The following is a 116,518-nucleotide window of genomic DNA, read 5'->3' as shown; positions in this document are numbered from 1 at the left end:
AATGTATCCTGTATACGTTTACATGTTGCACAGTAAATAATATTGTAGTAGCCATGACTGAAGTAACAATGACTGCAATATTACATCCACTCACAGTTATAAATGTGATAGCACCATGTATTTATACTTTATTTGGTACTGTCATGCGTTACTCAGCATTTGTAAAACACAGAAATGTTTCACTGTTGGAAAATGCCCCAACTATGTAAGATACACACAGTTATGTCTTGTCTTGGTTTAAACAACAATAAAATGAATACCTATTACACAAATTGACAAGTAAATTACAGTGATTACTTACCACACTGTCATAGACTGCATTATCCGTGGTGTTTGTGGAGGGGGTTAATTTGGGATCAGACTCTGGCTCAAACGTGTGGATGAATTCCTCCGGTTGTAATTTTTTTAACCATCCGAAGCTTTCAAAACAACCCCACATGTGCGTAATGGCGGGGGTGTTTACACTTATCCACATGCAAAGATGTTACTCAGTCAATAGTGGTGGTGGTGGTGTAGTGGCTAAAGCACAGGGCTGTTAATCAGAAGGTTACAGGTTCTAACCCCACGGCCACCACCATTGTGTCCTTGAGCAAGGCACTTAACTCCAGGTTGCTCTGGGGATTGTCCCTGTAGTAAGTGCACTGTAAGTCGCTTTGGATAAAGGCATCTGCCAAATGCATAAATGTAAATGTCAAGAACATGTGCCCCCAAAATGGAGCGTTTGCATCAGAGGCACAAAAACAGGATAGAAAATTACCAATTATTCCTAAATTATGACTACTTTTAATGAAAAAAATTACACTAAAATTATAAGGAACATTATAAAATAAAATAAAAATAAAATTCATGACACCTTTAATGAAGGATCTTTTGATGCCTGAAAAAGAGGGTGGGCACTGTTGCTCTCAAGCGCAACAGTGCCGACTCACTTTTTTAGTAACTTGGGTTCCGGAAGTATTTTTCCAATTCATTTCTTTCATAGATTTTTCATAAAATCCTTCATAAAAGAGTTCTAAACCATGAACCAAACCAGCTTCAAGGTGAATCATAACATTAAATTTGTTTTGAAGCAAAAAAATATTTGAAAATCAGACAAAAAGACAAAATCTGTGTACCTACCTTCTTTCACAAGGGCAAAAAACTACAATCCCATGAAGTATTGCAAATTACGTAATAGAATATAAAACGATAGAAATGTGTTAAACTATTGATTTTAGATTGTAGATTATAAGAAACAATATAGTTTGTGTTTATTGCTAAATATTCTGATATATGCAAACTAGGGCTGTCAATCGATAATTTTTTACATGGTGTCCCGATTAAATAATCGCGATTAATCGCATATACAAATATTTGCTGAGAAAGCCCCTCATATAACAATAATTCAATATATAATGATTATACATATTTATATCAATATATATTTATACATAGTTATCTTTAAATATTTAAAAATTATATATATATATATATATATATATATATATATATATATATATATATATATATATATATATATATATATATATATATATATATATAATAAAAAATATTCAGATAATTACAATGCATTAGATTCCTGTACCAGAAGAGTTGATCATTGATAAGACCATACAAAAAGCAGCTTTAGAATACAATGTATTGTTTACTACCATATTATTGATCATAATCCAATCATTGGCATACAGTTCACAGTAATCCATTTCACTGATTGAATTTGTCAATCAGTTTGAGATTTATTATGAGGGCTTGTTTAAGGACCCGTTAATTTACACCTACGTCAGACATGCTTGTGTAGCATCTCGGATGTGTTGTGTCATAAACATAAAATGTTTAGGTCACTGTGTCAAGTTAAATATAGTTTAATAGTCAATTTTTAAACACATCTTGAGATCCCTTAGTTCGGATTTGCTTTGAACGCAAGAACGTAACGTGTTTTCTTCACTGTATAAACTGCGCGTTGCTCATACAGCTGAAATTGCACTTACTGCCCTCTGGAGTAAACAGGTGGTACTACAAGCTTGCATTTCTCAGGAATCTTCCTTATTATGGTCTTGATTGCATAATTTTTTTTAACACGTTATTTTTTAAATCGACAGCCCTAATGCAAACATATTCAACGTAGTTTGAGGGTGAAGGTAGAACGACTCATTTGCATCATTCACAGTGCTTCATGGGAATAGGCGGTTGCTTCAGGGCTTGTCTGGTGGGCTTTTTTTGTTACAGTTCTAAGATCTTTCTCTGCTGGACCATGGGTAGTATAGTTGTTCAACAGGAAGTCCACTATTAAACATGATTTTTAAACAATGAAGTTAAAATAACACAGACGGCTTCAACAGAAACACATACCATCAATAAATAGCCACAGAGCTCATGATGGGTCTGTCTTTAAAGGTTTGTATGTTATCAGTAAAAATCCATTTGTCTTTGAAAAAAACAAATTATGGGATTTTTACTTCCGGAACCAGACTGTTGCATTATGTGCCAGATAAACTAGCATGCAGCCATCATTAAATTGTTGTCTTTGATCTTCTGGACTAGCGTTTTATATATAGATTTCTACGGTGTAAAGTATAGTTAGATACGATGTGGATTACTGGTTATAGAGTTGCCAAATGTTATCATGAGTATTTTAAAATGTTCAGGGGATATGAAGACAAATCTGTTGCAAAACTCGAGAGTTTGTAGATTTGAAGTTGAGAACTTGTACAATAAATATATATACTTGTTGTGAAAAGTTTTGAATGCTGCAATCTGCACTCACAGACAATAATCCAAAACCTGTGTTTTGAATTCAAAGTTGCAGAAAAATATATTTATATAAATATAAATATATTTACATAAATATGTAAAATGACATTCATATTAATGCAATGACAGACACAAACTTGTTTTACATATTTACTCTTGTACTTTAATTAACTTCCGCAGTACAACCACAAATTTGCATTTACAACCTCTCAGATCTGCCACTGTAACTTGAAATTTTCCACCTTGACTTTTGCAAAAAACCTGTATCAAAACTCACTTATGCACTTGTAAATCAAGATGTGAGAGAGCAGACTACTGGTGCTGGGTGAGGGCGAGGCCAATGAAGCCAAGACCAATCACAAGAGCTGGAACGACTGATGCCAGACCAATCAAACGTGAACGTGATGATATCACACGACAGTGCCAGTGCCGTTTTTGTGAATAAAACAAGTCCAGTAGTGGCAATGGCTGGCTGATGCAGTGGCAGAATAAGTTAAATAACTTAATAATTCAATGATTAAGAGTGAATTTATGATTGATCACGTTGATCAACGCAGAATTGTGCTCCAACAGACCGTACATGTAATGTCTAAGAATGGCAATGAGAGAATTCTCTGAAGAAAAGTTTCTGCAGGATGTTTGCATTTAGTAAAACTACATAGGAAGCGAAAATCCAGCCAGCTGTCATATGCCACAAGTTCCATAGCTCAATGAAAACATGAACTAGAGGTTAAATATCGGTTAGCTATAAGAGTGAAGGAAGAAAATCTCAATAATCACCAGACAACTGTTCCAACATATAAAATATACTGAATTATTGTACAAGTTCTCAAATTCAAATCTACAAGCTCTTGAGTTTTGCAACAGATTTACCTTCAGATGGTGATGGCATATCAACCAGAAGCAGAGGGGGGAGATTTTAAAACAAGAATAATTCATTCATAAATCTGAAAGATCCTAGCTTCACTCTGTGGATGTACTGATATACCTCTGTGCTCATGAAACTCCAAGATAAAACACAAAGTCATAAAAATGATCTCTGTTGGACACCTCTGACAATCTTCTCATGTCATTTACCCATAGCCTTAAGGTAAGCATATTTTTAAGTGTTAAACCGGGACGGGTGAAGGGGTGCTGTATATTTATTTCAAACACACAAGCAGTTTATTCAGCACACTGAAAAGAACGGCGTCTTGTCTTCTCGCCATTGCACCGCCCATTGAATGTCTTTGGGACCTCTGCGTTATGCAATGCTATGCTAGCCTTGTAGGCTAACCTTGATAGAAGGGCTATGGTATGGTATCCCTAAACTTAATATGTCCTCATTTGTCCAAGTGATCATATCAGTTGCATAAATTAGTTCACCAGCAGATGGAACTATTGTGCCAAAGTCAGATGTTTCTCAAGGTGCACATTCAACTTAACAGTTTTTGTAGAAAAACACTTGCTTTTATGTGCTTACCTTGTCTGAATAGCTGGCATTTTATGGACAGGTATCAAAAGACTTCACATTATCAATTATGTACTTACTTTTAACCTATAACTCTAGATAGTTTAAACATCTTTACAGAAGTCTTGATGATGGGGAATTAGAGGAGGGTTTTTGGCCTGTATCTTTTGATTGAAGAGTCATGTGAACCAATTGTTGGGAATGCCAAAGAGAAGACGAATAGTGCTTTCCCACCCATGGCTACACTCACACCCATTCTGACCTTAGCCACCTCTTAGTGTTCTTCCCCCAGATGTCTTAAGTCAAAAATCCTATTAGTCAAGGTTTCTCAGAGCCATTATATGTAATTTTCCCAATCTCTGTGGATTGTATCATTATTTCAGTCATCTGAGAGAGCTGAGTAACCCTCCAATGATGACCCTTAATTTCTCTACAAATAAAAAATGAAATGGCAATATTGTTAAAATACTGAATAATGAGCTGAATATCTTTTACTCTCAGGCTTTTGTATTTTATTTAAAAAAAAAAAAATTATCTTCTAAAATCATACATTTTTATAATAGAAATGTATTATAAATTATGGTTTAAGAGTTATACTGGTGCACATATCAAAGTGAAAAAAGTTTTTGGAGCCCATCTCCAATATTAATTCCCATGTATTAGAGAAGAAAGCTGAGATGGGGAAATTCCAGACATGACAAAGTTTAATCTTGTTCTCTTCCGGCATGTCAACTCACTCTCAGCCACCTCAAAATCATGCCCCCCTGCAAATCACTCATGGAAAGGCCAACCTTCCAGTCGTGACCCTGTTTTCAGTTAAACACATGAAAAACGGAAGTTTTGCGTATAGGTTTAAGGTTGATTTAACTGGGTCTTGTGTTTTCAACTCATGAAAGATTCAACACTGCAGATTGTTTACCTCTTGACAAAGCACAAAGATGGGATTGCAGTATTTATACTTGATATCATGCCTCAGCAACATAAACAGCTGAATGCATGATATGTATGCTATTTTGCTTATATGTTTTGGAAGGAGGCAGATCTGGGCAAAGAGTTTAAAATGCAGCAGATATTTGTTTTACCACATAATAGAACAAAACAAAAAAGTGTATTTATAAGGACATTCAACAGTCGCATTTAGACCTGGTTAATTATATGTTGACTTTGCCTATTTATTTTATTTGATAAAAAGTACAATTCATATTGTAATATTATAATACACAATATTCATTTATTATATAATCTAATTGCCTCATTTTAATACTGTCTGAGAAAGCCAAGGAAGATTATGAGCTAGCTAACTTGACAGAATTCACTTAAATTCCACATGATTAGCAAGGTGTCATTTATTTTGATCTTGATTTCGTAAATAAGATATCAATGAGGTGCTTCATTAAATCTAAGCAAAGAGGACTACATCAGTTCAAACTATCCCCAATAGATAGTGTTTTAATTCGTTTTTTTAGTAAACTTTTAAAGGGCCACATTTTTGTCAATGTGTTGTAGTGTAGGGTTGGCACATTCACAGATGGAATGGTAGCTGCAAGTATTTGTTTATAAACCCTACTTGTTTGGGTACAATACTTGAACTAACTTCTATTCAGCAAACAGTGTGAATCCATGCAAAGCCTTTTCCCAAAGTCCTTTTGAAGGCGACAGGCCATTGAAGGAGGAGGAGAGGGGGATTAGCATCTTCAGCAGCAGTGCATTTCCGAGGGAGCTGATTAGCTCGCCATTCATTGTTAAATCGAGCAAAGGAAGGCCCTAGAGGTCTGAAAAGAGGCAAATAGGTGGGCCTGGAATAAAACATCCACAGGACGCCCAATACAGGCTACATGAAGTTTTCCCAACATTTTTTTTTCTCCCGAGATGCTGGCATGAAAAAAGAGATTAGCATACAAAATTAGATGCTTGATGATTTGTGGGGCGACTTGGTTCATGTTTTCCCTCTGTCTCAACAAAGTTAATTAAACTAGTCTTAAACCGTAAAGAAACATCCAAGCGCAAAAGCACTGGGAGTGCTTTGAGGATTACTAAAACAGAAAAGGAGGCATTAGTGAAGAAGAAATTGAGAGAGGCGTGAAGGAAGGAGGACTATAATTAAATGCTCTCTCTCATTGTCTCTCTGCCCCAGGGTTAGGTGACATCAAGCTGAAGAATGCAAAAAGAAAATGGCTATATATGCTGAAGACAAAGAAATAATTAGATCTGACTAACGGTCGATAGTAAATAATATGATTTTAGAACTCTTATACTCGGGTTATAATACGAATTCAATGAAATCTTTCCTGATGTGTGTAAAATTAGTTCATGACAATCGAACGAATAAGCAAAAAGAATAGTACGTTTAAAATCCATGTGCAAGGATCAAAAATGACTTGTTTTGGGATTTTGACGTTATTGTCAAGCACATATAATAAATTGGCATGGGAATTAGAGAGGACCTGGCTCAGATGAATTCAGATTTAACTAACCTAAAATAATGAAATCATTAATAGGATGATACAGATAACATATGTTTAATTATGAAAGTAATGTGAAAAAAGGCAACATAGAAAGTAACTATCATAGAAAAAGAGTACTATAGTATCTGTGCAATAAATTAACAATATACAAAGTGCTTCCTCTTATTTACAGTTCATATACAATCTCAGGACAAAACTATTATCAGAATGCTAAAACAGGTAGAAACAGACAAGAAAACATTTAGCAAAAAATTATTCCAAATGTGGCCCGATGATTAATTAAAACGTGTACGATCATTCCAATAAATTATCTAGTGAAGTACATCCCTGTTGGTGAAATCTCAAAAAGGGGTTATTTACAGTCTATTGTGCTATATAATAGTTAGATGTGGTGTTCAGAGCTTATAATGTATAACATGTAGAAAGATGTATAGGAGTGATTTTGAAATGCTTGAGGCAAATGTTTATAATATCAGCTCTGGAGATCTAGACTTCCATTAAAGCATTTTTTTTTTCTAATTTGCTCCTGTAATGTTCAGTTGTACCTTTAGAGTTCATTCAAGTTCTTTCATTCACAAGCTATCTCCAGCACAACTATCTGCTAGGCCACCATTGCAAACAGTTCAGGACATCTCTAATGCTTCTTCTTTAATCGATAGCTTTTCCTGCGGCTGGCACTATCATTCTTGGTCCTCTTAACACAGTAGTACTTGGTGACAGTTTTACGGCACTGCTCACATTTGACAGCACAACACCAGTGGAACTTGCAGTTGCAGCTGGATACAGTCTCAGCCCTGCGCTCCTCTACAGCCAGGCCGCAGTCTCCGCATAGCCGCTTGCAGCTCCGCTTCTCCCATTTGCTTAGATTCTTGCCCTTCCTCAAGCACTCACGGCCCTCTGTGCCTGGCAAACCCAGAGTGCGGTTCGCCAAGCAGTAGTCAGGGGAATCCTCCAAGTGCACCAGCTCTTTACGTGAGATAGAGCTGAATGTCTCGGCAATCGCTCCACGACTGGCCGCACTGTTACCTGCGCCACGCAGCAGGTCCACCTTCAGAGCCCTGTGATATTTCTCCTTTAGGTAGTTGCCCACCTCTCGAAACTCTGGCAACTGGAGCCAGCAGGTCTGCGTGGTGCAGCTGCCAGACACTCCATGGCACTTGCACGTCCTCTGCATGGTTCCTTTTACTGCCTGATTGAAGAGAGGATCTCACGTTAAAGAATTACAGATGCCCTTCTGTGGAGAACACATTTCATTCAATGGTTCTTTCAGAATTAAGGGCTTCCATTTGTCATTCATTCATGCATTCTAGAGGCAAATGTTCATGTTTAAAAACATTCTAATTAGGATTGAACTCATCGGTCTAAACATACAATGCACTCTTTACTAGACAGGCTATACATCCAAAAACCTCCACTTAAAAAAGCAGAAGGAATCTCTAAGTTAAGAGGAACTGGTTCAGGGTTCAAGTCTGAGTTCTTCTCCTTTTAGGTGCCCATACAATAATTCCTGACTTCAGCTGAAGCAAACAGCTGTCCTTTAAAAAGGAACGCCTCTTTTCTCAGGGAGGCATTTGCTCCGGATAAAATGCAGAATCAGGGTTTCACATTGAGCCAGATTGTTCGGCACAGGAAAGGGGTGTATTTATTTTGCATAGCCATTGTCAACATGTTTTCTGTCATGGGCAGACCCAGTGGCAAGTCCATTGAGGAGGAAGTGAAAAAGAATTCTTTCACATATTTTATTCAGTTACAATGATGCTCCAGGTGCCAATGAATTGACAAAACCTGCAGACAGGGCACAGACTGGGTAAACAAAGAGCACTTGAGCCACATGGCTGTGATCCCCGTGGCTTTCTCAAGTACAACAAAGCCCAACATAAATGCAAGATCCTTATTGCAAGAATAAAACTAAACACTTATTTGGGAAGCAACAGAATGCAGAACCTTTGCAATGTGTGGACCCCTAGGTTGACTAATTAAGTTTGCACCACTGATCCCAAGAATCTCAAGTTAAGGCCTTGTCATAAAGGACATTCACAGGCTGTAAATAGGCCCTTCTGGTACAGCGCACACTCTATTGGGAGAACGAGTGGCACCTTGCTTATAAGGCTGTGAATGAAACTCTTGGGTGGTAAGCTATCATTAGAAGCACTGAAAGAATTATTCAAAAGGCACTCTATAATCTGTTGGTTGCCAACAGAGGGGCTTGAATTTTAGGCCCCGTCTCATGGTGCAGTTAGCCCAACTCAATCCACTGTACTCTTCAAAGCAAATGCTAAGAAAGAAACTCCTAAGCGTTGGAGGATTTTTTTCCAAAGCGCAAACATTTCTTCATGTACCTTGCGTCCTACTTCATTGTTGTGCAGGTTCATGGCAGCTCGTGCATCCTGTCCAGTTTCCAGTGCATCCACAAACTGTTTGGAGATTGCCTCTCCAAATCCCACGTTATCACTGCAGCCTCCCCATAGCCATCCCTGGCCTCCTGAGACAGAACAGCATAATATAGAATAAAGTATATGACACAGACAAAATAAAGTATTTTATTGTATTTACAACATAGTTTTTAGTTAGACTCGAAAAAAAAAAAGGAAATGTTACAATTAAATGTTATTTACCGTAATGTGTTTTTTGTGCATTATGAATATAAAGGGATATACTTATTAGTCTTTAATGTTTTGTTATGAGATTTAGATGATGTTGGAGATTTGGGGGTCACCATTATGAAGAAGAGTAGAGCTTGAGCTAACGATAAGGACAGGTGGATGTTGCACATGGAATTTATTGCTCACTTTGTAGAGTACATGCTGTACTAACCATAGCATAGTTTCTAAACTATACTCTGTAGTGCTTCCAACCTGCATGTACAGTATTTAACGTGCTAACCTTCAACTTACTAGTTAGTACATAAAGAAAACAAAGAGATTTATTTGAGTTACATTGACAACTAGCTTCTTCCTACACAAAGTTTTTGTGTTGAGATAACATAGTAATTTTAGGTTAAGAAAGATAATTTCAAACATATGGAACCACTGTCCATGACTGAATCAAATTCAGCCAAAGAGCAATTTATTGAGTGTATGATGAATTTCGCCACACTAAATTCAGTCCTGTATAAATTTTTACTTAAATGTAGCATATACTTTTCTAGACCTACATATAATATCTACTACATATGTATAATGTTTACTGACTTTCTATCAACTGTATAAAAAACAAAACAATTTCATTCAGTGTTGAGTTTCAGTTTATCACCTCTTTGGCCGTTCCTGGTGTCATCACACCCGCAGTTGTCAAAGTCACTGAGGCTGCAATTCCTGGTGAGGGTGTACATGACTCCAGCAGAGCTTATAGCATGGAAAAATGCTGTCTCTCTGTTTGCTGTGAAAAGAAACAACAAAAAAACTTTTGCTGTGTTTATGACATTTTTTTATGATCTTGCCAAATTCTTTTGTTCTATACAGACTGGTACATGTTGCAGAGCGTGATTCTTAAAGGGATACTTCACCCAAAAAGGAAAATTCTGTCACCGGAGATGTTAATGCCGATGTGCCTATTAACACCATTCACTTACATTGTATAGAAAAAAAACTGATGTAATGAAAGTAAATGGTGACTGAGACTAACATACTGCCTAGCATCTTCTTTTGTATTTCACAGACAAAATAGTCATCCAGGTTTGGAACAACATAAGGGTGAGTAAATGATGGTATAGGAGAGTAATTTACTGAAGTAGAGTAATTTAGAGTAAGCAGAGTTAATTTACTAGTAGAGTCCCATTAACTAGAAATGATGCTTCGGTCAGTTATGTATTAAATTTTTTCTCATTAGATGATTTACTCAAATCTGTCAAATACTTAATTTGCTTTTTTAATATTAGCCTTTATATATATATTATTATATTTGAACTCAAATGTTATATATATATATATATATATATATATATATATATATATATATATATATATATATATATATATATATATATATATATATATATATATATATATATATATATATATATATATTGCCACCCATCTAGGGATGGCTTTTCACACTTTGCATCAAACATAGTGTAGCACTGTTGGTCTACTCTCATATATAGTCAGTTTGGGGTTGACGCTGGACTGCGACAGGTCCCCTCTTTGACACTTGAGGAATGCTTAATGAAAAGAGTCTGAGGCAAACCTTTGACCCCCACCCTTTGACTTGAGAGGGCGTCCATTTCACTCACTCACTCTTGTGCACAATATCCCCTTTTTGGCTATTCTATTTGCCTATTAACAGACCAAGTTTAATTGACTCAAGAATGCAGTGTTTTCAACCACATCAACATTGGGAGAGACTTCACTTTGGTTTAAATGGGATCATTGTGTTTTAGCTGCTGTTTCTGTGATTTTTACAGCTGGGCTTTGAGTCAGTACATGCACATTACAAAGAACACAATATGAGATTTGAAATCTATGCAAAACTATTTCACAGATGTAGATTTTACAACTATATACTGTACATATCGGTCCATAGTGCTTACCACTTCTGAGTCCACTGTGGGTGGAGAGCTGAAGAGCCCTCTCTGGGCAGTTCCAGCGGTCCCACACAAACTGATACTTGCACTCTTCAATACCACTCTGAGCTCCTGCGGCCACGCTGCTGGAGTAGATCAAGTAGGCCTGAAACAATGCAAACCACAGCAAATAATTCTGGATGAAATATGCTCTCTTAGTGAAGGGGTTACAAAATAAATAAATCCATGGAACATTTTTTTTTATCATACGTCAATTCCCAGCATGCACAATTCATATAAAAAATGTATGTTTGCTGTATGCTCATTAATGGTGCAACTAAATGATACAAAAAAAAAACTACGGTGAGAGATTTCCCTATGGTTTTACAGTGGTAAAAACTCATACTCAGTAATTCACACAAAAAATAAACAACAGGGTCTATATTTCATGCTGAAACTCTGGTTTATACAATCTAATATGTCTCAAGTGGTTTCGAAGAGACAGCACTACAAGTGCTCTCATGGACGGCTGGGTTGCTAATGATGACCACCCACCAAAGGCCCCTTCCCTGGCCACTCGGTAAAAAGTCCTCTCAACTTCACATTGTGAATGAGCTCAAGTGTGTGAAACCTATATGGTCCAGTCCACCCTAAGAACCAAGCAATACCTAATCCACAGAAGACACATGTTTAAGAAATACAGCACCTGCATGTTGTGTGTGAATCCTTTAATTTGCCACTTGCTTGCATTAAGGTAACAGGGTCTACATTAAACATTAACTACATTAAATCCATAAATGACTTAGACTTTTTGAAGTTTCTCTCTCCTGATAAGGATCAGCAAAGGAGATCAAAAGCTGTTGGCTTACCTTTGGGCCAGTCATCAGGAAATTATTCACTGACCTGGAAGACAGAGCAACCTATTAAGTCAGCGTAAGAGTGTTAGCTCTGATCCATCACATAGAGAGACTGAACTTTTATGTTCCTTTTGAGATTACAAATGAAACAATATAATCTTATTACATTGAAAACATTGATAACATCTCGAACATTTGAAAAGGTTAGAGCCAATTATCATTTTGTAATTACAACTGCAGATATTAAAAGTACATTTTCAAATGAAATATATGACAAATGAAACTAGCCTATATTTAATGTTACAAAATGAAAATTAATATCTCAAAATGCAATAGTTGAGAAACACAAATCTCAAAATATTTTAATCATTAAAAATGTACTTGTAACAAGTTTAATTAACTTTTTCATAAATAAATACATTACAAAAAGTTTTAAAAATTAGAACATAGCTTTTCCACATATATCTTTATCATGGACATTAGAGAAGATTTTTAAATTCCGTCTTTATTATTCCAGAGAAAAAAACACAATGCAAATGGTAGAAATAAATATAGTTTAAACAAATCCGAGATAAATGTATTGTCTATAACAATCCGAGAGAAGCTACTAGATGGAGCACCACGATGTTAGCACCAAAATCGTCTGCTTAAGTGACAATAAAAAGTTGGACTTACCAACTGCAGCAAGACTTCATGTGAGCCATCAGGATGAAAGTGTAATAATAAACTTCCAAATCCATGAACATCCTGAGAGAGGACTGGCAGACTTTTCTTCACCTTGGAAAGCAGTGGGGTCTGCAAGAGCGCTATATAACCTACATCCAGAACTTAGAGTCTGGAGGTCTCATGTGTGAGCCAAGGGGTTTCTGAAATGGAGCTCCTCTCATCCCAACAAGAGATTATCTGCTTAATTAAAGATTTTCCCTTTTCTTACTCGTTCAGCCAATCAGCACTATTGTACCAGAGAGAGACTGAAATGATCAAAAGGGCACCCTGGGCTCCTCCAGGACAAATAGCTGGGAAGAGCTCCCTGTGTGCTAACAGTTGGAGTGAATTAATATGAAATCAGGATGGCATCTCTAAAGTTGTGCCTTACATTTCAATTTCAAGAGCCGCATGAAACGGCTTGATACAGTAGTGGCTGATAATGCGAAGGGATTAATGGCATTATCTGGTGGATCAAATGACAAATGTTATTTGTAGTGTTAAGTTAGTGTTAAATTATCGATTCATACATTTATTTAACCAGGACCACAGAAATCACTAACAAAATTGTATGTGCATGATCAGGTTAATTTTTAATTTAAGATTTGATGTTGCTATTGTATAGCCATCCGGTATTTTAATAAAAAAATGTAAAACGTTTCAAAACTTCAGAACCCATCAATCACAGACATTCGAATCCATGGGGCGAGGGACCGAATTGATAGATTAATATAGGATTAGGAAAGTTATTTGGGAGATTCCACGGGGATGTTTTTGGTTTACGCTCTGAGAGGCTTTCATGAGACCGAAGTAAAACTAATCTGCCACTAAAAAGAGAACCTTATTTTTTCATTTCTAAATGCCTTTCTATATGGCCTACTTTACTGTGAGGTAATAGTTTTACATTAGCGAATCGCTGACCTACAATATATTTTGTGAAAAACCTTTCATCAAAAATTTCTGTTCATGTTTCAATAATCAGTGGCTCATGTGCCAGAGGCGGTTCTAGAGGGCGGCCCCCCTGACAGAAGCCTGGCCCCCATGTTCTCCCCCAACCACTCACAGACATCAGATGACTCACATTGAGTAAGCTGTATTTATTCAATTTTCTTTCAATTTGACATACCCATGAATGAACTGTGTTCAAAGTGAGGAAAAAATTATTTGGTGAGATATACTTTCAGATGTGCACACACTGTATTCATTTAAAAAAAAGGATTCATACTGATTCAATACAAAACTCAAGGTACAACTGTAGAAATCATGGTGTATATATGAGAAACAACATTCCTTAAATATGTGCCTAAGACTCCCAAACATCAATGGTCAACACTGTATAAATAACTCATCTGGAAAATAGAGTACATTTTTATTTACATCTTTTAAACATTAGTGTATTTTAAATATATATATATATATATATATATATATATATATATATATATATATATATATATATATATATATATATATATACTCTTTTTAATTTGGATAAATCACTATCCTATAAAAAATTAAATAATAAGTGAAGGAATATTTTTAGAATGCTGCATAAGGACATTCATTTGTCAAAAAGGAACCAAGAAAAGAGCCCACCTCTATACATTTTATGATATGTTTGGTTTACAACTTATTAAGTGCCCACAAGTTGAAAGTGCTTTGAGGTGTTTTTACATTACAATTACTGAAAAATATTGAATCTTTGAGTTAGTGAGATATATGCACAGACTTTGATGGTTTGCCTGTTCCTGGTTTACTTTCACGGTCACTTGAGCTTTTTGATCCGGATGTGCACATTTTAGTGGTGATTTGTGCTGAGATTAAATTATTAGGGATGCTTGTGTGTGGCATCAGGTTCAGAAGTTGAACTAGAAACAAATCTTGATCGGTCACTCTGATGGACTAAGTTGTAAAATTTCAACCATTATCTATTTTTATCCTTCATTCTTGTTTTTATTTTATAAGGCTTCATTCAAGGCAATTTGGGGCATAGCATTCATTATTATAGCATATACTTTACTGAGGATACACAAGCTCACAGAACTTGTTCATTATGATATCAACATAAAGTGTCACAAATGAGAAGCACACACATCTCTGAAGCTGTTAATTCCTTCACTCCATTAAAATAATAATATAATTCTGCTCTAAATGTAATGTTTGTGCTTATATTAAGTGCAAGTATAACTGGCAGAAATGATCCGCCATTTTTGCACTTTATTATCATGCATTAAAACAAAGATCTAATTATTGATGTGTAAAATCATGAAATCAGAGACCCTCTCCTCGAAATCCAAACACAAAAAATACTCATATTACCAGGTGTAAATGGTAATGGTATAAATAATACAGAAAATATAAAAAGGGAACACAGACACAGTGGGAGTGTGTGAGTGAGAGAAAGTGAATTCAAAACTGATGCAATACGTTAAAATTAATTTATTTTTTATCTGTCAAAATGACAGATGGTATTTGGAATTATCCGGCTAAGTTTAAAAAATCTGTAAATTATGTGACAGAGATTTTTTCGGTTAACACAACACCTGACATGTTGGGTTAAGTGATTTTTGTGCCCCACCAGACATGGTGATCCTGAGATGCCACTAGTTGCAATACATAAAGCTTGGTTACAACAACGAGGGCTCTGTGTCCACCTGTGTGTTTAGATATCAAACCACATCTTTTGGCTACAATTGTGCCAACTATATGATTTATAAAGTATCAATGAAGTTCAGAAAAGTTCAGCTCTTTTAAGGTAGAAAATAATGGTTCCTACCAATGGCACTGAGAGCAACAATTTGTTCTCTCTGGGGTTGATGTTTTGGTCATAGGGCTTCATTCCCCACATGTGAGCAGCAATGTTAACCAGCCAGGTTGCATTAAAGGTCAGTGTGTATCTCAACAGATCAGGGATAAAGTAACCTGCTGTAACAACCCTCACGGGAAGGATGACAGGAAACGAGGCTCCAACTAAAAGGTAAGGCTTTAATTGCCGTCTTTCTCACAATAATACACAAACGATATCATACAACATAATCTAATAAAGCTCAAGCACACTGGGTTCGCTTGTTGGGGCTCAAGCACACTGGATTCGCTTGTTGGGGCTCAAGCACACTGGATTCGCTTGTTGGGGCTCAAGCACACTGGATTCGCTTGTTGGGTCTCTCCCTGACTGGAGGCTCTGTGTCTGCTTTTATGCCACTCTCCTCGTGCTCACTGGAATTAGAGACAGGTGTTAGGCATAATTTAGCTCAGGTGTAAGCGCCCTTACCGCTTTTCTCTCCCGGACGGCGCTTGACCACGCCCCCGCTGCCACACCTCCCCAAAGGGTCTCTTCTAAAAAGACCCAAGGAACAAACATTGGGATGAAAAAGCACATCACCACCACCGACAACTTGTAGTGCCAAGAGAAAGAGAAATGAAACATATTCAAAACAAACATCCCAATAGCCACCTTACCATATCATCTTGTGCACTTGTTTGCCATGTGTGGAATGCAAAAGGAGATGCAAGGCAGAATGTTTGCTTAAGTCACCATTCACTTTCACTGTATCTTTTATCCATACATTGAAAGACAATGGTGACTTAGGCTCAAATGTGCCTAACATTCTACAGGGTTTTGAATTTTTTTATTTTTGGGTGAACTATCCCTTTATTATCAGTGGTAAAGTCACAACTGGACAGAACACACAGTTTGAAATGTTAACCAACCAGCTGCCCTACTATCTGATTTGGAATTCTATGAAACCGTCAGGATCCTGATTTCTGTATGGTTTCTTCATTATTAGCAGGATCCTGGCACTTATGTTGTTTCCTCTCTGTAATAATGTCTGTTATGTTGTCTCTCCATGTGTTCCCCGCCCCCTCGTTTTTCTTATCTTCTATTAATTTGCTCCACCTGCCCTTCTCGTTTGCCTGCCTGATTTCTCCCACTATATATTCTCCTTGTGTCTCTTGTCATGTGTACCTAAAGCAAGTATACTCCACACTCCAGATCAGTAGGTGGTGGGAATGCACCATTTATGTTGGTCTGCCAATCTGCCATTAAACACCAGAAGAAGTAGTCATGTGTACCTATAGCTTTCCTAAGTTTGTGGTTGGTCTTGTTGTTGCCTGGCAGTTGTTTTGTGCACTATTTTCTAATATGGGTTATTAGATTCAGGTCCAGTGCTTTTTGTTCATTTTCTTAGTTTGTTGGTTTCTTACTTGGTTTGTTTCCTTTTAGTTTTTGCCCTCCCATGTGTCGGTTTTGTCTAAGGCCTGTATCATGAAGCCAGTTTCGGTGGCTAGCCAGGTAAGGTTTAGTTTGCCTCAACCCCAGGTTTTAGGTATCATGAAAGTTGGTCGTATTTTAGCGGTGTTCATCGCCATAGTAACTTGCGCTACATGGCTAACTTGCTCCATAGCAGGGTTCATTTTGAATTACAGATCAGCTAAAAGATGCTGAACCAATCAGCTTTGAGTGGCATCTCTGACTCAAGTCACTCCCCCATGTCTCAAAGCACACTTTACAAATAAAGTCTTGGAAATCTACAAAATCGATTCTTCACATTTTTCATTGTTCAGTTTTATTTCTTGAGGACAATGGCATTTTACCCAAAATAAGGTTTTCTGGATGTATTTCTATTGTGCAGTTAAATATTAAAATGAACCATTATTTCATCCATTGGAATGGACATGACATGTTTTTTCTCTATAAACCAATAAAAATGTATGCTTTCATAATTTGAACAATGCCAGGTCACTAATCAACCAATCACAATTAAGTTATCAACCATATCTTAATCTGAGAGATCTTCAAGAATCACAAAACACAGCCATGGCTCTCCGACTAGTCAAGAGGAGTAAGCACCATTTTCACCTTTTAAATAATATTTTATGTCCATGGTAGATTCATCAATTTGCACAGGTTATAATCTTAACACATTCAAGTGATAATATGTAAAGTCAATTTGAAGATAATTCAAAGTTGTAGAGAACAGGATTTTTTTAAAGATTAATGTCCATCCCAGTGGATATCAGGTCTTAACAGACATCAGAAGGAACCTCATTATTTAGTATCAGTATGCCAAGGTTGCGACATTTGTGGACATTTTTCATAGCTAAAATGTGTTTTGACAATATGTTTATTGTCATCAATTTAAAATGTATAATATTATTATGTATAAAGTACTCTTCACTTCCTTAAACTCCTGGTAAATGGTGAACTATCCGATAATGACTGCTTTGTTTAAGAATATGAGGCAGATTATGAGACAAGGAATGAGATAGATGGTAAATTTAGAAGTTAGTAGTAAATATCTAATGGTAAATATAAAAATTGAGAATAGTTTAAAAGTGAGTAAGGTGCTGTGTTGAGCAGGGCGGAGCCGAGTGGCATCTGGGCAGAGCATGGTCGGGAAGATAAGTGGTGAATAACTTCCACCTGAGCGCCACACCAGCCTCGCTTTCCAGAAAGGAGAGGTGGGAGTATTTAAGGAGAAGAGACAGTGGCTGATGGGAGAGAGGTGTACGAAGCTTGTCTGCGTGTTTTGATGATTTGACGCATCTGGTTGAAAACCAGTGCGTGTTTTTGTTTCATTGTATGCTGAAAAGTGTTATTAAATGTCTATGTGTTTGTGAAGCCGATCCCAGCTTCCTTCTTAATTGTTTGACTTTTGCCAAAACCCGGGTAGGAGGAAGGTTGCACGGTCAAGGAGTCCTCGCTGCTGACTGAGGATCGTGACGCCGAGGGAGTGCTTTATCCGTTGACGTTGGAATGCTGCATAAATTGGCAACTGAAAGGGACGGCTGAGGGGTCCAGTGCCATCACCTGGCGTCGCAGATATAAGCATGACTGCAAGCTGAGGGCTAGTCGATGGTGTGTCCGGAGAGCCCGTCTCTCTCCTCTCTCTCCCCTCTTTGCTTCTCTCTCCCTTTTGTTGCTTGAAAAGCAGTGCATGTTTTTGTTTCTTTGTATGCTGAAAAGTGTTATTAAATGTCTGTGTTTGTCAAGCTTACTCCTTACCTTCTTTATTGTTACAAGTGTACTTATTTTGCATTGGTTTGGAGAGGGACAGAGACAGTGGAGAGGTTCCTTGCACAACAGAAGGCAGGTAGCAGATGAGGTTGAGGTAGAAGCTAGAGTAGAGACAAAGTAGACACAGAAGCATGAGGAACTGATTGATGTCAGATTTACCAAGAAGGAGATTAAATGGCATCATAGGCCATTTACCACCATCATCGACACATCTTTTAATATGCCTCCAGTTAAAGGGTCCTATCCACTGATAATTTATAGATAATATACATCAGCCACAATATTAAAACCACCTGTCTAATATCATGTAGGTTCCCCTCGTGCTGCTAAAACAGCTCTGACCCGTCGAGGCATGGACTCCACAAGAACGCTGAAGGTGTCCTGTGGTATCTGGCACCAAGACTTAAGCAGCAGTTCCTTTAAGTCCTGAAAATTGCAAGGTGGGGCCTCCATGGATCAGATTTGTTGGTCCAGCACATCTCATAGATACTCAATAGGACTGAGATCTGGAGAATTTGGAGGCCAAGTCAACACCTTCAACTCTTTGTCGTGTTCCTCAAACCATTCCTGAAAATGTTTTGCAGTGTGGCAGGGAGCATTATCCTGCTGAAAGAGGCCACTTATATAAGTGAAAACCATTGCCATGAAGGGGTGCATGTGGTCTGCAACAATATTTAGGGAGGTGGTTTGTGTCAGTAACATCTACATGAATGCCAGGACCCAAGTTTTCCCAGCAGATCATTACCCAGAGCATTACACTTCCTCCGCCAGCCTGCATTCTTCCCATGGTGCAGCCTGCTGCCATCTCTTTCCCAGGGAAATGACGCACATGCACCCGGTCATCCACATGATCTAAAATAAAATGTGATTCATCAGAACAGACCACCTTCTTCCATTGATCTGCACTGGTCCAGTTCTGATGCTCATTTGCCCATTGTAGGTGCTTTTGGCGGTGGACGGGGTCAGCATGGGCACTCTGCCCCATATGCAGCAAGCTGCGATGCACTGTGTGTTCTGACACCTTTCTATCAAGGCAAGTATTACATTTTTCAGTAATTCGTGCTACAGTAGCTTTTCTGTTGGATCGGACTAAATGGCCCAGCCTCCCCTCCCCATGAGCATCAATTAACCTTGGGCACCCATGACCCTGTCGCATCTTTACCGGTTGTCCTTCCTTGGACCACTTTTGGTAGGTACTAACCACTGCATACCAGGAACACCCCACAAGACCTGCCATTTTGGGGATGCTCTGACCAAGTCGCTCTAGCCATCACAATTTGGCCCTTGTCAAAGTCACTTAGATCCTTACTCTTTCCCATTTTTCCAGCTTCCAACATATAAAATTCAAGAACTGACTGTTAACTTGCTGCTTAATATATTCCACCCTTTGACAGGTACCATAGTAATGAGATAATAAAAGTTATTTACTTCACCTGTCAGTGGTTTTAATGTTGTGGCTGATCAGTTTAATTGTATAATTGATCTTTTTTCCCCACATGCATGTGTTGGATGTACTAGCAGAGAAGAAAATCCATGCTGCTGAGCCAGCAAGAGCCTGCCGTTTTACAAAGCCACCACTCAGGTCCAATAAAGACATGTCAAGATTGGAGCAAGTAAACTATAATGAAGTTATGAACCGTGATGGGAGGGTGGTGCTTGTTAAATGGTTTGACAATAGATCAGTCCTTATGGCTTCTAAATTTGTCGGTGCTGGCCTTATGGATGAGGTGCAACACTGGGACAAAAAGAAGAGCACGGATATGAATGTCACTCAGCCAGAGGTGGTAAGGCTCTACAATAAAGCAATGGGTGGTGTCAAACTACTGGATCAAATCCTCAGTCTGTACAGGACTGAAATTCGATCAAAAATGTTACCCTGAGAATGATAACAAGTGCCTTTCACCTCACTGTAGTCAACAGATGGTCTGAGTACAGGATGGATGCTGAGAGGGCAAAGATCCCAAGAAATATTTTCTTGGATCTCCTCCATTTCAAAACGAATGTGGCCCAATGTCTGGTGAGTGTGCAAAAGCCGGTGGCAGTGAAACGCAGAAGACCCAGCATGTCTCCTGAGCCAGTCCATGGATATAGTCAACAAGTTCAGAATGCAAGGCCCCTACCTGAAGTGCAGTTTGACTTGGTGGACCACATGCCAAACTATGATGAAAAGAAAGAGGCCACCAGGTGCAAGAGGCTACACTGCACAGGAAAACCGTCTTCTGTGACAAGTAAAACATTAATCTGGGCTTTGTACCACACCAAAATTGCTTCAAGGGCTCATTAAAAATTAAAATTAAAAACATATACAGTAGAATATACACAGTGATACTTTGAAGCTCCAACAAAAATCAACCAGCAAGTACACACAAGCACACCTGCACATGTGCACACACACAGAGCACACAGACATACAGGTGAAACTCGAAAAATTAGAATATCGTGCAAAAGTTCATTAATTTCAGTAATTCAACTTAAAAGGTTAAACTAATATATTATATAGACTCATTACAAGCAAAGTAAGATATTTCAAGCCTTTATTTGATATAATTTTGATGATTATGGCTTACAGCTTATGAAAACTCCAAATTCAGAATCTCAGAAAATTAGAATATTGTGAAAAGGTTCAGTATTGTAGGCTCAAAGTGTCACACTCTAATCAGCTAAGCTATCTCAGGGTTCCTGAGCCTTTAAATGGTCTCCCAGTCTGGTTCAGTTGAATTCACAATCATGGGGAAGACTGCTGACCTGACAGTTGTGCAGAAAACCATCATTGACACCCTCCACAAGGAGGGAAAGCCTCAAAAGGTAATTGCAAAAGAAGTTGGATGTTCTCAAAGTGCTGTATCAAAGCACATTAATAGAAAGTTAAGTGGAAGGGAAAAGTGTGGAAGAAAAAGGTGCACAAGCAGCAGGGATGACCGTGAGCCTGGAGAGGATTGTCAGGAAAAGGCCATTCAAATGTGTGGGGAGCTTCACAAGGAGTGGACTGAGGCTGGAGTTACTGCATCAAGAGCCACCACACACAGACGGGTCCTGGACATGGGCTTCAAATGTCAAACGTCTTACCAGGGCTAAAGAAAAAGAACTGGTCTGTTGCTCAGTGGTCCAAAGTCCTCTTTTCTGATGAGAGCAAATTTTGCATCTCATTTGGATACCAAGGTCCCAGAGTCTGGAGGAAGAATGGAGAGGCACACAATCCAAGATGCTTGAAGTCCAGTGTGAAGTTTCCACAGTCTGTGTTGGTTTGGGGAGCCATGTCATCGGCTGGTGTTGGTCCACTGTGCTTTATTATGTCCAGAGTCAACGCAGCCGTCTACCGGGACATTTTAGAGCACTTCATGCTTCCTTCAGCAGACAAGCTTTATGGAGATGCTGACTTCATTTTCCAGCAGGACTTGGCACCTGCCCACACTGCCAAAAGTACCAAGTATCAATGACCATGGTATTACTGTGCTTGATTGGCCAGCAAACTCGCCTGACCTGAACCCCATAGAGAATCTATGGGGCATTGCCAAGAGAAAGATGAGAGACATGAGACCAAACAATGCAGAAGAGCTGAAGGCCGCTATTGAAGCATCTTGGTCTTCCATAACACCTCAGCAGTGCCACAGGCTGATAGCATCCATGCCACGCCGCATTGAGGCAGTAATTAATGCAAAAGGGGCCCAAACCAAGTACTGAGTACATATGCATGATTATACTTTTCAGAGGGCCGACATTTCTGTATTTAAAATCCTTTTTTTTATTGATTTCATGTAATATTCTAATTTTCTGAGATTCTGAATTTGGGGTTTTCATAAGCTGTAAGCCATAATCATCAAAATTATATCAAATAAAGGCTTGAAATATCTTACTTTGCTTGTAATGAGTCTATATAATATATTAGTTTCACCTTTTAAGTTGAATTACTGAAATTAATGAACTTTTGCACGATATTCTAATTTTTCGAGTTTCACCTGTATACAGTATACTCACAAGTGTGCAGAGACATATACAAGTCATACACAAAGCCATAAATATGTTCACACATACAGACATTTTTAAAAATGTAAAAAACTTTAACGTTTTTTGAGACCTTATCTCATCATATAAGTTTTATGAACTTTTGTACATTAGTTACTGTTCATCACTATGTCCTCATCAAAATATTTCAGATTAATTCACATTTATGAGTACTGCAATAAAAGCACAAGGATTCCTCCTGAAGACGTCTAGACCTTTGTTTAGTTGTGGCATCCAATATAATGGACATGAAAAAAATCTAATAAAAACATGAGTTGATTAAGTTTATTTTATTTTTTTCAGACTCATTTCTATATTGGAGAAGAGTTCATATCAGCTGGGTTAAAACATTTTTTTGCTCAGTAGAGACAAATCACAGCTGAGGGGGTTAACCTGTCTAATCACTTCATTCCAATAAGTTGTCAATTTAGAGCACTGTAATGAGCCTTTTTCAACAACAATCCTCTTTTACCATGCTATTGTATTTACTTTGAATAACATGTGTTGAAAAAAAAATTATCTAATTTGTATCTTCCAAACATATTCCCTCCAAACAGTGGATTGAGTAATATGGAATGTATTATATGATATTTCTTCCCAGTCTTACTGACTCATTTTTATTTCTAATTCATCCACCCACCTAATATGATGTTATTCAGTGCAGTGTCCTGTATATCTCTTTCCGGTGTAATTTCAAATTCCTAACATTTTTGTTGGATTAGTTGTATTGTATGGATCAATTTTATAGTTTATTAATGGATGCATTTCCTTTTTATTTATTTTACTATAACTTATAACTTTAAAATATAATTTTACCTGTAAATAATTAAATTGTGTATTTGTAAGCTCAAACGTTTTTGCTAGGATTGAAAAGGTATACATTCCTTAATCAGTTAACAGTAAGTGATGCCTTTTCAGATCTGTCCAAAACTTAAATGTATTATCTAATCTGACCAGGATCTTTAGAAATTTCTTGTAAATTAAAAATTTTTAAAATCTGAATTTTACTATTTCTTTTTTCTAACTAAATTTGAAAAGTACTTCAAATATTATCTATTGATTTAAATGTGTAACTCTGTTTGGGTAGGAAAAGAGATATACTTATAAGTTCCCCCATTTGATACATTTCCATCTTCCTCAATTTCCCTTTAGATTCCAAATCAATATATATTGAATTTGGGCAGCTTTATAATCTTTAACATTTGGGAATTCTAGACCTCCAAGACTTTTTGACAACTTAAGAATTCTAGTTTTCCTATTATCCCATATATATATTTAAAAAGCAGTTTATTCCATTGTCTGAAAACACTTTGATATACTCACTGGTAGATTTTGAAAAAGGAAAATAAACTTAAGGAGAATATTCATCTTTATACAGTCTCTATTTGTGTTGTAATAAATAGTAGCCTTTTATTTATGATAGTTTTGAATGATATATAATTATTTCAATTCAGCTTTTATATTTTAAGTGTATTAATATTTTTTAATTAATTAATAAGACTGTGTTATTGTTGTGGGACTATATGAATTCACGTAGGCCTACACATTGATATACCAGCTGTTTATTTTTTTTATCACATTAAGTATTTGTTTGCAGCAGTCCTCTTGAGCTCTCGTAGCAGCCGCTGTTTCATGTTGTGTAAATGTCTTTAATTGCTTCATAATTTTAGTTATCCCTTGTGCTGTGTAAATCATGTGTTTTAAGTCTTCATTAATGCATGCTGAACTCTTGAGCAGTGTAAATGCATTCACATTTTTTATATATATTTTTTTAAACAATGTATTGTGCACAGTTTAAATTAATTTAAAATCTTATTTTCATCAGCTTTCAGCAGAGAGGTAAATCCTTCTGAGTCTCTCGCGAGAAGTTAATCACGTTCTCTCACACAAGGTTGTGCGCTAAAGATCACACATTCATGTGCACGAGCGCGTAATCTAATTTTAAAGAGAATTTGCAATACTATGGGTCAATCCCATCAGGTGTTCTTGTTTTATTGAGAAATGCTCAACCTCTACTTCCAGTCTCTTTGAGTTTGGTAAATACTCATGTTGGTAAATTGTGTTTTGCTTCACCCAACAAAAATAACAATAGATCAGTTCGTTCATTATTCCAGCGGGACATTGTTACTTTACCACCTGTGACTGCTTACTGGAACAATGCAGTAGGTAAAATCTGTTGGAAAAAAGTGTGGATGCTTCCACATCTCTTTTTTTAACCAATAAGTCAAAAGAGATTTATTTTAAAATAATAAGTGCTACCCTGCAAACCACTACTTAAATATTTCAAAAATTATTTTTCCTCCAGTTGCTCTTTCTGTGTCAACTCTGACGGAACTTAGATCTTTTTTGGTATTGTCCCTTTACTAAAATGTTCTGGCATGATGTTTTAGGATTTATTAGGAATTAAATTTATTACGAATGTGTGTTGCATTGGAAGGATGTGGTACTAGGCTTTGTTGATTATGATCAATCTAAAAAAGGTCAATTTTATGTAATTAATCTGATTTTGTTACTCGCCAAGTAAATCTAAATGCTAAACCTTTCTTTCTTGTTTTTATGAAAGAACTTGAAAATACCTAATTTCAATTAAACTGTCTGAGAACAAAAAAGCATTAAAAACATGATCTGTTTGCAATTCTTTTCCTTTTCTCAGTGTCTCATAATTTGCCAATATGTATAATTTATATTATGTGCACCCCCATCATTTAGTTTTGTCTCTAGTTTTGTATGTATTTTGTTGTTGACTGTTACTACTTATGTACTGTTTTGAAAATCAATAAAATAAAACATTTAATCTTAAAGTCAGGATCAAAGCCTGACTTGACAGAGAATGTTGATGAACTGCATCATTTTACCAATTTAGCCTGATTGGTTTGAATTTGTCAACCTGAAACCAATCCTGAAACCCTGAGTTCGTTCAGCGACCTTCAACAGACCTCAAGTCACTGAGGTGTGATGGAAAATATAAAGTATATGGTTTAAGTCAGTAAATAGCATTTGTGGCATAATGTTGATTTCGTCCCTCGTTTATTTAATAAAATATTGCAGTTACGATTAAGTTTAATTTCACATGTTAACACACATACTGTTTCTTAGCTTTTAAAACAGTGTGTAAGACTGACCCGATTCACTTCCATTGTATTTATCCACAAATGCTGTTTATTTCGTTTGCTTTGAACCCAGAACATTCAACCACATCTTTTTGTTCATGAGAAATGATTAAACATGGATACATGTAGGCCTACAGAATGTTCTGTCTTCCAACAATAAATACTGATTACATATTTCAGAAATATTGTCCATGAAAAGAAAATACCATCGAAATGCCATTCCCTTCAGAGATACATTTATATAAAATAGTCATAAAGGTATTGCATTCAATGGCTTTAGTTAAAGTCTTCAGAAGTCACTTGGATTTTGTCACGAGTCATTCTGTATATTTTACAGTCACGTTTTAAATAAAGTGTTGTGACTGCAAATCTGCCTGTTATGATTTTATATTGCCAACAAATGTTTATGGTATATTGTTGACTGTTGAGAAGTTTTAGAAAAGGCACACACATTTCGAGGCAATGTCAGGTAATTTCAAACTTGTCGCTCTACAAAACATGAGCTTACTCGTGAATAATTTCAATTACTGACAGCACTCAAACATTTGAACAGTAATTTAACATATGAATCTTTCTGGACAATGAAATGATTCACTTACCTTTCCTTGTGGTTTTTGAAATGTCTGATGAAATTCGAGGTTGTGGTGATTGTATCGGATATTTTTGTGTTGTATATTGTGAATCTGGCAAAAAAAAAAATTTATTCACACGGATCAATTCGAAATCTTTATATCCAAAGGATATTATTTTGGGAACTTGACAATAACCTGACATTTTGGCGCGTTGTGAGCGCAGCGTTAACTGTCCAGATGCAGATCAGTGCTGACAGGCTTAGGCCTACATTTTTGCAAATGAATGAATTGATATCGCAATATTTTTTTAAACGCATTTCATTACTGTTTATAAGTTATTGAAAATAATAATTATAAAAAACATTCAAGTCATTGTCAAGTCATGCAGTTCAAGTCGAATCGCTGGTTCTCAAGTCAAAGTCAAGTCATTTTCTTCATTTATTCAAGCAAGTCACAAGTCCTTAAATGCTACTCCAGTCAAGTCATTTCCACCCCTGGTGTGGCCACCAGCTGCATTAAGTACTGGAGTGCATCTCCTCATCATGGACTGCAACAGATTTGCTCTTTTTGCTGTGAGATGTTACCGCAGTCTTCCACCAAGGCACTTGCAAGTTCCCAGATATTTCTTCCCTGTAACGCACAGCATGGAGTTTGCCTGCAATGACAACAAGCTCAGTCCAATGATGCTGTGACACACCTCCCCAGACCACGACGGACCCTCCACCTCCAAATCAATCCTGCTCCAGAGTACAGGCCTCGGTGTAACGTTCATTCCTTCGACGATAGACGCAAGTCCGACCATCGCCCTTGGTGAGACAAAACCAGAACTCGTCAGTAAAGAGCACTTTTTGCCAGTCCTGTCTGGTCCAGCAAAGGTGGGCTTGTGCCCATAGGTGATGTTGTTGCTGGTGATATCTAGTAAGGACCTGCCTTACTACTGGCCTACAAGCCCTCAGTCCAGCCTGTCTCAGCCTATTGCGGACAGTCTGAGCACTCACGGAGGGATTGTGCATTCCTGGTGGGGCTCGGGCAGTTGTTGTTGCCATCCCGTACCTGTCCCTGTGTGATATTCGGATGTACCGATCCTGTGCAGGTGTTGTTACACGTGATCTGCCACTGCAAGTATGATCAGCTGTCCTTCCTGTCTCCCTGTAGCGCTGTCTTAAGTGTCTCACAGTACGGATATTGCAATTTATTGCCCTGGCCACATCTGCAGTCCTCATGCCTCCATGCAGCATGCCAAGGCACGTTCACACAGATGAGCAGGTACCCTGGGCATCTTACTTTTGTTGTTTTTCAGAGTCAGTAGGAAGGGCTCTTTAGTGTCCTAAGTTTTTATAACTGAGATATTAATTGCCTACCGTCTGTAAGCTGTTAGCTTCTTAATGACCGTTCCACAGGTGCATTTCATTAATTGTTTATGGTTCACTGAACAAGCATGGAAAACATTGTTTAAACAATTTACAATAAAGATCTGTAAAGTTATTTATCTTGAAAATACAGCGTCCTGAAAAAGGGACGTTTCTTTTTTGCTGAATTTAATTTATATGCTTTCCTCTTCATTTTATAATGTCATGTAAAGCTGAAAACAACTTGCTTCACTACTAACTTTTGGTGACCTCTCCTGGACATAAATAGAGCTCACACGTGCCTGGGGCAGTGTTTCGAAATTTCGGTCAACGTATACCGACTTTGATGAAAGAAAAGTCGATCTACTCTTTCTGATTTCACTGTGAGATCAAGTTGTTTTGTTTTTTTGCCCAAGCCTCTGATTTCGTTTTTTGGACGTTTAAAAGTATTCAATTGGGCGAGTCAGAAGGGATAGCCTACTATCTAGCTCTACCAGTTTCATTGGTTGCTTGGTTATCTGATGCTCGTGTTGTGGACGTCATGTAAACTATGCTTTTTGATTGCAAACACATCAGCTTCTTACCCTCATTGAGAATTAAGTCAGTGAAACAGATCAGGTCACAATGCTACAAGGCTTGTGCCTTTTAATGCCCATGAGTTAATTAAAAAATGTAGGTCATTGCCCTTTTGGTATAGCCCCATTACCTAAATTAATTTGACAAATGATAGTGTTTGTGCTATTCTGGCAATAGAAAGTTGACCATCCAGGTATTATTGCATTGCCAGAGACATAATTTTTTATTTTTTTAATAATCAGACAAAACATGTATGTGTTATGGGGTAACCCCTTACATTTATGTTACTCTATATTGGAAATCAGTTGAAAAATCTCATTTGATATCTCTTGCATACATGAGTATATTTGTAAAGTGGTCACAGTTAAGATTATGAGTTCTGATAATGTGTATTACAGCCTTATAATGTAATACACTGAATGAAATACAAACCAGTTTCGTAGCCAAATGCGATTCATATTCATAATATCTCTTAATATTTTCCATGAATAAGATCAAATTTTTCTACCTGCCTTAGCATTATAATAAATCATATACCTATTGGTGAATATATAGGAACATATACAGAACAGAAGAATACATAGCCATATATTGTCTTTATCATATAATGAACCTTCAATCATTAAGGTTATTGAATGGGCTTGTATTTATTGAACAGTCCCGGCTTGTGTCTCTTGTCCAAAGTTTACATCATCATTTCTAAATCTGTGCACTTCTTCTAAATAATTACCCCAGCCTGTCTCGGTCACATGTAACTATTTCAAATTGAAGCCCAGAACAGTGGTTAGTGGTGTTAGTTATAATTACAGTTTATTCTGAAGAGCACTGTTAGAGATTGCTGAATGTAAATGTATTGCTCTGTTGATATTTAGAGAATCTTACCTATTTCCACTGCCCACTTTATCATTGGGCATCTCAGAGAATTGGGCACACACCCTCTTCTTTGCACATACAGCAAGACTATACAAGATGGAGAAATGACACAATTGCACCTTCTAGTGGTAATAAAATGAACACCACTACTAGCAAATTAAAATGGGTTTACTCTACAAATGCCTAATCATTCTGTCTACAATGAGACTCAAGTAACATACTTGTTAAATTTTAATTAAAGGTAATCATACTGACAATTCTGCTTCCAATTAAATGGCACCAAAATATATATTTATTTGATGTTTTGGTACAAAACAACCACATTCTATCAGTCACTATCTGCTATCGCTCAAAAACAAGCACCAGTTCACAGTGTGGAGTGTGTGGAAACAGGTCCACAGGAACAGCCACGGTTGGTGTGAAAGCATCTCCAGTGAACTTCCTCTGAATATCTGAGCTACAGCAGAGGTCTCTGAAGTTCCTCATTGCCTCACCATCAGGTTTGCACGATATGTACACAAGCCTTCTGATGGCTGGATGATTCCTCAAAGCTCTGACAACTCGAAAATGTAGGCCAGCTCTGGACGGATTCACAACAGCTGTCAGCCCTCCCTCAGAATGCAAAGTGGGCATCAAACTTGGTAAAACAACCTCTGCTTTGCCTGAGAGAAATTCACATTTATTAACTCCATTTAGTGCTGCATTATACTTGGCATCTTCAACTGCTTGCTCAATAAGCTCTATGCCAATTACTCTCTCCATCTGTGGGGATAATGAAATGCCAATTGCTCCTGTACCACAGCAGACATCCAGCAAAGTGCCCCCCACACAAGCCCGATTCAGCTCTGCCACAGTCTTATAAAGAACTTCAGCTGCTCCCCTGTTCACCTGGAAAAAAGAATCGGCAGAAATGCGAAACATAAAGCCAAGGACCTCCTCAAATATATGAGGCTGTCCATACAGAAGCTGATAGGGGGATTGTTCATGACTGCAACGGGTCATTGTGCTCTCCTGGAAGTAAAGAGAATCCAACTGACAAATTGCCCCAGGACCTTGTGTAAAATATTCCACCAGAGCAGCTTTATGAATGCCAATCTCCTCAGGTGTAAGGCTTTGAGGATGGAAGTAAACTATAGCCATTGTATGCCCAGCGGAATTTGTTCTAATAGTGATTTCTCTCCAGTGACCACCATCATGAAACAAAATGCATGGACTCAGTCTTGAGTGACGTATAAAATCTTCATAGTTCCTTGCAACCATTTTGTGTTTTGGAGGCATGTTCAGGAGGTGGTCACCGTGGACACAGACAATGTTACCCAGTTTTCCAGTGCCAATGTAAAATCCAACCGTCTTTGGATTCCCATCAACCCCTTTGTTGACAGAAAAGGTTGATTTATTGCGGTATCCATCACTTGACGGTGAGGGTACTATGGGCAGAAGAGGGAATCTTAAATCATTCCAAAAATTGTGGAATGAATCTTGAGCCAGTTGCTTTGTCATTTCAAGTAAAATCTTGTGTTGTTGTTCTTGTTTCCACTGGAGCTGCTCCTCATAACTCAGTCTCCATAGTGGTGTCACAGTGTCAGCCAGTCTCTCCTCCCAGGAGAGAGCATGCCAATTAGCAGGTAGTTTTGGTTTTCTTTCCATCCTTCTCTTAACAGGCTTACTGTTGCCAGTACTGGCAGAATAGTGCTTAATTAAAGAATAACAAAAACGCATTTTCGGTGGAGTTACAACTGGTTTCAACAATGGGCAAATAAGATTTAAGCGCATTGTTTCAAAGGCACACCACAATGGTGGCGACTTCTATATTAAATCAGCTATCAAGCACGCGAGGCAACAAACATATAGTGTTGTGAGAATGTTATTATAATATTAGCACGCTAGTGTTCTGGACATATTTTATATATTAAAACGCGTGCCATCTACCTGTTAAAACAAACGTTCACTCTACCTTACTTGCACGTGCCTGAAACAATTTGAAACCAATGACGCAATTTCACTATATTCACTAGCTTGTCAACTCTGCTTTGACACTGCAACAGTTTCCGGATGGAAAAAAATATACTTTTTCCCCCAATTATTTTACATTTTCCAAAACATATACACCTAAAAAGACAGATAAAATTAAAATTAGCTAATAATAAGAAAATAGGATTAGAAAGTGAGCTATTAAATATAAAAATCAAAACAAAACCCAAAGAGAAACTTTACAAGTTACCTGTTAATCGTACCTAGTAATATTAAATATTATTACAGAATTTAGACTTTAGTTTTCATTTATATACAAATTACTACAGTGCTGCTTAATATTAGAATTGATTAGTGTCGAGAAATAGTGTCATTTTTATGTATGTAGAACTCAACTCAACGGTCTCCGTTTCTAGAGTGGAGTGGACGTTCTATTCGCTTCTGAAACATTCTTTACGTTGTTGTAAACGTCATCAAGCCGCGCCTGCAGGGTCAGGAAAGGAATCAGTCATCAGTTCCGCCGTCGCAATGGAATCAAACAAGGACGAAGCGGATCGCTGCATCGAAATTGCAATCGCAGCGCTGAGGGACAGTCAGCCCGACAAAGCTAGACGATTTCTCGAGAAGGCACAGAGACTGTTTCCCACCGACAAGGCGAAAGGTGCTTCTAGTGTTAATAAATGTTTTATAGAGATTGAAGGGCCGCTGGAAAACCAGAAGTCCACAGTCAGATGGCAGTTAAGGCCCTTGGAACTAACGGTGTTTTTTTTTTTTTTTTTGTATAAATTTATAAAGTTATGTTTTGTCAAAGCGCATATTTTTTTTTCTGATTAGTTATATATCACTTAATTTGGATATATAACCGATGCCAATTATTTACATATGTAAACAATATCTTTGATAATATAATGTCAGTAATCAAAACGTAATCTTTACACACACACACACACACACACACACACACACACACACACACACACACACACACACACACACACACACACACACACACACACACACACACACACACACACACACACACACACACATACATACACACACACACACACACACATACATACACACACACACACACACACACACACACACATACACATAGATCAGTGGCGTGTGGTGAACTTTTGAAATGTTACATTTATATTAAGTTATTTTCAGGTTAAATGCATTCATAAATCTGATGGATCATAATATGTAAATAAATAAAAAGAAAACAAGGCTATAGTTTGTATATTCATGTATGGTGTTCACTGATAAATAAAAATAAATTAAAAAAAGGTCACATACTTGCATATGAATGCCATAACATTTTTTCAAAGTGCTACATGAATGGTAGTTTTTTAACCATTACTACTTTTTATGTAACATATTTTCACAAATAGTAGTGCAATTTGAATATGTAGCCTACTTGTATGTCCAAATATATGAACTATAGTTTCATTTTATATTCATTACCATATATCAGATTAAAGTATGGAAAGGGTTGTGAAATGCTTTAAACACTGTTTATAAGCATACTATAAAATTGCCTCAAGAATAATACCTACAATAATACAGCAACAGGCATTTTTTCACACATGTTTTATCTATTCACTTATTTTTTTATGTTCACCTCATTTTTATTCATTTACTCTTTAATGATGGCACAGAGCTGTTTCTTTAAGAGTGAGTGCTCACTAAAAACCAGCTCATTGACCCTGTTTACACCTGGTATCAAGATGCGTCTTGGGTAAAATGTGGTCAGATGAGACACATGTCTGTTTACACCTGGTCACTTAAATGCATGTCCTGTGACCACTTGAGTTCGGGTTTGGAGGGGAGGGTCTCTGTTTCATGACGACATTGCACTGTCTGTCCTGTTTCTCCTGGGTGCATCTGAAGTTTAATCTAAGCTCTAACGCAACATATCAAGCAGAATTATCTGTTTTTTAGATTACCTGTATTAAAGTAACTTCAGTTGTTCATGCTTCTTGTCTGTGTGTTGATATCATACAAACTAAAGAAGATATGTAAAGCTCTTGTGATTGTGTATGTATCCGCTTTTTTAAATTTTCCAATCAGAAAGTTCTTTACTTTTAAAGCCGTTCGTAACCGACAAAGTTTAAATATCTCTCCACTTCCATCAACGTGTCTCATTCATAGCGATGTGCAGAGACTCACTGCAAGTAAGGCTGAGTGGGTTGATGGAATACTATTGCGTTGATTGATTGACAGATTATTGAATGAATGTGTCACCTCATGAGATCTTTCGCTTGTACTCTGCGTTTTTTTTTTGCTCGCATTCATGCCTTAGGAGTTCAATGAGATTGCAATTTGTTTAAGGGAGGCTGCCTCTCTCTGCTGGTGTTGATGTTACACAGAGTTGCTCTGGAAATATGACTGTTATACACATGATGTAAGCACACATTTCATGATTTTATTTAAGTTATCTATGTACAGTCGATTATTTTTCACCAACAAATTTTGAGGAGGCACTGCCTCTCTTGCCTTCTCAGAGAAAACGCCACTGAGATAAATAGATATAGTTATGCAGTAGACAGACTGACAGACTATGTCTTACTCAAAAAGGCACTGATGCTTTCCCGCTTGATTAAAATTAAAGTATTCTTGTCTTAGATTTATTAGAGTCTATTGCTGAGAATGGAGGACCTTACTCAAGTGAAGAAAACATTGGCGAAAATGATGCTGCTGGTTTACGAAACAGAGGGCACAAAACTGACGAACACTCTGGACATGGTGCCACAGAATCAGCCAAAACATACACAACAGAACAGATGGATGCTGTCAAAAGGTTGGATATTTATTACACACTACTTGCCTAAAAGACCATGCTATTGCTACTATAGTATCTGTGTTCACTGTAGTTTCACCACACAAGTACCATCTGCCTATTACACTATGATTTTGTCTTTCCCTTGATGCAGAATAAAGAGGTGTAAGGACTATTATGAGATTCTTGGAGTCACTAAAGAAGCCTCGGAGGATGATCTAAAAAAAGCCTACAGAAAGTTGGCTCTGAAGTTCCATCCAGATAAAAACCATGCACCTGGTGCCACTGAGGCATTTAAAGGTAGAAAACATGACTTAAATTAATTAATTCAGTACTTCAGCAATCGGTATGGAGAAACTTTGCATGTGCTCTTCTCAGAAGTGGTTTGTTCTGTTTCCTGGTCTTAAACAGGTATAGGTAATGCTTATGCAGTTCTTAGTAACCCTGAAAAAAGGAGGCAATATGATGTCTATGGTGAAGAAAAAGCCCACCCATCTCGGCATAGGACCAATCACCAAAATTTTGAGGCAGATATTTCCCCCGAGGACCTCTTCAATATGTTCTTTGGAGGTGGATTTCCAACCAGTGAGTGTTCACACTGAGTATTTCTTTACATATCATAGTGAGACCTGTAGTGCAGTGTCGCAGTAATTGTGTTTTAGATCATTCAAAAGCACTGAAATCTTGTATCATTGCTATATTTGCTGCTTTTAGGTAATGTGCATGTGTACAGCAATGGCAGGATGAGGTTTGGCCATCACCAACGACATGAACGACGAGAACAGCCGAGAGAAGTAAGAATCCACTGAGCATCAAAGGTTTTGTGCATAGTTTTTGGATGATATGGTACACTCTTGAGTGTCATTATTTTGGGAAAATAACTTGTGAAACACTGCATAAATACAACTGCTGTCATGAAGGTGTATAATAATAATTTGGGCTGATGGAATAAAACAGCTCTTTGATTGTCATGGTGTATTCTTTATGTGAATGATTTTTTTTATTATTTTCTTTGATTAGGGTGGCCTTGCCTTGTTTGTACAGCTGATGCCCATACTCATTCTGATTATTGTCTCAGCTCTTAGCCAGATGATGGTCTCGAACCCCCCTTACAGCCTCAGCCACAGACCGTAAGACCAAACATTCACCAAAACTACAATTTAAAATAATATTTTAAAAGATGATCTTCAAGTTTACTTTGTAAATTGTGTAATAATATAATTTTATGCTGCGTGTCTTCAGTAGTTATAATGAAGATTTTCACATTACTTTGTCTGGTTTTTAGACCTTAATCTTGGGGAATATTCTTCAAAGTGAAAGCTAAAACATGCTTTTCTGGTTTTAGAAAGATTTGCTGGTGATAAATATCTCTTGACGTTATTGAACATTCCACCCATTGTAGATCCTCTGGGCACACAAACAGGAGATACACGACCACTCTGAATGTGCCTTACTATGTGGGCAACCACTTCTTAGAAGAATATACGGGAATGAATCTCAGGAATGTTGAACAAAGTGTGGAGGAGGACTACATATCAAATCTTAGAAACAACTGCTGGAAGGAGAAACAACAAAGTATGTGGAATTGGTATTGAGCATGTAATTGGTTTGTGTTTATAAGCAACAGCATATCTATGGTCTCAATACACATCTGTCCCCCTTTCAACAAGCTATTTAAATTAATGACTAGATCAAAATGCATCAAATGTGTGGACAAAGATAAAAGCAGTAGTTCTGAATTAGTTTAGCTGTAGTCATGTTTAACTTAAACTCTGGGGCACTATTGGGCTGCCACCTGCAAATCCCTCCCCCATGATGAATAGAATAATAAAAAAATATTATTATTGTTATTATAATTGTTGCCCTAAAATTTAAGCATGTAATTATGATTAGATTACGATCTGAAATGTAGGTGGAGCTCTAATGCACTTTAGTTCTCACAGATGTGCTCGTCTATAGACATTGTCTAATTTTCAGTTCATGCACTACCCCCATTGTTTCATAAAATATTTCGGCCTCTGAGTGGACTAGAAGCTCAATCTAGTTGTCAATAAAAAGCTTTAAAAATTTGTTTAGCATACTTTTCCTGCTGGACTGCATATTTTGTTCTGGACATCTAAGATATAGAATTGGATTATTCACCAAAGCAAGCTCACAGACAAGTGAATAATAGGGCATTGTTTAAAGAAGTCCTAAAGAAGTGAATAATTTTTTTTCTATTTGGGGTTTCCAGCAGAAGTGATCGGCACATAAAAGACATTTATTTTATTTCTTACAGAAATAATATTTCACTTTCTGATACTTTTGAAAACTTTCGAACTGTGGTATTAGGGCAGCAAAATAAACTATCTATACAGTCACATTCATTAGAATGAGAGCTTTCATTTGATATATGATTTGTCTGTTTACATGCTATTTGAAATAATTTTATATTCATTTTAATATTTCTACCACATGTCCTCTAGGTGGCGCTGATTTGAGATGAATGATTTCAAGCCTCGTTTTGTTGTTTTATGTAACAAAAAATGCAGAAGTGATGGTTATCTATGAAAAGTTTAGATTCTACGCTTTCGAACTGTACCTCATATGCCTGACTTATGTATTCTGAGACTTAAACGTTTTAAGCGTAAACCTTTTTCGTGATATAGCACCCCCTTTTGCACATGCTGGCAGAGTTTTTGAAAGCTCTTTAGATAAGAAAAGACACTCACTGGCGGTAATGTGTAGACTGACCAGTAATGAAATTAAGACCATCTACAGTAATTGTAGGTAAAATTCTGAAAACTTTTTGTGCTTTTTTTTTTTTCTTTTTGCAGAGGAAGGGTTGTTGTATCGGGCACGCTATTTTGGAGACTCTGACTTGTACCAAAGGGCACAAAAAATGGCAACACCTAGTTGCTCAAAGCTTTCAGATGTACAGGTTCGATTACATGGACACTGAGTAGCAGAAATGTAAGTATATACAGTAGTTCATCAACGTTAAATTTCCTGCACTTAAATTAGTGTTTTAAGTGCATTAGTCAATATATACAGAAGTAGGCACAGTGCTTGTGCACTCTCACCTAAGTACATTTAACTTTTTAATTGATTGTGTTTTATCATTTTGTTCACTTTCAGATAGTGTCCTGTTTTGATGTTGTTCGAAAATGATAATGTACAGCCATGTCCTGCTCTCTTTGCTAAAATGGGATATATTATATTACATTAGTTCAAGAGAAGAAAAGATAGCAGATCCTGGTGCCACAGGAGTTCATTCACATCTTTCCTTAAAAATTTGAAAGTTACAACTCATGGAATCTCTTAATATGTAATCTGAGAAAAGTATTGATTAAAAATGTTTTAATTAAAAACAAAAGCTTGGATGCTTTGTTGGTAGAGAGGAAAGTAAACAGCTGTCAAATGATGATCAGTGCTGCTAGCTTACTGCTTATTCTTGTTACTTACCTCTTTTCTTTGCAAACCATTTAAACACCCATATTTGGGTTTTCTGAGCCAGCTCTAAGATTAGTAGTGTTTTGATCTGTTTATCTGACCACAGGAAATTAAATGATTACGCTGGTGTCATTTTGCATTTAATGAGTTATTCACTGTGGTTTTGCCTGTTGGATTTTTAGATGAATGATTTATGCAAATGAGATATTAATATTTGTATTTATTAAATGGTATTGAACTATGTTTTCATTTAATTTATTTGTCAAGATGGAAAAGGACATTTAATAATAATAATTTTAACAATGTGTCTTGTAAAGTGTAGATTGAGGGTTCAAGCATATTCAAGTGCCTTGCCAGCTGCAGTCTTGCTGTATACTGTAACTCTCTGCATATATGTAATATAGGAAGGTAAAAAACATCAATGCCTGGCCTGAGTTGGTACTTAGACCAGATAGCAACTGAACTCTTCGATTATTTTTTTTTTTAACATTCTTTTTTTTTTTTTGTAAAAAGCCTGTAATGTATGCAACATAGTTATACCAATAAGAAATAACAATAAAATTTCTTTTTAAAAAATGTAGAGTCTAAACCTAATTCTGCTTCTATTTCTCAGTGTCAGCATATGTTTGAGTCTGTTATAACTGACTGTCCATGTGAGTCTGAGAACAAAATGTGGTGTTATCTTGTAAAAAGGTTTATTTGTAGAAGTGTGAGAAAAATGAAACATTTATTAGCAACTGGTGGAACTAGGACATCAGTAAGAAAGGCTGAAATGTAAAATGTTAGTTTTTTTGTATTTCATGCAAAGTCAAGCTGGATATTCAAATAGAATTTGAGTGCTCTAAAGGTTCACTCAGTCATTTTTTTATCCTCATTTAAAAAGTTTTACTTTAAATTAATATTAATTTTGAAACATGTATGAAATCATGACCACTCATGTGAAAGGAAGAGTTCAGTCATATCAGTAACCTTATAAAAGCTCTTTTATTCTGCATGGAGCAGGGCAGCCTTCATCTTAGCATCACATGACTATCTGAATTCTACATGTTTAATCTCATTAACTACCATTATTGGACATTTTCATTCATGGATTAAATTAATCCTGGTTTACTGTTCATAGTGAATTTCTACAAAGAAACATAACTGAAATATACTGTGTTTGAATGATGTAGTATCCAGGCCACTAGGTGTCAGGGTAAGCTACTTTGACGTACTTAAAATTACTGAGTGCACCTTTAAAATAAGGTTGAGAGATTATGGAAGTATTATTTTTGTGGCAATATTTTGCCTTATAGAAACCACAATAAATGTAGTAATGATAATGATGCTTTGAAAATAGGAGATACACAATGAGGTAAGTAGACTGAGATACCTAAAAGTTATTTTCCTTGCAATTGTGTTCTTGGCAATTTGAGAACATTGTTTGAAATTGTTTATTTCAGAAATGGAATCAAACGTTGGCTCACATCAGTCTTGAGCAGGGTTGGGGAGTAATGGAATATATGTAACGGGTTGTATTTAAAATCAAAATATAAGTAACTATTCCACTACAGTTACATTTTAACAGTTGATCATCAGAATACAGTTACATTCAAAACGTTTTTTGATTACTTAATAGAGTACTTTTGCAATAATAATAATAATAATAGTAATTTAGTACTTTTTATTGTCATTTTGGTTTTAATATTTAGCCTATTCAGCTGGAAAACATCGATATAAATGATGTGATCCAAAGAGCATTTGAACAGCGGTGATTGAAACACTTTCTTAAAATGTGTTACATTCATATGAGCTAAAAGAGAAGTACAGTAAGATTGAAGTGTGTATGGAGCAGAAGAAATAAAAATAATCCTCTTATAAATTGTCATGTGACATTTGCTTTATACTAAGCTATTTCTTGCCATTTTACATGAACCTGTTACTAGGCACAATCATATTATTTATCAAGAAAATCCATGTTTGATCATATTTTTTCCCCTCCAGTAAGACCTTTGATATTAGGGCAAAAATCTTCTTGATAAGAATTTTTGTATTGTTTTCTTTTTTCTTCAATTTTATTTTTTATTTGTTAAATAATAAAAAAAATCCTTAAAACAAGATTCTTTATCTTGTTTTAGATATTTAGGTTTTTATCATGTGTATTTTGTCTTACTGTACTGTCAGATTTTTTCTAGTCAAAACAAGTGAAAAAGAAAATCTACCAGTTCTGAAGAAGTAATCCAAAGTATTTAGATTGCGTTACTGATTTTGAGTAATCTAACGAAATACGTTACAATTTACATTCGAAAACATGTATTCGGCAATCTGTAGTGGAATACATTTTCAAGTAACCCTCCCAACCCTGGACTTGAGGACAAAAGTCCACTTGGACATTTAGGCCTAACCCCAACAAAAGAAAACATTGAAGTTTGCATTCGACGTGAAACAGTATTGTAATACTGAAATGAAACACCAGGAGGCAGTGACCAGCCTTGTTACTAGAAATCAAACAAGCTATTGGAATGAACCTTACACTTTTGCCCCTTCAAGATCTTTATTCTGGGTATATTGCAATGGAATTACAATACATATGTGTACATAACAAACATGTACAAGAATATCACTGATATTATAGCTTTCATAAAGCTTCCAATCTACTGTTTTATTAAAAGCCAAACCCTTTCCACATCTGAGTTTTATTGTATATTCAACAACAATATAGGTAAGGAATTTGCTCATAACAATTCTCAGAGAAGCTTGTCCTTTGAAGATCAGCTGTATTTTTATTAGAATCAAAGGTGTCATAACTGATGTAAGTCGACTCAATGTTGGTAGTCAGTTTCATGAAATCAAGGACTAAACTGAATTAATGGGCAGCACAGAGAGGGGAGGAGCAATTGAACGGTCCCTGGACTGCTTTGAGTAGCTAGTAACCATAGAAACACCATGCTTTAAGGAAAGAAGACAGGCTCCTGTTTTGTCTGTGGCCACTGATGTTTAAGTCTTGAAACCATTATTATCTCTAGAGCTATGAATGTATTGTGCAGATGGCATGTCGATGCCAGTTAACAACAAAATACTAGAGCATGGAAATTATAAATGTGTAATTATTTTGATTATAGCATTGATTTCATGTATAGGTACATGAACCAAGACGAAACTTGCAAATAAATTATGTGTGTCACTGTGTGTATCTTTTTCCAAAACACTGTTCCATTTAAGATTTGATTTATTGCAGGTAAGGACGAAAAGCATCCCTGCTCCCAAAGGGGCAGGAGAAACTGTGATGTTTGATAATTCTTGCTGAGATGTGGTTTTCTTTCATGCTGTTCCAATACACAGCACAGCAAGTTTAGGTGTAACGTTACACTTAAGGGTAACATAGAGATCTAAGCCACTTATTGGGCCCAGCAATGTCTGGGGAGGTCAGTTTCCTTCAGCTACAGCATTGTACAGATTTGTGATTTATTATAATGTCATGCCATTTAAAATGTGCCCCATTTTTGGGAGCCTAACCCTAAAATAATGCTAAAATCCTTATGTCAGCTAAAATTTGGAAAGATCATACCTACCAGTATTGCTGTTTGTTGAGGATGGCAATAATGGTCTAAGCCATTGTTTAACACCTTCACTGAAGATTAATTGAGCCACTTTAAAGATTATGCTGTGTGCTTCAGAGAAAGAGAACACTGCTGCTGACATTTTGAGTGCAGATTTATATTGGTGTGGAGGAAGCACAGGAAAATAACACCTTGGAACACTGAATTGAGGATTGTAGAGCAAATAATCCAGAGAGGAATTTAATAAATATATTTTATCTAGTTGGAATGGATTGGCAGATCATATAATTTAGTGATGAATGCAGTATTGCATTTCTAGTTTCACTAGAATATCGATTATATAGTATAGTTGTCGATAATAATCTTCTTTAAAAGTCTAATATTACTTTAAAAGCCTGTATGAAGGTCACATCCTGTAAACTCATATGCTGCACTGCAGAATAAAACCTTGAGATACGACAACTTTCCTATAGCTATGGTAATATTTTTGCCCATATACTGTGGCCACAAAAAGTAATTAGGCACTCACACCACATTGTAAAATGGATGAATGGCAAAATATCAAACCAAGTGGCATTTTTTAAAGCATTATAAAACATTTCATAAAAAGGAGTTTGTTAGGTTTTAAATTTTAAATACTACAAAAGTTATAGTGTTTAGATAAAGTACTTGGACACTTTCTGGTCAAACCTTGTGGAACATTAATATGATAAACTACACATGTGGTCCTGCTAGGACACCATTGTGAACTTGAAGAAAACTGACTTCATTCTTGGTTTGACATTTTGTTATCTAATGTATTCACATTCATACAATGGAATGATAGGTGAAAAAAAATTGGAGTGACTGTTTGCACTAGGTGTAAATAGCACCTGCCACAGAGCACAGCTATTTGAGCTCCAATTGTCTGCTGGGAAAAAAATGAAAGACAAACTGTATGGATGTGGTTTTCCATATGGAATGAGATTCAGTTAATGTTCACATCAACCATCAGAATGGGGAAAAAATTGATCTCAGTGATTTGGACTGAGAAGAGTAGAATCTCAGAATGCTATTCTGAGATGCGGGTTGGCGCTGTTTTGACGGCACGAGGGGGACCTACACAATATTAGGCAAGTGGTTTTAAGGTTGTGGCTGATCAGTGTATCAGAATCACTAAAATCAAAAAGGCAAACATAGAAGAGTGTGACTAGTTATTAATATTAGGGACCTCTCAGGGCCTCATTGCATATGTAACACAGTGAACTGATGGAGGGTAAGTGTAGAACTTTCACTGTAGCATATCAGTGACAGAAGTGACTCTGTGCTGCAGAGCTGGGAACTGCTGAGAGCAGGAAAACAAACTGCACCCCATCCCAGCCTGTGTGGTACAAAATCACCTCTGAACATTGATGTCTTTCTCAGCACATGAGAGAATAGCAGGAGGCAGATCTAGAATCAATATTGGGGGAAACATAAGGTTGAGTTAATTGTAGGAGGAAGCTTTGTCAGAAAATGATGAGCGTATTGAAATGATGCCAGTTAAAAATGTCATTAGATGGATAGTTTACTCAAAATATTAAATTCTACAGTGAAAACATTTGAGGAAAATGCATTATTTGTTGAATTTAAACTTTATGTTTGGTTGCACAAAGGCAAAACATGTTAAGATATAATGGCACTGTAACAGATACATGTCCTTGTCTTAAAAAAAAAAGATGTATTCAGGTGCCTTTAAATTCTGACATGAGATGTATGTGAAACTACAGTGAGTGACAACCATAGCAATTGTCAGAAATGAAGACCACTTGAAACCCCCTGGGGGGCTTTCAGGCTTGAGTTACACCGTACACTGACATATTCACACACAGAAAAAATGTGTCATTTATGTTCTGTCAATTGTCCTGTCAGCCAGTCCTTTGTCTGTCACATCGTTTTGGTGTCAATATCAGGGTGCATGTTTCCATCTAACCATTTTACATTTACTAACTCTAACCCTGTTAATTTGTTAGTTTGCTTGTGTCCATAAAAATGCATCTTATGAAACTGCATTTATATCACAATACACACTCATAAATGGTTGTCAATCCAAACAACTATTCAAGCTCAAACATTTATTCAAGGTTGCATCAGGGAAAACAGATTACTTTTCTTTATCTGCTTCCATTCTGCCAGAGGGAAAAATTATTTCATTCACAATATTAGTGGTGGTTCACACAGTACACCTAACTAAACTATATCTCCTATAAAGCTCTCTGCAAATTAAGGTGTATCAAACCATTATACACTGTAAAAAGTGGTAACCAGCAATTGTTACATTAAGAAGCTATTTCTACCTGATCTAACCCTTAAAATTACTTATGTGTGTGTAACCTATTCAGAGTTGCAGTGATGCAGTTGTGTTGTATCTTTAACAGTTCATTTAGATGTTACCAGCAGCACATGTTTGGGTAAATTTCTATTTTAATGAAGGCTTGTTGTTCAGCTGAAAACATTAACGGCTCTTCACAAATGGGTAAATGCTATTATTACAGCTAAAAAAAACATCTTCACAAGTATTTATCATATATTTCTATTTGGATTTAGGTTATCACCAGGCCTTATCTGAATGTCACCAGTTTACACCAATTACAAAGATATTTAGATTTTCAAGATAAGTTTTTAACATATTTATAAAAGGAAAAAATGAAATGGCCTATTTGCACCATGTGTCAATAACAACAAAAACATATTCTAGTGTTATATGCTATTTGCTTCTTCTAATTAAATACTAACAGTATAGAGGCATCACTGCAGTGTGTTTATTGTGTTTATTTAGAGTCCCACAGACACAGTTACACCAACCCCTACCCCTAAACCTCAACCTAACCTTCCCTTACAAAAATTAACCATGATTTTACTACAGTAACTGTAGAATCACCATGGCATTTAGTAGTAAAATCATAACCAAAAGTTAAACATGGTTACTTTATTAACACAACATAGGAGCCAGAACCAAATCTGCCTCCTATCTCTACTATTAACATTTCCTTTAAAAGTGGGAAATCGAACCCAGGATGCCTGCTTGATAAATACACATATATGGTGTCTTAACACACTATATAATTGCAGCAGGTGAGGTGTGCAGTTCCACCAGACTATCTGAGTGCAAATAGCTGTGCTGTGTGGCATGTGCTATTTACACCTAATAGCCACTCCGAATCTTTGAGTAACAAATATTTCGTTTTTTTAGGGTTACTCTACTTGACAATATATGCTTTTTCATGAAAATGTCAAATAATTTTTTTAACAATATACACATAGTCATGAGGGTCTAAAGAGGTTCTCTATGTTTTATATATTTTATTTTATTGGATTAGTCACATGACAAAATGGCTACCTGTGTATTGATTACACCAGCTGACTTTTATATTAATTAATTAATGTATTTATTTTGACTGTATCTGGACAGCTGAACCACTTGTCTTTGAACTCAGATAAATAAAAGAAATAAACAATAATAAAACAAATTATTAACTTTTGAATAATGTAATAGATCCGGACACCAAAAAATATGAGCGTCGCTTCATTGACCCACATATGCATTATGTATTAAACATTTCATTGGAAAACAATCATATTTACAGTGTTGTTTTATTCTTTTCTCTGATTTTTTTTTTGCTGTTCATTTTCTGATCTAATTGTTGATGTTCCCAACAAGATCCCAATGTCACCTTACTTTCGTATAATTCACTGACAGGATTGATGGTATAATCTCTCTCTCTCTCTCTCTCTCTCTCTCTCTCTCTCTCTCTCTCTCTCTCTCTCTCTCTCTCTCTCTCTCTCTCTCTCTTTCTCTCTAGGAGAGGGAAGACGCATCCCGTAATCAGGTCACATTTCACTGTAGTCTCAGCATCCGTCTCTCGTCCTTTAAAGCAGAGGAATCGAGACATCAGACAAGCGGAATAATGGTGTGGACGAAGGATCTGGGATGTTTTCTCGTCCCGTTGGTGATCCTCGTGCGGTTTTCCATGCAGGTGGACGTTAAGAACGGGAAAGACGCCGAGACAACGGGGAATTTCATGGAAGATGAACAGTGGCTGTCCACCATTTCCCAGTACAGTCGCAAGATCAAGCACTGGAACCGCTTCAGAGATGTGAGTTGACTTGTCGATATCTTGTCTAGGTCTTATAAATACTCAAACAGATACGATAGGTTCAACATTTCCTACGAAATTAATCCAGTTTTTGAAAACACAGGTGCATAAGAGATGATAAATAGATCTAATAGAATAGGTTGAACTGACAACCTACATATTGCGTCTATCTATAATAAACTTTAAATACATGGAAATATTTGATGCATCTTGGATAACAAACACGAATGATGCTTAGATCCAATGTCAAACACTACACAGACGTGGTTCAAAACAATGTACCGTCTGTTCTTATTTGGTAAATTGATGACATAGTTTTGATTACAGAATAAAGCAGATTGCATTAGAGTCCTTTATTGCCCAGCTGGTTGAATTGATGTTATAATAGGCAACTTTAATAATTGATTAGAACTTCACGTGTATTCAGAGGGAGATTTATGACTTGATTTATCTCCCAAAGGACATGCTGTATTGTGCATAGGGTTGTTGTAATTTGTTCCTTTCTCTTTTATGGTATTTTTTTGTAATTATTATTATTGATATGCAAAATCATATATCATCCCAGGTATTTAAGGAAAAATAACTTTTGTGATTGTCAATGAAAAATTAATCATTATAATGAATTTGTAACACTATTAAAACTATGTGTAATGTGCATTGACACTAGGACATAAACATAACGTTAATTTGTAGTTTGCAGGTGACCAATACTTCTTACACCCAAAATGGCCCTCGGTTGCTCTCTGTCTGTATGAGCTGTGCTGTTCAAAATGAAATAGAAACTGTGATTTATCTCCATCAGTATTTAGCTGGCAGCTATTTTTACCATTCTAGAACTGGATTAAGTATATATCTCCTTAAATGATTTGGTAGAAAAACACATCCAAGAGAACCAGAATTTATCAAAATGTGGCCATGAACAGATTAAATGTGAATTAGACTAGCATTATTAATGAATGGACACAGCATTTTTACACCCGTGGCTTAGATTCAAACCAGGCCCTGCAGCAGGTTCTGCATTCTCTAATCAATGGCTATTGATCACAGCATCACTCATATGAATAGCAAAGGAGCAATTCTTGTCCAACACATATGGTATAGGCTATTAAGGCCTTCCTTCCTTTCAAGAAAACCAAAACAGCTTAAAAAAAATAAAATAAAAAAAAATAAAAAAATATCTCTGTGGCTCAAACATTTAATTAAAATGCAAGTTGTTCTGTCGAACTGTTTTTGGCATAACTGGCCCGTGACATGCTTGTAGCTGTTTTGTTTGGGTTGCCATGTCATTGCACAGATAATGGGAAAGTCCCTTATTATTTAAGTGTTATCAAACCTGTTTCAATCCTGTATGACTTTCTCTCTTCATGTAATGAAATAGGATATGTTAGGTCAGGCAGAGGCGTAGCAATCATTTCAAAATTGGGGGACAGAACAATTAGCTCAAGACGAACATAAATATATACGATATATTTTTAAGGCTCTCAATGAATTAATTACAGTACATGACTGACCAGTGAATTTTAACTTTTGCATATTCCCTGTGAAAAAGTGCGGGGGGGATGAATTTTGGTTTTATTGAAAGTGAGGGTTACATGTCCCCCATATCCCCCGCGTATTCTACGCACATGAGGTCAGGAATGACAGCCTCAGTCACCATTCCCTTTCATTGTATGGATAAAGATGCAATAAAAATGAATGGTGAATAAGGTTGTCAGTCTCCACCATTTTGCTTTACATCTCCTTTTGTGTTTTACAAAAGAAAGATTGTTATATGTGTTTGGAATAACATGAGTGTACAACACATTTATTGATTCATTTAAAATATTTTTTTATGGATTTTTAACATAAAATGTGTGCTGGGGACAGAAGCGGTGCTTTTTGATTAAAAAATGCACCATAAATACACTGGTTTCTTTGCAAAACACATCTTAAGCAACTGTTTTTGTGATAGCTTGCTGCCTTAGCAAAAAAAGTTTGTTGTGTCAGGGGAAGCAAATCGTTTCAGATGAACAGTGTGCCCTCCTGCCTCATCAAAGTGTTCAAAGAGCAACAGGCACTTGTCAAAATCATCTGAAATTAAGTCATTTAGAGTTCTGGAGGGAGCAAAATTCTATATTTTTCCTTTTACTGCCAAAAGAGTAACTCCTTATCATAATATATGCCCAACCACACACTTCATAGATTACAATAATTTACATTGTAATTGGATATTGATTTAAATGCACTCACACAGACAGTCTCAACCCTGTCTGTCTTGCTATTTTCACTAGAGATGATATTAAAATGCATTAAAATAAATGGGTTCAGATGATGAATGATATGCCGTTGTGTTTTGGTGATGATAAATGTATTTATTATTCTGAGATTGCAAGGATTAGCACTGGAGAAAGCAACAGGGCTTCTGACACTGTTTGGTACCATTTTAATAATCACCTGTTATCTTTGATGAGGGACAGAGATAGAACCACTGAAGACTCTGAAATGAATATCTTTCGGAACACGGCTTATTTAATCTTTAGTATTGCTTGTGACAAAGGCAAGTAATCCAAATTGATGTTGGCTTTCAAAGTCCTTTGAGGTTCTCAGAACTGAATAATGATATAACTCAAGCAAACAGTGATGAAAGCAGCAGAACATTAAAGGCTCATGAACACACACAGAGGCATATATATTCAGATAAATAATTCACATATGCTATGCATTCCATTTTTTGTTGATTCTATCCTGTTCATTTGTTGATTCACTTCTGTAAGTGTAATTTTTCTGAATACAGTACATGAGATCATTGTAATGGGACTGATGAATCTGAGATCTAATGAATCAATTTAAATCTAAACCCAAACATTTCAATTACATGCCTAATTTTCAATTAAAATGTGTAATATGTAATCCTTACCTGTTATGGTAATGCAGGACATTTTGTGTATTTTTGTATGTGATTAGTTGAAATAGCATGACAGCCTACACATTACAAAGATTTAATATGAACTAGCAACCTACAGACAGGCCTCTTGCAATTCATGGGGCCCATTGTGGTATGCAAATAGGTTTCATTACCTTGTTTTCTCATATCTACAAATTGAAAGTGGGCACAAAGTCACTCAAACAGTTTGTCTATTCCTCTTACAGATTATGAAATCAATTTTAAAAGCTCTTTGTGATTTCTTTAAAGTGAAAACATTGGTTCTGTCTATTGAGATTTGTCAGGGCATGCCAAGGCTACATTCAGCGCATTATAATTTCATCCCATCTGGGAATCTTATTGAAGTATGATTCTCATTTTATCATATTGAGCTAGGTCCATTTAGAAAGACATTCTACTCAGTTACATTTGATGTGGTTGTATTATTTATGGAAAGTGTTTCAACTCTCAAACAGAAAATCATGTTTTCCCTCATTTATTTATGTATGGCCTACATGGTTGACATCAACTTAAAGGGATAGTTCACCCAAAAATGAAAATTCTCCCATCATTTACTCATCCTTATGCCATCCCAGATGTGTAAGACTTTCTTTCTTATGTTGAACACAAACAAAGGGTTTTAGAAGAATATTTCATCTCTGTAGGTCCATACAATGAATGGTGACCAGACCATTCAAGCTCCAATAAGCATGTTAAGGCAGCATAAAAGTAATCCACACAACTCCTGTGGGTTAATATATGTCTTCTGAAGTGATGCAAATACTTTGGGTGAGGAACAGATCAGTATTTAAGTCCTTTTTTTTATATATAAATCTCCACTTTCACTTACAGAATGTGTAATAATGTGAAAGTGAATGTGAAAGTTGAGATTTATAATAAAAAAGGACTTCAATATTGCAATATTTTTTTCTCACCCACACCTATCATATCGCTTCTGAAGACATGGACTTAACTACTGGAGTCGTATGGATTAGTTGTATGCTGCCTTTATGTGCTTTCTGGACCTTCCAGGTTCTGGCCACTATTCACTTTCATTGTATGGACATACAGAGCTGAGAAATTATTTTATAAATCATCCATTGTGTTCAGCAGAAGAAACAAAGTATTACACATCTTGTATGGCATGAGGGTGAGTAAATGATGAGATCATTTTCATTTTTCGGTGATCCCTTTAAATTGTTAGTTCACCCAAAACTGAAAATTAGATCATTTACTCACCCTAATATCGTTCCCAATGTGCATGACTTTCTTACTTCTGTGAAACGCAACTCATGACACTGCTAATTTTTCCATACAATGAAAGCAAATGAGCACTGAGGCTGTTAGTCCCTAGCATTCTGCATATCGTCTCCTTTTGTGTTCCATGGAAGTGAAAGTTCTATGGGTTTGAAACAACAAGAGGGTGAGTACATGATGACAAATTCACAGTGATTGTATTAGATATAATATAAGATGTAATTGCATACTGATCAACCCTGACTGCTTATATAGACCAGAATCAGGCTTAGCAGAGAAAATCACCCAGACACTCAAAACTCTCAGTGTGGGTTTGATCCACTTTTGTCATGCTTGCTTATCTATTTCCATACAAGTGGAAAAATTAAATCTTATTTCATGGTGGATATTTCAGACCAAATATACTACAGAATGTAATAGATTGGATCGTTTAAAATGAAAAATCTCTGTAAGACACAGGTACATTCATGATTGCCTTTGAGGTTTGAACTGAGCTGTACATCAGATTAAGTTTTTTACATAATATACTGTAAAAATAAATTTATGCAAAGATAATTGTGTATTCAAAGGAAGAAAATGGTGACGTGGAACAATTCAGTGCACATATTGTCAGATGGACTTGTAACATTTTCTCCTGATAGACATGATATGGTGTGATATACTGTATTCACATTCGTTATCTGTTAGACTTAGTCTGATTGCATCCCACATCCATGCCCGGCTAGAAATCAGAAATAATGCGTAAATCTGTTATCTATTCTGCTGAAAGTAAACAACCAACAGTGGTGGGCAATCCTCTGGTGGCTGGCAAACTCTCTCCCTCTTTCTCTTTCTCTTTCCTACACTCTCTCTCTCCCCTTCCTAATGTAGATGAAGCTCATTAAAAATCTGAGCTTTTCCTCTGCTGCAGAACTCTGTGTTGGCTTGCACCTGTTATTCCACCACTACATTTTTAATGAAGCAAACATGTTTCAAGCCTACACTGAAAATCGTCTTCCATTTAGCCGTTCATTAACATTTCATTTCAAATGCACATTTCTTCATTCAGGGTGAGGTGAGTGTAGGAAGGTTGTTCCCTGTGATTACTTCAGATGTGTCGAATTCTAATTTATTAAAATTCCATGTGGATGCCTAAATATTTAATCTATTAGTTATTTTTTGACAACTCCATTGGAGCATCATTTGACACTAAAACTGGCACATAATTTGAGCTATTACTTTAATGTTTTCTATGTTAAAATACATATTCCTATCGCAGCTTAATATGCAGAGATAACTATGAGCTATTCACAGTATGGTTTCCCTGAAAATTGTATACAGTCTGGGTGTTTCTCAATGTAAAGACTTGCATTCTTATGATGACCAGTCTTGCCAAGCTACCTTGAAAGAACGAACTCGGAAGGACAGGAGGACGTAGAACCATCTATTGCGAGCTTTGAAATATGCTGCGATCTACTTAACCGTCACAGCACATTTGTAGTCACTTGGAAAAAACTGGCATTATTACATCAGTGACAGCATTATTATCATCATCACACCAGTGAGATTTTTTAGGACTAGTCACATGTTAAAAGAATGAAGTCTGTTGTGGACCTGGGTAGCTCAGCGAGTATTGACACTGACCACCACCCCTGGAGTCGCCAGTTCAAAGTGGTGAGTTCTGCATGGATGCCATTAAGAATAGCGTGGGCCTCCACACGCGCTACATCTATGCGGTAATGCGCTCAACAAGCCACGTGATAAGATGCACGGCTTCCTAAAAACGCTCAAGGAAAAAGGAAAATATATCATCTAACTATTTGCTTGGATCTCTAAGCAAGTTTTTGTTCATCACTGATTGAAGTAGCTGTAAAATAACCAGATTTTTATGGCAGCATTAGAGTATGTGAATGCATCACAGATTCAGTGTCAATGACACACAAACTGCACAATATTTGGCTGTCAAAAGAAGTGAGTGATCTCTTCTGACAAGCCTGCCAAATGTGCACACCTACTGCAGAGAACATCAGTGCTGCCTGCCATGGCATGTGGAGGTGGGAATGCCCTTGCAACTGCCAGAGCAGCACAGCATATGGTCTATCATTTCGGATAATGCAGTAAAAGATGATACACCCAAATAACCCATTAAGATCTCAGTCATGATAGATCAGCATTCAGAGCACAAATGCTTTTTTGAAATAGTGGAAACATCAATGCATGTTTATGCACATCTTGTGAAGGAGGTCGCAGGCCTGGAGGGCAGGGGAAATTGAGTGCAGTTGAATGGTTGTTGACAAAGGTGAGTGAGGGCAGTGCAGTATTGTGCCTTGGCTATAGACCAGGAGTGTAGGTGTTTTTTAATTGAGTGGAGAGAAACTGGCCTTTCATCATTCTGCTCCTGGGGTCTGGCTCTCTCCTGCTGAATTGGACTTTTTATCTGGAGAGTGCAGGTGTAGAGCGTGGCAGGACCCAGGCTAATTTTGCTGTAGGCTTTGGTTCAACTCCTTTCATGAAATGGTCTTACATCTCTTTTAACATGCCTTTTCCTCCAATATCTGCTAGGAATGAATGCTAACTTACATTTCTGCCATTCACTTCTCTGCTCTTGCCAGCCCCTGGGAGTCTTGTTCCAAACACGGTGTTCTCTGAAGATCAAGCTGACCTACCAAAACAGCCGAATGAAAAGGCTCTTGTTCTGAGAATCCAATTACAAATACTCACATAACAGCACTATTTTCTCCCCCCTAAGGCTTCTCATCCTTGATGAAGTCAGCAGGGTTTATTCCTTCCAAATCTACTTGCTTGTTTGAAAATGCCCAAGTTAAGTGGCACTGGCTTGTGGCAAACTCCAATAAAGTGCATTTCGCCTCCAGCAGTAATGAGGCAGGGTGAACTAGGATTAAGGTTAAAGAGCTCCATAAAGGTATGGAGTTGACATGAACTGTCAAGCCTGTCACATTCCATCACCCCCTTAGAAGTTGAGTCATTCACTTCTTTCCTCCACAAGCAGAGAATGCCTTATTGACTGCCTCTGGTGTCAGATTTGCTCATTTAAAGGCAGCACTTGCTTCTGCTGTATTGCTCTCTCTCACGCTCACTTTCAGAGCTGTCACTTGGCCCCATTGAGTCGGTGGGAGTGTTATTGATGCCAAAGAGGAAGGAAGACTGAAGATTACTGACTGGAGGAGTTTTACTGAGGAGAAGATGGCATGTTTGAGCTAATTTATCCCTGCAACAACCATTGAGAACAATCAGGATTTTGGTTTGTTAGGTTGCACACTTTTTGTGTAATTTCTGTGCCAATCAAATGGAACTCCAAATACTCACCCAATCTGCCATTGGTTGACCCTAAACTCACGCTATTGGTTGAGCTAATGTTGATGTGTCAGGCTGGTCGGAATGCTCAAACAAACAGAGCAATGTTTTTTAAATTATTTTTATTTCAAATTTTACTTTGGAAAAAAAATTACACACATTACTTTTAAGTTGTATGATAACAAGTGAAAACTTGATTTAATTTAACTTATCCAACACACTCTCATAAAGAGTTGTCATTTTTGTGACTTTTTGCCTGCACTACCAATACATCCCCATTGGTCCAATTCTTGCACCCCAAAACATTAATTTCTTCAATCTGTTTACAATGAGTCAGGACTCAAGGAGTCAAGCAATCTCAAATTGTTACATCTCATGCATCAAAGTGCTTGTGGTTGCCTCTTATATATCTGAGAAACAAATCGCTGCTAAAGTTGACACAGGGATTTCACCTTCAGCTATATGTTTTCACTTAAAGTCAGTGACAAGCATTCTTAGGGCATCCTTAGTGAGAAGCACAACTCTATTCTCTCTCTGCTGCCTTTGAGGTTCATCCGATGATCTCTCTGTCTTGGTCTGAAGTTATGCCCTGGAGGAGCTGCCTATCTCTGCTCTCTGCTCTACAAAAACCCTCACAGAATGGCAGGCCTCCTGAGCTTTTCCTCCACATGAGGAAAGGCAGGATATGTTTACAGTCAAGGGAGTAGGCTGTTAGCAGATCTTTTTGATGTGCCCGTGTGCAGTTAATCTGAAATGCCTGGTCGGAAAGGTCCCATGCATAAATCAGGTTGGATGCTTTGCATGCCTGTTAGCTATAGCTGCAATGTGACAGCAAAAACATAGTTTGGAAGGTTCTGATAATCCAGTGTAAGTTTGTCCTTGATTTTTTGTTTTGTTTTCTTGCTTGTGTAACATGACTGATTAGATTTAGAGTCAAAGGGGGAATGGATGTGCGGGTCTTCAGCATCATGCCTGGGGCATTTATGAGCTGTGATTGCCGGCAACACTGTGGTGTGATAAATGTGTGGGTGTGAGGCCATTGTGAGGTCATCACCACCAGGATCCATCCGGCTTTAATCAATTATGGAAGGCTGCTTTACCCTGGGCCTCCAAAAAGCAGTAATTATGAATAGTGGTGGGCGGTATGACGGTATGTTTACCGTCTGATGGTAGAAATGTGTCAGCCAGTAGAGATACAGTATGCTATATAATTTTTACAGAAATATCATCTGTAATGCTATATAAAAAAAATTACAGATACCATGTAGAAGATTATAGTCTACTCTGTGTATTGTGTCAAAGAAAACGCTTCCAGTTTAGACAGAGTGATATGGGTTTGGCGCAAAAGGCTTTCTGCATTAATTTAGAATTCAACTGATGTGCGGTGCAGTCACAAAGCCTTTAAACTTGCCCCCAAAATAAAAAAATAAAGTCAGATAAAGTGCCTTTCATTTGTATTTAATTTGTTATTTGTATTAAATGTACTTTATTATCAAAAATATGTATACTTTATACATGGTAATAATGTATATAATTTTTTTGATTGTTTAAATTCTCATAGTGCTCCCACTGTGAATACGGCAACTGTAGGTTGAATGTTTTGCTGCTGAAATTGTTCTGTGCGTATATAAATTCAAATCACTCCCCCTAGTGGCCAAAGCTGGAAGTGTTGTGAATCGTACAGAATGTGAAATATCCACAAAACAAATTAGTCGTTTTTAGTATTTTTAGAATTTTTTTTAATTATGTAATGCAGACAACAGGAATGCATATGTGTAACACAGTTAATGATGGGCAAGGAGGAGGCGAGAACCGGCTTGTCAACATAAATGATAATTTAATTAAACTCAAACCAAAAGCACAAACATAACCACACATGACGGACATGCCCGTAATTCTCTCTCTCTCTCAAACCATCGTCACCGGCCGCCTTTATCCCTCGCGCGCCTCATCAGGCCGATTGGGGACCGGGCATGCGATATTCCGACCCGGCCCCGCCCCCCTCCGCTCCACAATATGTTATTAACCCTACACACTAACCCAAACACAGACTTTTAACCTAACCATCAGTAGAGCAAAAATAAAATTTTTGAGGGAAAATGCAGCCTCAGTTTCACATTCACCATTGTTTTCATGGTACCAGAACCTTTGTCTCTGAGGTTTCTTGCGCAATACATGATCAGCGGTGCTGGACGGAAATGTGTTCATACTTGAATTGATACAAAAACGTATGATGGGGAATGGTGCTGGTAAGTAATTCAGCTGAATTGTGTCTACATGAACTTTCAGAAGCAACATTTCCTGTCTAATTATGTTCAATTTCCAACGCACATAATTATATTGTGATAAACTACTAAACTGTGATAATTACTTATACAGTGATGTAAGATTTTGGTCATATGATCCACCCCCCTTATTAAAAACTCTAGATTTTCTAGTATATGTGGAAACAAAAAAGGCATAAGGCCAAGCCTAAATCACCCAGAGCCATGACATGAAATGAAATAGACAACATGTTGGGAGGCAACAAGTGAAATTAGACATCAAGACAAAGGACAATATGTTACAAAATTTAAATTTTTGGGGGGGATTTTCTCCACTTTTCTCCCCAATTTGGTATGCCCAATCCCCAATGCACTTTAGGCCCTCGTGGTGGCATAGTGACGCCTCAATCTGGGTGGCAGAGGACAAATCTCAGTTGCCTCTACATCTGAGGTCAATCCGTGCATCTTATCATGTGGCTTGTTGAGCACGTTACTGCGGAGACATAATGTGTATGGAGGCTCACGCTATTTTCCGTGGCATCCACTCACAACTCACCATGCACTCTACCGAGAGTGAGAACCACATTATAGGGACCACGAGGAGGTTAACCCAACGTGACTCTACCCACCCTAGCAACCGGGCCAATTGGTTGATTAGGAAGCCTGGCTAGAGTCACTCAGCATGCCCTGGATTTGAACTTGTGACTCCTGGTGTGGTAGTCAGCATCTTTACTTGCTGAGCTACCCAGGCCCCAACATTTGTATTTCTGATTACCATAGTTGGTAATATAGAAGTACATTAACTTTAGCAGTCTTTTGACAGTCTTGAAGCTGTCACTGTCAATAAATCTGATTTCTTAGTGATGTTGTTGTCTGTCTGCTGTGTCACAGTCACAGACAAGCAACACCAGCACAATGTTACATTCCAGCACTGTCTGGCTGTCTCTCTACATTGCGGTGTACCTGTCAAATATTATTGAAAGAGACAGATCTGGTTCCCCCTTCAACTGATGCTTGAACACACACACACCACTTTTGTGTGCCAATCAAATGCTTATTCTTCATATAAACACACACAGGTGATATCAGGGCCTCCAAATCACAGCTGAATTTACAGAGTGCATGTTTGGTGTGCTTGATTACATTGCAGAGGTATGATGGATAAAGGGGCTGTCAGTCAGCCCAGGAGGGGAGATGCACTCTGGCAAGACTCTGTGGTGTTTTTGATGAGACGGTGGTCCTCTGAGGGATACTCCTGGCAGCCTTCACTCAGTGCAGGCCAAAGATGAGCTGACTGTGGATACAGAAGTGCCCATCTGTAGATGAATGCTTCCTAGACTCTTGTCTTACACAGCCTTCTCAAGTGTTGCTGACTCCAAAATATGTTTATTCTCTAAAAGACCTTTTTGCATTCACACATGCTCAGATTTTGGACTGTTCAATAAGTAAGAAACATTTGTTAGAGCTGATAGTATGTTGATTTAAAATATGAATAGGTAGTACTAATAGCATCACTAAGAGTTTTCAAAAACCTAGTCTCATAGAACGAATATTACTAAAACAAAATTTTTGCAAACTGACTTTTACGTGCCGATTTGAATGAATGAATGAATGAATGAATGAATGTTGTATTTATTTAGTGCTTTTCTGACACCACACTGAACACCACACTGAAGCGCTTTACATACTGAACAAGGGGCTGTCCTCACCCACCACTAGTGTGCAGCATAAACCTGGATGTTGCGATGGCAGCCATAGTGCGCCAGTATACTCTCCACACACCAGCTGTAGAGAGGAGAGAGTACAGTTATATAGCCAATTTAGGGATGGGGATTATTAGGAGGCCATGATTGATAAGGGCCAGTGGGGGGAAATTGACCAGGACATCGGGATTACCCCCCTACTCTTTTCGAGAAGTGCTCTGAGATTTATAGTGACCACAGAGTCAGGGTCTCGGTTTAATGTCTAAGGATGGTTTCTTTTTGCAGTATAGTGTCCCCATCACCATACTGGGGTGTTAGGACCCACACTGACTGCATTCATTAACACCTCTTCCAGCAGCAACCTTAGTTTTCCCCAGGAGGTGTCCCATCCAGGTACTGACCAGGCTCAACTCAGTGGGTAAACAGTCTAGAGCTCCCAGGGTGATATGGCTGATGGCCAATTCTACATTTCGTCACAGTTTCCTGGTGTAACTAACACTGCGCAAAAATAAGTGTTTCCTATATGAAGTCATAATCAGCCATGATCAATCAAATTCTGTCTAGCCGTGATTTGTTTAAACTGTGCGTATTATTCACTTTCACACAAATCATGGCAACAACAGCTGATTATGACTTTAGAAGCGTATTTTATGCATATTTTTAGCAATAACACAATGCGGGTTTTATGATATCGAAACACTTTTACTAAAATTATACATTTTAAGGCTTGTATTACAGACTCACCTACATTTACACACTTATTCCAATGAGATTAGCTTTTGCGGAAGCACACCTGATAGAGTGTTGGACTTTGGACTCAAAGGAGCAAGGTGATAGCTCAGTAAAGTACGTAATCTGACATGTGAGACGAGTGTGTCATAGAAGCAACAAGAGATGACGTGGTTTTCATTTCTCTTCTTTTTTTGGACACTGTCGGTTAGGTTTAGGCGTTGGTTAAGGGTAAATCTGTTTTGTGTCTACCTCTCATTTGATTTAAGATCACTATTGGTTAGGTTTATATTAAAGTTTTAGGTTAGGGAGGCATATCATTCTCATTTAAAACCTCCAAAATATTCACCTTAAAAACACTCGTCAGATTACGGCAGCATTTCACTCCCTTTTGACTTTCATTCCTATGGAGAAAATTAAACCAACAAACTATGTTATAACACTTTTTCCTAAGTTTAACCACTAAACAAAACCTAACCTTAAAGATAACCCCTTATCCAAACTCTAAACCTATTAATGATTTTAATAGAAAAATAACTTTTGTGGACCACTGAAGAAAGAAAGACAGATAGGGGAAGCATATTGCAGGTTATTGACATACATCAGTCATTTGTATTGTATGAAAACATTTATGGAATGAGTAATCAAATGTTTCATGGACATTTCCTTTCTTAAAATAAATAAAGTGTTTGGTAGGTGGCTAGCTAAAATTCGATCCCTGTCTTTGATTGTATCGATTTGAAATTCTGTTTGTTGATTGGTCAATGCTTTGGGAAGAAAAGATGTACCTTTTGAGACTATGTTGGTTGAAACAAATCTGCCCATCTAAAGTTTTGTCACCTGTTTAACTCATCATTAAAACATCCTTGCCAGATATGGCCAAATGGGTGTTATAGGAGTGCAAAGAGCATTCTCACATTTTCTCATTTCAGACAGGCCTTAATGTATATTTTGTCCCTCATTATGAAAGCAATCTTTTCTATGTCTTAGTTTAGAATCAGACCTTGATGATGATGATATGTTGTGATAATGGTGATATACAATTTGATGATGATGGTGACAAATTGTGGCAATATTTCTGTTAGTGGCAACAATATTTCAGTGCTCTGACTCATCCTAGCATCTTTTCAGTGAGGAGGAATACATTAATGTGACAACATTTCCCACATACTTCATGCTCATTGGGTGTACAACTCTCATGCAAGCCACAAAAGTGCCTGTCTAAAGACTTTAGGGTTGTTTTTGCACAGATGGTTGCTCAAATTTGCATACATTTGAAATGGTTTCACCACTCTGCTCTTATAGAACTTTAGATATTACTGATATAGACACATAAAATGTTAGTACAGTAAACAGTACCTCCTTTGCACAGACAGCAGCAACAGACTAATTAATGCAGATATCAGGCAATCAATAACAAGGCTGTCCACTGTCATAGATTACTGCAGTTAAGCAGTGCTGCAGTGAAGTTGTGAGCCACTGGTCTTTTATAGGATGACTTGATTTGTTCTGATAGGTATATGTCATATAGGGGCATGTATTTTCTCAGCCAGATGGAAAGTTTATTTTTAAGTGAACCAGGAGAGGTCTTAAACAAATGTTAGGTCACTCAATTATAATGCAAATGAAAGAGTTTATTTTGTGCTAATCATCAAGGTATTTGCTCCCAAACAACTATCAAAACCTACTAAAGCAGTTTTTCTTTATGCTTATTTACCACATCATGAAGTAGAGAAGGTTGTGTTGTAAAGATTTAGCATTGCATATTTAATCAAGACCTATAAAAGTAGTAGGAGGTATACATTTATAAAGTGGGGATTTTAAAGGAATGTTCCAGGTTAAATACAAGTTAAACTCAAACAACAGCATTTGTTGCATAATGCTGATTACCACAAAACATAATTTAGACGTGTTCCTCATTTATTAAACAAAACAAAAAAAGCAGTAAGACACCTACAATGGAAGTGAATGGTGCCAGTCGATTAACATTGAAATACATACAGTTTCAAAGGTGTAACCATAAGACATAAATATTATATGTGTTAACATTATTTTTGTGGTTTACCGGTGATATGTCATCATGAATATGTCGTCTTGTAATATTGGATATAACTTTACACAGTATGCAGTTTTATCACACTAAGATCATGATACCTCATATAAAGTTTATGTTTTGTGGCTATACTTTTGAAACAGTGGCTTATTTAATGTTTATGGACTGGCCCCATTCACTTCTATTGTAAGAACATACCTTTAAGCCAAATAATTCTGGAACTTTTGTTTACTGAGTGTTATTGCTTTCTGGTACACACTTCAGCAGTCATACAGCATATGTAATCCCACTTGACTTGTGACTTAATAATTTGCTGCAGAGATGTAATGTAATAATTTATTGCACTGTTTTAGTTGACAAAGCCAAATCAATATGCAATTTCACCTCCTGTTTACACTTACAACTGCAAAGGGACCTCTACAAGATAAATGACTGCTGATAACACTAATACGCTTATGAATGGTCATTATTATTATTAATCATGAACCTGAAATATTTCAAGTGTTATGAGCACCAAGTGTACAATTATCTTAAAGCAACTGCCTGTTTTCTACAAACTCATGGGATATTACTGATGTATTCAAAGTTCTGCCCAGGAGGCAAATAGATGTTTTAAGCAGTTGGAGCTTTTATTTATTCCTGAGAGAAGCATTACTCTACTCTAACTCTCTCCTTCTCTTTTCTCTTTGATTCATCCTTCTCACATTTCACCAGGAAGTGGAGGTCAGTAGTGCTGTCTCCTGACTTTGCTTGTGTTTGATGTCTCTTTTAAAATGCTGTGTAGAAAGTAATCTAAGATTCTCTATAAATGTTTTACGTCGCTTTTAATTCAGTCTAAGCTGCTTAGGCAACTCATTTTACATTTCATTCAAGCCTTCACCTTTTTTGTCTTGTTCTTCCACTACCTTTTTTTCTGTATGTTCCCTTCCTACATTTCCCAATTAGTGCTTTTCTGCCATATTTACATCTTCATTATTTTTGTAAGTTTTAATTCAGTAAATGATACATTTATGTTGAATACATAGTTTTGTGAACTTATTGACTAAAGTTTAAAGCTCTTTTTGGGCATATTGCAGCAGCACATTGTACTAACAATGCCTTTTTCTCTGTCAGGACGATTACATCAGGACATGGGATGAAAATCAAGGCTCAAATGAAAGTAAGTCATCTTTAATATTATTATTAATTGTATAAAATGATTACATTTATTGTAGTAAATAGTTTCAGGCAAAATGTGTAATTTCTGTACCACTATAGAAAATGCAAAAAATAGTCCCCAAACTTTTCAATTGGTTGGACAAACAGAAAGTCCCGCCTCAAACTCATGCCATTGGTTGAAGCATTTTTGCTGTGTTGAGCTGGTTGGGATGCTTAAAGAAACAGTAATATTTTCATAGTGCCATTCAGTCAGTGTTGACACTTTTGGGAGGAAATCAGTCTATGAATAGCTTAGTTATAGTTGTCTCTGCATATTAATTCGGGATAGTGGAAAGTATTTAACATTGATATAATCACACACATCTATTTTAGGTACCTAGAGCTCATGATTTTAAAATGTAATTTCATGTTACTTTGGGGTACATTTTTTATTATTAATTGATGATGTGATTTGGGATATATGGCACAGTCTATATACGTTTGTAATAACTGAGAGACCTTCTTTTCTCCTTGGTTGCCAAATACTAATTGCTTACACAAGAGATGAGGTAATCTCCTCAGTATGCTAGAGTAGAGAGCAGGCCTGGGCACATTTGAACATTTTGTCTTGATTTTCATTTCAAATTAAGTCTTCAGAATAGAGGAGTCCATTAGCAAATATCTCAGAATGTAATTAATGGGTAATTGCTAGATCCACTAAAGGCCCAGTAAGAGCCCCGGAGGCTTGATTTAGCACTGACTGACACTGGCTTTGTCCCTTTAAAGTGCAAATCCACTTAAGCTTTAGATGTCTAAGAACAGAGGTCCATGAACTTGATGGTGTGCATTAAAGCTTTTTGAGCTGCAATCATGACTCCCATGACTCTCTTGACAAGGTGTTACAAAGAGAATGGACACAAACACACCAAATATGATTCCTTAAAGGGATAGTTCACCCAAAAAAGGAATTCTGTCGTCATTTAGTCACCTTCATTTCGTTCCAAACCGTATGACTTTCTTGAGCGGGATATTCATTAAAATGTCTCCTTTTGAGTTGTGCATAAGAAAAGAAGTCATACAGGTTCACTGCAAATCAAATTTTTCTTACTGAGTATTTCTGTTGTTTTACAGTAAAAATGTCTAAACATTCTTAAAACAAGATACATTTATATGAGAACCATTTTGTTTTGTTTACAGATAACTCTAACAAAATTTTGTGACATGAAAAAACGATTTGCCAATGGGGTAAGACAAAAAAAAACTTGATTCAAAGGGAAAACAATTGTATTTTTTTGTAACAATTGCCCTATTGGCAAACAGTTTTTTCTTGTTTTAAGCATAAATCCCACTAAATTTTATCAAATTTGTCTTAACACAAAACTTACTATGTTATTCCATTTTGTTTCTCAATTAATTTAGTCTTTTCTAAAGGATGTTTAAATAATTTTTACCAGCAAATATGACAAAAGACAATTATATTTGCAGTGTTTGTAACAACATGAGGGTTAGTAAATTATGATGGAATTTAAATTTTAAGTGAACTGTTCCTTTAAGAATGAATAATTTTGCTATTGTAAATTGGAACACTGTTGTATTCTACTTTGAACAGAGTGGCTGCACCGGCCGTATGGTGTTAATAAAATGGGTAAGAGATTCCCCAACCAATTAATTAATCACACAAGGAGGTCTTATACATGCACACAAATACTCATTATTTATAAAGAATGATTTATTATTTATAAAGAATTATTACTAACAACAATATCCCTTTTTCTGCATTGACTGCATTGTGTCTCTTTTATGACTGAATTAAAAAGACAGCTTAAAATCTGTCCCTACACACCCTTAACACTTAAAAGCAACCTGTGCAGACACCAATCTAAGGGGAACAAGGAACTCACTGATTGTAGTTTTTTTGGACTGCTATTTCTAAAATCTCACACCCCCAAAAGGGATTTATCTCACAGAAGATATGATATTGCAAAAAAAATCTGCATGTGTAAAATAAAAAAATACAAATCATTTGAAACTTAGCAAATATTTTGTTCTGGCTGACAATTTTAGGAGTACAAAAACACTGCATTGAAGAACATTTTTGGAAGAGTATCAATTATTTTCTTTATATTTATAATTGGTCTTTTATTTAGGATTTTAGGATATTCAGGATATAGTCTGACATTACAAGAGCATCTGCTCTCCATTTTCCACCGTTCTTGCAGCAGACAGATAACAGATACCGATGCAACAGAAATTCCCAAAGAGCCTTATTTACAGTGACTGCTGGAGAGGTACCACTGGTCCTTACGCTTTTTAATGAGGAACAAATTTGCATTTTACAAGTTTTCAATGCAGTGGTTGTCACACAACCTCAGAGCACATCTTCAGAATAAATCCATTGTAAAAGCAGATTTTTTCCCCTTCAAAATAGCAATTATATAATACTTTCTTGTGTCATACAGTCTTTGTACATACCTGCATATATTATTTAGAGGATGAAAGGATAGTTTTTCACCAATAAGGTGCAGTTTTTTAATCATACAGCCTTTAAATAAGTTAAGTGAAGAGTTTATGACAGAAATATATTAGTCTTGCATAATATAATATAATGTAATTGTAACGTATTTAAAGAATGGGCAAGGAGGAGGCGAGAACCGGCTTGACGATATAAATCATATTTTAATGAGAAACTCAAAAGACAACATAAACACATATGACGGACATGTCCGCTAACGATCTCTCTCTCTCCCGCATGGCCCTCTGCAGTCAGCCTTTAAACCTCACGGAGGCATAATTAGCCTAATACAAGACCGGGTGTGTAGTATCACGACCCGGCCCCGCCCTCCACCCTGCCACATTCCTCCCTCGTTCTCTCAGGCTGGGGAGCCCCGGCCTGACGTACACCCCCCCTCTTTCCCTGGGGGAGGGCGCACCTTCCACGCTGTCTGCCGGCAGGTCATCCCCATCTACCTGGACGAGGGAGGGGACAAGGGGAGGGAAACAGAAATAATTAAAATGGGGGGTACTTCCTGTAACAGTGTAGTACCCCCCAAAAAACTGTAAAATTTAAAAGAGGATAAAGGCCAACGCATAGCGACAGTGAGAGAGAGAGAGGAGAGAGAGATGAAAAAAAAATAAAAAATCTTACTCGCCAGTTCTCCGATACGCCGCAGCTTGTTCCTCGGCCACTCCTCCACCATTTATCGGACGACAGCCGCGCCTCTCCGGGCGGATCCGAGGCAGTCCTCCAGCCCCTGGCGGACGGAACACCCCGCCGCGTTCTAGGGGAACAGAAGGGGTCTCCCCCGCCCCTGGCAGCGGTCCTCTCGCTCTAGGCGGTCGCCAGTGAGCCCCTCCCCGCTCGCGGTCGGCGGTCTTAAACCCTGCCGCATTTCAGCGGCCGGTAGGTGACTCCTGCGCCCCTGGCAGCAGCCCTGACCGCTCCAGGCGGTCGGCTAGGAGCCCCTTCTCCCCTCGCGGTCGTCGGCCATCGTCCTCGTTCAGGCGGCTGGGCTCCTCGTCCCCCGGCAGATGGCCGCGGCTGCTCCGTTGGGGTGGACGGTAGTGGCGAGAACTCTACTACGGCGTATCCATCCTCCTTCCCGGGTTTCGGCACCAGTGTAATGTATTTAAAGGATGGGCAAGGGGGAGGCGAGAACCGGCTTGACGATATAAATCATATTTTAATGAGAAACTCAAAAGACAACATAAACACATATGACGGACATGTCCGCTAACGATCTCTCTCTCCCACACGGCCCTCTGCAGTCAGCCTTTAAACCTCACGGAGGCATAATTAGCCTAATACAAGACCGGGTGTGTAGCCCCGCCCTCCAGCCTGCCACAGTAATGTAATGTAATGTAATGTAAGATAATATTTCAAGGTAAATATAGATGAATTACTTAATCATTTTTTTTCATATTATCTATCTATCTATCTATCTATCTATCTGTCTGTCTGTCTGTCTGTCTGTCTGTCTGTCTCTCTGTGTTGTGTTAGATGCACACATCCTCTAGAATGCATGGATCAAATGGATGTTAATAGGTTATTGAACTCCATTTCATTCAAGTGTTGCTGGTATTATGTGAACAGATTTATCACAAGCATTCATTCTTTCATATTTTCCAGTGTGTGCTCTTGTAAAACGAGCATATCAGCATTCGTTTGAGTCCAACTGCTAGTAAATGAAGAGGCCTTGCGTGCAGCGAGAGGATACAAGGCATCAGTTCATTAAAAGAAAAGAATGGAGACGTCTTTATTAAATCAGTGTGTGTGTGTGTGTGTGTGTGTGTGTCTTATCGCCATGATTTTATTTTCTCTTTCCTGAGTACTCTGCATGTATCACATCCTAATATCCAAGAACCTTTTGTTGTTTATCTGATCTGATATGCCGTGTCTCAGTGTTAAGTGGCTCTGGCTGCTGATTTATATTAGCAGCATTAGGTCAGGCACTGTCTTGGCTTGATATTGAGTCAGGGGCTCTTTACTTCCATTCTCCGATTGTAATGATCACATTAAATGCTGCCTTGTGTGTAAACAAAGGATGTGAGTGATGATGTGCAGCCACTGGCCGAGATTCCTCGACTCTCTAAGCCAGATCTGGCATCGCTTGGACATAGAGACCTTCCTAATGTGTTTTACAGGGACAAGTGGCACTGCCTATATGAAATACTTTAGAGAAAAGATCAAGAGAGTGACAATTATGGACAAAGTGACAGATTTATTTGTTTCTTTTTTCCAGAACACTTATGAGTATCTAATCAGTCTTTGCTGTGGAGTTAGACTGTTGCTATGGCAACATCATCATTCTTGTTATCGTGAGCCTGTTGTGATAAAGTGAAGCTTACTGATCATCAAGCTTGTGCCATTGTTTATAGATCACAAATATTTGTCAGTCTTAAAATAATGTTTCTCATTCGGTGAGGATTATAATGTTCCCTATCGAGAGGTCTCTCCTATTGCGTAAGTAGCTTACGGGAAAACTCCGTTTCTCGAGAAATATTGAAGTCTTTATGTAAAACGCATTGCAGCTGCACAGCAGACAGCGATGAGCGAGGCAGCTCGGTCATTGGCTGTGCCGCGGCAACTGCTCGAACCAATGACGGGGCGACTCTGAACACGCGACCAATGGGCCTCACGTTCGCGCGCTCAGAGCCTGCCGAAATTAGCATAGGCAGGCTATATAATGGGCACCCCGTCATGCGAGTTCCTTTAGATTTAATCTCCTTCAGCGAAGACCTTCTCTTCGCTGGATCCTCCGGATTGTTGGAGTCTTTCCCCGCCGTTGACAAGCTTACAGCGGGACTGCTAAGAGGACGCCGGTGCCTTCAGCCGCCTTCGAAGCCTTCTGTTACGCCATCCGGCGCGCATCGCATATCCTTTACTGCAAGCGCTCGCCCCGCGACGCTTTTAAAAGTAAAAGAGTCATTTTCCAAGGCGTTGTTTCAAATGCCTTCAGCCTGCGCCTCGTGCAGAGGCCCTCTTCACGACGGAGATCGGCACATCATCTGCACTCGCTGCCTGGGTCTGGACCACGCAGAAGCTGCACTCATTCAGGGCGGATGCCCCGAATGCAACTCCTTGGGCCTCGCCGAGCTGCGCGCTTGCTTTGCCGTTTTCACCGCAAACGAGCCGGCTTCCACCGTGCTGCCACCTCCGTTCGAGCCGCGCAAGAAAAGCGCCGCTCACAGAGGCTGCCAGAGCACGCCGACTTCGGTGACGTCACGCCGGCCCAGTCCCCGTGTGCATCACCGCTACCAGAAATCTCCCCGCCGCCAGTCCATTTCACGAGAGCGGACCTGCACCCCTCCAACAAAGCGGTGGGTCTCGTCTCGTTCGGCACATCAGGGGACAACGATGGAAAGGATGACAGCCTCTCTCTTGACGCTGCATCCGACGACTGGCCGGGCTCGTTCGACCCCGTGCCATCGACATCAGCGGACACGAGCGCGGGCACCAGCATGGACTCGGAAATCGTCCGTATCCTGTCAAAAGCCGTGGAAGACCTCGGGCTCGACTGGTCTTCCCCGGAAGAACCCGCCCGCAGCCGGCTGGACGAGTGGTTCCTGCAGGGGCGCCGGCAGGCCCTCCGACAGAGACCCTCTCCTTTCTTCCCTGAGGTCCACGACGAGCTCACAAAGTCGTGGAAAGCCCCACACTCTGCTCGCCTAAAGCCTTCTTTTTCTTCCTCGCTCTCCTCAGTGGACGGCGTGAGAGAAAGAGGCTACGAGGCAACTCCGCCCCTCGAGGAGACCGTGGCCAACCATCTATGCCCACCCTCCACCGCTGGATGGAAGGCCAGAGCTTCTCACCCCTCGAAGCCCTGCAGAACCACCTCAGCTCTCGCCGGTCGCGCATACGCCGCCGCCGGCCAAGCTGCGTCAGCGCTGCATTCGATGGCGGTCCTACAAGTTTTTTAGGCCAAACTCCTCCGCACCATGGACGAGTCTGGACCTGAACCCGAGGCTTTCAAGGACCTGCGCAGCGCTACGGACGTAGCCCTGCGAGCCACAAAGGCCACCGCCCAATCCATCGGCCGGGCCATGGCTAATTTGACCGTCCTTGAGAGCCATCTGTGGCTAACGCTAACGGAGATGAAGGACGCGGATAAGGCACCATTTCTTGACGCGCCTGTCACTCCAAGCGGCCTGTTCGGACCTCACTGAGCGCTTCACTGAGGCTCGGAAGGATTCGCAAGCTATGCATCACTTCCTGCCCAAGCGCTCCAGCTCGTCTCAGAAACCGCCCCAGCAGCAGCAGCGAGCCAGGGCAGAGCCGCCCGTCTCCCAGCCGAAGAGCAGACCTGAAAAGGACGCTCGACGCCACTCGCGTTCCGCTGGCCGAAGAAAGCCGCACGAGCAACGAGGTCCTCGGCCCAGAATCACTCTGAACACAGAGCCTCGTAAGTCTTCCTAGCAACAGGAAGAAAAAGAGAGAGTACGTGTCTCACAAAAGCCGGACCGCTCTCTCTCAAACATCTAAAACATTACCCAGTCCCCTTACAGGTGGCTGGAAATGTCTATACAGCAGTCAATGGGCCAGTCATAAAACTCGCTCACCTGCAATCAAACGCCGTTTTTACGGCAACACACAGAAATCATGAAAAGAGTCATTTTCTGCCTGTGTCACTAAGGGTTCACATGTCCACACTAAAGTGCGCATTCCCACATATCAATATTGTCCAAACAGTGCCAAATACCTCCCCAGTTCAGGCTGGATGTCCCAAAAATGTAGATCGTGTGCCTATTGTCATGTATGCACCACTACACACAAGCACTGTTCCCACAGTTATAAACACTTCCCCAGTAAAAACGGGAAATACTATAAGTGTAGCGCGCGTGCCTGCTGTACTGCACGCACCCGTACACACAGCTACCCATACAGTTTCAAACAGCTCTCTATTTCATGCCGCAAGCATCACAGATGCAATGCGCGAGCAAAGAAACTCCCCGCTAAATGCGGAAAGCTTTATGAATGTGGCGCGCGTGCCTATTATGGTGTATGCACCCCCACCCCAAGACACTGTTCATACAGTTTCAAGCATCTCTCCGACTCATGCTGTGAGCATCTCGGAGATAGCGCACATGCCTGTACTCTCACACGCACCCCTGCACTCGGCACTCAATACGGCTGCTCAGCGCGCACCTGCGCCTCTGAGAGCCGTAGACTCTGTGTTAGCACAAAGCGATTTGCCGGTGGGGCCCATACGTCACTGTGACACGCCCCCAGCCAGCATTCAGCCCATATTTGTGCGAGCAGAAGCCTGGGAAAAAATCCCCGACATGCCAAAATGGGTTTTGAACATAATAAAACACGGATACTCACTTCAGTTCGCTCGCAGACCACCCCGGTGGTCCAGACGAAAGTGAGAAAAGATGTGTCACATGTTCTACGCACCGAGGTGCTCAAACTGATAGAGAAGGGCGCTATAGAAACTGTTCCTCCCTCTTTGAGCGAGGCGGGTTTTTACAATCGCTATTTTCTCGTCCCGAAAAAGGACGGTGGCCTTCGCCCCATCCTGGATCTCAGACATCTGAACAAAGCTTTAATGATTCGCTCGTTCAGAATGTTAACAACCAAACATATCCTCACGCAAGTTCGCCCCGGGGATTGGTTTCTATCAGTGGATTTGAAAGACGCTTACTTTCACATTCCGATAGCGCTTCATCACAGGCCCTTTCTGAGATTCGCTTTCGAGGGACAGTCATACCAGTACACAGTACTACCATTCGGCCTATCATTGGCCCCCCGTACATTCACGAAATGTATGGACGCGGCACTTTCCCCCCTGAGACAGCGGGGAGTGCGAATACTGAATTACCTCGACGATTGGCTAATCATAGCACAATCAGAGGACCAGTTAATGACGCACAGATCTTGGATTATCAGCCATCTAGAATGCCTGGGTCTAAGAATCAATTTTGCAAAGAGCGTGCTATCCCCCAGCCAGAATATCTCTTTTCTGGGAATAGTGCTAGACTCAGTGCAGATGACAGCGCGCCTCTCATCAGAGCGCGCGCTCTCTATTCGACGCCTTGCAACATCGTTCAGAACGGGCGCGCACGCCCCCGTCAAACGATTTCAAAGAATGCTCGGTCTCATGGCCTCGGCATCAGCTGTACTCCAGCTAGGATTGTTGCACATGCGTCCTCTCCAGCGCTGGCTCAAGAGCCGTGTCCCCACTCATGCGTGGCGCTCGGGCCACTTTTTGATCAGAGCGAATCACGGCTGTATAAAAGCCCTGACGCCCTGAAAAGCCATCAACTGGTATCAAACCGGCGTGAGTCTGGGCGTGAGTACGCGGAGAAAAATTATCATGACAGATGCCTCCTAAATAGGATGGGGGGCCCTTTACGAGGGCAGGCCTGTCTCCGGGTTTTGGTCAAACCCGGAAAAGCGCCTACACATAAACTGTCTGGAAATGAAAGTGGTCGCCTTGGCTCTCAGAGCCCTGCTTCCGTACCTAAAAAACGAACACGTCCTGGTCCGAACGGACAACATGACGGTAGTTTCGTATATAAATCGCCAAGGTGGACTCAGGTCGAGCTCCCTGCACTCTATGGCCAGGGAGCTCATCCTATGGTCACAACACCACCTGCGCTCGCTAAGGGCAGCGCACGTGCCAGGTGTCCTGAACCAAGGAGCGGCCATGCTATCCAGAGACAAGGTTCTCCCAGGAGAATGGTCTCTCCACCCTCTGACGGTTCAGTGGTTATGGCAAACCTTTGGCGAGGCAGAGGTCGACCTCTTTGCCTCCAGGGAAAACGCGCACTGCCCTCTCTTCTTCTCAAAAAGCACGGACGCGCTCACCCAAGTTTGGCTGAGCCGCCCCTTGTATGCTTTTCCCCCAATCGCGATGCTACCTCAGGTCATCAGTCGGATCAGGGAGGTGAAATGTGCAGTGCTCCTGGTAGCCCCACTCTGGAAAAACCAGACGTGGTTTCCAGAACTGATACAGATGATGCAATCTGCCCCATGGCCGATTCCGCTGAGGCAAGACCTCCTCAAACAGGCCAGCGGGATGATTCTTCATCCCCGCCCCGATCTGTGGGCCCTCCATGCATGGCCCCTCAACGGGTTCCCGAGAACCTCCCCAGTGGAGTTTTGAGAACCATTACTGAGGCGCGAGCGCCCTCTACGAGGCGCTTGTATGCCCGAAAGTGGAAAGTGTTCAGTGACTGGTGTGATACCAAGAGTTTGAACCCCAAAACGTGCGAGATACCAAGTGTACTCGCCTTTTTGCAGGAGCTGCTGGAGGCGGGCCGCACACCCTCCACGCTCAAAGTCTATGTGGCTGCCATAGCGGCGTCACACAATCCTGATAAAGGACATTCATTAGGGAAAAACGATCTGATCGTTCGTTTCCTAACAGGCGCTAGGAGGATGAACCCTCCTCGCCCACCTTCGGTGCCGATCTGGGACCTGGCCACGGTCCTGGACGCACTCAAGGGTGCCCCGTTCGAACCTCTCCGAACTGTGCACCTTAAGCAGCTCTCGCTCAAAACCGCGCTCTTGCTGGCGCTCGCTTCAGTTAAAAGAGTGGGCGACCTGCACGCGCTGTCATCAAGCGCTGCTTGCATGGAATTTGGACCTAACGACTGCAGAGTTGTCCTTAGGCCAAAGCACGGGTATATTCCTAAAGTGCTCTCTACACCCTTCAGAGCACAGGTGATATCTCTGGCAGCGCTATCGTCCCCAGCAGACGAAGGCGACGCAAATTTACTCTGCCCGGTCAGGGCGCTTAGAGTATATTTGGAACGTTCTGCCCTGTTCAGACAGATGGAACAATTATTCGTATGCTTTGGCGGCCGAACTAAGGGTCTCGCTGTCTCAAAGCAAAGAATATCGCGCTGGATAGTGGATGCTATAGCGCTGGCTTATGAAGCCAAGGGCCTTCAATGCCCCTTAGGCATCAGAGCTCACTCTACGAGGAGCATGGCCTCCTCGTGGGCGTGGTCGAGTGGGATACCCATTGAAGATATTTGTGTGGCGGCAGGCTGGGCCTCGCCTTCGACATTTATCAGGTTTTATAACCTACAGGTCCCCTCATTGCATTCCAACATTCTATCAGCCTGACTATAGAATGGAATAGAGTGTGTGTATGCTGGGCATCACCTCCTCCCTTATAAGGTCCGTCTCTGACCGACTTAGAGGATTTATTATGCGTACCAGTACATAAAAAGCTCAGTACATAAGATGTGTGCTTGTGTTTGTACAAAGAGCGCCCCGCCTTGGGCAAGGACGCTCTGTAATATCCCAGTATATAGCTCGCCGTTGGCCGGCTCGGGGAATAATCACTTTGCTTTAAAGCTCAGGCACCTGCCTCTGGTTTTATAGAGCGAAGTCAGCACGCACGGCGTTTTACATGGTGTTCCCATAGCGTAAGCTACTTACGCAATAGGAGAGACCTCTCGATAGGGAACGACTCGGTTACTGGCGTAACCTCGGTTCCCTGAGAGGAGGGAACGAGTATTGCGTAAGCTGCCGTGCTTGTGCTTGGTCAGTTCGCTTCAGTCGATTGAACCTAAAGGAACTCACATGACGGGGTGCCCATTATATAGCCTGCCTATGCTAATTTCGGCAGGCTCTGAGTGCGCGAACGCGAGGCGCGCACCCATTGGTCGCGCGTTCAGAGTCGCCCCGTCATTGGTTCGAGCAGTTGCCGAGGCACAGCCAATGACCGAGCTGCCTCGCTCATCGCTGTCTGCAATGCGTTTTACATAAAGACTTCAATATTTCTCGAGAAACGGAGTTTTCCCGTAAGCTACTTACGCAATACTCGTTCCCTCCTCTCAGGGAACCGAGGTTACGCCAGTAACCGAGTCGTTTTATAACTCAGATTCTGCCTTAGTTGTAATAATATATGTGAAAACAACATGTCAAGTATGTGAGTTTACTAATGGGCAGTTGTTGTTGAATTTTTATGATGCACATTTGTGACTCACACTTTCTCTCTCATTATTTTGGATCATGAAGGACACTTGTTATTGTATGTATGTACAGTATGTATGTTTCCTTTGCTGTAGATCAGTTTTTACACAAGGGAGTTTGTGAAAACTTAGTGATTCATGATGGAACTGTGCAAAATAAAATAAAATAAAATAAGGTGATGGGGAAAAAAATAAAATAATAATTTTTAGAATGATACAAAATGTATTTCCTTAATACGAAGTGCACAGACATATAGGCCACAAGAGTCCAAAATGAATAAAATCCTACAAACAGTTTATCCAACCAAAATCCCAATTATAACCAGAAAAATTAAGATTTGTTGTATAATTCTGGACTTTTAACTATAATTAAGCCCAAAATACATCAGAGACACGTATTTTAAAATGACTTTGCTCTTACAATGTTATATATTCACCAGATGAAGAGTTTTGTATGTATAGATTTCACCAGGTGAGGTTTATTGATGAGGAATTTTAAGATTTTTTCAGATAACCAATAGTTCAAATAAGCAAATATCGGTACTGATTAATCTGTAAAACCGATATACAGATCTACCTTTATAGTGTAGTGGAGATCTTTAGCTATTCAAAATGCTATTGTGTGAGGCAGCAAGCTGTTTTCCATAATATTTAAAAATAACACCAATGACAAATTATTCGAAAGTATAATTTTACCTGTATTCAACTTGATTTAGATCATAGGGGTATAACTTACAAAACCAGTTTGGAATCCCTGCTGTAGATACTTAATTCTGCATGATATATTATAAATTGTCTGTAATTCTTAAAAAAGGCAAAGTGGTGAGAGTGAAAAGAAATAAGATGTCCATTTTTCACAGTAGATTGTTGAGACACTTCTCTCCTCCTACAGATGTGGACACCACTAAAGATCCCTGCCAGAAGGTAAAGTGCAGCCGACACAAGGTGTGTGTTGCCCAGGGCTACCAGCGTGCTGTGTGCGTCAACCGCAAGAAGCTGGAACATAGGTGAGCCCTTCAGTTACAGGGCAACACTCTCTCTTTTTCTCTCCCTCTTCCTCCATTTTGTATTCATACACACATCAATAATACATGACAGGATAGTGCTTGTTTTTGAAGATCTTTAGTGCCATGCAAAGGCTCTGTGCAGAATGCAACTGTCCAATCCAGCTTTCTAACGCAGAGTCAACCGTTACATCTTAATTTCATCCTTTTTTATCTCTTACCATGGAACACAGAGCTATTTTTTCCCTCTAGAAAACATACATGGATATGTCAAGAAACAATTAGATGCATATTCTTAATAAGAGTACTGGTTACTGTGTGTACTACAGGTAAAAAAAAATGTATGCAAACATATTTATATATCTTATTTTACAGAGGTGAAATAAGAGCAATTTATTAAAGCAGCCATGTGTTGTCTGATGGCACATTTAAGGTACACAGATTTAGTCCCTCAGCATTTGTTCTTTTTAGAGACTGAACATGTTCCTGAGACCATCCCTAAGGGTTTGCTTCTCCATGTACTGCACAACTCACTACAGAGAACATATAACCTTCAATTGAAAACTGGCCAAGGATGGAGCTTCCTGTGCGTTTGAGTGAAAGTGCTCAGCTATGCCTCAGTTTTTGCTGTATTTCATACTAATTGTGTTGAGTTGTGGATCCCCTTCAATTTGCTTATCGAGCAAAGAAGTCTGTGGATGATACAGTCAACATGGGATTGCATCATTTCCCCTAACATCTGGACAGACAGGGGACATACTCAAGGATCCTTTTTGTGGACTTCAGCTCGGCTTTCAACACAATCATCCCAGTTATTTTCCGGACTAAGTTAAACCAACTCCCTGTTCCCATGTCTATCTGTCAGTGGATTACCAGCTTTCTGATGGACAGGCAGCAGCTTGTGAGGCAGGGAAAATTCACTTCCACCACCTGTACCATCAGCACTGGTGCCCCACAGGATGTGTGCTCTCCCCACTACTCTTCTCCCTCTACACCAAAGACTGCACCACCAAGGATCCCTCTGTCAAGCTCCTGAAGTTTGCAGACAACACCACTGTTATCGGCCTCATCCGAGATGACGATGAGTCTGCATATAGAAAGGAGGTTGAATGGCTGGCTGTCTGGTGCAGTCAAAACAACCTGGAGCTGAACACGCTCAAAACGGTGGAGATGATTGTGGACCTTAGGAGGAACACCCCAACATTGTCCCCCCTCACCATTCTAAACAGCACTGTGGCAGCAGTAGAGTCATTCAGGTTCCTGGGCACTACCATCTCACAGGACCTGAAGTGGGAGACACACATTGACTCCATTTTGAAAAAGGCCCAGCAGAGGTTGTACTTCCTTTGCCAGCTGAGGTAGTTCAACCTGCCACAGGCGCTGCTGATACAGTTCTACTCAGCAGTCATTGAGTCTGTCCTCTGCACTTCAATAACTGTCTGGTTTGGTGCAGCTACGAAATCAGACATCAGAAGACTACAGAGGACAGTTCGGACTGCTGAGAGGATTATTGGTTGCCCCCTGCCCCCCCTTCAAGAACTATACACTTCCCGATAAAAAAGGCTGGTAAAATCACTCTGGACACCACTCACCCTGCCCACTACCTTTTTGAACTGTTGCCTTCTGGCTGACGCTTCAGAGCTCTGAGCACCAGAACCGTCAGGCACAGGAACAGTTTTTCCCTCAGGCTATCCATCTTATGAACAGTTAAATTGCCCCATTGAGAAATAATTATGTGCAATACACAGTTTAAGTCTATTTATATTATCCAACATATCCACTTCTGCCATTACTTACATTTCACTGCACATAATATACTGTATTTTTGTTCTTTCTATAACAGATTTGTAATAAATATGTACGTATATGTATAATTGTTTCTTTTTCTTTTTTTTTTTTAATTACCTATGTCTTGCTGCTGTTTTTGTATTGTTTTTGTATTGTTGTACACTGGAGGCTCCTGTCACCAAGACAAATTCTTTGTATGTGTAAGCATACTTGGCAGTAAAGCTGATTCTGATTCTAATTGTTAAGCTTGACACAGTTTTGATGTGTTTTAGATTAAAGCAGCAGGTCATTAGGGAGCAGCAGGAGAACAGCTGTAAACCCTGTCCAGTATCCTCCGCTGGTCCAGTTTGTGGCTCTGATGGACATAACTATGCCTCTCAGGTACTGCACACTGCATTCAGCTTATTTCCACCTTAGCTCTTTACCTAGCAGATTTGATCAATTTCTTTGAAGTCCATATAATTGAAAGTTTTGTGCACATTGTGCAGATTTTTCCAATTATTTAGAGTATTTGGTTAGATGGACTCTCTTGACCAGGGGTACACAGCAGTACTGTAGGGGGTCTGCTAATAATTGTTTGATCTCAAACTAATTTTGTAAAAAAAATATATATATATATATATATATATATATATATATATATATATATATATATATATATATATATATATATATATATATATATATATGTACCAGTCTGGCCATTTTCTGTTGACATCTCTCATCAACAAGACGTTGCCACCTGCAGAACTGTTGCTCACTGGATGTTTTTTGTTTTTGTACCATTCAGTGTAAACTCTAGAGACTGTTATGCATGAAAATCCCAGGAGATCAGCAGTTATAGAAATACTCAAACCAGCCCATCTGGCACCAACAATCATCCATGCGATTATCTAATCAGCCAATCATGCAGCAGCAGTGCAGTGCATAAAATCATGCAGATACAGGTCAGGAGTTTCAGTTAATGTTCACATCAACCATCAGGATGGGGGAAAATTTGATCTCAGTGATTTCAACCGTGGCATAATTGTTGTTGCCAGATCTGCTGGTTTAAGTATTATTTCTGTAACTGCTGATCTCCTGGGATTTTCACACACAACAGTCTCTAGAATTTACTCAGAATGGTGACAAAAACAAAAAACATCCAGTGAGCGGCAGTTTTGCAGATTGAAATGCCTTGTTGATAAGAGAGGTCAACAGAGTATACCCAGAATGGTTCGATCTGACAGAATGCTATTCTGAGGTGCGGGTTGATGCTGATTGGTGGCAAGAGGGGGACCAACAAAATATTAGGCTGGTGGTTTTAATGTTGTGGCTTATTGGTGTATATATATTCTCATTCATTTACTCATGCCATCCCTGTTGTATATGACTTTCTTTCCTCTGCTGAACACAAAGAAAGATTTTTAAAAGAATATCTCAGCTCTGTAGGTCCAAACAAGTGAATGGGTACAAAAATTGTATATCTCCAAAATCACAAAGTCAGCATAAAAGTAATCCATAAGACTCCGGTGGTTAAATCCATATCTTCAGAAGCGATACAAGTGTTGGTGAGAAACCTTTTTTACTATCAATCTCCACTTTCACAATCTCGTTTTTTTGCTGATTCACATTATTTTGGGATATCGCCACCTACTAGGCGAGGAGAATTTAGTGTAATAATAGGACTTTAATATTGAAGGGGTGCTTGGTCTGAAAAAAATCCTGCATCACACGCAGTAACTTAAAATGTGCTTAATGTTGTCACACATATATTACCTGTTTTTATTCAAGTCTAAACTTATATAACATGACTGTCAACTACATTAGATTACACCAATGATGATCATTTTGAGGGTCAGATCAGGTAGGAATAGCTCCTAAAATAGCAAGTACACATTTTCATTTTTTGCATTGTAGTGTGACAATTGTAAAGTCCTTATATACTTACCCAAAGCCCATTGTTAACAAACATAAAAGTAGAAGAGAAGATACGGTGTATAATCGTTTCATCTTGCAACTTATATTTGCATGGATTTGAAAAATGAATGCATCATCTTTTCCATTCTTCCTTTATAAGATAGGAATGACTGCATAGTTTCCTATTATCTGTATGATTTTCTGAAGACTCATTGATCAATCTGCTTTAGCAATATAGGTAATGGTCTCTATTATACTGTGCGCTCCAGTCCTTGAGATTCTCAGAAATCAAAGAACTGTCTAAAGGGATTCAGGATGCTTGCAGATGAAAGGCCCATTCTGTTGAATTATGCATTCTCTCTATTACCTCTATTTCTAACCTTGTGAGGGAAGTCTACTTTGACATTAACTTTGGCTACTTTTACATAAAGATGTCTTATCTCAATGCGTTATTTTCAGTCATCTTAGAAATAATTTTGCTGTAGGCTATAATTCATTGCACTGAACTTGGGCATGTGACATAGGACATGTGTAATGGCAGTGATTCTTATTCTTTGTGTATCTTTGTGTGTTCTACACCTGCAAATCAGTGCAAACTGGAGCAGCAGGCTTGTCTCACAGGAAAGGAGTTGAAAGTCAAATGTGCTGGTCTCTGCCCCTGTACCGCCACTGCAGCTACTGCTACAGATGTGGACAACAAACATGGTATCTAACTGGCTACACATTGCCAAATGCTGCAATCTGCTATTGTAAAGAAAAAAAATACTAAATTGTTTAAAGCAGTGGTTCTCAAACTGAGGTACACATAGCAAATTGATGTAACTAGTCTGTTCCAAATGCTTTTAAATTTTGAATATTACCTCTTATTCCAAAATGGCCTGCATTCATAGTATTTCTGTATTTGAATTGGACTGCAAAATGTCTATAATATCTTGTAAAAAAAAAACAAGCAAACAAACATAGTAATCATTTTAATGTTATATTGTGGTGTGCATATTTTTTAGATGCTGCTCTTATATCAGGGTCCTGATGAGGGTCTTGCAGCATGATTATTCTTAAAGGCATGTTGAAAATCATGTTGTTTACATTTACTCATTTACATGTCATTCCAAACCAGTATGACTCTCTTTGTTCCGTGAAAAAAGTTATTAACAGCCTCATTCTCAATTTGTTTTCTTTGTATGGAAAACGATGTAATGAAAGCAAATGGTGACTGAGGCTAACATTCTGCCTAACATCTTTTTGTTCAATGGCAGAAAGTAAGCTAAACAGGTTTGTAACAACATGAGGGTGAGTAAATGACGACAGAATTTTCATTTTTAGGTAAGCTATCCCTTTAAATACAGGACCATTGATGTTGGTCAGGATATGGCATTATATATATGTTGCTCTCAGTCCTAAAGCGTGCACTCAGAGCATTTGAAAAAGGTTTAGAGGGAACATTTTTGTGACTAGTTGGTAGCTTGATGTTCTAATTTGATCATAGGTTATATGGGCTAATATGTTTGGTATAAAGCACAATCGAAACAATAGCTTATTTTGGCAAGCTTTTAGGTTGACATGATCATATTTTGATTAGAAGAAATAGTTCTGTTCTGATATTCTGCTTCAGTGCATTTGTCTCTTTTCACATCCCATTGGGCAGTTTGCAGCTCTCCCTCTAACAAAGACTGTATTGATGTATTAACAGACTCCACTCATTCTCTATCTGTCTGTCTCTCTTGCTTTCTTCTGAAGTTCTGCTGACTTTGATTATGTTTGATTTATGTCTGCAGGCTTCACTTGTCAAATTCTGAAGGACAAAATTTAGGACACAATTGATCCTTCACTCTTTTATTCCAACATTTGCCAACACTCACTTCTCTCCTTTTTTCTGTTTCTGTCCTTCTCTTTCCATAGAGAGTTGCACGGGGCAGGACCTGGCAGATCTGGGAGATCGCCTGCGGGACTGGTTCCAACTGCTCCAAGGCAACGGCAAGCAGAACAGCACAGGGAATCCTGCGACCAGTTCTGCATCAAGTGAGGCTCCATTTAGCCATTTTATATTCAATAATATCACATAACGGAGTTAAAACAGCATCCTATTGCCACGGTTTGTGTCAGGAAGAACCCAATTGCAGACAGTCAGCTCTTCAAAAATACTTTGTTAAAGAAAATAAACAAAAACAAACCATAAGAGAGCAAAGTTAAAAAGAAAAAAAAAAAAACAACAGAGAACTATCAATAAACTGAAATACAAAACCCACAATGATCAAACACGAGAAATAAAAAAGACTGAAACAAGAGGAAGATTCCAGCACAGGACAAAGCACACAAGGGAAATATTAAGAGGGAGAAATCAGACAGGAAGGAGGAATCAGAGAGGGGAAGGTGAAGCAAATTAACAGAAGATCAGAGTAACAAGGGATGACTTGAGATGGAACAGAAACAAGCAGGGAAAGAGAAACACATGGAGAAAACAGAACATCCCAAAACCCCAAAAAGTGTCAGGATCCTGCCAAAAAAGTAAAAAAATAAATAAAAAGACCAGACTGATGACAGGATCCTGACACATATATACACAGACTACTGTTCAGCAATATAAAATGACTCTTACCTCCTTCAATAGGAAAATTCTGTACTCTGATTCATTGTAATGCAATTTATGTGACTAAACTGCAAAACATAATTTTCTTAATTAGGATTTTATCTATTGAGGTTTATGAAAAACTATTTGCCAATGTGGGAAAAAAAAATATTGCATTCCCTTTTAATTAAGTTTTTTTTTTCTTAATCCTTTGACAATTTTTTTAAGCAATAAAATCCACATTAAAGTAATAGATCAACCAAAAATTTAAATTCTCTCATCCTTTACTCACCCTCATGCCATCCATTGGTTAAATCCATATCTTCAGAAGCGTTTTGATATTCGTAAGAAACAGATCAATATTTAAGTCCTTTTTTATTTTCACATCCCTCTTTTGTTTTTGGTGGTTTGCATTATTTGTGCACATCACCACCTACTGGGCAGGGAGGATAATTTATAAAAAATTTACTTAAATATTGATCTGTTTATCTGTTACTCAGGGTAAGTGGATGATGAAGTCATTTTCATTATTGGGTGAACTATCCTTTTAAGGACCAGTAGATTAGGAATCATTTTTGTGAAAATTTTGAAATGCCACTAACATAAGCATTCCATTCACTCCTACTTCTATTTAAAATGCACATGTAATGTCCAAATTCACCATACAACTCACCAGTTCTCGAACTACCTCTGCACTAGCTATGCTTCTCTTCTTTTTATTCTATTATTTGCCTCTGTTTTATATGCAAAAGGATCCCAGTTTTTAGGTAATTTAACCTGTTCATAGCATTGCTCCACAGTTCACAAATATGGTGAACAGTAGGAATTACTATTTATCCCTTGTAGCATTTATTTGTAGGATCAGCATTTTGTTAAAAACTGATTTTCAAACTTAACATCTTGAAAAACAAAAAACACTGTGTGTGCCCATATCTTCCATTAGAGTGATTTAGAATCTTATAAACAATATTCTAAGCAATTTTGCTTTTAAAAGGAATTTGATTGAATTTGTTCAACTGCCATTTCTGATTAGAGGCAATCAGCTGTTCTGGTAGAGATGCTGGTGGCTCTCATTTGCCAGTTTGGAAAGTGAGAGAGTGTCACGACATACAACAGCTAGTATTTCTTTGTAAACAAGCACTTTGAAACGTTCCTGTGTGATTGTTTCTGCACAGTTCTGGACCGGACTCTTGTTGCAACCTGTAAGGACTCTATTGGCTGGATGTTCACTAAGCTAGACACGAACAGTGACCTGTATCTGGACCAGGCTGAGCTGGCTGCTATTAATCTGGACAAGTATGAAGTGTGCATACGGCCCTTCTTCAACTCCTGTGACTCTTATCACGATGGTAAAGTCTCCACAGCTGAGTGGTGCCTCTGCTTTTGGAGAGAAAGTGAGTTGTCATTATCTGTCAACAATTTAACCAGATCTCAATTATGTTTTCTAATACATAATAATGAAATAGTCTTCCATATGTTCTTTAATCCTTAAAATGATTGGCATGTAGTGAATTGTTGATTGTAAATAAAGTGCACAGCCCTGCTGAAACCAGTTTTGACCGAAGACATTTTCATACTAGGCTGAGATTATGCTGCTTATTGCTGGTTTGGTGCTGGTCTAGCTGGTGGACCAACATATTGTAGCCAACCTGTTCACCAGCAAAACCTAGCTCGTGAAGCTTGTCTACCTGCATGTTCTTTTTTGGGGAAGCTGGTTAAGCTAGTTAAGAAACCTGATGAGGACACCAGTACAGCACAGAATCATTTGCTAGGATTGCACCCAAAACACAAAATGTTGGTCTTTTCAGCAGGGAACAGGCTTAAGATGAGCATCAAAGTTTAACCTAACTGTCACTTTGAACATTTCTCTTAACTTTCTTTTGGCTAATTAAAAGTCATGGAATCATTGCCTAGGCATTGCACATTTGTGCCCTGTACCCTGCTGGTAAGTACCACGGTTCACAGTTTGCTCTGCTTGGTTATATCAGCATGACAGAAGGAGGACACATGGCCGAGCATTGGTGCCAGCTCTAGTCAGCGTTTGAGTGCATTGAACACTGCTTCAGAGTGTAGAGAATTTTAAGACCCAGTAAATTGGCTTGACAAATTCAGTTTTTTTTTTTTTTCCTGTATTGACATATTTTCTATTGAAATATGAGGTTTGTGCAGGACATAACATCACATGATCACACTGGAATTCGACATGTTGCTTCCGAATGTTCATTTACCTGAAATCAACTCCATTCAGCTGAAATACTGACGAACACTATCCCCCATCAGTAGGGCTGGACTGGGAAGCGAAAGTGGCCCGGGATTTTACATGGCTACTGGCCCAACTGTTGAGTGCGGGGGTTGGGGGTTCGCTGTCCTATTCTGCATATCACGGTGCCATTTTGGGGTCCGTTCTGCATAACGTGGCAGCTCATTGTTGCTTATCGCGGCCCGCTCGGTTCTCCCGATGGCCATTACGTACCTGATCGGCCCAAAAGTGCATCGGTCCACCAGGAAAATGCCCGGTATGCTAGATTACCAGTCCAGCCCTGACCATCAGATATTTCTGTATCAACTCAAATGTTCAACTATCCCTGTGGTAATAATGCATTAGGGATGGGTAGATCGATCCTAAAAGTATCGATACTTCCGATACTGATGTTGTATCAAATATATCGATCCTCACACAAAAATATTGATTCTAAATAATTGATTTATTTTTTTTAACTAGGGGTATTATTATTTGGTTACCATGAACAATAATCATAAGCTTCAAAGTTAAATAAAATGGATTATGCTACAGTGCATCCGGAAAGTATTCACAGCGCTTCACTTTTTCCACATTTTGTATTGTTACAGCCTTATTCCAAAATGTATTAAATTCATTATTTTCCTCAAAATTCTACAAACAATACCCCATAATGACAACGTGAGAGAAGTTTGTTTGAAATCTTTGCAAATGTATTAAAAATAAAAAAAAATAAAAAAAAATCACATGTACATAAGTATTCACAGCCTTTGCTCAATACTTTGTTGAAGCACCAATTACAGCCTCAAGTCTTTTTGAGTATGATGCTACAAGCTTGGCACACCTATTTTTGGGCAGTTTCTCCCATTCCTCTTTGCTGGACCTCTCAAGCTCCATCAGGTTGGATGGGGAGCATTGGTGCACAGCCATTTTCAGATCTGTCCAGAGATGTTCAATCTGGTTCAAGTCTGGGCTCTGGCTGGGCCACTCAAGGACATTCACAGAGTTGTCCCGTAGCCACTCCTTTGTTATCTTGGCTGTGTGCTTAGTATCGTTGTCGTGTTGGAAGATGAACCTTCGACCCAGTCTGAGGTCCAGAGTGCTCTGGAGCAAGTTTTCATCAAGGATGTCTCTGTACATTGCTGCATTTATCTTTCCCTCGATCCTGACTAGTCTCCCAGTTCCTGCCACTGAAAAACATCCCCACAGCATGCTGCTGCCACCACCATGCTTCACTGTAGGGATGGTATTGGCAGGTGATGAGCGGTGCCTGGTTTCCTCCAGACATGACGCTTGCCATTCAGGCAAAAGAGTTACATTTTTGTTTCATCAGACCAGAGAATTTTATTTCTCATGGTCTGAGTGTCCTTCAGGTGCCTTTTGGCAAACTCCAGATGGCCTGTCATGTGCCTTTTACTGAGGAGTGGCTTCCGTCTGGCAACTCTGCCATACTGGCCTGATTGGTGGAGTGCTGCAGAGATGGTCGTTACATTTACATTTATGCATTTGGCAGACGCTTTTATCCAAAGCAACTTACAGTGCACTTATTACAGGGACAATCCCCAGAGCAACCTGGAATTAAGTGCCTTGCTCAAGGACACAATAGTGGTGGCTGTGGGGATCAAACCAGTAACCTTCTTATTACCAGTTATGTGCGTTAGACCACCACCACTTCGGTTGTTCTTCTGGAAGGTTCTCCTCTCTCCAAAGAGAAATGCTGGAGCTCTGTCAGAGTAACCATCGGGTTCTTCGTCACCTCCCTGACTAAGGCTCTTCTCCCCTGATTGCTCAGTTTGGCCGGGCGGCCAGCTCTATTAAGAGACCTGGTGGTTCCAAACTTCTTCCATTTATGGATGATGGAGGCCACAGTGCTCATTGGGACCTTCAATGCTGCAGAAATCTTTCTGTACCCTTCCCCAGATCTGTGCCTCGATACAATCCTGTCTCGGAGGTCTACAGACAATTCCTTGGACTTCATGGCTTGATTTGTGCTCTGACATGCACTGTTATCTGTGGGACCTTATATAGACAGGTGTGTGCCTTTCCAAATCATGTCCAATCAACTGAATTTACCACAGGTGGACTCCAATCAAGTTGTAGAAACATCTCAAGGATGATCAGTGGAAACAGGATGCACCTGAGCTCAATTTTGAGTGTCATGGCAAAGGCTGTGAATACTTATGTACATGTGATTTGTTTTGCTAAACGTAAATATGCTAAACGTAAATATGTGTATATACATTTAAATGTAACTTATGCAATTAAACTTTGTGAAAATACTGCATGTTATTGCACCCCTGATAGATTTTGATGCTCTTTTTTTCTTTTTTTGCCCTTTGCTGCTGTCCATGGTGCCTTTTTCTCGCGATATCAAGCAATCTAAGCAGTAAAACAATTTCACTCTACACAGAAAAGTACATAATATTACACAAATAAATAAAAAAACATAAATTTTTATGTAGGCTATATGGTAATACAAGTTTTCGTGAACATTACTACACTCATATTAATGCTTAACAGTTTATTGCATATTATTAATTTGTTTATTAGTTAGAATAATAATAAAGTATTAACAATTTTCATGGTAGGATAATAAAAGGAACAATAATGACACCTATTAATTTAAATACATATTTAACATGAAGATACTATACCATTGAACCCATTGATTTACTACAGTAATAATGTAGTAGTAACCAGGTTAATTGTGTGGTAACTTTGAACTAAATACCATGGTTAAACTATACTGTATTACTGTATTTAAATTTTTGTAAGGGTAAACAAAACAGAAGTCTAATCATTTTCTGTTTAGGCAAATAATAATAATAATAATAATAATAATAATAATAATTATATGAAGGACTTGAATAATGACAAAAAATATTATTTTAAATTACCCAGTTTATCCCTAGAAGTATCGGTATCGGTATTGTATCGACGATATTGGACTTGAAAATATTGGTATCGGATCAAAAATAAGTGGTATTGCCCATCCCTATAAAGCATTGCACGATCAATATCTGAGACATGGATCTGGTCCTATGGAAACCAGGAAGTAATTGCATTCTCATAAACACAGTTTAAGCACAATTTGGAGGTTGCATTTTTGCTCTAAAATTGCATTTTTACTCCTCTGATGGTTAGGTTTAGGGTTGGGGTGTGGGTTAGGGGGTAGGTTTAATAAAATATGTATTCCTGTTGACTATATTACATCATTTAAAACTAAACATACAACTCGCTTTTGCCACCACCGTTTGGAAATTTCACCCAAAAACTGAACAACACTTCCAGCATCGGCCACTAGGGTCAGTGGTTCAAATTGTGGTAAGCACAGACTGATTTCAGCAGCAAAACTTTTGACCTCCTGTCACATAATTCACAGTGTGATCAGTCTGAATGGTGAAGGGCCTTTATACCTTTTTGGTAAAACTTTACAATAAGGTTCCGTTTTTTTTATTTTATTTTTTACATTAGTTAACAACATTAGTTAACATTAACAATGAACGGTACTTTTATTACATATATTAATCTTGGTTAATGTTAATTCCAACATTCAACATCGAAGATTAAGACACTAGTCAGTGGAGGAAGGGCTTTAGGAAAATCCATCTATCTTTGTGCAGAGTTTTGTAGATTTACGCCACTTACTCATTCGGTTTGCTGTGGATTAAGCTTAATTGTTTTTAAATATCATCAAACATTGACGAGTGGGTAATGGAACCATATGCGGGATGTTTGGATTACTATAATCCAAAGCTTTCATTTTCTTCAAAAACCCTATCACACCCCCTTTGGCAATAAAATGAGAGATGAGAGAGCAATGGAAGGTCTGAGTTGAACTTTAGTTGTTTGTGGCTTGTGGGGAGAGTGATTTGGAGTATTAATTTTAAGAGATGCACAAGTTTGCTGCATAAGCTCTATGTGTGGAGGAATTGGTATTCAGTGTGTATTGCTAGGGTGCATGACAGTAAAGCGTGTGCGTGTGTGTGTCTGTGTGTGTGTGTCTGCAGGAGAGAGCGTGGGTCTGTTAGCATGTGCATGTGTTTATCAGCAACATGTTATACATATTAATGAGACTTGTCATGAGTGTATGTGTGCTCTTTTGTCTTTGTCTGAGGAATTCCTTTGAGATTTGATCTGTGTGTGTGTTTACTTAACCATGGAGAATGGCAGGCTTCTTCACACAAAAAGACATACGCTTCACTCTATATCTCACTAAAGAGGCACAGAGCTGTATCTCAGCTAAACACACACAAACACACACACACTCACTTGTTTGATTTGATTCTGCTCACGATGTGGCTGGCCACTCTCATCTCTCATGGGGAGGGCACAGTTGCTTTTGGCCTGTCACACTTTGTCTTTCCCTTGTATTTCCCCTGGTGGAAAGGAAATGGCCACAGTAGAGGGAAAACAACATCAGTGTTAGTTGCTTACGGCCTGCTGAATCTCCAACTCTCTGAAACTGTAACAAGACAGCTAGTCAAACAGATTATTTAGACTTGACTAGCCCAGCCCTCACATATAGCAGTGAACCATGATAGCTTTGAAGCATTGGCTCATATTACTGTATGTGCTGCACAGGCCATTTGCTGTAATCACTTTGATTTAGTAGAGGAATAGTTCACTCACCCTCAAATCCGTATGACTATCTCACTTCCATGGAACACAAAAGAAGATTTTCATCTGAATGTCCAAGCTGCTCCTTTCTATGCAATGAAAGTGAATGTGGATTGTGGCTGTCAAGCTACAAAAGGGCCAAAAAAGCATCCTAAAAGTAGTTTATATGACTAGTGCACTATGTTCATAGTCTTCTGAAGCCATATGAAAGCTTTTTGGGAGGACAGACCAAAATAGAAGTTCTTATTCATTAAAATATTTCTTGACAGCCGTGGATCCATTTGGCTTATATTGTATGTAAACAGAAGCTTTAAAAAGAACCATAGACATATTTCTTATGACTCTTCCACTATATTCAAAGTTATCTGAGGCATATGATAGATTTTTTTGAGGAACAGACCAAAATATATATGTTATCCACACAGGTTTGGAACAACATGAGAGCAAGTAGATGAATTATCCCTTTAATATAATGTAGAAAAGGTTGTAAACTTCGCCTCAGGGCATTAAGGCGAAACTTTCATTGGAAATATTCAATAATGGATGTTAATTTAAAATTTTCCAAATTTACCTAAAGCTAGTTGTATTACTTAAAATTGTTTTTACTCTTTCTATCGAGAATTGTACTGGCATTATAATGATCTATTGTGATTTGACTGTGCTCTAGATCAAGTGTAAAACTGCCCCATCTGGGTGTTGGTGGGGGAGCTTGTGTGAAGCGTTTGTCTGGAAGAGATTAGCACTGGCTCTTCCCTAAAGGCACTGATTGTTTTTCTTCCTCAGAGCCTCCTTGCCTGGCTGAGCTAGAGAGTATCCAAGTGCAGCAGGGAGCCAAGAAGAAACCAGGTAAGAATGAACGCTCCGCTGAGACTCTGTTCTGTCACGGGAAGAACAAGTTAAGGTGTGAAGGAGAGGAACAAAGGCAATAGAAAAATAGTAAGACAGTAGAACATGAGAAAGCAGTAATATAGGGATATTGTATACAACTGCATAAAGAAAGGTTAATAAAAGTAAAACAGTTGAAACATTTTAATGTTCACAAAATGTACGTTGACTCAACTTTGCTCAATTCAATTTAATGACCACTGTTATTTCATTTTTGTCCATCTTTGTTATCAGTATTCATAACGTTATTGGCATCTCATGCCATATCACCATATTAACTGTTTTTAGTCTAATTTAATTTTAGTTTTTGAGAAGTATTTGTTCATCAGTAGTTCTCATCTCAGTTTTGTCTTGGTTTACATTAATAACCCTGGAAGGGAGGTAATGTGTAAAATCAGAGACGTAGAGAACGCTCTAGCAGGATAGACTGTAGGAGTTTCATTTAACAGATGACAAGCAGGAGGCTGGGATTAGCCCCTGATCAGGTGTGGGGATTAGAATGCAACTCCTGGCAGTGGGCAGCACTTTATGTTTGGCTGCACCACTTTCAAGACTGTCCAAGGACATGCTGCAGATGCTACAGCCTATCAGAGTCAGCCAAAAATAAAAAGCCCTGTAATGCCACACAATAAATAGCAGTGTGTGCAATCAAATCAAAGTTTCATCTTCATTCTGAAAGCTTGTGTTTAAATCCTGCATTTCATTGGTGATGGATGATTACGTGACCATATATCGGACATATATGTAGTTTGTTGCATTTTACATTTACATTTTACAATAAGGTTGTTCATGAACGGTGTTGGGTGTATCCAAGTATAAAGTAATTAGTTACTGTAATCTAATAACTTTTTAGTCAGAAAAGTTATGTAATACATTACATTTTAAATGACTGTAATCAGATTACAGTTACTGAAATATGAATTCACGTGTACGCCTGTTAGTAGTTCTGTAGCAGCTATAAGGTGTGCAACAGCAAATGAGGAAATATAGAATTTTGAATTTGAGCAGAAAACCAAATCTTTTCTAGGAAAAGTGATTTAAAAAAAGGAACTTAATAGTAATGTGATTACTTTTTGAATTAAGTAATCAGTAAAGCACTCTGATTACATTTCTTAGAGAAGTAATTAGTCATTTGTAGTGGACTACTTATTTTGAGGAACATGTTAACATTAACTAACAATGAACAAAGATTTTACTGCATGGATTATTCTTGGTTAATGTTCTTATTTTACATATATTAATACATACATTAACATTAAACATTGTCTAGGTTAATATAATAAATGCATTATGAAATATAAAATTGTTTAACCATGATTAATTAATGCTATAAACAATGTTTATTGTTGGTTCATGATACCTAATGCATTAACTAATTTTAACATACAAAACCTTATTGTAAAGTGTCTGCTTATTACTCTTTACATTGTTGCTTAATGTGTCGAGACACTGCAGACATAAACCCAGCCTTCACCCCTGAAATTTTATGCATTACAATGAGAAACGTCACTTGGATCTGTTACTTGATTTACTGGGCCTAAGTGGGGGCTGGGGGGAGAGGGGGCAACATTGTCCCCCTATATCTTCCTTGTGCCCTCCCAAAGATTGTAATATACTCCATTTTAGAACATAAAAATGAATGTAAAACGATGTCGCTCACTCACTTTTGTCAATTTAGATACTTACATTCCCAGCTGTGATGAGGATGGCTTTTTCAGGAGGCTGCAGTGTGACAAGAGCAGAGGGGAGTGCTGGTGTGTGGACCAGCATGGAGGAGAGTTAATGGGCTCCAGAATCCATGGCAACCCCGACTGTGGTTAGCACGAGCACAACACACACTCAATACACACACACATGCACACAGAGAGGACAATGCTCCTTCTGTAGCTCCAGCGCTTAGGACTTAGATTCACAAAATCATCAGTCACCCATCTGACAGAAGACCAAGTGCTACATTCATTAGGCCAGGTTCATTTCCATTCCAAAAGAGCAGTTGTCTCGCTGAAATAAAGGTCCATAAGATTAATTACTACTGGCTGCGTCGGATCTGCAGGTGATAAGAACAAATCCCCTGACTGGACATAAAATAGCAATTAAAAAGCCTAACATCAAAGTCATACCTCCTGTTTGTTTTATGTTCCCGTGCCAAGTGTGTGTAAGATGTGTTGTTTAGCCTTTGTCGTGCATGAATTGCTCGCTTTGCATTCTACACTCACCTAAAGGATTATTAGGAACACCTGTTCAATTTCTCATTAATGCAATTATCTAATCAACCAATCACATGGCAGTTGATTCAATGCATTTAGGGGTGTGGTCCTGGTCAAGACAATCTCCTGAACTCCAAACTGAATGTCAGAATGGGAATGAAAGGTGATTTAAGCAATTTTGAGCGTGGCATGGTTGTTGGTGCCAGACGGGCCGGTCTGAGTATTTCACAATCTGCTCAGTTACTGGGATTTTCACGCACAACCATTTCTAGGGTTTACAAAGAATGGTGTGAAAAGGGAAAAACATCCAGTATGCGGCAGTCCTGTGGGCGAAAATGCCTTGTTGATGCTAGAGGTCAGAGGAGAATAGGCCGACTGATTCAAGCTGATAGAAGAGCAACTTTGCCTGAAATAACTACTCGTTACAACCGAGGTATGCAGCAAAGCATTTGTGAAGCCACAACACGCACAACCTTGAGGCCCCACCGGGTACCACTCATCTCCACTACAAATAGGAAAAAGAGGCTACAATTTGCAAGAGCTCACCAAAATTGGACAGTTGAAGACTGGAAAAATGTTGCCTGGTCTGATGAGTCTCGATTTCTGTTGAGACATTCAGATGGTAGAGTCAGAATTTGGCGTAAACAGAATGAGAACATGGATCCATCATGCCTTGTTACCACTGTGCAGGCTGGTGGTGGTGGTGTAATGGTGTGGGGGATGTTTTCTTGGCACACTTTAGGCCCCTTAGTGCCAATTGGGCATCGTATAAATGCCACGGCCTACCTGAGCATTGTTTCTGACCATGTCCATCCCTTTATGGCCACCATGTACCCATCCTCTGATGGCTACTTCCAGCAGGATAATGCACCATGTCACAAAGCTCGAATCATTTCAAATTGGTTTCTTGAACATGACAATGAGTTCACTGTACTAAAATGGCCCCACAGTCACCAGATCTCAACCCAATAGAGCATCTTTGGGATGTGGTGGAACGGGAGCTTCATGCCCTGGATGTGCATCCCACAAATCTCCATCAACTGCAAGATGCTATCCTATCAATATGGGCCAACATTTCTAAAGAATGCACCTTGTTGAATCAATGCCACGTAGAATTAAGGAAGTTCTGAAGGCGAAAGGGGGTCAAACACAGTATTAGTATGGTGTTCCTAATAATCCTTTAGGTGAGTGTATAAGTCTAGCAGTCTACCATAATATGATGTATGTCTTTTTTTAAACAAAATCTCTCTTTTTTTCAGATGAGGTGGCCACGTATTCGGGTGATTTTGGCAGTGGGCTTGGATGGGAGGATGAGGAGGAGAAGGAGGCGGAGGAGAACGGCGAGGAGGAGGAAGGGGAGGTGGGGGAGGTAGATGACAGTGGATACATTTGGTAGAACGAACAACATTTTCGCCTTGTTCAAAGTAGCTTTCTGTGGCCCATCACTACAGAGGCAGCTCTATCTTCTGAGATTACATGGTGGACATTGGAGGGTTGGTCATCTTTACACTGAGCTCCAAACAGCATTGACTTGGGGAGGGGGGAGGGTGGCTGTAGTGAGATTACGGCATTGGGAAAGAGTTTTCTTTTATTGGGCTTATTGATACTTGTGAAACCTCATATTTTTTGTTGTAAGTGCAAGAGTTTCTCCTGAATCAGTCTCTAGCATCTGCAGTTCTCACAAGCTCAGAATTAGACGCTTGATAGGTGTGATGTGATACGTTCTTATGCAAGTCTAATACATACCGTCATCACTATATATTTGGAAATCATACCTGTAAGTTCGAAAGGTAGGTTTCAAGGTACTGACTTTTAAAAGTATGTATATAAAGAAAGGCTTTGGGTCTTAACTATTTCAGGTTGCTTACTGCTTTGTTAGATGGTTCTGTCGACCATCGATACCTTCAACGGTTTTGGCAACTGCTTTCTTTGGGCATTTTTGAGAATGCTGCTACTGTATAATGTCTTTGCTCTTAGAGTTTATGTAAATTGTTTTGATGTCCTCGGTTTAGCACATGTGTGCACAGCAACAATATATAACTACTGCAAGGAGTCACAAATTCCAAAAGAAAAACTCTAGAGCTAAGACTTATAAGTTAAGATTATAAGTTACCCTATAATCAGTCTCTATAACATTTGTTTGCATTAAAGCAACCTTTAAGTAGATATAGTTATAAATATCTTAAAATGAGGTAGCCTTCGTGAGTGTATTTGAAGAACTTGAATGATGTATTTCTCAAACAGATTTCAGGCTACTTGCCAGAAAGACAAAATGCACTTCTACAAGATGATCCTGTTCCTAAAGGCACTACTTTTTTTCTCCCTCTCTTTTGTGTAATAATGCAACCAAAACCAGAGATTGCAAAGCGTTATATTTTCATATAAACTACGTCTTAATGTAGTCGTGTTCTCTCTCCTCGTTTCCAACGTCCATCATTTTCTTTGAAATGGACAATAAGTCCTGAGATATATGTGCTCTGGCTTCATATTTCTATCATAATACAATAAGCTTATACTCCACTAGGCCAGGCTGAAATACAGTACCTAAGAGGCAGCACGGCTAATATAACAACGCAGTATGCCGATGAACAGGAGAGTCGGGAATGAGCTTTTGAAAATGCAATCTGACATATTCCCTCTCATATACCCAAAGGGACCAATCTGTCTTTGCAGATGTCTCCTAATCAGATCTTCCCATCAACTGTAGTGAAACGTGAGTTGGCTATAATGTTAGGTGTAAATCTGGTGCTGCAAGGATTTATCATCTATGTCTACATTTTATAATCAAAGACTGAAAGAATAAAAATACTGTACTTAAAACATATCAATTCTGTTCTCCTCCTTGTGCATCTAAAAAAGAAACTATTTTAAGGTTTAAAAATGCTATGGAATCAGTCAACCAGATTTACAGAATGGCTTTTTTTTCCATTAGGGAAATGTTTCACTTGCTTAGTACATGAATTGTAATATGTATGAATTATAAACGCGATCTGGTATGTTAATTCATTTAGATGTGGTCTCTGAGCTCCACATAGGGAAGAGCCAGTGCATTTGGTATGGTGGCATCTCTGAAGAAAAGCTATTCATTAATGTAGTGTACTGCTGCTTCTAGAGCAGAATATACATCCTCTAAAAAAACGAGATGGGGCTTGGGGATTTTTAAATTAAACATGCATTATCATGGGAAATAACATCTCTGGTCTGATTTAGTAGAAAGACAACCTACTCATTAAAAGTAAATTGTGAATGTTCTGATGTCATACTCAGCAGTGTACAGGAGTCTGCTAACAGTGATGTTATACCACTTGGACTAGTGTATGATTGTATTGTACTGTACATGCCATTATTATTGTAAATACTTGGATTTTACTGATTAGAAAAACATATTTGCACTAAGTTGCAGTATATTTGCATTTAGTTGCATGTTTCTTTGTCGGAGTGTGTCATCTTTCTTGCCAGAATGCGATTAAAGGCACTGGGCCCAAAGCATGCTTTCTTTTGTTATTCTAATTACTCCCAATACTGTGCTAATTGCTCATTTTTATGTGACTTTGGAGATGGGAGAGGAAACAAATCTATACAACCTATTTTAAAATAATTTTTGGCAAGCTTAATTGTTATTAATATAATAACTATACAAAAAATACTCAACAAAAGCTGAAAGGTTCTAAAGACATATGAGGTTCAGCAGCAAAAATTGTGAAAGACAATACACTTTTTAATAGACATCTTGAAGTAGATACACATTTTCAAAGTCATTATGAAGAATGTGCACAAGAAAGCTCCTGGTCTAAACTATAACACTGCATTGTTTCTGGGTTGATGGTTGGCATTTTATATATTAGTGATCTAGTGCAGAGCCCTGCTTAGTGTTCAGTTGTAAATAGATAAAAATCAAGAAATTAAAAAGGTCTTCATTACTTTATGGTAGGAATATTAAAGAATTTAACTGAGCCAAATGGAAAATGCATCACTGAGGCCATAAAGAGTTACAAAACAATTAGAATTACAATGCACTGTATTAGATAATAAAACCTTGGCACAATTCATTTTCTCCCTTGCCATCACTGACTAGTTCATCTTGACCAGGCATTATGTTTACCTGCCTTTTTCTACATAAAACCTATTTAAATAATAATAATAATTGGGTTTTGTAATTTAAGTGGGATTTTTGTGCAGGCTGCACAAATAAATCAATCAAGCTAATAACCTAATGTCCATCCCTGTGCCTTTTCCAACCAACCTTATCCGGAAAGATAAGAAAGTTATATAGTCATTCTCAAGTATCCAGTACATTTGCAATAATCATAAACGTTCAGAATTATATTATTGGCTCTGGATAATCAAAGCTTGCTCTGAATGCTCTGTAGTCTCCATATATTCCTGACACCATCCTCTGCACTGTCTAAGACTTTAAACACAGCAGCATCTCCATTTTGAGCAAAACGTCTCAGCAGAGGTTCCAGAACTGTCAAAGGGATGCTGAAGTTAAGGTGGGGATATGTCACTTTTGCTGTGAAGTCTCTTGTGTTGCTGGAAACAATACCTAAAATAATAGTACATAAGATAAAATAAAAGATACAAGATTAAATCAGCCGACAAACACTTGATTTAGCCAGACATTGCCAGTGCTGCTGAAGGGCTGGCTCTGATTGAGAACCTTTGGGATTTGCTTAATTGGTCACATTGTGCCCCCTTCTGTTCAGAGCAGAAATAGCTAAATAGATACATTTTCTGTAGTTGTCAGGTAAAGATGCAGTGTGTAATTTCTGTGCCACTAGAAGAACCAAACAGAATTGCAAAAGTTAGTTTCAAATACTCACCTTGTCTGCCCCTGTTTGGTAAAACAGATGATTCTTCTACGAAGACATTGGTTCTGCCAGTGTTGTTATATTATTATAATGGTGTATTGTGAAAAAGCTTTCATAATGCTTTATTTAAATCAAAAGCTTTTGTGAAAAGCTGAACACAAGATTATTTTTGAACAACAACTGGTGTACTGATATAGTAAAGAATAACTTTCACATGTTTTTTCCATTCTAAAAATGTTAAATTAAAAGTGTGAGGTATTACCTAATAACTCCCCAGTGCCATAGCGAACAACGGCACCACCACTGGCTCCAGACTGCACTGCACATGTAGTTTGCAGCATCACAGGCTGTGACTGATGGGTGGAAACTCTGGATAAGATTCCTGAGGTCAAGGAAGGACCACAGGTCCTCCCTAAAGCCCCATAACCCACAACAACTACATCTTCACCTAAACAAATACAGAACAATTATAAATTGATGCAAGTTGGGGCCAAAGATAATTTTTCTAATGTTGGTGGCATCTAGACAGCTATACTTGAGTTTCAATAATACAGGATTTATTACCAACATTACCTGGGTGAAAGTATGTGGCAAACTGGGGTGCTACTATGTTTGAGAGGGACTCCTGAAGCTCCACAACAGCAGTATCATAGGGAGATGATGGTGGTGACGAATACAGCACCTTTCCTCTTACTGCATGAAATCTAAAAGGTGAGAAGTGGATATATTACTTTAGATTACATGGCCAGACACAACCAGCCATTACACTTATTGCGAAAATACCGCTTTTGCATGAATTCCAAGCATACATTAAAGTACCTTCCTCCAAAGTTGATTCTCACTGTAAGCACAGACCTTTCATTCACTACATGCCTGCAGGTCAGAACCAAATGCTGGTTTAGCAGGACACCAGAACCCCACACCTGGCCAGTCTCGATCAGTGCCACAATAGGGTAGTGTTCAGATCTCGAACATTGGTTTGCAGACGATGGGGCTTGAAGAGAGTCAGTAATTAACTGTGATGAAATTTCTTTCAGTGACTCCTGACAGGCAACAGCCTGTAGCATGTTTTTCAGAATTAAGTGAACAGAACACACTAGTGTCAGGCCAATCCATTCATTTGATTTCCAGCATAGTGGTGAAACAATCAAACCCACAAGGTAAGAACTATCTCTGTCACAAACAAACAGGCCACCTCCTTCAGTGCCAGGCAAGCAGCGGGCATCGGTCAGGATCAGCGCATTCTCATCTCCTGTCAGATTACTCACAATACCTTTACTGATGGTGTTCATAAAGATATCTGGACAGAGACCACCAAATGGAGACCCACAAGCAATAACAGGAAGTCCCTTTTGAAGAGTACCACTATTCATCCATGAAACAGATTCACTATTGGTGGATAAAGTGGGCATCCGAAGAAGTGCAAACCAACTTAAAAACCTGGAGTCTTCCAGAACCTCTGTATCCTCACTAGCGCTATAAAAGCCCCACTTTTCTGCCTCCTTGAAGATTTGGTGAAATGCATTTTGAAACTCCACACAATTTATCAGCATTAACAGTTGAGCCTCTTGACGGCTCATGTTGCGTCGGTCCATTACACACGGCTGGTTGGTGCTATAGTTTCCTGTGTAATCTACATAAATTTTCATATTTTTACTGAAACTGTCAGGACGCAATATCTTTAAGTCTTTCCTCGTGGACTGTCTATTATTTACAAAGCGAGAAAATATGATGCCAGTACAGAGTACAATACCAGACTGGCAATTTAGAAAAACTCCACTACAACTCATTGCTTTATTCTGAGATCCAGAACTGAAGTTCAGGGGCGTCTCAGATACTGTGACAACACAACACGCCTCCTCCACTGCCCTCATTTTCGATCGTTAGATATATAAAACAGCCTTACATTGACGAAACAAAATACGTTTACAGCTTTTGGACTAACACGAGCTGAGTTCTTGCATCTTGCATGAGATTCAGGACAAACTATATTCCCTGATTATACAATATCACGAATATTTACCTCAGTGCTAGCAGTTAAGTTATTAAATAACAAGACAAGGTTCCAAAAATTATATGATCAGTATTCAAATATATTCGCAAACCAACAGTTGATCTGAAAGATGTACATGAATTCTCCACCTGCAGCAATTCCTGGTATGATTTCATTGGTGTAGACCTGATCACGTGATGGATTGCGTGTTGATCTCATTGGTCGATCAGTTGTTGCTGTTGGACCTCTAGTACTACCAGAGAATATTTAGCAAAGATTGGCCACTTCAACTGAAATTAATGGGCGAAATTGGAACGCTCAACCAAACAGCTCTGAGCACACAACGGTCAACGGAAGTAGAAAGAAAGTCCCGCCTTAAAGGTAAAAGAGCCAATCACATTTTAGATACAGATATAACATATCAATCAACTCTATAACGCGCATGCGCATTAGCTATACATGCCGGGAAAATTGCGCTTTTAGCGTAATATGAGGTAAAGAATCACAATTTACGTTACCAGTATTTTCAGATTTAATTGCTGATTTGAAATATGTTCTTTGAGCGTAATGTTGATCAACCGTATTTGAGATTTTGGTTTTCTCCATTCAAGTGGAGATGGGAGCTGCACTGGCATGGCTGGTAATAACCTACCGAGATCGTTCCAAAGATGGCCGACAGTGGTCGGACTTGCTAGAGCTACTTTGTTTTTGTGAAAGCAAAAAATATGTTTTTTACAATTGTACAAATATAACTGCATATACATAAAGGCATTGGCAATAGATAAAAGAATAAGAAAAAGACAAAGCCAAAAAAAAAAAAAAAAAAACGTTATATTTGTCCTGGTTCAAGGCACGCACCAAAAATGTATCATAATATATCGAAAAAGAAGAACAATTCTTATTCATGAGCAATCTTAAAGACTTAACTAAGTACCCCACATCAGCTAAGAACTCAGTGAGCCTGGGTATTTTTTTAAGTTACATCTGCTTGTGCAAATACAATTTTGCTACAAGAATAAAAAAAATAACAATACACTTTGGGACTATTGACCTGTTTCATGTGATGCCACTGTTTGACAGCGCCAGCATGTTTTGTGACCAAAATTCATGGGCTGCCAGGTCTCGCGGCTAATCAACTTTGAAAACAAATGTTTATATATGCTTTATATAGATTTATGTGAACATGACAATATTTTAGCAATTCAAAATTTGCATGCTGTATATCACGTTTGGCTGCAAGTTTACAGTGAAATATCCAGCTGGGGACGCCAAAAGCAAGTAAAATGATGTTGTATTCAGACGCAGTTTTAAGGTGAATTTTAGATTAAAAAATAAATTAAAAAAGTATAAAAACATACCTTCCAGCAGTGTTGGAATAAGTGTATGTATCTACATACAGGTGTGTCTATAATAAAAGCATTAAAATGTATTGTTTTTCAAAATATGTGTTTGAGTAAACGTGTGTCGATAACATAAAATAGCATGGTGTGAGTCATAGAGAGAAAAATTGATATTTATAAAGTCATGATCAGCTATTTAAGTCATGATTTGAGGGAAAGTGAATAAAACACACTGTTGTTTGTTAATATCTCCTGGAAATGGCAAGGAATTGTATCTGGAGACACATTTAACAAGTTTTGAAAAAATGTATACAGAGTCACATTTTCAATATTAGACCAGGTTGTAAATATGTGATCCCCACATCTTATTCAAGCCCCCACCCCAACAGGTTCCTGTGAATATGCAAGCCCCCTCTTAAAGGACCCTTTTGACTTTCTGATTCTAATAATTTGTGGCTGTGGGGATCAAACTAGCGACCTTCTGATTACCAGTTTACCAGTTATGTGGTTATGTGGTTTAGACCACTACACCACCACCTAAAGCCTCTACATCATCACTATGTGATTTTTTTTAGATGTCTACTGTCTCCTGGTGAAAATTGTTATGCTGTTCTGGAATAGAAGACCTTGTTATTTAATTTTCCAAAATAGCAGCGATAATGTTTTGATGCACTCATCCTTTTAATGTGAAGTCTTTGCTGATTTTGATAAAGCAAAATTAACAATAATGTTATTTTGTTACTGATATTTCGATATTAGTATTTATTGATTTCAAAATGTAATTATTTACATTTAAAATGTAATTATTTTGTAAAAAATAAATAAATAAATAAATAAAGTACATTTAAACAGGTTTAAAAATAGAATTTTCTGACTAATATTTCTTATGTTAGGCTTTATATGGTTAAGCTTTATTTTTTTGTATAAAAGGACTGTTGAACAAAAACGTTTATTATTCATTGCTATAACTACATTACAAAAAAATAACTTTGCTTAGCTGGTTGGGAAAAGAAAATATTGATATTTTAATTTGTGTAGTTCAAAAGTACTGATTAAACTAGATGTGTAATGTTTGTCAAGACAAACTATAATGTTGGTCTGACAAAACCTTGTCTGAAAGTTTAAAACAGTTTTAAATGCTTTAAGTTAGACATTTTTACAGGGTTTACAGTAAGAAAGAAAGAAAGAAAGAAGAGAGCATCTTCAAGCAGATTAAAGGGCTTGTGTGCAAGTTTTGACAGCTGAAATTTGAAATCACATACATTTATAAACAGACTCTAACTTATTTTAACATTCTGTCAATGTAATGTAGTCTAGGGGATTTTTGTACACTTTGAAAAGGCTTAAATGATGCCTTAGCAGGGCTTTTCGATGGAAGAATGCTAGCCAAGCTGTAGGATCGTTCCAAACAGAATTTCCTAAAAATTACCAAATGACCACTATTTTTGAGCCCCACACTTTTCAGTCCTTTAAAGCTCTCATAATGGAGGGTCAAATGTAGGAAATAGGATATATTGATGACCACTTCTAAATTAAATGCACCCCATCATTCAGATGAACTGAAAAGATATAGCAGCAGGAGTCAGAACTGCCTGAACTCTTTGCTGCATTTCACCAAACCCTTCCATAGATACTGTAGGAACCTACTGTAATTGTTTCAATATCAATATTTAAAGTGTTTGATGAAGTTAAAATATTTTATAATTTATAATGGCCCCTGTCAATATATGCATTTTGTATGCATAATTTGTAGTATTTACAATGAGTTTACATGATGTATTTCAAACGTTAAAATGGTACTTCCTAAGTACAGCGGCTGTTCAGCAACCATGTTTTGGTTAAGTGGTTATTTACCACATCTGTGCTGTTTTTTTTTTAATTAATCTTACTTTTATTAACAGAACAGGTATTAAAAGAGACTTAAATAAATGAAAATATATTGCGTTTTTAAACTTTAAAAGGTAACTGGACCGGGAAGGCACTAAAGGAAAAATGGCCCTGGGGCAGTTGCAAGTCATAATCTACCCGATTCAGATTTCAGTGTCAGTTATCTGTGTCAATTATATTAATAACACCATAGATTCGGATACAATTAAATTGGAAATGCACATAGGATAATGTTACTCATAACACCCAGCTGGAGATGAATCGTGGATAAAATATTTTAAAATGTCCACGAAAGTAAAATTTGGCAGTATTTGTGTTGACCTCAGACTATACACCTTTCCGGGACTTGTCATGGATCAACAGCACTTTTTAAGGTTGTTCTTGATATCGTTTTATGGGTGTTTTTTCAATTACCGCCATTGTTTCCTTCCGCTGATGGTCACAAAATGGCGGCTGTGGGGAAGAAGTGATGTCACTGAGAGCTGTTCAGCCATGACGTCAATTTGTAGGCAAACATGGAAGACTAATTCACCATGGGCTCCCTCTGGATTTTGCTATGGGTTTTTATATTGGGGTTCTTGGACTTATGAGTAAATTAAGGTATGTGGTACACATTAGTTGACAATATGTGGACGTTTTGTTCTACAAAATAAATTACACACAGTCATACCTCAATTGTGAAATGCTCTTTGAAGGCAGACTGTGGTAGACTTGGGTAACAAAGGTAAATATTCAAGTCAACTACTTGGTCTTGTTTAAAATATTTGTTCAACGGGCCTGGATAGCTCAGTGAGTATTGACGCTGACTACCACCCCTGGAGTCGCGAGTTCGAATCTTCGACTCTTCCTCCGCCACCCGGATTGAAGTGAGTAACCACACCACCATGAGGACCTACTAAGTAGTGGGAATTGGGCATTCCAAATTGGGAGAAAAGGGGACAAATAAAAATATTTAAAAAAAAATGTAATTCAACTATTACTTTCATAATAGGCCTACATGCTTGTATGAGCTAACTTGAGTATAGGACAAGGAGCAATATTTCAAAATAATTTTTATTGCCTAATTCAAAAAACATTGCACAAATGTTGTGCTACAAGTGGCATGTACTCAATTAGCCATTTGAAATGATAACCAGCCTTTAAACCCCAATCCTTTCTCATAAGCCTATTTACACGTAGGAGTTAAAGTGACCTAGTAATATGGCACACTGTATTGCACAGGCATCTTTTCTATCAATTAAAATGTACTCTCATGCCATTACTGCAAATAAATCACAGCTGACAGTCAAAAAGTACTTGTTGCATGAATCAATTAGGTAGTCTAGTGCTGAAACAGACCAATATAGACACATCACTGGAGCTGAAGAGTGCTAAATCAGAACAGTTTCAAAAGGTATCAAAATACTGCATTCAAATATCAAACATTTGTACTTTTAAATATTAGATACAAATAAATATTCCATTGCATACCCTGGCAATCCACACCTTATCACTTCACTGTGATAATGCCACTGAAATGCGTATCATAAAAAAGACCACCAGCCACTAGCATTAAGGCACAGAGGTAATATGTAACGTGAAGACAAAACACAAATTTTGTATCATGTGTTGATTTTAACATCATATCACAGCACAAGTGATATTTACCTGATTAAAAGTGTCCAATTCAAATAAACATACCTTTGTACATGTAAGTGTTCTGTTACAGGATGCAGTATCTTAAAATAACCCAGCTCTAGCATTTTATACATCTAACCCTGCTTTTAGAAAAGGAAACAGCATAAATGAATGCTTAGAAAGTTTCAGGTATCTATGTAACTGATTCCTAACATGTTAAATGAATGTGTATCTTAGATCCTTATCTCTCCCCACACCGGAGGGCACAGATGACAAAATATATAACACCCCTTATTACTACAGTTCTATTACAAGGTGGATAATAAATAAATAAGGGCACATGGGTTTTTAATTAATAACTTGTCCAGTAACATTATTTTAATCAATATACTGAGAAAGCCATCGAAAGCCTTCACCATATCCTTGTCTCTTCAAAACACTGCACATAAAGACTTCCATTGGCCTCAGACTGACTTCTTTCAGCGATACATTTCCCTGTGTAGACACATAGACAGGAAATGAGACTAAATAAAAATGAATTACAGAATTCTATACATTTAAAATGTACAGTTCCAGGCAAGTAAACTAAATAAATTGATCAGGAAAGGCAAACATTTCTCAGTGAAAAATAGCAGAGCTGTGTTAATACTGTGAGTAACCGTGAGTTACTTACTGTTTTACTAACCCTTAGTAGTTCAGGTTTAGACTACAACCAAATACATCACAGTGAAGTATATGTATTTCATCAGTGGCCTACCTTTCCAGTGGTGTGTCCACATAGACCAAACATTCTTCTAAGTGCATCCTCACTAATTGCTTCTGGACGGTCGATTTTATTCCCCAAAATAAGGATTGGCACATTGGAGATGGTTTCATCAGTTAAGAGGGCCTATGATTTAACAAACAAATTATATGTAAAATAAGGTTCCTTTTTATTCAAAAAGATGAATGTGTTTTGATTGGTGGGACTGGGAAAGTGATGACAATTGGGAAAGAGATGAGTGCATTAAACAGCAAGTTAGTGCTGTGACATTCATCTTGAATTACACACTGGACGTGTTCATGGTAGAAGATTCCAATGTAAATGTATTATCTTGTACAAAGTAGACTTACATCCAGTTCAATTTTGGCTTCTAGTAGGCGTTCATGGTCAGCACAGTCAACAAGGTAGACTATTCCATTTATTGCTGGAAGATAATTCTTCCAAACTCTTCTTGCTGAGGATGAAGAAAAGAAAAAATCAACTTGCTTCATTGTGTCAAAGGATGTTATTTCTAAATGACTTCGTTGATAAATCTACTTCTGTTCAAATAGATCACTCTTGAAAAATGTAATTATCCCTCATTATGACTGCATTTTAAATCAGAAACAATTATGGATAGTATGAAAAGATTCTGGACATACTTCATCTGAGAACATGGGTATTGTTCCATAACCTGAATATATCACTTAATAACTGCAGCTGCAAAAATTATCTACTCTGGTTTTGTGAAACAAGTGTGATTTAAGCACAAGAAACAACATTATAGGTATACTGTCAGTGTTGTGTATGTTACTGAAAATAAGTAATCCACTACAAACAAATTACTTTTCTTAAATGTAATCATATTATTTTACTGGTTACTTCATCTCAAAAGTAATTATATTACTAATTATTTTACTTTTAATATACTTTCTATATAATTTTCCTAGAAATGATTTTGGTTTTCCACTCATTCAAAATGTCTATATTTCCTCCTCATTCATTGTCGTACATCTATCAGCTGTCACAGAAACACTAACAGACGTACATATGAATTAATATTTTAAATGTATTATACATATTACTTTAGTGCAAGTAATGCACTGTTTTTGGCATACTATAAAAAAACTAAAACAGCATGGCAATGGGGTAGTATGTCTGAATCTTCAGTATTTATAAAAAATGTTTAGGAAATACCCAGATGGCCTACACTTTCCAGCGAGATTCTAAAGTGCGGATCGACTAGACACTTTACTATCCCATAATGCCTAGGGGGCTGAGGAGATATCACGGGAAGGACCTCAAAAAGCTCTTCTCAACTGTAAGTGTTATATACAGTATAATGTGTTTGATGTATCCAATTACAAAGTAATTAGTTACTTTAGTCAAATTACTTTTTAGTCAAAAAAGTAGCGTAACTAGCTACATTTTAAATTCTTGAAATCAGATTAAAGTTACTGACACAATTCAAGTAATTACTTTTAAGTGCATTACTTGCACTAACGTAATATGTATAATTAATTTAAAATATTAATTCATATGTACGTCTGTACTGGCGACCTGTCCAGGGTGTCCCCCGCCTTTCGCCCAATGTTAGCTGGGATAGGCTCCAGCCCCCCGCGACCCTGTACACAGGATAAGCGGTTGACGATGGATGGATGGATGGATGTACGTCTGTTAGTGTTTCTGTGACAGCTGATAGATGTACGACAATGAATGAGGAGGAAATATAGACATTATGAATGAGTGGAAAACCAAAATCATTTCTAGGAAAAATTATATAGAAAGTATATTAAAAGTAAAATAATTAGTAATATAATTACTTTTAGATGAAGTAATCAGTAAAATAATATGATTACATTTAAGAAAAGTAATTTGTTGTTTGTAGTGGATTACTTATTTTCAGTAACATACACAACACTGACAGTATACCTATAAAGTTGTTTCTTGTGCTTAAATCACACTTGTTTCACAAAACCAGAGTAGATAATTTTTGCAGCTGCTGTTATTACGTGATATATTCAGGCTCCGGGACAATGCCCATGTTCTCAGATGAAGTATGTCCAGAATCTTTTCATACTACTTGCATGCATACCTAAAGAAAGTACTGTTTAACCGGCCAAGAAGTGGGTCCTACATCAAAAACAGTACATACTCTGGCAGTATACGATTTCAGAAGCAGCTTATCTTTCTTTATTTACCTTGAGCGTGACCTCCCAGGTCAAATGTTGTGAAAGTCATCCCAGCAATACTCAGTTCCTCAGATGCTAAAGAACCGAACAAAATAAGGGCAAGTTACATTGTATTTATTTGTGGCTCTGACAAATGCAGAGGTCATTTTGTAAGAGAATAAGCTATCCTGTTTTAAAATGTTCTTACTAAATGTATGCACTACATATTACATGGGTAAAGTATGGTGTAGTGAAAGAAATGTTCACTTACTTGGGTGAAGTGTTGGAACGTGCTGTCCAAGTCGGTCATCTTTAAGCATGTGTAATAACGTTGTTTTTCCAGCATTGTCTAATCCAAGAAAAACTAGCTTTCCACTCTTTTTATATAATCCTAAGGGGAAAGCAAAATCATTTTTGGTTACATGGAGTTCTGTCAGGTGTTAATTCAACTTTTAAAGACAAAATCTGTGGAAAAATCATCAGCACATCAACTTCATGCTGATACATTACCTAATATTTGTAACATACTGCTGAATCCTCTGTACAGCCAATCAAATATATAAGACATTATTGTATCTTGTTCTCTGAAATGAAATAGCAACAGAATGAGAGAATTGTTCCATGGAAGTATGGAAAGATCCAAGACTTCTCAAGGGGCTTTGCTAACAACAAAATAAGCTCTTTACCTAAATCTACTTTAAGCCGGTGAAAAACAGTACTATATTACCATATGACCCACACAATTATTTATTTGATGTGCATGGCTGCTGGAATTTTATTAGAGGAGGGGAAGGTCTTGACTACAGCTCATTCAAGAATAGAAACACAATCCCTCATAGCTATTAACCAATATTCTGCACATAACACGAGCAAGAAACTATTTCTAGTTGTGAGACCTTGTAACTTGACGACATGGATATAGCACACAGACATGGCTGTCACTCAAATGACAGTAACTCTCTCTCTCTCAACTTCAAGTATATTGGATCGGGTACCTCTAAACATTTATAATAGCCTATATGGTCGTACACATTTTGGAATGTTAATTGTGATAAATAGCCTATATATGTAACTCAATGGTATTGTTCCATTAAAGTATGTTTATTGTAATCATCACAGTATACATTCGGCTCAGTATACGTCACAGTATACATTCGGCTTTGAGTCCAAATGAATAGCGCGCATTTTCCAGAATTAGCTTCAATACGAGTGAGGCGCGCTTTAAAATACATTGAAAACAACTGGAAAATATGTTTGCTAAATGGTAAACAAGGCAGACTGTGTTATTGCAAACGGCGCGATGTTATAGAAAATAATTCTTAGACCTGGCAATTTTAGTGTTAAAATTTTGTTTCTATTTTGCATAGTATCCAGTCATAGAATATTGCCTCATTTGAAAAAGTAACATAAAACGTTATAAGGAAAGGTACATATGTCAATACCTCAAAAGAATCCACTTCTGAAGTAAGCTAGATCAGTCAGTCCGGTCAGTGTGCGTTGCTCATGAACACAAGCCCAAAATTGACGTTTAACCGGAACTGCGTAGCTGTACAGGGTGTTCGGATATGGTTGCTAAATTTTCATTGTGACCCGCAGTGAACAACTAAAGGAGTCTGACAGCTTTAACATTAATATCGTAAGTATAAAAGCAGCGAAACTGCAAATGTGCGGTTAACAATGAACCTGACTGTAGGCCTACACCACAGGTGTTTTTGATGCAGCAGCCCTAGAGGACTGTAGAAGCTTGGAGAATGTTTTTTTTTTTCTTTTTTTCGCGTGCACTCACTGCATTCACTATGCATAATGAAACAGTTCACTCTTGTTTGTCACTAATATTTTTAAATATTGCATATAATAAATTATTCATATTGTTTTATAAAGGTTTTAAAAATACTATATTCGTTCTTCTGTGAAACACAAAATGAGACATTTTAAATGGATGTTTAATTCGCTTATGTCAATACCAGTTGACCGTGAGTATCATCGAGGTTTGATGTTATTGATTGTTTTCGCCATATTTGATATGTGATCTGTGCTATTTACAGGAGTTGATTTGAGTGAATAACTACTTAAAGTTTCATCTGCTTATTATACAAAGCCTTTAGAAGACTTGGTATATGACGCACAAGCCGCATGGAGTATTTTTATAACACTTTTGGTGCTGTTTTAACTTTAAATTGAAGCACTGTAAATTGCTATTGTATTGAAATCAATGAACAACACATCCTTGAAAATATCTCCCTTTGTGTTCCGCAGAAGAAAATAAGTCATATGGGTTTAAGCATCATGAGGATGAGTATATAAAGGTGCACTCGTTAGCTTTGTTTGTGTCATCTTGGACTTACATTGACACCTAGTGCCTTGGATGCAGCATTATTCAAAATCAATGGTTTTAAGTTTCATATGCCACTGGTGAAATGTACTATACACAGTCAGCTATGATTAATTGAAACCTTGAGTGAAAGTGTCTAATAACATGGCGGTTACTTAGATTAATGATCCAAGATGGCGGCGCGGTAGCACGCAGCGGCCACTCCGGATCCACAATGGTGCTATTTTTGTTAAAAAAGCCCGACTTTTGCAACACATGGACATCGGAGCAACCAGTGTTCGTGTCTACCATCGCCAGACACTACTGAAATATAAGACTCATGCAAAAACCAAGCTGCATGATGACCTGCAGGAGGCGCTACGCATACTCGGCTTGCTGCGGAGACCAGGCCTCCAGCCCTCGGCGTCGCCTGATGCCAGTGGCCGGGGGAGAGGACGTCGTAAGCGGTGTCGCGAAAGCGAAGCGCGGAAAGAGGGCGGGGGTCCATGCTAGGCTAAAAACAAACCCTAGCCGGCCGGCTCTCCCGTCTATCCTGCTCTCAAATGTTTGCTCCCTGGACAATAAACTGGACTACCCGCTACGCAGCGTGAGTTTAGAGACTGCTGCGTCTTTGTTTTCACGGAGACGTGGCTCAGCGACAGAGTTCCGGATGCCGCCATTCAGCTAGACGGGCTCGCCTCGTTTCGTGCCGACAGAAATACAGCTCTCTGCGGTAAGACTCGCGGTGGTGGCTTGTGTGTTTACATCAACACGGAATGGTGCAAGAACTCTATGCTAGTCTCTAGTTACTGTTCATCGCTGTTGGAGCTTGTGACTGTTAGATGCAGACCTTTTTATCTACCACGGGAATTCACCACTGTTTGCATAACCGGAGTTTACATTCCCCAGCGCTAACGCTAAGGAAGCGCTCTGTGAACTGTATGGGGCTGTGAGCGTAACTGCAGAACGCTCACCCCGACGGACTGTTTATTGTCGCCGGAGATTTCAACCATGCAAATCTCAAGACAGTGCTCCCTAAATTCCATCAGTATGTGGACTTTGCAACGAGAGGGGCTAACGCTTGATCTTGTTTACACAAACATCCCAGGCGCGTACGGGCGGAGCCCCGCCCCACCTCGCTACTCAGACCACATCTCTGTTATGTTAATTCCAGCATACAGACCGCTCGTCAGACGCACAAAACCGCTTCAGAAGCAGGTGAAAACCTGGCCAGCAGGAGCCATCTCTGCTCTTCAGGACTGTTTTGAGTGTACTGACTGGCACATGTTCAGGGAGGCTGCAACATATGGCGATTCTACCAACTTGGAGGAATACACAGCATCAGAGACCAGCTACATCAGCAAGTGCATTGATGATGTCACTTTCTCCAAGACCATCACCACACGCTCCAACCAGAAGCCGTGGATGACTGCGGAGGTGCGCACGCTGCTGAGGTCCCGAGACTCCACCTTCAGAGCAGGCGATAAGGCAGCCCTAAGAACAGCTAGGGCCAAACTGTCACGGGCAATCAGAGAGGCAAAGCGCGCACACGCCCAGAGAATCCACAGTCACTTCCAGGACAGCGGTGACACGCGGCGCATGTGGCAGGGCATCCAGGCCATCACCAACTACAGGACAACATCAGTTGCCTGTGACAAAGATGCCTCCCTTCCAGATGCGCTGAACGACTTCTACGCTCAGTTTGAAGTGCAGAACGACGTGATGGCGAGGAAGTCCACCCCTCCTCCCAACGACCAGGTGCTCTGTCTTACCACGGCAGATGTGAGGAAAACTCTACGTAGAGTCAACCCACGGAAGGCTGCTGGACCAGACAACATTCCTGGCAGAGTGCTCAGAGGATGTGCAGACCAGCTAGCAGATGTTCTTACCGACATCTTCAACATCTCTCTGAGCAGCGCCGTTGTTCCAACGTGCTTCAAGGCCACCACCATCATCCCCATGCCAAAGAAGTCTTCAGTGTCCTGCCTCAACGACTACCGTCCCGTCGCACTTACACCCATCATCATGAAGTGCTTCGAGAGGCTCATCGTGAGGCAGATTAAGACCCAGCTGCCCCCTCACTAGACCCAGTGCAGTTTGGCGTATCGTTCAAACCGTTCAACGGACGATGCCATCACCACAACCCTCCATCTGGCCCTCACCCACCTAGACAATAAGGACTCATACGTTCGAATGCTGTTCATAGATTTCAGCTCAGCATTCAACACAATCATTCCCCAGCACCTGATTGGAAAGCTGAACCTGCTGGACCTGGACACCTCCCTCTGCAACTGGATCCTGGACTTCCTGACTGGGAGACCTCAGTCAGTCCGGATCGGGAACAGCATCTCCACCACCACCACACTGAGCACTGGGGCCCCCAGGGCTGTGTGCTCAGTCCACTGCTGTTCACTCTGCTGACTCACGACTGTGCAGCAATGCACAGCTCGAATCACATCATCAAGTTCGCCGATGACACGACCGTGGTGGGTCTCATCAGCAAGAACAACGAGTCAGCATACAGAGAGGAGGTGCAGCGGCTGACGAACTGGTGTAGAGCCAACAACCTGTCCCCGAATGTCGACAAAACAAAAGAGATGGTTGTTGACTTTAGGAGAGCACAAGGTGAACACACTCCGCTGAACATCGACGGCTCCTCTGTGGAGATCGTCAAGAGCACCAAATTCCTTGGTGTTCACCTGGCGGAGAACCTCACCTGGTCCCTCAACACCAGCTCTATCACCAAGAAAGCCCAGCAGCGTCTCTACTTTCTTCGAAGGCTGAGGAAAGCACATCTCCCAACCCTCATCCTCACTACATTCTATAGAGGGACTATTGAGAGCATCCTGAGCAGCTGCATCACTGCCTGGTTTGGGACTTGCACCGTTTCGGACCGCAAAGCCCTGCAGAGGATAGTGAGGACAGCTGAGAAGATCATTGGGGTCTCTCTTCCCTCCATCAAAGACATTTACAAAAAACACTGTATCCGCAAAGCAACCAGCATTGTGGACGACCCCACACACCCCTCAAGAGGTAAGAGGTACCGAAGCATTCGGGCCCTCACGGCCAGACTGTGTAACAGCTTCTTCCCCCAAGCCATCAGACTCCTCAATACTCAGAGACTGGTTTGACACACACGTGTCCTGAGTTGCACTTTAATTACTGTCACTTTATAACTGTCTGCTACCTCAATAACTGCTATGTGCATAGAACATTATCTCATAGTATGTTATGTTTACATTTTTAGAAACTGTCATCTTTTTGCACTACTGAGTACTGGTCGGCGCTGCACTGTCTATTGTCCTGTTCATTGTCAGTAATTTGTTGTACTGTCCTGTACTTTTTGCACATGTTTGCACGTGCACTTTATATAGGTATATATAGGTAGTTTATATAGGTATTTTATTTCGTTGTGTAGTCTCATGTGGTCCTATGTTGGTCCTTTGTTGTTTTTATGTAGCACCATGGTCCTGGAGGAACGTTGTCTCATTTTGCTGTGTACTGTACTAACTGTATATGGTTGAAACGACAATAAAAACCACTTGACTTGACTTGACTTGATTAAGCAAGTAGTGTTTGGCTGGTCATGTGATTCTAACATGGCAGCCCCCATGAGGGGACCCACTCAATGTAATATAAAACAGCTTTTATAATGTTACAGATATGAGAGTCCTCATTTAATGTGAGTGGTCATGATTTTATACATATATTTTAAAATTACAATGAATTTCTGTAGGAGTAAAACTTTTTTTGTGAGAAATAATTTAATGAGGGCACCTTAAACAAAGAAGTATTTGGTAATAGCAGTATCGTTTTATTAAAGCAATTGTTCATAATTCTACAGTACCGGAGTTTGACCAGACTGTTTGCTAACATTACTATCTTTCCCACTGAATATCTAATACCTTAATCATATACAAAACTTAACTTAGCAAGACATTATTTAACTCCTCTTTATGTTATTGTAAGATTCATCCAACCAGGAAAAGTCTTATGTAAACAGGTTTTCTAAAACATCCATTATTCTACACAGATATTGACATACATATTCTAAACATGTGATCAGACTGGTCCATCTACAGTGTATTGTTCAGTTCTTCGCATAGAAGAACCATTTGTCAACTGTATAAAAAAGAAAGAAAAAGGAATTTATAAAATGTAAATATCATGTCCTGTCAGCATTTTAAAATTTTTTTAAAGTGAAAGTATACCTAACAGTACAAAAATGTAAACAAAAATATTGTTGAGTCTTTTATAAAACATATATTTGTACATGTTTAAGTGCAAATAAGGTACAAATCAAACCTGAGCTAGGAATTGGACTGGCATCTCCACACATGCATGACTGAAAAGAAGAAAAACAGATATTTGTAATTTTGTGTGGTGTTAATTAAATATAAGGACCACTCTGTCAAAATGTGTTTCAGTTACCACACTAGTGAAGTCTCAATTGACATAAGGCACCACTATAAACACAATTTATAGTGGTGCCTTATACACGTTATCAAACAGGGAATCAAATCCTGGCAATACAAAGCAAAAAGAAAGTTCTTACTCCATCAACAATTGCTTTAGCTTCATCTGCTGAACAGCAGAATGGACTATCTCCCTCTGAGACACACGTATTCTTGCTGCACAGTGAAAGAGAAAAAAGCTATATGACTTCTTGATTAGTGAAGAAAAATGCTGCTTCCACAAAAAGAGTGTAAGATACTGCCATTTGAAAAGTGACCAATACCTTTTTTGACTTTTGAAATCATTTAGTGCAAGAATAAATGTTTGTTGCAAAACAATACTTTAAATACTCAATCCATTACTGGTTCTCTCAGGCAAACAAAATGTTTCACAGATTAGTTGTCTACACCTCTATAAGTTATCTTCATTGATTGTGAATAAAAGTGAAAACGTCAGGGCTGATATTAAATCCCTTTGCAAAATGAGCAAACAAATGAAGATTTTGCACTACATTCTTTAATGTGCATAATCATCATAAAGACTGCTGAAAACATTCCCTTACCAGTTTAGTTCTCCAGCATTAGTGTGTTGTGAGACAAGTTCTTTCCAGTAGCCATGGGTGGCTTTGATTGTCTCAATGGCAAAGTCCTGGAATAAGTGTGGAATTTACAGTAATGTTAAGTTTAGTTGAGTATTAGAAATGTGTTCAAAAGAAAATAACTTACATTTATTAGAAGAATTTATTGAACTTACATACCTTGTCTTCAAACTCTCCATTGAATGCAAACTGGTTTTCAGGTTTCCCATCAGGTACTTTGTACCTCCTAAACCAATCCACTGTGGCCTCAAGGTAGCCTGGCTTGAGTCGCCTTACATCGCTAATGTCTATATTTCACATAAGAGAAATCACAACAATCACATATGTGTTCTTTTGAGTAAAATGGAAAGCAACGAGTTTCCTTAAATACTTACTGTTCAAGTCTTTTGCCTCTGAGTCATTGACATTGATTGCGATGACTTTCCAATCAGTTTCGCCTTCATCAATCATTGCTAAAACACCCAGGACTTTCACTTTGATAACATCACCACGAGAGCACACCTGAAAAGATCAAGCATTATAGGGTTTATTCAATAAAAAATAACTCCATGTGTCCACTTACTTATTACATAGGAGGCGCTATTCCACAGAAATAGAAAAAAATGATCAATACCTTGCTACCAATTTCACAGACATCAACTGGGTCATTGTCACCACAACAGCCTGTGTCATTGTCTTTGTGCCCAGGGTCTTCCCAAGTCTGACAGAAAAGATTTCAAGATGAGTGGTTTACAAAGGTAAGAAAAATGGCACAATGAGACCTGCAATTCACATCACATTCTCAGTTGAGATGCTAATTGTCTCCACCAATGGCACTCAAGGAACAAGATTATCTTCCGTTTACTCTGTAGAAGAAATTTACTTCACATGAAATGAAAGAAAATCTGCATAATTGCATTTACAAATGAACAAGTCATTAAATAAGACATGAAGGCAAGGCCTATAAAAAAAAAAAAGATGATCGAAAAGATTGAATGCATGTATTTTCAGGGTTTTCTTTTCTCAGTTTTTAACAATACAGCCATGTCTACATTTCATATACAACACACTCATAAATATGCTTCCACAAACTGAAGATTATAGTCTGTACTAAAATCCTCAGTCTGTTTTAGACCTTAAGATCAATGTACAAATATTCAAATACTTTGAGGTCAGTGTGTGTATATATTAAATATGCTGATTTATTTTACTTACTTGAGGAATTGCTCCATAATTCCAAATGTAGCCTTTATATGGGAAAACATTTGCCACATAGCGCAAATTGCCCTTTTTCACATCTTGCTTAATTGGGTTCAGAGGGTCTTTTGTAGCAATCTGAAAAGTAAACCATAATACATACATAATTATAAAGTACATTATATTTAGAGCTGTCAGAATTAATGCGTTAAAACATGCTATTAGTTCAAAAAGTTCAACGCATTAATCTTCCTTAATTGCGATTAACACATTTACCGTTTATACAACATAAACAATTGTTGGAAGGGTGGGAGCTTTGTAAAGTGTCAGTGTGTCCGCCTAGTATCATAACACTGACGCGCGCACACACACACACACGCACAAACACACCTGTTATTTATAAAATGATAGAGAAATGACGTCTTAATGCTATTTCATGTACAAAACAAGCCCAGATGGGACTTGTGATAGGCTGAAAAATACTTGATTTCTATGTTAGGCACATTTTAGTTACAAAAGCATGTCAAGTCTTAACTATCACCAAAACGCAGAATGAGGTATTTTTGTCTCCATATGCTTTTCACGTGGAGTACAAACACTGACACCCTGATGTGAATCATGAACGCTGCTTCACAATTGCTGTAGGAAAGCGGATAGTCACAGTCTACCAGAAGATTAATATTGTGGAGGATGAGAGTTTAAGAGATTAAATTCCCACTGCAATAGCTATGGGCATTCCGGCTCTTTTCAGTGAGCCAGCTCGTTCATCTCAGCTCACCAAAAAGTGAGCTATTTTGGCTCACAAACAGCAATATGTTCGAAAATAAGTCAAGCAGCTTGCAATAGTTTGACTATAATTGGTGTTAAAACAATTCTAATTAAATTATTAAATTAAATCATACTCTACCTTAACCACAATGTATTTAAAAATACATTGGTTTGTTATGAAAAAGAATGCTATTAAACATTTGCATTTAAAGTATAGTAAATAAGTATAAGTAAATAACATTTTATTGTATAAATATTAATGGAAAATAATATAAATTATAAATAATAAAATAATGCACCATCCACCATATCAAAGAAAAATAAATAACAATTTAAATAAAGGTAAAAAAGGAGGACACTATTACACATGTGTATATAAAGTATAACTTTTTAAATGTATATAAACAGTGCATATAAATGTAACAATTCAAAACGAATACAATCTGAACAACATAATAAGCTGGCTCCGTCCTCCCTCACATCTTTGGTTCATCGGTAGACACCGCGTGTCTGATTGACAGGAACAACAGTCTGAGCAGACAGTCAGAACAAATGTGTGCTTGAGCATTTAGGCATACCCCGGTATATTATTTTATTTCTTTTTTCATTCTTTGAATTAGTTTATTCTATTAATTTAAATCTTTTGATTATTAATATCGTATTTTTAAAAATATTTTTATAAATGGATTTGGCTCTCCATACTACTCCATGCTACTAGAGCCGACTCGTTCGCGAACAACCCATCACCACACTGCAATGAATATGCAACATATGGGGAGACTAGTTCTTTCAGTTAGTCAAACTCCCACTTAGACTTTGGGAAACATTTAATGTTACTTGAATTGGTGTAATTTTAGTGCATTTCTATCTTTATACTGTGGAAGGCTTTGTTTGGAAAATCTTGATAAAGTATTTTTTTTATTTTTATTTTTATTTACTAAAATGGAAATAAAAGACAGGAAAACAAGTATATATATTGTCAAATTTCAATACTCAAAAGTTTAGATTTATTGCGATTAACTACAAAACACTATTTATATTATTATATACATAACGTTCCTGCAGACACCAACTGTCTGTTTAATTATTTTTTGCTTGAATGTCAATACACAGCCCATCTCAAATGTAGGTTAAAGGTCTTGTATTTACATAGGTTTATGGGTGCATTACACAGTACGGGTAGCTGTATTTTTCCTATTCATGTTCAGGTGTGCAAATAAAATATACTTTTGTAATATCCTGTTACAATGACATCCATTCTATTCAATTATACTGCAAGTAGTGTATGTATTTACAAAACCACAGAACAAATGAGATTTCATGCAATCTGTTGAATCCTGGTTGCTCATACCTCCATTTTTGCATTTGTCCATCTTGGTACCTCAACAACCATGTGGAAAATGTTCTGCAAAGAAAATAAAAAGCAGAATGTGTTGCTTAAGTAAGACTTTGAATGTGAGATTCAATTTTGCTCCTATATAATTTTAAAGGGGACATATCATTAGGAATAACATTTTCTTAATATTTTGACATATGAGGTCTTTCTAATATAAAAACTTACTGTAAATTTCAGAATTCAAAACCTATTCCCTAATGCAATAAAAGCATTTATTAAAAACAAGCAGCAAAAACACCTCATTCTCTACTTCCGTGACTACCCTACGTCACTAGGGAGCCCATTAATTAATGACCACCTCTACAGCAACAACATCAATGCCTACTTAAAATCATCACACCCTTTGCCTCTCCAGTTTTTTATTTTTGTGGAACTGGTTAATTTTCTCCCGATTGAGATTCAAATATGGCTGTATTTGAGGGCCAAAACCAAGCATTTCAGACAGAGGGCCAGAGACAAGGTTGGAAATGATCATGTATTACTAAATTATGACTGTTTAGGTGAATAAAAAATATTCTAACATTATCAGTGGACCTCAGGGGAAATATATATATTAAAAAAAACGATTGTTCAAATTACTAAAAAGATTGATTAATGAGAAAGTTATACACATGTAAGATAACAGAGCAGTTCAAAGTATTGAATGATTTAAGATGACACTATGTTGAAAGTTTAAAGATCATTCAACTCTCAAAGGTTCCTTCACCCATTAGAGAGCCCGATAAAGAACTGATAGGCACTGTGCTGGATTGTGAAATGACATTCACTGCCAAAGGGTTCCCATATCATGACTGATGACATAGAGAAGGAAAAGTAAAATATTGTAAATATATACTGTACCCGAGCTTCATCTGCATACATAGGTATGTCATGGAATGGTGAAATGTACTTTCCATCTGAATTCTCTGTATAAAAAGGGGGAACAGGTTACGTCATGCTATTAGCATACTAAAGTGAAATGTCTATTCACAGGTTGCAAAAAAAAACAGGTTATTTTAGATAACGTGACTCAATGATCACATCAGAAATGGAGTTAAAAAAGAAAATGATGCTGTGAAAGCAACGCTGTCAGTACTGAACGATGCAAAGGGTGTGTTTGCATTAGCCCGTTTCAAATGGGCTTTTGGTAATACCGACTATGCAAAATAAAATCGTTTGACCGATGTTGCATTTTAGGTACATAATAATAAAAATAACTCTCTCTGTAGTTAACGTGCCAAATTTTAAGCTAGAAGAGCATTAAATAAATGTTGCCGTTTAATAGCCACATTCTAAACAGCAGCCTGGGCCGAATAATCCAATTCTATTTACATCGTAAATCTTTCAAATGTACGTTTCCTTTGGTACAGCTAATGAATGAAAAGGAAAAGTGATACTTGAGACTTACGAGCCAACTCCTTTCATCTCGATTCAATGAACAGCCCTGATAAAACTTATTTTCAACAAACACTGAAGATTACAATTCATACTTACTGAAAAACACCCTGTAGCTCAAGGTGTTAGGGTTTCCTCTTTCTTCAATGGTGAAGCTCATGTTGTGCGCTCTGTTGTATATTGATACCTTCTTCTTCCTTGGATTTATGGCGGTTGTGTATCCAGCATTTGGTGCATTTTCCGCCTGCCACCCACTCTGATGTGTATTGATTCCGGTAGGCTGCGTAAACGTTAAGCAGCAACCTGCTGGAGGAGCTCACGCATGCGCAAAAGACACCTTGTTGCACTTCAAAAACGGCCAAGTGTATTTACTATGAGATTTGAAGTGAATGGCCAATGCAATAAAAATAATATTGTAATATCACTGTTTAAACTGTATGCGAAACCACCATGATGGCACAGTTTTGTCTTGTATATTGACATATCATATTATTCTTGCAATGAGTGAGCTATTATTATACAAATGTCTCTGTAAAATAATTTTAAGATTATATCAAAAGATAATTTCAGAATTTCATGTTACACTAATTGTATGCTTATCAGTTCATTTACAATACATGGAATGTGGTGTTTGTGCATTTATAAAATTTTTGATTAAGGAACATTTCAAACAGTAACAATGACCATTTCCACATGGTTCCTAACTAAATAAGATTAGATCTGAAGTTAATTCAAAAGAAAATAGCATACATTATTGATAATTCTACACTGTAAATAGGTACATAAGACAAGACATGCAATTAGAGGGTTTCCAATAAAAAGCAGTCAAT

At 38.4% G+C, this 116,518-nt stretch overlaps 7 protein-coding genes across 7 annotated transcripts; 2 read left to right on the top strand and 5 right to left on the bottom strand.

Annotated features, from left to right (window-relative positions):
• Positions 1-7,281: 7,281 nt before the first annotated feature.
• LOC127660503 (protein Wnt-8b) lies at positions 7,282-12,770 on the bottom strand. Its single transcript, XM_052150784.1, has 6 exons — positions 12,700-12,770; positions 12,037-12,070; positions 11,195-11,333; positions 9,919-10,044; positions 9,006-9,148; positions 7,282-7,855 (listed from the first exon to the last, which is right to left on the bottom strand). Exons 1-6 carry the CDS (start codon positions 12,768-12,770, stop codon positions 7,301-7,303), a joined length of 1,068 nt encoding a protein of 355 aa, XP_052006744.1. The 3' UTR covers positions 7,282-7,300.
• A 15,948-nt stretch (positions 12,771-28,718) lies between these two features.
• On the bottom strand, positions 28,719-31,174 carry LOC127660498 (tRNA (uracil-5-)-methyltransferase homolog B-like). Its single transcript, XM_052150777.1, has one exon. It carries the CDS (start codon positions 31,001-31,003, stop codon positions 29,573-29,575), a length of 1,431 nt encoding a protein of 476 aa, XP_052006737.1. The 5' UTR covers positions 31,004-31,174; the 3' UTR covers positions 28,719-29,572.
• A 546-nt stretch (positions 31,175-31,720) lies between these two features.
• dnajb12a (DnaJ heat shock protein family (Hsp40) member B12a) lies at positions 31,721-37,969 on the top strand. Its single transcript, XM_052150781.1, has 9 exons — positions 31,721-31,862; positions 33,836-34,010; positions 34,144-34,289; positions 34,401-34,574; positions 34,704-34,783; positions 35,010-35,119; positions 35,392-35,564; positions 36,806-36,941; positions 37,107-37,969. The coding sequence occupies exons 1-8, from the start codon at positions 31,730-31,732 to the stop codon at positions 36,928-36,930; spliced, it is 1,116 nt and encodes a 371-aa protein (XP_052006741.1). The 5' UTR covers positions 31,721-31,729; the 3' UTR covers positions 36,931-36,941; positions 37,107-37,969.
• A 6,812-nt stretch (positions 37,970-44,781) lies between these two features.
• LOC127660499 (testican-2-like) lies at positions 44,782-92,550 on the top strand. Its single transcript, XM_052150778.1, has 10 exons — positions 44,782-45,075; positions 60,391-60,436; positions 72,734-72,848; positions 74,906-75,014; positions 77,123-77,237; positions 78,432-78,551; positions 80,274-80,492; positions 86,741-86,803; positions 88,521-88,658; positions 90,309-92,550. Exons 1-10 carry the CDS (start codon positions 44,887-44,889, stop codon positions 90,443-90,445), a joined length of 1,251 nt encoding a protein of 416 aa, XP_052006738.1. The 5' UTR covers positions 44,782-44,886; the 3' UTR covers positions 90,446-92,550.
• A 233-nt stretch (positions 92,551-92,783) lies between these two features.
• On the bottom strand, positions 92,784-96,001 carry tysnd1 (trypsin like peroxisomal matrix peptidase 1). Its single transcript, XM_052150768.1, has 4 exons — positions 94,680-96,001; positions 94,434-94,564; positions 94,123-94,308; positions 92,784-93,595 (listed from the first exon to the last, which is right to left on the bottom strand). The coding sequence occupies exons 1-4, from the start codon at positions 95,732-95,734 to the stop codon at positions 93,393-93,395; spliced, it is 1,575 nt and encodes a 524-aa protein (XP_052006728.1). The 5' UTR covers positions 95,735-96,001; the 3' UTR covers positions 92,784-93,392.
• A 4,140-nt stretch (positions 96,002-100,141) lies between these two features.
• LOC127660509 (GTP-binding protein SAR1b-like) lies at positions 100,142-105,353 on the bottom strand. The gene is made up of 7 exons (XM_052150792.1): positions 105,053-105,353; positions 104,121-104,194; positions 103,882-104,001; positions 103,641-103,706; positions 101,811-101,914; positions 101,455-101,586; positions 100,142-101,192 (listed from the first exon to the last, which is right to left on the bottom strand). The coding sequence occupies exons 2-7, from the start codon at positions 104,176-104,178 to the stop codon at positions 101,076-101,078; spliced, it is 597 nt and encodes a 198-aa protein (XP_052006752.1). The 5' UTR covers positions 104,179-104,194; positions 105,053-105,353; the 3' UTR covers positions 100,142-101,075.
• A 4,342-nt stretch (positions 105,354-109,695) lies between these two features.
• On the bottom strand, positions 109,696-115,947 carry LOC127660504 (inorganic pyrophosphatase-like). Its single transcript, XM_052150785.1, has 11 exons — positions 115,788-115,947; positions 115,155-115,219; positions 114,270-114,323; positions 112,169-112,288; positions 111,588-111,674; positions 111,349-111,475; positions 111,134-111,261; positions 110,939-111,024; positions 110,477-110,552; positions 110,227-110,266; positions 109,696-110,043 (listed from the first exon to the last, which is right to left on the bottom strand). The coding sequence occupies exons 1-11, from the start codon at positions 115,846-115,848 to the stop codon at positions 110,012-110,014; spliced, it is 876 nt and encodes a 291-aa protein (XP_052006745.1). The 5' UTR covers positions 115,849-115,947; the 3' UTR covers positions 109,696-110,011.
• Between the last annotated feature and the right edge of the window lie 571 nt (positions 115,948-116,518).

This window comes from Xyrauchen texanus, chromosome 20, assembly GCF_025860055.1.
Source record: "Xyrauchen texanus isolate HMW12.3.18 chromosome 20, RBS_HiC_50CHRs, whole genome shotgun sequence".
NCBI lineage: Eukaryota > Metazoa > Chordata > Actinopteri > Cypriniformes > Catostomidae > Xyrauchen > Xyrauchen texanus.
This window is presented reverse-complemented; position numbering and strand designations above follow the sequence as displayed.

What these genes read in the sequence shown, in the direction of transcription:
- LOC127660509 (XM_052150792.1), bottom strand. Translation starts at nt 104,178, where the DNA reads ATGTCTTATATATTTGATTGGCTGTACAGAGGATTCAGCAGTATGTTA. An exon ending in CCTGGGAGGTCACGCTCAAG is followed by an intron (nt 101,915 to 103,640) that starts GTAAATAAAGAA and finishes CTTCATCCTCAG; the next exon opens with CAAGAAGAGTTTGGAAGAAT. An exon ending in AAGCCAAAATTGAACTGGAT is followed by an intron (nt 101,587 to 101,810) that starts GTAAGTCTACTT and finishes GTTAAATCATAG; the next exon opens with GCCCTCTTAACTGATGAAAC.
- LOC127660499 (XM_052150778.1), top strand. Translation starts at nt 44,887, where the DNA reads ATGGTGTGGACGAAGGATCTGGGATGTTTTCTCGTCCCGTTGGTGATC. An exon ending in CGCAAGAAGCTGGAACATAG is followed by an intron (nt 72,849 to 74,905) that starts GTGAGCCCTTCA and finishes GATGTGTTTTAG; the next exon opens with ATTAAAGCAGCAGGTCATTA. An exon ending in CCATGGCAACCCCGACTGTG is followed by an intron (nt 88,659 to 90,308) that starts GTTAGCACGAGC and finishes TCTTTTTTTCAG; the next exon opens with ATGAGGTGGCCACGTATTCG.
- dnajb12a (XM_052150781.1), top strand. Translation starts at nt 31,730, where the DNA reads ATGGAATCAAACAAGGACGAAGCGGATCGCTGCATCGAAATTGCAATC. An exon ending in CAGATGGATGCTGTCAAAAG is followed by an intron (nt 34,011 to 34,143) that starts GTTGGATATTTA and finishes CCCTTGATGCAG; the next exon opens with AATAAAGAGGTGTAAGGACT. An exon ending in TGGAGGTGGATTTCCAACCA is followed by an intron (nt 34,575 to 34,703) that starts GTGAGTGTTCAC and finishes TGCTGCTTTTAG; the next exon opens with GTAATGTGCATGTGTACAGC.
- tysnd1 (XM_052150768.1), bottom strand. Translation starts at nt 95,734, where the DNA reads ATGAGGGCAGTGGAGGAGGCGTGTTGTGTTGTCACAGTATCTGAGACG. An exon ending in AGAATCAACTTTGGAGGAAG is followed by an intron (nt 94,565 to 94,679) that starts GTACTTTAATGT and finishes CTCACCTTTTAG; the next exon opens with ATTTCATGCAGTAAGAGGAA. An exon ending in TGGCACTGGGGAGTTATTAG is followed by an intron (nt 93,596 to 94,122) that starts GTAATACCTCAC and finishes CTATTATTTTAG; the next exon opens with GTATTGTTTCCAGCAACACA.
- LOC127660503 (XM_052150784.1), bottom strand. Translation starts at nt 12,770, where the DNA reads ATGTTCATGGATTTGGAAGTTTATTATTACACTTTCATCCTGATGGCT. An exon ending in CACCAGGAACGGCCAAAGAG is followed by an intron (nt 9,149 to 9,918) that starts GTGATAAACTGA and finishes GTTCTGTCTCAG; the next exon opens with GAGGCCAGGGATGGCTATGG. An exon ending in ACAATGAAGTAGGACGCAAG is followed by an intron (nt 7,856 to 9,005) that starts GTACATGAAGAA and finishes CTCTTCAATCAG; the next exon opens with GCAGTAAAAGGAACCATGCA.
- LOC127660498 (XM_052150777.1), bottom strand. Translation starts at nt 31,003, where the DNA reads ATGCGCTTAAATCTTATTTGCCCATTGTTGAAACCAGTTGTAACTCCA.
- LOC127660504 (XM_052150785.1), bottom strand. Translation starts at nt 115,848, where the DNA reads ATGAGCTTCACCATTGAAGAAAGAGGAAACCCTAACACCTTGAGCTAC. An exon ending in GAGCTACAGGGTGTTTTTCA is followed by an intron (nt 115,220 to 115,787) that starts GTAAGTATGAAT and finishes CTTTTTATACAG; the next exon opens with AGAATTCAGATGGAAAGTAC. An exon ending in TGTATGCAGATGAAGCTCGG is followed by an intron (nt 114,324 to 115,154) that starts GTACAGTATATA and finishes TTTTCTTTGCAG; the next exon opens with AACATTTTCCACATGGTTGT.